Source organism: Haliotis rufescens, unplaced genomic scaffold (assembly GCF_023055435.1).
Source record: "Haliotis rufescens isolate VD_foot unplaced genomic scaffold, xgHalRufe1.0.p SCAF_41, whole genome shotgun sequence".
NCBI lineage: Eukaryota > Metazoa > Mollusca > Gastropoda > Lepetellida > Haliotidae > Haliotis > Haliotis rufescens.
The window spans coordinates 1,672,840-1,817,018 of NW_025964124.1; the positions used below are offsets into that span (position 1 = coordinate 1,672,840).

Consider the following 144,179-nt stretch of genomic DNA (forward strand, 5'->3'; position numbering starts at 1 on the left):
AAGTTGGAGTGCTAAGTATAGATAAGAAATTTATGGATGAACAACTTCTTCATTACAATTAAGAGCTACATTACTGGCTTCATCCATTGTTTCATGGCACTGACTTCACCGATGGTTATCATCACTGCCCTTGTGTGTACACAACAGGCTTCTCTACTCCAGTATCAATATCTACCCTACTGTATAAACATTGCCTCCTACGTGTATATATACTTGCTTACTGCACTCTGTAAATCACTTGCTTGATAACGGTGTTAGAACCTACACCGAAACGTCGCTCTTAATTGTAAAAAAGAAGTTGTTCATCCATAAATTTCTTATCCTTACTCAGTATGCTCTTCTTTAAACTTTCAAGAAGATTTTTTTCTTGCAATAAATTTTAAACAGTGTCATTTCTGCATTTAGTACAAATTTGAGGGTCAGTCAAGAAACCTAGTGAGTTATGATATCTACTTTTCGTGAATGTATATTACAATCCAATAAAAGCAATTGTGTTGTTACAATATATTAAGACACTTTTGAGTCCTGTGTATTCTGGATGCTTCTAGAACAGCTAGACTAATCCAGCACTGTATAGAACTCTATCCTTCACATTACATCTGACGATCGGCGGAAGTGTGAAGATCATTGTTCTCACATTGGATATCCTGCCTCGGTCTTATTTTTGGAAGCTCGGCCACTGTTGCTGCTTGGTGAATATTATTTCCACTGCTTTTATACTGCCACTATATCGTCTACTGCCATTGTAATTTGTGTGCAGTAATTTGTAAACCTTGTTAATATTATGAAATACTATGACAATGCAGCTTGTTCTTGTGGATATGGGTATAAAAATGTATCGCACTATCCCTTTCCCTGTCCCTTTGATAATAATGTGAGACAGTATTCATTCTTCTGAGGGAGTCGATCTTAATACTATATTAAAAGGTAATGCAAATTTTTAAAAATTCCCTACTTATCTAGATATCTTAAAATCAGTACATTCGTACATACTTCATTGAAAAAGGTTTAAACTAACATGACTCTGTACATCCGGAAGATATTTTTTTTCTCATTACACCAAACAGTTGTCCATGACCACTTGCTCTGGTTAATGTATTTATGTTATCATCATGTATAGTTTTGCTTGCCTTCATGAATATTACTTGTGCTGCCTTTTCACATGTTTACCGATCCAGATTCATTGAATACAAATATGTTTTAATCATATTATAATGCAATTGTTAATTTATACGATTTCTTTGTTGTTGCTGGTTACCCACTGAAACCGTGGAATGGACTCTTAAAATTAGATTGTTTTATGATTATTGAAATGGTTTTGTCGCTAAAAATTACATGCTTTATCTTGTTCTGAGTGTACCCACATCACACTGGTTTTAGAAAGAGTATCAGAAATGTCAAATATACTCTTCAATATAATAAATGTTACTTGAATATTCGACTGAGATAAGGATGAATGAGTGCATAAGACAAAAACATGATCGTATATACGCCAAGAACTGATGACCTTTACAGAGGTCTAATGGCGGCTTATATTTGTGACGTCGTCTGTACATTCATGCTCTATCGGCTGTCCTTCACAGCTGATAACGTGACTCAACCTTCGATACTATGTGTATGTCCTCAAACATCACGAGGTAAATCGATACTATGTGTATGTCCTCAAACATCACGAGGTAAATCGATACTATGTGTATGTCCTCAAACATCACGAGGTAAATCGATACTATGTGTATGTCCTCAAACATCACGAGGTAAATCGATACTATGTGTATGTCCTCAAACATCACGAGGTAAAATAGTACTCTCATTTCACACCTTGAACATTGAGTCAAGTCAAGGGGTAGATTAAATTATGCCTTTACCCAAAATGTGAGTTCCGTATCGTGAGGAAACGTAGCGTTAAAGGGGTATGTAAGTACATAAATTTAAATTCTGCTACACCGTCACCATCGGGATATTGTTGTGAAATCGACGAGTTGGAGCAAACCAAGCTGAATGAATGTTATAATGCAATAAAACGTGTGTGCTGTAAGTGGCGGTAAGTGAAGTCGGCCTCTTAAATTAAATTAAGAATGGGGACTGTGATTTGCAATCTTAATAACCCCTACGTTTTATGAGTTAAGAGAGCTAATCGTATTTAGTTCATTTGACAATCTCTAGTGGGGAGGGCTGAAGTGTTCCTTAGAAAACATCACATTATGATGTCACTAATTATTTACAACTGCCAAACCCTGCTTGCTTTGTTACGAATACACACAAAGATTCATTAATGCTCAGGGTTTATGGAAACCGCCGCTGGATATTATGAAATTATTATACCGCATTCATAACATCATACTAGTATTTGTTCATCGACATGTTGTTCATGATTCTATAGGAGATGAACATTATGTGTGTTCAGGAAAATCTACAGGCATGTTTATAGCGACCACAACATATTTAAGGGGAACCGACACAATGCAAAGCAGACACGTCGCTAACTGTGTCCAATTCATAGGTTGTGTAATGCTGTGGCCAAGGTGACAATCTAGGTTGTTGTCAAAGTACCAAATAACGGCTCAACTAAGAGGTTGTTTTGCAAAATGGTTGTCTGACTGATAATGCACAACACTACATAGACATGTACATCTTACAACATGTAATACATATACATTAGGTAAATCCTGAACGCAATATATGTAAGGTTCGGTTAGGAATTAAAATTGTGGATGAGAAAGAATATAATGAGTGTCTCAAGATGCATCCACAGACAGGACAGTTCGTGTCATCACAGCGGTGTTAGAATGAGTGATGTGTTGGGTGTGTCTTGATACATCCACAGACAGGACAGTTCGTGTCATCACAGGAGTGTTAGAATGAGTATTGGGTGTGTTCTGATCCACAGACGAGCTAGTTCATAATATCACAGTGGTGTTGGAATGAAGGCTACAACAGCGATGGCCTAAGTAAAGCTTTCACAACGTTTCCTGGTGGACATGTCTAAGAATTTTATAAAATTGTTCCATCAGTGACCAAAATGATGTCAATGAAATTCCCCTGTACCATTTTTTCAAATATGTGCAACTAGGAAGGAAAACGCCTGCAAATAATTTCCCGCGTGTGTTAATGTACAACACGTATCACACATTTTTCTAATGGTATTTATTGAAAGAACAAGTATACAACAAGCCCACACGACTAACAGCAGCATTACATAATGTGATTATAACAAGAAAGCTTTACTTAAAATCATACACACATCGATGAGCATAGAAGCACAAACAGTTCACGTTGACACCATCCTTATAACAAATGCTCAAAACATGTTTAATACTTGCGTTAACACTTCTAGTCTTCTAATACAAAATCCCGTTAGTTACAAGAAAGATCGTAGCCACCAGTTGTCATGACACAACAGCATGTGATCATGGACCATGGTTATTTCTCGCTGTCTTGTAAACAGCCCACGTTACTACTCATTCATGGAGTGAAATTGTATGTACATAAGTAATAATCACTTATTACCCTCTTTTATGGAGAAAGAAGACTTTTGGAATACACTCATGAATGCACTCATCCTTTATGAACAGGTTCACATTAAACAGTAATACATAAAACATTAATACATGAACACATTTTACATCATTCGTTGCTACCATACGGATCAAGGCAAAAGGTGTGCAGGGCTCACTTGTACCCCCGACTTCGACTCCAACATGTTTCAAAGTACAAAACATTTTCGTAGAAAATCCACTTATCGAAACCAAACTTTCACTACAGTTCTCCAATTGGTATAGAAATAAATTCTAAGTTAAAAAAAACACGAAAAATAGCTAGGATGTTTCAGAAAATCAAAATATTAAAATCAAACTTTGCACTGCACCTCTCCTATTAGTATGGAAACTTGAACCCTAACGGAAAAGAATCCATATACTATATACCCCGACAGGTGTAATGATGCGGAGACGAAAACGCATGTGACATCGGACAGGGTATCTCCATTCTTCTGAAACTGCTTTCGCTCGGTCCGATGTCTTAAGAAATTTGGCCATAATGAATAAGGTGTAAAAGCATATCATGAGAATATGTTGCAGAGAGCGTAAATAATCTAAATGGTGCATATCTATTTCATACGCATCACGAGAACATTGACTGAAGCAGAACTACAAATCATCACAAGACGTCACAACCTACAAATATTACTCTCATCAGATTAGACTATCTACTGGTTGTCAAAGTGTTGTTGATTATGACTTAAAATGCCTGACCGGTCAAACTGGTGATTTATTTTCCAACGCATAGTAGTTCTGTAGCGTTACAAACTGTTTATCTATTTACATTTGATGTACTCCAGAGTTTAGAATGTTTTGCCACAAACATCACATCCTTTCGTAATTATATGTGTTTGGTCGAAGTTTTGTTTTCACAACTGTCTTGTGGAGTTTAAAGACTGAAAAAATCTATATGTTGTTTCCTTTATCTTCTGATAATACCATGCACGTATTCGTTTTTATTTAATATTTCAAGACACCATGATGTCATAACAGAACATACGCTGGGCAGACATATATACCACAGCGGACGAACATATCTCAGCCGGCAGATGCAGCTTCCTCTCCTAGGCGTCAGGGGCATCATCATACATGCTCGACTGAAGTTTTGAATCTATTATCTTCTCCACTTGGTCAGCTGCATAGTTGAGGATTCTGTCAAGAGCTTTCAAGTGAAGCAGCTTGGTCTTGGTGTCTGTTTCTGTTTCCGTCACATAATTCTTGACGTAACTGATGGCGTATGCTGGAATGCCAGTTTGGTCTGCCATGTTCTCCACAGCTTCCTGTACTAGAGGTGAACTGTACAGGTTGGGGAGATTATCTGGATCCTTGAACTGCGGGTCACACTCATCCAGGTGAGTCAGCACCAGGTAGTAGGACAGGACTGAAACACGAAACTTTTTATCAACACAGGCGGAATTACACAAGAAAAGTCTCTATAGTATACTGTAATGACCATCACAAACAACAAAACATACTGCTGATCATGCGTTAATACTTATTCCAAAAGGAGTGACCTTGACATTTTGTCTTCAACCCTTTGACAATAATTTTATACATATATATGTAAAATGTTGATTTCTGGATCTACTACATGTACTTATCCAAAAGATTTTGCTTTCTCCTGAATGAAAACATTTATACTACTAAACGTTTGGTGAGGATCACCACTTTAAAAGCTAATGCATCAAATTGAGTGCATCTGTTAAAAGTGCGAAAGACGAAGACATGTTTAGTTGATAAAAGTCCGTTGTCATGTGCCACAAAAAGTGACAAATAATAAGTCATATCCCACGTCCAAAAAATATCATAAACAGCAGGAAAAGAATACTTGTTTTGATTAAAATATCAAAGGTGAGGTATCTAAATCTGGTATCCACCATTATCAAAATGGGAGGCCCGTGAAGATCCGGGGTAGAATAGGTCTTCAGCAACCCATACTTGCCGTAAAAGGCGACTATGCTTGTCGTAAAAGGCGACTAACGGGATCGGGTGGTCAGGGTCGCTGACTTGGTTGATGTATGTCATCGATCCCAATTGCTCGAATCGATGCTCATGATATTAATCACTGGATTGTCTGGTCCAGACTCGATTATTTACAGACCGCCGTCATATAGCTGGAATATTGCTGATTGCGGCGTTAAACAACAAACCAACCAACCAATAAAAAAATGGGAACGAATTGTTAACAGATGAATCAGATATTGCTTATAAACTTTGTGAAACTTTAGCTGGACATTCTTCTTCATCTAACTATGTTCCTCAATTCCAAAAATACCATAAACAACAGGAAAAGAATACTATTAATTTTGATGCAGATAATGGGTAAGATTATAATGAAGTATTTTCTCTTCATGAGCTTCATTCTGCCCTTGGGCAAGCTGAATTACCGACCCATTTTATTAACTAGCTGCGTTTGCAAAACCATGGAACGGCATGGTCAACAATAGGTTGACATGGTACTTGGAATTCAAAAATTTCATCATAAATCTTCAATGTGGTTTTCGTAAAAGCCGAAGTAGTGTGTATCTTCTTCGATTTAGAAAAAAGCTTATGACACTCTTTGGAAACATGGTATTTTAAAGGATTTACATGATTATGATTTGAGTGAGTGAATGAGTTAAAATTTAATGTCGCATCGGCAAAATTTCAGCCATATAGCGACGGAAGCAAGTTAATATTCGAGCATAGCAATATTATATACACAGTTTTAAAACACAGGCTTTAGGCCACCAGTCGCCAAAGCTAGGCACCTCGCTGGGGATCATGAGGCCTTACAGTACCTCGGCTACCTGCGTGATACCCTAGCAGGAGATTTTGGATTGAGAGGCCGTTTGCCTCAATTTATATCCAACTTTTTAGTGAGTGAGTAAGTTTGGTTTAAAGCTGCTTTTTTAACATTATTCCAGGTATATCATGGCGTATCAGCTTAATGTTGGAGGAAAACCCGAAGTGATGCAGGTCTCAGACGTTTACTACTTCGGTGAAACCCACGAGCACGGGTATGGTGCTGACAAACCTAGAAACATAATCGGAGCGAACCGGGATTCGAGCCCACAATCATAGGTTTCTGTCGTGCCCAAGACATGCAACTCTGCTCAGCGAATCGCGGCGCCTCAGACGACTAGGCCACCCGTGCCCCCTCTTACTTTTTAACTCGCAGACAATTCCTTGTCCGCGAGGGCTGAACCCTGTGTGATCATTATAATCAGGTTCAGTGTGTCCCACAAGGCAGTCTGTTACACTATTTAGTATTAAGATAAATAGCCTGTCTGAGGTTTTAAATGATTTTATAGATGGGTCACTTTTTGTGGATAGATTTAACATATTTTGTTGTGGTAAAAGTAGGCACTCAATTGAAAGACAATTACAGTGATGTCTTAATAAAATTTAAAATTGGTCACTGGAAAATGGCCTTAATTGTTTTAAAGCCAAGACTAATTGTATACATTTTGTCGAAAATATAAGCCACATCAAGACCCTGTACTATATTTGGATGGCACACATAACATTTCAAAGGAGGCCACATTTCTGGGACTTATTGTTTATAGCCATTTGACAGTTCAAGCCCACAACAATACCTTGAAGCTATATGCTTGAAGGCACTTGACTTGATAAAGTCGTTTCAAATACAAAGTGGGGAGGTGACCTCAGGACCCTCCTCCAACTATATAGAGCTCTTATCCGTTCAAAACTGGATTACGGCTCCATCGTTTATTGGGAAGCATGCAAAAGCAATCTAAAAATACTGGATTCTATACATCAGCAAGGACAACGGCTCTGCCTTGGATCCCTCAGGACTTCTCCCATGAACAGTTTATATGTAGATATTGATAACGTCTAGATTACCGAATGAGAGTTCCATTTTTACAGCAGAATCACAGGCAATATTAACTGCTCTCAAATATATAAATACTCAATCTAAACATAAACGGTTCATTATCTTTTCTGATTCACTTTCCTGTCTTCAGGCAATTAAGAATATATCTTGTAAACATCCAATTTTACGAAAAAAAAATAGAACTACATAATGATCTTGCTACTGGCCAGTACGACATCGTCTTTTGTTGGTTACCAAGCCATGTTGGTATCACTGGTAACACAATGGCCGATGCTGCTGCTAAAGCAGCACTCACCAAATCTGTGACATCACTTCTTATCCCATACACTGATTATAAACCTGTAATCAGATATTATATTCGTGATCTGATGCAAAAGAAGTGGGACACCCAAGTAGGTATCAATAAATTACATGAAATTAAGTCAAATATCGGTCATACCTTCTTGGGTTGTCAGTCCAGATTTGAGGAGGTCATTTTACGACAATGTCGTATTGGCCATAGCAGATACACTCACGAATATTTGTTTAAAGGTGAAGATCCTCCTTTTTGTATCCCTTGTGGTGAGAGAATCACGGTCAAGCATGTCTTGCTTGACTGTGTTGATTTTGCCATCACAAGGGATAAATATTTCAAACATCATCTCTCAATAATTCTCATTTAGTTATTGGGTTTTTAAAAGAGATAGAATTGTTTAACAAATTGTGATAATATGTATTGTATAAAATGAATGACCTTTAACAAATTGGTAGAACGAAATTATATCTTAGTTTGTTACTGGCCGTATCTTCAAAGGGGGTTGACGTAGTGTAACATTATTGTCCCCCTGAGAGGATATTGTAAGTCTATGTCATTCAAAGAATTTGTCTGGCTACTAGTGTCTTAAACGTAGAATATTTGTATTTTTACTTGTGGCTAACTTTGCAAACAATCGCCAGTTGCTGAGGGTATGATGTAAATCCTGCTAGGGTCCATGCAGGTAGCAAAGGTACTGTAAGTCCCCATGGTCCCCTGTATGGTGGTCTGCCTTCAGTTGCTGACGATCTATAGCCCGTTTTTATATTGTGTCGTCTGTTATAATCTGAATATTTTATTGTTCTAAAATAAGTTTTACAATTAGAATCTGTGATATTTTGCTAGTTGTTATACTGTCCTTCAACGACAGGTCTTAAGATATTATATAAATGCATAACTTGCTCAAGTCACGATATGGCTTAAACAATACTGATGTGACTTTTAATATTAACTCACTCACTCACTCTTCACGGGTCAGAAGCAGTGTAAATCCCCACAGTTCCTATTAATATTGTGGTGTCCTAAATTTGGTTGCTGGCGATCTACAACCCGTTCTTATATTGTGTTGTTGAATCGTAGTTTATTCTTGTATATGCTCTCAATCTAGTTTTAACTAAAATCTGTGATATTCTAGTTATTGTACTGTCCGTTGGCGACAGGTATTGTACTAGTATGAATTTCTTTGTTATCAAATGTCTGACTTTATCTCGTCACAATATGGTTGTAATATAGCGGATGTGACGTTAAATTTTAACTCACTAACTGACATTAAATAGAACAACATTCCTGACAACTAAACATTGTCCAAATAAAATGCAATGCAATGAGCTTCTACCGATCCTCAACAGAACCGACATAATACAGTTACAATTATTGTTTAACAGTAAAATACACTGACTTATAACAGCAGCAACGTATAAAAAGTAACGTTTTTGCTTTGTTTCATGCACTGGGGTTCTGGCATCAGTCTAAACTTACCACCCTTTCCTCCTAATTGTATGATGACATTAAGCTGACGTTTCAATTCTTCTCCCAGATCGATGTTATGATGGAGTACCAGAACAACACATGACACATCCCTTCGCGCCTTTTGTTGAGATTGGCCGTCTTCCACCTCCAGAGTTTTAGTTATCTTGAAACAAAGAAAAGGACATGAATCTAGATTGTGAGTAATGCTTATATACAAAAAGTGTTTACATACCTATTTGTCTACAACTTATCCATTACGATGAATGTACTATGTCGTGCTTACCAGGGCATCAAAGCGAACCTTGCCGGATGCAATAGCTTCAATATTCTCCGTTTTGAAATCACTGGATTCAAATATTCCTGGCATGTCAATAATCCAGTGATCTCCGTATCGTGCAGACTGGAACTGTAACATCAAGGCTCATAGTTTATGCTTGGTATTATAGTGGGATCCACTGGCACCTAGTATGTTTTACACTTTTAACAATGTACACGCAACAAAGAACATGATTAACGTGATAAGGTACAAACTAGTATACTATTTTTTAAGGCACACGTCGGCTGATAGGTATAGTTGGTGAGGGGTGTTTTTTTAAACAAGCATCAGTGGCGATGGACACGTGTGATACCTACATAAAATCATCAGAGAGCACAATGACGACAGAGGAGGTGTCTTAGTATTACGATGTGAACAAAACGATAATCAATAAATAATCAGTGAAGAGATATTAGGATTATTCCAGATTTGTTCCAGAGAAAGTACACACTCTGCTAGTAAGTGTGGTGCCGATATTACCAACGGCGTAGTAGTTGGAAGGTGTGTCAGTATCCTTCAGTGCTGATCTCAAGCCATTGCAGAAGGAGGACTTTCCAGCACCGGTAGGACCAAATATCAGGATCTTCGCACGTATCAGGTTCCCTCCCGGGTCTTTCAAGTGTTTAAAGAATTTCTTTTGGAGTTGTTCAAACTCCTGAAATGTATTCAGTTGAAAGCAAGACAGACACAAACATATTCCACTGACAAAAAAGGAAACAAATGATTTGAAGGAAGCTATCGTTGAGGTCTACATTTACAATACCAGTGCGTTGCATCTGGTCGCAACATCTAATCACAAGGGAATTGTAAATACACAAATCTAACAGCTCGTGCACATAGAAGCCAAAGGTTGTGCGCCTATAGGGGAACTCACAATCGATGAACCGACAAAATGGCGATTTGTTGCTGGGAAAGATAGCAGGGACATCAATACCCCAAATTGCCCAAATTACCGCTAATCTCATGGAGTCTTTCGCGTGACAGGCCTAAAAAGATGACATCTAGACAAGATCGTCTCACTGCATAAATTGCACTATGCAATGGAATCAAATCTGCTTCTGTTATCAGTACAATACAAATCTACTATGAAAAACTGTCTCCATGCAATCCGCCTGAAGGGTGTGACCCTAACAGTTCACAATAGGCGGCAAATATTGGAGTGAGTTCGGCAACACCACGGGTTGTGTGCCAATGGCTATCTGCCATGTTGTCAGACCAATCAAGGTTTTGCCTCCGATTCACGCATGGCAGAATACGTTGTTGGTGACGTAGCGGCGAGCAATATGCCATGGTCACTTTTCCTGCCCGGTATGATCGGTATGGAGGCAATGTCTAGTGTGGGGCAGTATCGTACATGAAAGGCGAACTGATTTGATTATTATTGTAAATGAACTTTCGACTGGTCAGTGGATAATTGACGACATTTTGCGTCCTGTCGTTCAGACAGAAGTACCATCAGACATTTTGACCTGCAAGATGACAAAACATGCGAGCATGACCACATTTCCTGATCAGTATCGAGGCTGTGTCATGGTGTGGGGCGGTATTGCACTAGACATACAAACTGATTTCATTATTGTAAATAGACATATGACTGGTCAGCAGCATACTGACGAAGACGCACGATGAGGGATATTCTGGGTCGGAGAATGTACTCCAGAGACAAAGTCTCTCTCTCTCTCTCTCTCTCTCTCTCTCTCTCTCTCTCTCTCTCTCTCTCTCTCTCTCTCTCTCTCTCTCTCTCTCTCTCTCTCTCTCTCTCTCTCTCTCTCTCTCTCTCTCTCTCTCTCTCTCTCTCGTACCTGTGTTGTCCACTGGCCTGCTGCCTTGTTCTTTGGTCCCCATGAAAACTGCTGAAATGTAAAAACAAGATTCTAAATAAATAGTATGTTTATGAATATGATGATATTCCACAGGTTTAAATGGAAGCCTGTGAGCCTATGCATTACATTACACAGTCAAATCGAACATATGTACAATTATGTTTTTCTCTCCCTTGTGTGTGTCCTGAACGTTTTGGAGGAGGTGTGATTGTTCATCTTGTTAAAGGCCTATGCGAACTTAGGGATACAGGCTAGGGACAAACTCCAGAATGCCGAGTACAAATGCAGACTTAAGAAAATCTGCAGTTCAGAGCTGAACGCTCGCAAAAAAAGTTAAATCCACAAATACTTATGATGTACCCATTCTTTCGTATTCTTTTGGTGTTGTTGATTGGACAACACAAGAAATTCGGGCTACTGACACCCTCACAGGCACCCCTCAATCGCTTAAATTTACCAATCATAAAGGGAGGGCGTGGTTTGATTAATAAGGAGGTTCTTCATGACAGAGTCGTATTGTGCACTATTTTTTTTTCTTATGATACTTATCTCTTGATCACTGTCATATTTGTTTTCCAAGTATGCATTAGTTTAGTTGTATATACCACACATCGCAATTACATGCACCAACCATTTCCTATCGGTTGGTGTTTTTGTTTTCACTATTCCAGCCAATATGAGAAATGTGTTTACTTGTGGGACATCTGTTTCGTGCCTATACTTATAATTTCACACTTACCATTAAGTTTTCATCTCTCCTTTTCTTTTCGTCTTTCTCGCTCTGCAGGAGTTGCCTTTCTTGTTCTGCTGTTTCTGCTCTTTCCCTCTGTTTCTCTGCGATTTTCAGCGCCTCAAGTTTTCTTACTGTTTCCCTTTCTGCTTCTTCCCTTGCTTCAACAGCAGCTTTCCTTTCCTGGTTAGCTCGCCTGGACTCTGCTCTTGCCTCCTCTTCCGCGCCTTCTAACTGTTTACATGCATTTTTGTTCACAGTAAACACTATTCCAGCTATATAATCTTCTCTGGGCAATATAAATACGTGTCTTTTTGTGTGAGCAAATTTTATTAATATTAAATTTGTTAGAAGATTTATTGTGTATTTGCAATTTTGTTTAATTCATAATTCTTCATTAATTTTAAACATCATTGTCTTTAGACCTTAAAGTTTTAGCCTAAACTGTTACTAGGACTTCACGGTATTACCGGTACACTCGAATACACTTCTCAAACAATATATATATATCTATAATTTATTACATTACATACATATATATATATATATATATATATATATATATATATATATATATATATATATATATTGTAATATGTTTTTATGTATCCCAGCATATTCGGTTACAACATTTATTAAAAGAAATATTCGTGATCGTCTGAATTGCTTGAACCCAAACCATCAAATGATGTTCCCCTTTGAAATTGATTGAGAAAACCGCAGACGTGGGCGACTGACAACATTAATAAATTTCCTTTATCATGTAGAAAATATATATATGTATCACAATATATTGCAATACAATTTCTTTGCCAATACACAGCTCTAACCGTGGCATTTTCTCTTATCTCATGAAATGCAGTTTTGACCAACATTAGCTTTTACGTTCAATATAATTTCTCTTATACACATACACACGTTATTTGTAAAGTTGTTTTGGCATCATTGTGTTATTTAAAATGTATTAAGTTCAAGTTTTTATAAACTGACAGTTTATCTGTGTACAGAATAGGTAGATAATGAGAATGAAATGTGTACGTTTTCAAATTGTCAAAACCCTAGTGGAGATTCCGGATCAAAATAGGTCCTTGGTGTTCTAGAGTTGACTAGAGTGGATCTTGTGGTCGAACTCGCAGCATAACTTAGCAAACATTCAAACACATATACATGACAGCAAACAAACATCTAAATGCAAATATACAAAACAAGTCTAAATAATAATGTTAATATAAGGTACATTGTATGATAAAATTGTAGTGTCCATAGTCAACAACTTATCCGACCATTAGATGTACGCAACATAAATAGAAAAAGAAATGAATATCAGGTTAGACCCGTGAAGATTCCGGGGTAGTATAGGTCTACAGCAACCCATACTTGCCGTAAAAGGCGACTATGCTTGTCGTAAAAGGCGACTAACGGGATCGGGTAGTCAGGCTCGCTGACTTGGTTGATGCATGTCATCGATCCCAGTTGCGTGGATCGATGCTCATGATGTCAATCACTGGATTGTCCGGTTCAGACTCGATTTTTTTACAAACCCCCGTCATATAGCTGGATTATTGCTGAGTGCGGCGTTAAACAACAAACAAACAAACAAAAATATCAGGTTAATATAAGCTAATTGTGTTTTAAAAGTACAAAAATAAGCTGAATAGCAACAGAACTCCACTAAAACAATATGAGCAACCAATTGCACAATACTTTCGCTGCCCAAATGGCATGCATTATAGATTTTAGATTATTTTTAATTGCTTCCTGTTTGCATTGTCAGTCATAACTTATTGCAACCTTCCTCAAGGGAAATACTGCTTTTTAATTTATATTATCTCTGACTACAAGGTATCTTCAGTGCACGTGTCACTTACCTTCCCCTTGGTAACTGTAAGGGAACCATATACATTATGTTAGTGATAGATTATTCGAAGCGAGTGGTAACCATGTCACATATTTATTTCATGCCAAACTGTCTGTGAAACAATAGCTGGTAGAATAAATATGTGTACATTATGAAGTCGGTGTTGAATTGAATCACTGTGAAATGTTTGTTTTTTATTTAAATGAACGATAATCTTCTACCTTCAAAATGTATCCACATAACGCACATTATCTAAGATAATATCACCTTGTATGGATATACTTCTGTTGTAGACTGCAATACAAATGCAACATGATATGATAGTTGAAGGGATCTCACTCGGTTGGTGCATGTCGTCGATCCCAATGGCATCGATTGATGCTGGTCCAGACTCGATTATTTACAGACCGCCGTCATATAGCTGGAATATTTGCTGAGCGAAATATTGCCTGATGTTCTCACGATGATTTTAGTTGACATCAAAACGAATGTATACTTACCGAGGGAGAACCAGCTCATGATTTATTGATGAGCTGAAAAAAGGGAAAATCATCACCTGGTATATATTTATATGAATGGTTATACACCATACATCACTGCCTCATAACTACATTAAATAATTTCATATTTCACTCAATGGTCAACAGGCCTATTATGGGCCTATCTAACATCAAATAGTCATAGTCAGTACCATACGACATGTTATCGCTTGATACATAGATACAAACTATCTGCTGAAACAATCAACGTGTAACGAAAGGCTTAAATCCATCCACAGATTTTTCTAACTATAAATGTTTCTAACAAAGGATGATGTGATGTGTCAAGTGATGTGTTAACTTACGTTGTAATGTGGCCTGCAAGGAATAACACGTTGTACCAGGTCTAGGAATACACATTCACTGAAACTGGATACCAGGGTCGGCGGTATAAACCGGCCTGTCAGGGTTGATTTCAAGGTAGGAGGTGCAACGCCTGACACGCCCACAAACCTGATAGCAGTGACAAGCTCAAGCGAACATACAAGTGTGTCTGTATTGCCTGACTACAACAGTTGGCATAGGTGAGTTACATATTTTAATACTGATTCTCAAAGTACAAGAATAGAATAGATTCTGATCAAAATTACTTAATCCCATAAGGAAATTAAGTTTTGTTTAGAGCTTTGATGGCATTAGTTTAGAGGGCTTTTGTATACTTAGGTGTCTCTGTGTGAGAAACTTATTTAAATGGGAGACGATAGTTTTTGTATTGCAGTACTTTACATGAGGCGCACTCACAAAGATAACATTAACTGGTAGAATAATAGTTCTGTTGTGAACAGCATGTCAAATGCGAAGTAGGAATGAATCAAGTTGTTGTATAGCAAAAGTTATTTCAGTTTGCATCATGAACGAACCTTTTACGTTCGCTTCTTTGCAGTTCATATATATATATATATATATATATATATATATATATATATTGTTCTTTCTGCTTAACGTACTGTTAATATTGTATTATAACATATAATTACTTACTTGGTGCGCAAGGAGGTATATACAGGTGTTTGCATCTATGTGGGCATGACATCAGTATTTGATTGCATAGTTATTATATGTATAATTCAATGTTCATTGTTCACTATTTATGAAAGGGCCACGTATTATACTGAAGGTAAAATAACCTCTAGTACAGAATGTCTGGGATTCCCATATTACACTCGAGGGATTCAAATAGCTTGCACATCGGTTTTTTCGATTCACACTTCAATGAACTGAACAAAATGCATAGTCAATGCTTAAATACGTGTATGTGAAGTAACTGTGATGTCAGAATGTCCTCGTTTACATGTGGCCAAGAATCGTTCAGAATACACCAATTAATCACTCATCCCAGGGTCTGCAACAGCTCCAAGCGTTTAGCTCGCTCATCCACAATAGCTGCGCCACTACCGATCGGTTACCTTGCCTGAAGGCAGAGAGTAATAGAAGAGGCTCGATTCATGAGCCGATGGATTTATGACCTCGGCCAGCGATTGGTGCGGTTCCAAGTGGCTGTATATTTAAAATTCAATGTTCATTGTGTTCATGAATTACTCCTGCATTCTAGTTGATTTGTTCCTTATTTATGAAAGGGCCACGTATTGTACTGAAGGTAAAATAATTAGCCACACCCATCACCAATACGGAATGTCTTGGAATCCCATACTACCCTTGAGGGAGTCAAATAGTTTGCACATCGGTTTTTCAAATCATACTTCAATGAACTGAAACAAAATACATAGTCAATGCTTAAATACATGTAGGTGAAGTAACTGTGATGTCAGAATGTCCTCGTTTACATGTGGCCAAAAATCGTTCAGAATACACAAATTAATCACTCATCCCGGGGTCTGCAACAGCTCCAAGCGTTTAGCTCGCTCATCCAAAATAGCTGCGTGACTACCGATCGGTTACCTTGCCTGAAGACAGAGAGTAATAGAAGAGGCTCGATTCATGAGCCAATGGATTTATGACTATTGATGACTACTTTGGAGCAGACTAGGGATGCTAGGATGTTAGATTGAAGCGACCTCGGCTGACAGGTTGCGCCCTGTTGTGAGGCGAATCGCTGAACACAGCTTACAAGCAATTGGCATTTTGCAACTCAGACGAGAAGTACTTTCCCTCCTTTCAGTCCATCAGCCCATAACATAATACATTGACGTCATCATTTAGGAAGCTGCAACGTTCATACAGCTTACTCGTTCAAAGTGAAATTTTATTCTTATATTATATAAATCACTATATTTTACATCAAAGGATGTAGTTCTGAACACAATTGTATTTAGTACGCGTGACTTCATGTTTAAACTGACACCCATACAACAGCCATCTGTTTTACAGAATGAAGTAGTTTCACGAGAGGTGATATGAACGTTAGATTGCTTACATTGTTCTTCAGAGACATATTTTGTAGTTTGTTCACAACAATCATAATCCAATAATGTCATCTTTAGAAGAGAAAGGTCTCTTACAAACTACCTCAATTAGTCTGTCACAATTACAGCACTTCGTAACAAACGTCATATAAAACTAAGACGTGCAATCATTAAAGGTGATTGTAAACATGTGTTAACTAAGGTAAAATCAATTATTGCTATGTACTGTATCTTTCTGCATGGACAGGAGTCGAGTCGATACTACAATAGTTTGGATGTGCATTTTTTGCGTCACTGGGATGTTTTGCAAAGATATATGTGAACGAGCACGCAGTCAAACTCTCTGACTTTGTAATACATTCATTAGATACAGCATCATATCATTAATTGTTTACCAGAGCTTTGCACTGGTTGAAATAGGCTTGTGAACAGTGACTCATTCTCGTGGCGAATTAATTTTTCATCTTTGAATAGTTCGTAAACAGTAAAAATCATAAAGTTTTCATTTCCACACCGATCGGTCCACTCGTTTATAAGAACCGTATTTTCGGAACTCGTAGTTACGTACATATTTTAAAGAATATGAATGAAGACTTACCGTCTCCAATTATAAAGTGACATGCTAAAACAGTTATGAGCTGATGAACTCCTTAAAAGATCTAAAGTAGTTTATATATGCAGATATGGAGAAAAAGAGTAAAATTATGAAAAAGTGTTGTTTTCACATTCTTACCTGTTAACTGAATTTTGGAAAGTGTAGTTAGATTTGAAAACGTATTCATCAGATACCTAAATGCATGTTTCTTGGAATTGCAACAGCAGTCATCATGGCAAGAACTGAACGTTTTGGAACTTGATATGTTGAAGGATGACACCTGTGGAATATTATAATGAGATCTTTCACCGACAGAAAACATTAAGCAACTTGATAAAAGTAATGTTCCCTTCGAATGTCATAGACCACAGACGAAGACATTTTTTTATGTTTTTTCGCCTAATCTGTTCTAGATATGTCACTGCAGCTTCATATTTTGCCTTGCACATCTTCTGACAAACTCAAGAAGTCTTTCCTTGACCAACTATCTCTCCATGTTGAGCTGAACAGGGAAGCCTCCTCCACTGTTTCACTGCCGCTCATTGTGATATTCCGGCCTCAAGGCAGACCGAACGATGAATTTGATGGCGTGGTTTTACCTTTCCTTGATAAAGGTAGGATTTGGTGTGGATGTAATGAGTGGAGATGCATGCAGATGTTGTTAAAGTGTTATTTTGATAACATTAACGTAATTATTATTGGAGCCCCTAATTTATCTGTTACAAGATACAACAGATTTTCATTTCAGGTGATCCCAGCTGCAAAGATGTTATTCTCTTCACTGCCCTCGCCACGACACAGCTCTATGGTCGTGGCTTCACTACAGATTGTACATCGAGATTTAAGTACATGGACAAGCTCTTTATTACGTCAGGACATCTTGATACTCAAATTAATAGATCAACATTTACAAAACTTGGAGACATCCTTGTGCAAGAATATGGCTTCAAGGTATGTACGTGTCACAAATCAACTAAGATATGAAAAATTAGAAAGAGGTTGCAGTGTGGTTTTAAATTGAAACTATCTGTGACGTTGTACCACAAGTGTATAGCAGGAGTTTATTGCTATTAATGCAAGTATTTTGTTTATTATTTTAGCAGACTTCGGGTAGTCATTCACATGGAGAACAAGACCAGGGGTCAATACATCTCGGTGGAAACCAAGGTAAACTTTTCACATGTACGCACTTTAGTATTATAAGAATGTCAAAAAGTGATGTAGAATTGTTTGGACACTGTTCCTTGTGTTATTTGATTGATATATGTATGTCTAATTTTATTATGGAAGGATGATACTTGTTGCATGGTAACTTTACTTTCTTTCAGAGGAGGTAATCAAACGTTCTGGTAGCGATCTACGCAAGCAACTAGACAAAGACCTCTCTCCTGGGGGTGATGCCAATATAGAAGTGGGCACAGGCTACTCTCTTGGAGGTGATGCCAACAGACTAGAGAACAACTCTGCTAGACGTAAGTGAACAAACCCAATAATTATGGCAGTAAGGCGATCTGGAAAAGAAACGATTGAAAAGTAACATACTTCCATATGTATATGCTGTCAGTAGTAGTTATCCTGAGACATTTCAGTTTTGATGAACTGTCAACTTTTGTATATACTATATATGCACTGTGAAACCCCATTAAACCGTCCAGAGTAACGTATTTCCGGAATATCGCAACATGGGTACAACGTATGTCATGTTGTATGCATATATATGTCCTCGGGTGTAATTATCCTGAAGGCTCAGTCTCTGAGTACAGATGTGTCACCACATCAAACCTCTCCACTGGGATATTTCAGACAGATTACGGATTATAAATAAGGAAATGGAGGGGATGACAACTGACTTGCAAAAGGAGGTGGAGAACAAGTGGAAGTTACTGGTGCAACTACCTAGGATACTTGAAGCTGTGCTTGAAGAACTGTACCAGGAACCAAAGGTAGCAGAATTCATTATGATATTATACTTTCTTCATCAACCATATATTTTAAACTGTCAGGCCTTCATATTTTAATACTTGCATCTTAATTCTGATTTATTAATCATTCATAAGTGAGTGCCAAATAAACAGCAATCCTGTGCATAATAATGCAGTAAGTAAGTTCAGAATCAATGAAATGAAAAAGAATATATCTTTGAGAAATATGTTGAAAATAAGCATGCTTTCCTAAAATGGCTTTTTGCCACTGCATGCTATGTTAAGTAAAGGTATATTAAAAACTCGCTGAGGTTATTAGATGAAATTGTCTGTGGGGATTACAGATCACTGAGAGAAGCTCATGCACGCTGGCTTACCACAGCAACTCGGTTTTATAAGCTGGAGCTATGGGGCATTGTTTCTCTGATGTGCAAAATGTCCCAAGTTATGACGTGTTTGTGGTACTGAATTCTGTTTTACATGAGTATGAATACATTTCAACAGAAGCTGTCTTTTGGCTCAATATCAAGCAGATTCCATGCACGTATAGCTAGCTAAATAGAGTTAATGTTCATGTGTCAATTAAGCATGATAAGATTGCATATGATTCTTTATCAAGGCAAATTGTGCTAGTTGAAAACCATTATAACATACAATATATAAAGATATTGTGACAGATTTTTGAGTGTTTTACGTATTTCAACATTTCTAATAGAGTTATCAGTTAACCATTGAGAAAGGAAACCAAACTTTTGTGGTGTTGAGAAGAATACTAGATCCACTGTCGTATTTTTTCAGGCTGCGGAGATACTGGAAAGATGTAAGTTTCTATCAACTTCTTTATATAACATCATTCACATTTTGTTGGCCACCTCTGCTCGGAAACGATATGGCCAGCAAGATAGAGCTACAACTGGGGCTGGATCAAGGATCACTAAATAAGATCATACAAGCAGTGCTAAAGTACCACTAACGTAAATGTGGTTTGATATTCAAATAGCATGATATAATCAATTGTTCCGTCAAATGTTATCCTTTAATGATGATATCTATTACATAAAATGTTTTTATTTCTTTCAGATATCGAACAGACATGCAATCATTGCACAAGAGATGATCAAGTCAATGCTACTGGTAGTGATGCCAACAGCAAAGGTTACAAAGGCAGTACAACTAAACATGATGCCAACAGCCGTGGGGACAAAGGTAGTGGTGTTACAACCAGTACTTCTGAAGGCGGGAAACCTCTGGTTTCTGTTGGTCACCAACTCACTCACTCCACAAGAGATGCACCACCACGAGGCGAAGAGTTACTGGTTAGTGAGAGATGGCTTCTTGAAGTAACACAACTGTATATTTAGTGACACCAAGGTCACACATGGCTGGATCCTTTTGTTGCAAGTTCCAGAGAGGCATGTGATTAACTGAGAATAGTCCCCCGAGAGTGATAAAGTTTCCATATTCTCCTTGACTTCATGTTCTGAGTGAGTGAGTTAGGTTTAACGCCGCTTTTGACAGTATTCCAGTTATATCGCGGCGTGTCAGCTTAATGTGGGAGGAAAGCCTGAAGTGATGCAGGTTATAGACTTTTACCACTTTGGTGAAATCCACGAGCACGGGTATTGTGCTGACAAACCTTGTAACATGATCGGGGTTTAACGAGATTCGAACCAACAATCATAGGTTTCAGGCGTACCCAAGGGACGCAACTCTGCATAGTGACTTATGGGGCCTTAGACCCCTTGAAAGATTATAAACAAACATGTTTCTCGGTCTGCATTTGGCATGTAATATGCACTCCTTACTGCTGTATGTGTACAGTTTCCTTTTTTTCAGGAGTCAGGACATAACATTCGCCTTCCTTCCGACACAGGATGCCACCAAACCCTCAATGACATAGGTGAGCTGTTTAGGAACAAGACCTGTCACCTTTGTTTAAACTACAGATGAATTGTGAAACACTACTAATACTGGCAGTTAGGCTCTCAGTAATCATCCAGGGTAACATATCCGCAAGAATAACGAAAAATGAGAACAAAGTAATATAACTTTATATGCATATACATATTTAAGAAAGGACCGTCTCTGAGCATTGATGCGTCCCTACATCAAACCTCTCAGTTGGGATATTTCAGATAGTTTACGGATGATACAGGAAGATTTCAACAAAATGACAGCTGATTTGCAAAAGTATGTGGAGACCAACTTGAAAGTACCACAAGGGAAACTGCTCACAATACTTGAAGCGGTGCTCAGATATCAGGAACAGGAACGAAAGGTAACAAATCACGAGAGTCATGATATCATACTTTGTCTTATCAATCATATCTTTTAAATTGTTCACGACATGTTCATGTTCGAGAGTTACGCCCCTTGTCATGTCAAGACGTGTGTTGATGCGCTCTGTCAAAAATTCACCTTAATGTCGTATTATGGCCGAAATTGACAGAATTGAAGTTGAAATAAGCGTTTGACAGAATACCAGGGACCGAAGTAAGACAAGAAATGGTGTCGATCGACGTCTATAGAGCAAGAATTGGATTTTTCAGTCAACCAAAAGGCACCCGTCAAGTAACACTTGACAAACATGGCGAGTATTCACCGACTGTCGTTGGGTCTGATATACACTTCAGAATCGTTGTATGCGCAGCTGTGTATATCTTGCATAATGGTTTAAGCTATGCTGTTTTGAACGCATGTGAAAGTGTTGATATTTATTCATATTTACCAAAAGAGCATGTTTGTGACCTTGTTTTCACCAGTGACGTCACATCATTCAAAACTGAATGGCCAGCTTGGCCATCTCAATCTTCACGTGCTCCAGTCGCTTGCCTTTTAGGTGGTAATCCACTGCCCGCTGAGGTAATAACACATAGAATCTTGTGTGCAAATGACATCGAAATGAACCCTGGACCACTTACCTTAGCAGAAGTCAAAGATACCATTTTGAAGGAAGATAAAATTTGCAAAATCTGTGTTTAGATGTGATGACTTTAGACATGATGATATATGTATACATTGATGTCGACAATGCCCCTGTTGAACAACGTGTATCGCACGATGGTACTATCAATAGATTCGGACGCATTTTATTGAATCTATGCTTTGTACTTCGTATGTTTATACTAAATGGGAGAGTTTATGGTGATAGTGCAGGCGAGTTTACTTTTGTAGGAGATACTGGTTCTAGTGTTGTTGATTATTTTGTTGCATCAGCTGATTTTTTTCAGTATGTAGATATGTTAAATGTTGGTGATGGATCAGATTCAAACCATTTCCCTCTTGTGTTATCCTGCAGGTTTCTCTGCACGTCAAAACCTGGTTCAAATTAAACTTCCGTCCAAAATGCATTTGGGGCTGTATGTATAGGCCAATCCATACAACGTTGTGCTGCTAAGTGTTGATGTGTGACTTTTTAACTTAATCAATGCATACTAGTATTTAGAGTGAGATGTCATAGGAAATAAATGATCTGCACTTCCAAACCCGGCTCAAGGGTAATGTTACACCATAATGCATTAGGCAATCGTCATGTGACCTCTTTTTGAGACCATACAATGCGTTATAGGTATCTTAAAGGATCTTGTGCATCCGGCAGCATCCCTAACATAGACGAGCAAAATAATGATTTAATGATTATTATTTTCATACATTTTTAAGTGTCTCTAAGTAACCCCTTATGCTTCGGGACCAATGTCGGAAACCCCTAATAGTATGGTATCTGCAAAAAGAGCAGATTCTGGGCAGTCACCTCAATACAGTGAACAAGGCCAGGGACAAACTTGGACAAAGACTAAAGAAAAAGAAATCCAAGCGCATCCATTTTACACCGAAGTTCCAATACATTTTGAGATCCTTTGGATATTTCCTGTGTGACTTCATATTAGGAACAAGAATCTTGACCTATTTCAAGGAATTCATCTATGTATTCTGATAGTATTTAAAAAGACAATGTGTAGGCATGTTATTATTTCTACTTGCTGAATAACTCACATCTAAACTTACGTGAAACTGAAACTTTTCAAAATGTCATAAACGTTTTACCGGTACCTAGGTGCCTACGTCCACTAAGTGTCCCTTTGTTACCTGCCGGAATATGACAGAAGTACTGATGTGCGGCGTTAGGCAACAATCCTTACTTTATGCAGGTTATGTGAGTGGCAGGTATCATCCGTAGGGAAGAGCATGTTAAAGCCTTTCGTGACAATCTGATGTCTTCACATATTTTCAGTGAACCATTCGTATACTTTTCACGACAATTTTGATAATCGGGACTGATTATTCTCTGACATTAACATTTTTGTCTACTCACAAAGACGATGAATGATTGTAGTGCTATGTCTCCCTTACATGTAGCTCTAAGTCATGTTAAGTGTAAATGCAAATTATATTCCAACAAATCGAATCAAAATCAAATAACACACACACACCAACTGTTGCGTTGATCATTTCAGGTCCTGAAGAAACTGAGGTAGATTTGGACATAAAGAATTTTAACATGACGCCTGCAACCTCCATGACAAGATGCATTTAGGTGTATACGGAAGGATATTCAGTGAACCTTATTTTCAGGATGTACGTGACGTTGAAACAATACACATGAACAAGTTTACGATCTAAACGGCAAGTGTCAGGGCAACTTACGACATTGCCATGTATTCATCCACAATACCTTTAGCCTTTAGCCTGTCTGATGAATAGGTGCATGTTGCTTTACTCCACAGTCAGCAATGTTCCATGTTTTCCTTGTCGGGCCAGCTAGGCAAGGTGAAGCAGTAGGATCTATATACCATGTCTGAGTGTATATATCCCGCGCCAGCTAGGCAAGGTGAAGCAGTAGGATCTATGTACCATGTCTGACTGTATATATCCCGCGCCAGCTAGGCAAGGTGAAGCAGTCGGATCTATATACCACGTCTGACTGTATATATCCCAGGCTAGCCAGGCAAGGTGAAGCAGTAGGATATATATACCATGTCTGACTGTATATATCCCGCGCCAGCTAGGCAAGTTCAAGCAGTAGGATCTAAATACCATGTCTGACTGTATATATCTCAGGCCAGCTAGGCAAGGTGAAGCAGTCGAATCTATATACAATGTCTGACTGTATATATCTCAGGCCAGCTAGGCAAGATGAAGCAGTAGCATCTATATACCATGTCTGACTGTATATATCGCAGGCTAGCTAGGCAAGGTGAAGCAGTAGGATCTATATACCATGTCTGGCTGTATATATCTCAGGCTAGCCGGGCAAGGTGAAGCAGTAGGATCTATAAACCATGTCTGACGGTAAATATCTCAGGCTAGCCAGGCAAGGTGAAGCAGTAGGATCTATATACCATGTCTGACTCTATAAATCTCAGGCAAGCTAGGCAAGGTGAACCAGTAGGATTTATGTACCATGTCTGATTGTATATATATCAGGCTAGCCAGGCAAGGTGAAGCAGTAGGATCTATATACCATGTCTGACTGTAAATATCTTAGGCTAGCTAGGCAAGGTGAAGCAGTAGGATATATATACCATGTCTGATTGTATATATCTCAGGCTAGCTACGCAAGGTGAAGCAGTAGGATCTATATACCATGTCTTATTGTATATATCTCAGGCTAGCCAGGCAAGGTGAAGCAGAAGGATCTATATACCATGTCTGACTGTATATATCTCAGGCCGGCTAGGCAAGGTGAAACAGTTGGATCTTTATACCATGTCTGATTGTATATATCTCAGGCTAGCTAGGCAAGGTAAGGCAGTAGGATCTTTATACCATGTCTGATTGTATATATCTCAGGCTAGCTAGGCAAGGTGAAGCAGTAGGATCTATATACCACGTCTGACTGTATATATCCCAGGCCAGCTAGGCAAGGTGAAGCAGTAGGATCTCAATACCATGTCTGACTGTATATGTCTCAGGCCAGCTAGGCAAGGTGGAGCAGTCGAATCTATATACCATGTCTGACTGTATATATCTCAGGCCAGCTAGGCAAGGTGAAGCAGTAGGATATATATACCATGTCTGACTGTATATATCGCAGGCTAGCTAGGCAAGGTGAAGCAGTAGGATCTATATACCATGTCTGACTTTATATATCTCAGGCTAGCCGGCCAAGGTGAAGCAGTAGGATCTATATACCATGTCTGACTGTAAATATCTCAGGCTAGCTAGGCAAGGTGAAGCAGTCGGATCTATATACCACGTCTGACTGTATATATCCCAGGCTAGCCAGGCAAGGTGAAGCAGTAGGATATATATACCATGTCTGACTGTATATATCCCGCGCCAGCTAGGCAAGTTCAAGCAGTAGGATCTAAATACCATGTCTGACTGTATATATCTCAGGCCAGCTGGGCAAGGTGAAGCAGTCGAATCTATATACAATGTCTGACTGTATATATCTCAGGCCAGCTAGGCAAGATGAAGCAGTAGCATCTATATACCATGTCTGACTGTATATATCGCAGGCTAGCTAGGCAAGGTGAAGCAGTAGGATCTATATACCATGTCTGGCTGTATATATCTCAGGCTAGCCGGGCAAGGTGAAGCAGTAGGATCTATAAACCATGTCTGACGGTAAATATCTCAGGCTAGCCAGGCAAGGTGAAGCAGTAGGATCTATATACCATGTCTGACTCTATAAATCTCAGGCAAGCTAGGCAAGGTGAACCAGTAGGATTTATGTACCATGTCTGATTGTATATATATCAGGCTAGCCAGGCAAGGTGAAGCAGTAGGATCTATATACCATGTCTGACTGTAAATATCTTAGGCTAGCTAGGCAAGGTGAAGCAGTAGGATATATATACCATGTCTGATTGTATATATCTCAGGCTAGCTACGCAAGGTGAAGCAGTAGGATCTATATACCATGTCTTATTGTATATATCTCAGGCTAGCCAGGCAAGGTGAAGCAGAAGGATCTATATACCATGTCTGACTGTATATATCTCAGGCCGGCTAGGCAAGGTGAAACAGTTGGATCTTTATACCATGTCTGATTGTATATATCTCAGGCTAGCTAGGCAAGGTAAGGCAGTAGGATCTTTATACCATGTCTGATTGTATATATCTCAGGCTAGCTAGGCAAGGTGAAGCAGTAGGATCTATATACCACGTCTGACTGTATATATCCCAGGCCAGCTAGGCAAGGTGAAGCAGTAGGATCTCAATACCATGTCTGACTGTATATGTCTCAGGCCAGCTAGGCAAGGTGGAGCAGTCGAATCTATATACCATGTCTGACTGTATATATCTCAGGCCAGCTAGGCAAGGTGAAGCAGTAGGATATATATACCATGTCTGACTGTATATATCGCAGGCTAGCTAGGCAAGGTGAAGCAGTAGGATCTATATACCATGTCTGACTTTATATATCTCAGGCTAGCCGGCCAAGGTGAAGCAGTAGGATCTATATACCATGTCTGACTGTAAATATCTCAGGCTAGCTAGGCAAGGTGAAGCAGTAGGATCTATATACCATGTCTGACTGTATATATCTCAGGCCAGCTAGGCAAGGTGAACCAGTAGGATCTATATACCATGTCTGATTGTATATATCTCAGGCTAGCCAAGCAAGGTGAAGCAGTAGGATCGATATACCATGTCTGACTGTAAATATCTCAGGCTAGCTAGGCAAGGTGAAGCAGTAGGATCTATATACCATGTCTGACTGTATATATCTCAGGCCAGCTAGGCAAGGTGAAGCAGTAGGATATATATACCATGTCTGACTGTATATATCGCAGGCTAGCTAGGCAAGGTGAAGCAGTAGGATCTATATACCATGTCTGACTTTATATATCTCAGGCTAGCCGGCCAAGGTGAAGCAGTAGGATCTATATACCATGTCTGACTGTAAATATCTCAGGCTAGCTAGGCAAGGTGAAGCAGTAGGATCTATATACCATGTCTGACTGTATATATCTCAGGCCAGCTAGGCAAGGTGAACCAGTAGGATCTATATACCATGTCTGATTGTATATATCTCAGGCTAGCCAAGCAAGGTGAAGCAGTAGGATCTATATACCATGTCTGACTTTATATATCTCAGGCCAGCTAGGGAAGGTGAAGCAGTAGGATCTCAATACCATGTCTGACTGTATGTCTCAGGCCAGCTAGGCAAGGTGGAGCAGAAGGATCTATATACCATGTCTGACTGTATATATCTCAGGCCAGCTAGGCAATGTGAAGCAGTAGGATCTTTATACCATGTCTGACTGTATATATCGCAGGCTAGCTAGGCAAGGTGAAGCAGTAGGATCTATATACCATGTCTGACTTTATATAATCAGGCCAGCTAGGCAAGGTGAAGCAGTCGAATCTATATACCATCTCTGATTGTATATATCTCAGGCTAGCCGGGCAAGGTGAAGCAGTAGGATCTATATACCATGTCTGACTGTAAATATCTCAGGCTAGCTAGGCAAGGTAAGGCAGTAGGATCTATATACCATGTCTGATTGTATATATCTCAGGCTAGCCAGGCAAGGTGAAGCAGTAGGATCTATATACCATGTCTGACTGTAAATATCTCAGGCTAGCTAGGCAAGGTGAAGCAGTAGGATCTATATACCACGTCTGACTGTATATATCCCAGGCCAGCTATGGAAGGTGAAGCAGTAGGATCTCAATACCATGTCTGACTTTATATCTCAGGCCAGCTAGGCAAGGTGAAGCAGTAGGATCTATATACCATGTCTGATTGTATATATCTCAGGCTAGCCAAGCAAGGTGAAGCAGTAGGATCTATATACCATGTCTGACTGTAAATATATCAGGCTAGCTAGGCAAGGTGAAGCAGTAGGATCGATATACCATGTCTGACTTTATATATCTCAGGCCAGCTAGGGAAGGTGAAGCAGTAGGATCTCAATACCATGTCTGACTGTATGTCTCAGGCCAGCTAGGCAAGGTGGAGCAGAAGGATCTATATACCATGTCTGACTGTATATATCTCAGGCCAGCTAGGCAATGTGAAGCAGTAGGATCTTTATACCATGTCTGTCTGTATATATCGCAGGCTAGCTAGGCAAGGTGAAGCAGTAGGATCTTTATACCATGTCTGACTTTATATAATCAGGCCAGCTAGGCAAGGTGAAGCAGTCGAATCTATATACCATGTCTGATTGTATATATCTAAGGCTAGCTAGGCAAGGTAAGGCAGTAGGATCTATATACCATGTCTGATTGTATATATCTCAGGCTAGCCAAGCAAGGTGAAGCAGTATGATCTATATACCATGTCTGACTGTAAATATCTCAGGCCAGCTAGGCAATGTGAAGCAGTAGGATCTTTATACCATGTCTGACTGTATATATCGCAGGCTAGCTAGGCAAGGTGAAGCAGTAGGATCTATATATTCCATGTCTGACTTTATATAATCAGGCCAGCTAGGCAAGGTGAAGCAGTAGGATCTATATACCATGTCTGACTGTAAATATCTCAGGCTAGCTAGGCAAGGTAAGGCAGTAGGATCTATATACCATGTCTGATTGTATATATCTCAGGCTAGCCAGGCAAGGTGTAGCAGTAGGATCTATATACCATGTCTGACTGTAAATATCTCAGGCTAGCTAGGCAAGGTGAAGCAGTAGGATCTATATACCACGTCTAACTGTATATATCCCAGGCCAGCTAGGGAAAGTGAAGCAGTAGGATCTCAATACCATGTCTGATTGTATATATCTCAGGCCAGCTAGGCAAGGTGAAGCAGTAGGATCTATATACCACGTCTGACTGTATATATCCCTGGCCAGCTAGGGAAGGTGAAGCAGTAGGATCTATATATCATGTCTGACTGTATATATCTCAGGCCAGCTAGGCAAGGTGAAGCAGTCGAATCTATATACCATGTCTGATTGTATATATCTCAGGCTAGCCAGGCAAGGTGAAGCATTAGGATCTATATACCATGTCTGACTGTAAATATCTCAGGCTAGCCAGGCAAGGTGAAGCAGTAGGATCGATATACCATGTCTGACTTTATATATTTCAGGCCAGCTAGGCAAGGTGAAGCAGTAGGATCTATATACTATGTCTGATTGTATATATCTCAGGCTAGCCAGGCAAGGTGAAGCAGAAGGATCTATATACCATGTCTGACTGTATATATCTCGGGCCGGCTAGGCAAGGTGAAGCAGTAGGATCTATATACCACGTCTGACTGTATATATCCCAGACCAGCTAGGCAAGGTGAAGCAGTAGGATCTAAATACCATGTCTGATTGTATATATCTCAGGCCAGCTAGGCAAGGTGAAGCAGTAGAATCTATATACCATGTCTGACTGTATATATCTCAGGCCGGCTAGCCAAGTTGAAACAGTTGGATCTATATACCATGTCTGATTGTAAATATCTCAGGCTAGCTAGGCAAGGTGAAGCAGTAGGATCTATATACCATGTCTGATTGTATATATCTCAGGCTAGCCAGGCAAGGTGTAGCAGTAGGATCTATATACCATGTCTGACTGTAAATATCTCAGGCTAGCTAGGCAAGGTGAAGCAGTAGGATCTATATACCACGTCTGACTGTATATATCCCAGGCCAGCTAGGGAAAGTGAAGCAGTAGGATCTCAATACCATGTCTGATTGTATATATCTCAGGCTAGCCAGGCAAGGTGAAGCAGTAGGATCTATATACCATGTCTGACTTTATATATCTCAGGCCAGCTAGGCGAGGTGAAGCAGTAGGATCTATATACCATGTCTGACTGTAAATATCTCAGGCTAGCTAGGCAAGGTGAAGCAGTAGGATCTATATACCACGTCTGACTGTATATATCCCAGGCCAGCTAGGGAAGGTGAAGCAGTAGGATCTCAATACCATGTCTGACTGTATGTCTCAGGCGAGCTAGGCAAGGTGGAGCAGTCGAATCTATATACCATGTCTGACTGTATATATCTCAGGCCAGCTAGGCAATGTGAAGCAGTAGGATCTTTATACCATGTCTGACTGTATATATCGCAGGCTAGCTAGGCAAGGTGAAGCAGTAGGATCTATATACCATGTCTGACTTTATATATCGCAGGCTAGCCGGGCAAGGTGAAGCAGTAGGATCTATATACCATGTCTGACTGTAAATATCGCAGGCTAGCTAATCAAGGTGAAGCAGTAGGATCTATATACCATGTCTGACTGTATATATCTCAGGCCAGCTAGGCAAGGTGAAGCAGTCTAATCTATATACCATGTCTGATTGTATATATCTCAGGCTAGCCAGGCAAGGTGAAGCATTAGGATCTATATACCATGTCTGACTGTAAATATCTCAGGCTAGCCAGGCAAGGTGAAGCAGTAGGATCGATATACCATGTCTGACTTTATATATTTCAGGCCAGCTAGGCAAGGTGAAGCAGTAGGATCTATATACCACGTCTGACTGTATATATCCCAGACCAGCTAGGCAAGGTGAAGCAGTAGGATCTAAATACCATGTCTGATTGTATATATCTCAGGCCAGCTAGGCAAGGTGAAGCAGTAGAATCTATATACCATGTCTGACTGTATATATCTCAGGCCGGCTAGCCAAGTTGAAACAGTTGGATCTATATACCATGTCTGATTGTAAATATCTCAGGCTAGCTAGGCAAGGTGAAGCAGTAGGATCTATATACCATGTCTGATTGTATATATCTCAGGCTAGCCAGGCAAGGTGTAGCAGTAGGATCTATATACCATGTCTGACTGTAAATATCTCAGGCTAGCTAGGCAAGGTGAAGCAGTAGGATCTATATACCACGTCTGACTGTATATATCCCAGGCCAGCTAGGGAAAGTGAAGCAGTAGGATCTCAATACCATGTCTGATTGTATATATCTCAGGCTAGCCAGGCAAGGTGAAGCAGTAGGATCTATATACCATGTCTGACTTTATATATCTCAGGCCAGCTAGGCAAGGTGAAGCAGTAGGATCTATAGACCATGTCTGACTGTAAATATCTCAGGCTAGCTAGGCAAGGTGAAGCAGTAGGATCTATATACCACGTCTGACTGTATATATCCCAGGCCAGCTAGGGAAGGTGAAGCAGTAGGATCTCAATACCATGTCTGACTGTATGTCTCAGGCGAGCTAGGCAAGGTGGAGCAGTCGAATCTATATACCATGTCTGACTGTATATATCTCAGGCCAGCTAGGCAATGTGAAGCAGTAGGATCTTTATACCATGTCTGACTGTATATATCGCAGGCTAGCTAGGCAAGGTGAAGCAGTAGGATCTATATACCATGTCTGACTTTATATATCGCAGGCTAGCCGGGCAAGGTGAAGCAGTAGGATCTATATACCATGTCTGACTGTAAATATCGCAGGCTAGCTAAGCAAGGTGAAGCAGTAGGATCTATATACCATGTCTGACTGTATATATCTCAGGCCAGCTAGGCAAGGTGAAGCAGTCTAATCTATATACCATGTCTGATTGTATATATCTCAGGCTAGCCAGGCAAGGTGAAGCATTAGGATCTATATACCATGTCTGACTGTAAATATCTCAGGCTAGCCAGGCAAGGTGAAGCAGTAGGATCGATATACCATGTCTGACTTTATATATTTCAGGCCAGCTAGGCAAGGTGAAGCAGTAGGATCTATATACTATGTCTGATTCTATATATCTCAGGCTAGCCAGGCAAGGTGAAGCAGAAGGATCTATATACCATGTCTGACTGTATATATCTCAGGCCGGCTAGGCAAGGTGAAGCAGTAGGATCTAAATACCATGTCTGACTGTATATATCTCAGGCCAGCTAGGCAAGGTGAAGCAGAAGGATCTATATACCATGTCTGACTGTATATATCTCAGGCCGGCTAGGCAAGTTGAAACAGTTGGATCTATATACCATGTCTGATTGGAAATATCTCAGGCTAGCTAGGCAAGGTAAGGCAGTAGGATCTATATACCATGTCTGATTGTATATATCTCATGTTAGCCAGGCAAGGTGAAGCAGTAGGATCAATATACCATGTCTGACTGTAAATATCTCAGGCAAGCCAGGCAAGTTTAAGCAGTAGGATCTATATACCATGTCTGACTTTATATATCTCAGGCCAGCTAGGCAAGGTGAAGCAGTAGGATCTATATACTATGTCTGATTGTATATATCTCAGGCTAGCCAGGCAAGGTGAATCAGAAGGATCTATATACCATGTCTGACTGTATATATCTCAGGCCGGCTAGGCAAGGTGAAACAGTTGGATCTATATACCATGTCTGACTGTATATATCTCAGGCCGGATAGGCAAGGTAAGGCAGTAGGATCTATATACCATGTCTGATTGTATATATCTCAGGCTAGCCAGGCAAGGTGAAGCAGTAGGATATATATACCATGTCTGACTGTAAATATCTCAGGCTAGCTAGGCAAGGTGAGGCAGTAGGATCTATATACCATGTCTGACTTTATATATCTCAGGCCAGCTAGGCAAGGTGAAGCAGTCGAATCTATATACTATGTCTGATTGTATATATCTCAGGCTAGCCAGGGAAGGTGAAGCAGAAGGATCTATATACCATGTCTGACTGTATATATCTCAGGCCGGCTAGGCAAGGTGAAACAGTTGGATCTATATACCATGTCTGACTGTAAATATCTCAGGCTAGCCAGGCAAGGTGAAGCAGAAGGATCTATATACCATGTCTGACTGTATATATCTCAGGCCGGCTAAGCAAGGTGAAACAGTTGGATCTATATACCATGTCTCATTGTATATATCCCGCGCCAGCAAGGCAAGTTGAAACAGTAGGATCTTTATACCATGTCTGACTGTATATATCTCAGGCCAGCTAGGCAAGGTGAAGCAGTCGAATCTATATACCATGTCTGACTGTATATATCTCAGGCCAGCTAGGCAAGGTGAAGCAGTAGGATCTATATACCATGTCTGACTGTATATATCGCAGGCTAGCTAGGCAAGGTGAAGCAGTAGGATCTATATACCATGTCTGACTGTATATATCTCAGGCCGGCTAGGCAAGGTGAAACAGTTTGATCTATATACCATGTCTGATTGTATATATCTCAGGCTAGCCAGGCAAGGTGAAGCAGGAGGATCTATATACCATGTCTGACTGTATATATCCCAGGCCAGCTAGGCAAGGTGAAGCAGTAGGATCTTAATACCATGTCTGACTGTATATATCTCAGGCCGGCTAGGCAAGGTGAAACAGTTGGATCTATATACCATGTCTGATTGTATATATCCCGCGCCAGCAAGGCAAGTTGAAACAGTAGCATCTTTATACCATGTCTGACTGTATATATCTCAGGCCAGCTAGGCAAGGTGAAGCAGTCGAATCTATATACCATGTCTGACTGTATATATCTCAGGCCAGCTAGGCAAGGTGAAGCAGTAGGATCTATATACCATGTCTGACTGTATATATCCCGCGCCAGCAAGGCAAGGTGAAGCAGTAGGATCTTTATACCATGTCTGACTGTATATATCTCAGGCCAGCTAGGCAAGGTGAAGCAGTCGAATCTATGTACCATGTCTGACTGTATATATCTCAGGCCAGCTAGGCAAGGTGAAGCAGTGGGATCTATATACCATGTCTGACTGCATATATCGCAGGCTAGCTAGGCAAGGTGAAGCAGTAGGATCTATATACCATGTCTGACTGTATATATCTCAGGCCGGCTAGGCAAGGTGAAACAGTTCGATCTATATACCATGTCTTATTGTATATATCTCAGGCTAGCCAGGCAAGGTGAAGCAGGAGGATCTATATACCATGTCTGACTGTATATATCCCAGGCCAGCTAGGCAAGGTGAAGCAGTAGGATCTTAATACCATGTCTGACTGTATATATCTCAGGCCAGCTAGGCAAGGTGAAGCAGTCGAATCTATATACCATGTCTGACTGTATATATCTCAGGCCAGCTAGGCAAGGTGAAGCAGTAGGATCTATATACCATGTCTGACTGTATATATCGCAGGCTAGCTAGGCAAGGTGAAGCAGTAGGATCTATATACCATGTCTGGCTTTATATATCTCAGGCCAGCTAGGCAAGGTGAAACAGTTCGATCTATATACCATGTCTGATTGTATATATCTCAGGCTAGACAGGCAAGGTGAAGCAGTAGGATCTATTTACCATGTCTGACTGTATATATCCCGCGCCAGCTAGGCAAGGTGAAGCAGTAGGATCTATATACCATCTCTGACTGTATATATCTCAGGCCGGCTAGGCAAGGTAAGGCAGTAGGATCTTTATACCATGTCTGATTGTATATATCTCAGGCTAGCCAGGCAAGGTGAAGCAGTAGGATATATATACCATGTCTGACTGTAAATATCTCAGGCTAGCTAGGCAAGGTGAAGCAGTAGGATCTATATACCATGTCTGACTTTATATATCTCAGGCCAGCTAGGCAAGGTGAAGCAGTAGGATCTATATACTATGTCTGATTGTATATATCTCAGGCTAGCCAGGCAAGGTGAAGCAGAAGGATCTATATACCATGTCTGACTGTATATATCTCAGGCCGGCTAGGCAAGGTGAAACAGTTGGATCTATATACCATGTCTGACTGTAAATATCTCAGGCTAGCCAGGCAAGGTGAAGCAGAAGGATCTATATACCATGTCTGACTGTATATATCTCCGGCCGGCTAAGCAAGGTGAAACAGTTGGATCTATATACCATGTCTGATTGTATATATCCCGCGCCAGCAAGGCAAGTTGAAACAGTAGGATCTTTATACCATGTCTGACTGTATATATCTCAGGCCAGCTAGGCAAGGTGAAGCAGTCGAATCTATATACCATGTCTGACTGTATATATCTCAGGCCAGCTAGGCAAGGTGAAGCAGTAGGATCTATATACCATGTCTGACTGTATATATCGCAGGCTAGCTAGGCAAGGTGAAGCAGTAGGATCTATATACCATGTCTGACTGTATATATCTCAGGCCGGCTAGGCAAGGTGAAACAGTTTGATCTATATACCATGTCTGATTGTATATATCTCAGGCTAGCCAGGCAAGGTGAAGCAGGAGGATCTATATACCATGTCTGACTGTATATATCCCAGGCCAGCTAGGCAAGGTGAAGCAGTAGGATCTTAATACCATGTCTGACTGTATATATCTCAGGCCAGCTAGGCAAGGTGAAGCAGTCGAATCTATATACCATGTCTGACTGTATATATCTCAGGCCAGCTAGGCAAGGTGAAGCAGTAGGATCTATATACCATGTCTGACTGTATATATCGCAGGCTAGCTAGGCAAGGTGAAGCAGTAGGATCTATATACCATGTCTGGCTTTATATATCTCAGGCCAGCTAGGCAAGGTGAAACAGTTCCATCTATATACCATGTCTGATTGTATATATCTCAGGCTAGCCAGGCAAGGTGAAGCAGTAGGATCTATATACCATGTCTGACCGTATATATCCCGCGCCAGCTAGGCAAGGTGAAGCAGTAGGATCTATATACCATGTCTGAATGTATATATCTCAGGCCAGCTAGGCAAGGTGAAGCAGTCGAATCTATATACCATGTCTGACTGTATATATCTCAGGCCAGCTAGGCAAGGTGAAGCAGTAGGATCTATATACCATGTCTGACTGTATATATCGCAGGCTAGCTAGGCAAGGTGAAGCAGTAGGATCTATATACCATGTCTGGCTTCATATATCTCAGGCCGGCTAGGCAAGGTGAAACAGTTCGATCTATATACCATGTCTGATTGTATATATATCTCAGGCTAGCCAGGCAAGGTGAAGCAGTAGGATCTATATACCATGTCTGACTGTATATATCACGCGCCAGCTAGGCAAGGTGAAGCAGTAGGATCTATATACCATGTCTGACTGTATATATCCCAGGCCAGCTAGGCAAGGTGAAGCAGTAGGATCTTAATACCATGTCTGACTGTATATATCTCAGGCCAGCTAGGCAAGGTGAAGCAGTCGAATCTATATACCATGTCTGACTGTATATATCTCAGGCCAGCTAGGCAAGGTGAAGCAGTAGGATCTATATACCATGTCTGACTGTATATATCGCAGGCTAGCTAGGCAAGGTGAAGCAGTAGGATCTATATACCATGTCTGACTTTATATATCCCAGGCTAGCCGGGCAAGGTGAAGCAGTAGGATCTATATACCATGTCTGACTGTAAATATCTCAGGCTAGCTAGGCAAGGTGAAGCAGTAGGATCTTTATACCATGTCTGATCGTATATATCTCAGGCTAGCCAGGCAAGGTGAAGCAGTAGGTTCTATATACCATGTCTGACTGTAAATATCTCAGGCTAGCTAGGCAAGGTGAAACAGTTGGATCTATATACCATGTCTGACTGTAAATATCTCAGGCTAGCCAGGCAAGGTGAAGCAGAAGGATCTATATACCATGTCTGACTGTATATATCTCCGGCCGGCTAAGCAAGGTGAAACAGTTGGATCTATATACCATGTCTGATTGTATATATCCCGCGCCAGCAAGGCAAGTTGAAACAGTAGGATCTTTATACCATGTCTGACTGTATATATCTCAGGCCAGCTAGGCAAGGTGAAGCAGTCGAATCTATATACCATGTCTGACTGTATATATCTCAGGCCAGCTAGGCAAGGTGAAGCAGTAGGATCTATATACCATGTCTGACTGTATATATCGCAGGCTAGCTAGGCAAGGTGAAGCAGTAGGATCTATTTACAATGTCTGACTTTATATATCTCAGGCCAGCTAGGCAAGGTGAAGCAGTAGGATCTATATACCATGTCTGACTGTAAATATCTCAGGCTAGCTAGGCAAGGTGAAGCAGTAGGATCTATTTACAATGTCTGACTTTATATATCTCAGGCCAGCTAGGCAAGGTGAAGCAGTAGGATCTATATACCATGTCTGACTGTATATATCTCAGGCCAGCTAGGCAAGGTGAAGCAGTCGAATCTATATACCATGTCTGACTGTATATATCTCAGGCCAGCTAGGCAAGGTGAAGTAGTAGGATCTATATACCATGTCTGACTGTATATATCCCGCGCCAGCAAGGCAAGGTGAAGCAGTAGGATCTTTATACCATGTCTGACTGTATATATCTCAGGCCAGCTAGGCAAGGTGAAGCAGTCGAATCTATGTACCATGTCTGACTGTATATATCTCAGGCCAGCTAGGCAAGGTGAAGCAGTGGGATCTATATACCATGTCTGACTGCATATATCGCAGGCTAGCTAGGCAAGGTGAAGCAGTAGGATCTATATACCATGTCTGACTGTATATATCTCAGGCCGGCTAGGCAAGGTGAAACAGTTCGATCTATATACCATGTCTTATTGTATATATCTCAGGCTAGCCAGGCAAGGTGAAGCAGGAGGATCTATATACCATGTCTGACTGTATATATCCCAGGCCAGCTAGGCAAGGTGAAGCAGTAGGATCTTAATACCATGTCTGACTGTATATATCTCAGGCCAGCTAGGCAAGGTGAAGCAGTCGAATCTATATACCATGTCTGACTGTATATATCTCAGGCCAGCTAGGCAAGGTGAAGCAGTAGGATCTATATACCATGTCTGACTGTATATATCGCAGGCTAGCTAGGCAAGGTGAAGCAGTAGGATCTATATACCATGTCTGGCTTTATATATCTCAGGCCAGCTAGGCAAGGTGAAACAGTTCGATCTATATACCATGTCTGATTGTATATATCTCAGGCTAGACAGGCAAGGTGAAGCAGTAGGATCTATATACCATGTCTGACTGTATATATCCCGCGCCAGCTAGGCAAGGTGAAGCAGTAGGATCTATATACCATCTCTGACTGTATATATCTCAGGCCGGCTAGGCAAGGTAAGGCAGTAGGATCTATATACCATGTCTGATTGTATATATCTCAGGCTAGCCAGGCAAGGTGAAGCAGTAGGATATATATACCATGTCTGACTGTAAATATCTCAGGCTAGCTAGGCAAGGTGAAGCAGTAGGATCTATGTACCATGTCTGACTTTATATATCTCAGGCCAGCTAGGCAAGGTGAAGCAGTAGGATCTATATACTATGTCTGATTGTATATATCTCAGGCTAGCCAGGCAAGGTGAAGCAGAAGGATCTATATACCATGTCTGACTGTATATATCTCAGGCCGGCTAGGCAAGGTGAAACAGTTGGATCTATATACCATGTCTGACTGTAAATATCTCAGGCTAGCCAGGCAAGGTGAAGCAGAAGGATCTATATACCATGTCTGACTGTATATATCTCCGGCCGGCTAAGCAAGGTGAAACAGTTGGATCTATATACCATGTCTGATTGTATATATCCCGCGCCAGCAAGGCAAGTTGAAACAGTAGGATCTTTATACCATGTCTGACTGTATATATCTCAGGCCAGCTAGGCAAGGTGAAGCAGTCGAATCTATATACCATGTCTGACTGTATATATCTCAGGCCAGCTAGGCAAGGTGAAGCAGTAGGATCTATATACCATGTCTGACTGTATATATCGCAGGCTAGCTAGGCAAGGTGAAGCAGTAGGATCTATATACCATGTCTGACTGTATATATCTCAGGCCGGCTAGGCAAGGTGAAACAGTTCGATCTATATACCATGTCTGATTGTATATATCTCAGGCTAGCCAGGCAAGGTGAAGCAGGAGGATCTATATACCATGTCTGACTGTATATATCCCAGGCCAGCTAGGCAAGGTGAAGCAGTAGGATCTTAATACCATGTCTGACTGTATATATCTCAGGCCAGCTAGGCAAGGTGAAGCAGTCGAATCTATATACCATGTCTGACTGTATATATCTCAGGCCAGCTAGGCAAGGTGAAGCAGTAGGATCTATATACCATGTCTGACTGTATATATCGCAGGCTAGCTAGGCAAGGTGAAGCAGTAGGATCTATATACCATGTCTGGCTTTATATATCTCAGGCCAGCTAGGCAAGGTGAAACAGTTCCATCTATATACCATGTCTGATTGTATATATCTCAGGCTAGCCAGGCAAGGTGAAGCAGTAGGATCTATATACCATGTCTGACCGTATATATCCCGCGCCAGCTAGGCAAGGTGAAGCAGTAGGATCTATATACCATGTCTGACTGTATATATCTCAGGCCAGCTAGGCAAGGTGAAGCAGTCGAATCTATATACCATGTCTGACTGTATATATCTCAGGCCAGCTAGGCAAGGTGAAGCAGTAGGATCTATATACCATTTCTGGCTTCATATATCTCAGGCCGGCTAGGCAAGGTGAAACAGTTCGATCTATATACCATGTCTGATGGTATATATATCTCAGGCTAGCCAGGCAAAGTGAAGCAGTAGGATCTATATACCATGTCTGACTGTATATATCACGCGCCAGCTAGGCAAGGTGAAGCAGTAGGATCTTTATACCATGTCTGACTGTATATATCCCGCGCCAGCTAGGCAAGGTGAAGCAGTAGGATCTTAATACCATGTCTGACTGTATATATCTCAGGCCAGCTAGGCAAGGTGAAGCAGTCGAATCTATATACCATGTCTGACTGTATATATCTCAGGCCAGCTAGGCAAGGTGAAGCAGTAGGATCTATATACCATGTCTGACTGTATATATCGCAGGCTAGCTAGGCAAGGTGAAGCAGTAGGATCTATATACCATGTCTGACTTTATATATCCCAGGCTAGCCGGGCAAGGTGAAGCAGTAGGATCTATATACCATGTCTGACTGTAAATATCTCAGGCTAGCTAGGCAAGGTGAAGCAGTAGGATCTTTATACCATGTCTGATCGTATATATCTCAGGCTAGCCAGGCAAGGTGAAGCAGTAGGTTCTATATACCATGTCTGACTGTAAATATCTCAGGCTAGCTAGGCAAAGTGAAGCAGTAGGATCTATTTACAATGTCTGACTTTATATATCTCAGGCCAGCTAGGCAAGGTGAAGCAGTAGGATCTATATACCATGTCTGATTGTATATATCTCAGGCTAGCCAGGCAAGATGAAGCAGTAGGATCTATATACCATGTCTGACTGTAGATATCCCGCGCCAGCTAGGCAAGTTGAAGCAGTAGGATCTATATACCACGTCTGACTGTATATATCCCAGGTCAGCTAGGCAAGGTGAAGCAGTAGGATCTAAATACCATGTCTGACTGTATATATCTCAGGCCAGCTAGGCAAGGTGAAGCAGTCGAATCTATATACCATGTCTGACTGTATATATCTCAGGCCAGCTAGGCAATGTGAAGCAGTAGGATCTATATACCATGTCTGACAGTATATATCGCAGGCTAGCTAGGCAAGGTGAAGCAGTAGGATCTATATACCATGTCTGACTTTATATATCTCAGGCTAGCCGGGCAAGGTGAAGCAGTAGGATCTATATACCATGTCTGACTGTAAATATCTCAGGCTAGCCAGGCAAGGTGAAGCAGTAGGATCTATATACCATGTCTGACTGTATATATCTCAGGCCAGCTAGGCAAGGTGAACCAGTAGGATCTATATACCATGTCTGATTGTATATATCTCAGGCTAGCCAGGCAAGGTGAAGCAGTAGGTTCTATATACCATGTCTGATTGTAAATATCTCAGGCTAGCTAGGCAAGGTGAAGCAGTAGGATCTATATACCATGTCTGACTTTATATATCTCAGGCCAGCTAGGCAAGGTGAAGCAGTAGGATCTATATACTATGTCTGATTGTATATATCTCAGGCTAGCCAGGCAAGGTGAAGCAGAAGGATCTGTATACCATGTCTGATTGTATATATCTCAGGCCGGCTAGGCAAGGTGAAACAGCTGGATCTATATACCATGTCTGATTGTAAATATCTCAGGCTACCTAGGCAAGGTAAGGCAGTAGGATCTATATACCATGTCTGACTGTATATATCTCAGGCCAGCTAGGCAAGGTGAAGCAGTAGGATCTTTATACCATGTCTGATCGTATATATCTCAGGCTAGCCAGGCAAGGTGAAGCAGTAGGTTCTATATACCATGTCTGACTGTAAATATCTCAGGCTAGCTAGGCAAGGTGAAACAGTTGGATCTATATACCATGTCTGACTGTAAATATCTCAGGCTAGCCAGGCAAGGTGAAGCAGAAGGATCTATATACCATGTCTGACTGTATATATCTCCGGCCGGCTAAGCAAGGTGAAACAGTTGGATCTATATACCATGTCTGATTGTATATATCCCGCGCCAGCAAGGCAAGTTGAAACAGTAGGATCTTTATACCATGTCTGACTGTATATATCTCAGGCCAGCTAGGCAAGGTGAAGCAGTCGAATCTATATACCATGTCTGACTGTATATATCTCAGGCCAGCTAGGCAAGGTGAAGCAGTAGGATCTATATACCATGTCTGACTGTATATATCGCAGGCTAGCTAGGCAAGGTGAAGCAGTAGGATCTATTTACAATGTCTGACTTTATATATCTCAGGCCAGCTAGGCAAGGTGAAGCAGTAGGATCTATATACCATGTCTGACTGTAAATATCTCAGGCTAGCTAGGCAAGGTGAAGCAGTAGGATCTATTTACAATGTCTGACTTTATATATCTCAGGCCAGCTAGGCAAGGTGAAGCAGTAGGATCTATATACCACGTCTGACTGTATATATCTCAGGCCGGCTAGGCAAGGTGAAACAGTTGGATCTATATACCATGTCTGATTGTATATATCCCGCGCCAGCAAGGCAAGTTGAAACAGTAGCATCTTTATACCATGTCTGACTGTATATATCTCAGGCCAGCTAGGCAAGGTGAAGCAGTCGAATCTATATACCATGTCTGACTGTATATATCTCAGGCCAGCTAGGCAAGGTGAAGCAGTAGGATCTATATACCATGTCTGACTGTATATATCCCGCGCCAGCAAGGCAAGGTGAAGCAGTAGGATCTTTATACCATGTCTGACTGTATATATCTCAGGCCAGCTAGGCAAGGTGAAGCAGTCGAATCTATGTACCATGTCTGACTGTATATATCTCAGGCCAGCTAGGCAAGGTGAAGCAGTGGGATCTATATACCATGTCTGACTGCATATATCGCAGGCTAGCTAGGCAAGGTGAAGCAGTAGGATCTATATACCATGTCTGACTGTATATATCTCAGGCCGGCTACGCAAGGTGAAACAGTTCGATCTATATACCATGTCTTATTGTATATATCTCAGGCTAGCCAGGCAAGGTGAAGCAGGAGGATCTATATACCATGTCTGACTTTATATATCCCAGGCCAGCTAGGCAAGGTGAAGCAGTAGGATCTTAATACCATGTCTGACTGTATATATCTCAGGCCAGCTAGGCAAGGTGAAGCAGTCGAATCTATATACCATGTCTGACTGTATATATCTCAGGCCAGCTAGGCAAGGTGAAGCAGTAGGATCTATATACCATGTCTGACTGTATATATCGCAGGCTAGCTAGGCAAGGTGAAGCAGTAGGATCTATATACCATGTCTGGCTTTATATATCTCAGGCCAGCTAGGCAAGGTGAAACAGTTCGATCTATATACCATGTCTGATTGTATATATCTCAGGCTAGACAGGCAAGGTGAAGCAGTAGGATCTATATACCATGTCTGACTGTATATATCCCGCGCCAGCTAGGCAAGGTGAAGCAGTAGGATCTATATACCATCTCTGACTGTATATATCTCAGGCCGGCTAGGCAAGGTAAGGCAGTAGGATCTATATACCATGTCTGATTGTATATATCTCAGGCTAGCCAGGCAAGGTGAAGCAGTAGGATATATATACCATGTCTGACTGTAAATATCTCAGGCTAGCTAGGCAAGGTGAAGCAGTAGGATCTATGTACCATGTCTGACTTTATATATCTCAGGCCAGCTAGGCAAGGTGAAGCAGTAGGATCTATATACTATGTCTGATTATATATATCTCAGGCTAGCCAGGCAAGGTGAAGCAGAAGGATCTATATACCATGTCTGACTGTATATATCTCAGGCCGGCTAGGCAAGGTGAAACAGTTGGATCTATATACCATGTCTGACTGTAAATATCTCAGGCTAGCCAGGCAAGGTGAAGCAGAAGGATCTATATACCATGTCTGACTGTATATATCTCCGGCCGGCTAAGCAAGGTGAAACAGTTGGATCTATATACCATGTCTGATTGTATATATCCCGCGCCAGCAAGGCAAGTTGAAACAGTAGGATCTTTATACCATGTCTGACTGTATATATCTCAGGCCAGCTAGGCAAGGTGAAGCAGTCGAATCTATATACCATGTCTGACTGTATATATCTCAGGCCAGCTAGGCAAGGTGAAGCAGTAGGATCTATATACCATGTCTGACTGTATATATCGCAGGCTAGCTAGGCAAGGTGAAGCAGTAGGATCTATATACCATGTCTGACTGTATATATCTCAGGCCGGCTAGGCAAGGTGAAACAGTTCGATCTATATACCATGTCTGATTGTATATATCTCAGGCTAGCCAGGCAAGGTGAAGCAGGAGGATCTATATACCATGTCTGACTGTATATATCCCAGGCCAGCTAGGCAAGGTGAAGCAGTAGGATCTTAATACCATGTCTGACTGTATATATCTCAGGCCAGCTAGGCAAGGTGAAGCAGTCGAATCTATATACCATGTCTGACTGTATATATCTCAGGCCAGCTAGGCAAGGTGAAGCAGTAGGATCTATATACCATGTCTGACTGTATATATCGCAGGCTAGCTAGGCAAGGTGAAGCAGTAGGATCTATATACCATGTCTGGCTTTATATATCTCAGGCCAGCTAGGCAAGGTGAAACAGTTCCATCTATATACCATGTCTGATTGTATATATCTCAGGCTAGCCAGGCAAGGTGAAGCAGTAGGATCTATATACCATGTCTGACCGTATATATCCCGCGCCAGCTAGGCAAGGTGAAGCAGTACGATCTATATACCATGTCTGACTGTATATATCTCAGGCCAGCTAGGCAAGGTGAAGCAGTCGAATCTATATACCATGTCTGACTGTATATATCTCAGGCCAGCTAGGCAAGGTGAAGCAGTAGGATCTATATACCATGTCTGGCTTCATATATCTCAGGCCGGCTAGGCAAGGTGAAACAGTTCGATCTATATACCATGTCTGATGGTATATATATCTCAGGCTAGCCAGGCAAAGTGAAGCAGTAGGATCTATATACCATGTCTGACTGTATATATCACGCGCCAGCTAGGCAAGTTGAAGCAGTAGGATCTATATACCACGTCTGACTGTATATATCCCAGGTCAGCTAGGCAAGGTGAAGCAGTAGGATCTAAATACCATGTCTGACTGTATATATCTCAGGCCAGCTAGGCAAGGTGAAGCAGTCGAATCTATATACCATGTCTGACTGTATATATCTCAGGCCAGCTAGGCAATGTGAAGCAGTAGGATCTATATACCATGTCTGACAGTATATATCGCAGGCTAGCTAGGCAAGGTGAAGCAGTAGGATCTATATACCATGTCTGACTTTATATATCTCAGGCTAGCCGGGCAAGGTGAAGCAGTAGGATCTATATACCATGTCTGACTGTAAATATCTCAGGCTAGCCAGGCAAGGTGAAGCAGTAGGATCTATATACCATGTCTGACTGTATATATCTCAGGCCAGCTAGGCAAGGTGAACCAGTAGGATCTATATACCATGTCTGATTGTATATATCTCAGGCTAGCCAGGCAAGGTGAAGCAGTAGGTTCTATATACCATGTCTGATTGTAAATATCTCAGGCTAGCTAGGCAAGGTGAAGCAGTAGGATCTATATACCATGTCTGACTTTATATATCTCAGGCCAGCTAGGCAAGGTGAAGCAGTAGGATCTATATACTATGTCTGATTGTATATATCTCAGGCTAGCCAGGCAAGGTGAAGCAGAAGGATCTGTATACCATGTCTGATTGTATATATCTCAGGCCGGCTAGGCAAGGTGAAACAGCTGGATCTATATACCATGTCTGATTGTAAATATCTCAGGCTACCTAGGCAAGGTAAGGCAGTAGGATCTATATACCATGTCTGACTGTATATATCTCAGGCCAGCTAGGCAAGGTGAACCAGTAGGATCTATATACCATGTCTGACTGTAAATATATCAGGCTAGCCAGGCAAGGTGAAGCAGTAGGATCTATATACCATGTCTGACTTTATATATCTCAGGCCAGCTAGGCAAGGTGAAGCAGTAGGATCTATTTTCCATGTCTTATTGTATATATCTCAGGCTAGCCAGGCAAGGTGAAGCAGAAGGATCTATATACCATGTCTGACTGTATATATCTCAGGCCGGCTAGGCAAGGTGAAACAGTTGCATCTATATACCATGTCTGATTGTATATATCTCAGGCTAGCCAGGCAAGGTGAAACAGTAGGATCTAAACACCATTTCTGACTGCATATAGCCCGCGCCATCTAGGCAAGGTGAAGCAGTAGGATCTATATACCACGACTGACTGTATATATCCCTGGCCAGCTAGGCAAGGTGAAGCAGTAGGATCTTTATACCATGTCTGACTGTATATATCTCAGGCCAGCTAGGCAAGGTGAAGCAGTCGAATCTATATACCATGTCTGACTGTATATATCTCAGGCCAGCTAGGCAAGGTGAAGCAGTAGGGTCTATATACCTTGTCTGACTGTATATATCGCAGGCTAGCTAGGCAAGGTGAAGCAGTAGGATCTATATACCATGTCTGACTTTTTATATCTCAGGCTAGCCGGGCAAGGTGAAGCAGTAGGATCTATATACCATGTCTGACTGTAAATATCTCAGGCTAGCTAGGCAAGGTGAAGCAGTAGGATCTATATACCATGTCTGACTGTAAATATCTCAGGCTAGCCAGGCAAGGTGAAGCAGTAGGATCTATATACCACGTCTGACTTTATATATCTCAGGCCAGCTAGGCAAGGTGAAGCAGTAGGATCTATATACTATGTCTGATTGTATATATCTCAGGCTAGCCGGGCAAAGTGAAGCAGTAGGATCTATATACCACGTCTGACTTCATATATCCCAGGCCAGCTAGGCAAGGTGAAGCAGTAGGATCTAAATACCATGTCTGACTGTATATATCTCAGGCCAGCTAGGCAAGGTGAAGCAGTAGGGTCTATATACCATGTCTGACTGTATATATCGCAGGCTAGCTAGGCAAGGTGAAGCAGTAGGATCTATATACCATGTCTGACTTTATATATCTCAGGCTAGCCGGGCAAGGTGAAGCAGTAGGATCTATATACCATGTCTGACTGTAAATATCTCAGGCTAGCTAGGCAAGGTGAAGCAGTAGGATCTATATACCATGTCTGACTGTAAATATCTCAGGCTAGCCAGGCAAGGTGAAGCAGTAGGATCTATATACCACGTCTGACTTTATATATCTCAGGCCAGCTAGGCAAGGTGAAGCAGTAGGATCTATATACCATGTCTGATTGTATATATCTCAGGCTAGCCAGGCAAGGTAAAGCAGAAGGATCTATATACCATGTCTGACTGTATATATCTCAGGCCGGCTAGGCAAGGTGAAACAGTTGGATCTATATACCATGTCTGATTGTATATATCTCAGGCTAGCCAGGCAAGGTGAAGCAGGAGGATCTTTATACCATGTCTGACTGTAAATATCTCAGGCTAGCCAGGCAAGGTGAAGCAGTAGGATCTATATACCATGTCTGACTGTAAATATCGCAGGCTAGCTGGGCAAGGTGAAGCAGTAGGATCTATATATCATGTCTGACTGTATATATCTCAGGCTAGCCAGGCAAGGTGAAGCAGTAGGATCTAAATACCATGTCTGATTGTATATATCTCAGGCTAGCCAGGCAAGGTGAAGCAGAAGGATCTATATACCATGTCTGACTGTATATATCTCAGGCCAGCTAGGCAAGGTGAAACAGTAGCATCTATATACCATGTCTGATTGTATATATCTCAGGCTAGCCAGGCAAGGTGAAGCAGGAGGATCTTTATACCATGTATGACTGTATATATCCCGCGCCAGCTAGGCAAGGTGAAGCAGTAGGATCTATATACCATGTCTGACTGTATATATCTCAGGCCGGCTAGGCAAGGTAAGGCAGTAAGATCTATATACCATGTCTGATTGTATATATCTCAGGCTAGCCAGGTAAGGTGAAGCAGTAGGATATATATACCATGTCTGACTGTAAATATCTCAGGCTAGCTAAGCAAGGTGAAGCAGTAGGATCTATATACCATGTCTGACTTTATATATCTCAGGCCAGCTAGGCAAGGTGAAGCAGAAGGATCTATATACCATGTCTGACTGTATATATCTCAGGCCGGCTAGGCAAGGTGAAACAGTTGGATCTATATGCCATGTCTGACTGTAAATATCTCAGGCTAGCTAAGCAAGGTGAAGCAGTAGGATCTATATACCATGTCTGACTTTATATATCTCAGGCCAGCTAGGCAAGGTGAAGCAGAAGGATCTATATACCATGTCTGACTGTATATATCTCAGGCCGGCTAGGCAAGGTGAAACAGTTGGATCTATATGCCATGTCTGACTGTAAATATCTCAGGCTAGCCAGGCAAGGTGAAGCAGAAGGATCTATATACCATGTCTGGCTGTATATATCTCCGGCCGGCTAGGCAAGGTGAAACAGTTGGATCTATATGCCATGTCTGATTGTATATATCCCGCGCCAGCAAGGCAAGTTGAAACAGTAGGACCTTTATACCATGTCTGACTGTATATATCTCAGGCCAGCTAGGCAAGGTGAAGCAGTCGAATCTATATACCATGTCTGACTGTATATATCTCAGGCCAGCTAGGCAAGGTGAAGCAATAGGATCTATATACCACGTCTGACTTTATATATCTCAGGCCAGCTAGGCAAGGTGAAGCAGTAGGATCTATATACTATGTCTGATTGTATATATCTCAGGCTAGCCGGGCAAAGTGAAGCAGTAGGATCTATATACCACGTCTGACTTCATATATCCCAGGCCAGCTAGGCAAGGTGAAGCAGTAGGATCTATATACCATGTCTGATTGTATATATCTCAGGCTAGCCAGGCAAGGTAAAGCAGAAGGATCTATATACCATGTCTGACTGTATATATCTCAGGCCGGCTAGGCAAGGTGAAACAGTTGGATCTATATACCATGTCTGATTGTATATATCTCAGGCTAGCCAGGCAAGGTGAAGCAGGAGGATCTTTATACCATGTCTGACTGTAAATATCTCAGGCTAGCTGGGCAAGGTGAAGCAGTAGGATCTATATATCATGTCTGACTGTATATATCTCAGGCTAGCCAGGCAAGGTGAAGCAGTAGGATCTAAATACCATGTCTGATTGTATATATCTCAGGCTAGCCAGGCAAGGTGAAGCAGAAGGATCTATATACCATGTCTGACTGTATATATCTCAGGCTAGCCAGGCAAGGTGAAGCAGAAGGATCTATATACCATGTCTGACTGTATATATCTCAGGCCAGCTAGGCAAGGTGAAACAGTAGGATCTATATACCATGTCTGATTGTATATATCTCAGGCTAGCCAGGCAAGGTGAAGCAGGAGGATCTTTATACCATGTATGACTGTATATATCCCGCGCCAGCTAGGCAAGGTGAAGCAGTAGGATCTATATACCATGTCTGACTGTATATATCTCAGGCCGGCTAGGCAAGGTAAGGCAGTAAGATCTATATACCATGTCTGATTGTATATATCTCAGGCTAGCCAGGTAAGGTGAAGCAGTAGGATCTATATACCATGTCTGACTGTAAATATCTCAGGCTAGCTAGGCAAGGTGAAGCAGAAGGATCTATATACCATGTCTGACTTTATATATCTCAGGCCAGCTAGGCAAGGTGAAGCAGTAGCATCTATATACTATGTCTGATTGTATATATATCAGGCTAGCCAGGCAAGGTGAAGCAGAAGGATCTATATACCATGTCTGACTGTTTATATCTTAGGCCGGCTAGGCAAGGTGAAACAGTTGGATCTATATGCCATGTCTGACTGTAAATATCTCAGGCTAGCCAGGCAAGGTGAAGCAGAAGGATCTATATACCATGTCTGACTGTATATATCTCCGGCCGGCTAGGCAAGGTGAAACAGTTGGATCTATATGCCATGTCTGATTGTAAATATCCCGCGCCAGCAAGGCAAGTTGAAACAGTAGGACCTTTATACCATGTCTGACTGTATATATCTCAGGCCAGCTAGGCAAGGTGAAGCAGTCGAATCTATATACCATGTCTGACTGTATATATCTCAGGCCAGCTAGGCAAGGTGAAGCAGTAGGATCTATATACCACGTCTGACTTTATATATCTCAGGCCAGCTAGGCAAGGTGAAGCAGTAGGATCTATATACTATGTCTGATTGTATATATCTCAGGCTAGCCGGGCAAAGTGAAGCAGTAGGATCTATATACCACGTCTGACTTCATATATCCCAGGCCAGCTAGGCAAGGTGAAGCAGTAGGATCTATATACCATGTCTGATTGTATATATCTCAGGCTAGCCAGGCAAGGTAAAGCAGAAGGATCTATATACCATGTCTGACTGTATATATCTCAGGCCGGCTAGGCAAGGTGAAACAGTTGGATCTATATACCATGTCTGATTGTATATATCTCAGGCTAGCCAGGCAAGGTGAAGCAGGAGGATCTTTATACCATGTCTGACTGTAAATATCTCAGGCTAGCTGGGCAAGGTGAAGCAGTAGGATCTATATATCATGTCTGACTGTATATATCTCAGGCTAGCCAGGCAAGGTGAAGCAGTAGGGTCTATATACCATGTCTGACTGTATATATCGCAGGCTAGCTAGGCAAGGTGAAGCAGTAGGATCTATATACCATGTCTGACTTTTTATATCTCAGGCTAGCCGGGCAAGGTGAAGCAGTAGGATCTATATACCATGTCTGACTGTAAATATTTCAGGCTAGCTAGGCAAGGTGAAGCAGTAGGATCTATATACCATGTCTGACTGTAAATATCTCAGGCTAGCCAGGCAAGGTGAAGCAGTAGGATCTATATACCACGTCTGACTTTATATATCTCAGGCCAGCTAGGCAAGGTGAAGCAGTAGGATCTATATACTATGTCTGATTGTATATATCTCAGGCTAGCCGGGCAAAGTGAAGCAGTAGGATCTATATACCACGTCTGACTTCATATATCCCAGGCCAGCTAGGCAAGGTGAAGCAGTAGGATCTAAATACCATGTCTGACTGTATATATCTCAGGCCAGCTAGGCAAGGTGAAGCAGTCGAATCTATATACCATGTCTGACTTTCTATATCTCAGGCCAGCTAGGCAAGGTGAAGCAGTAGGGTCTATATACCATGTCTGACTGTATATATCGCAGGCTAGCTAGGCAAGGTGAAGCAGTAGGATCTATATACCATGTCTGACTTTATATATCTCAGGCTAGCCGGGCAAGGTGAAGCAGTAGGATCTATATACCATGTCTGACTGTAAATATCTCAGGCTAGCTAGGCAAGGTGAAGCAGTAGGATCTATATACCATGTCTGACTGTAAATATCTCAGGCTAGCCAGGCAAGGTGAAGCAGTAGGATCTATATACCACGTCTGACTTTATATATCTCAGGCCAGCTAGGCAAGGTGAAGCAGTAGGATCTATATACCATGTCTGATTGTATATATCTCAGGCTAGCCAGGCAAGGTAAAGCAGAAGGATCTATATACCATGTCTGACTGTATATATCTCAGGCCGGCTAGGCAAGGTGAAACAGTTGGATCTATACACCATGTCTGATTGTATATATCTCAGGCTAGCCAGGCAAGGTGAAGCAGGAGGATCTTTATACCATGTCTGACTGTAAATATCTCAGGCTAGCTGGGCAAGGTGAAGCAGTAGGATCTATATATCATGTCTGACTGTATATATCTCAGGCTAGCCAGGCAAGGTGAAGCAGTAGGATCTAAATACCATGTCTGATTGTATATATCTCAGGCTAGCCAGGCAAGGTGAAGCAGAAGGATCTATATACCATGTCTGACTGTATATATCTCAGGCCAGCTAGGCAAGGTGAAACAGTAGGATCTATATACCATGTCTGATTGTATATATCTCAGGCTAGCCAGGCAAGGTGAAGCAGGAGGATCTTTATACCATGTATGACTGTATATATCCCGCGCCAGCTAGGCAAGGTGAAGCAGTAGGATCTATATACCATGTCTGACTGTATATATCTCAGGCCGGCTAGGCAAGGTAAGGCAGTAAGATCTATATACCATGTCTGATTGTATATATCTCAGGCTAGCCAGGTAAGGTGAAGCAGTAGGATATATATACCATGTCTGACTGTAAATATCTCAGGCTAGCTAAGCAAGGTGAAGCAGTAGGATCTATATACCATGTCTGACTTTATATATCTCAGGCCAGCTAGGCAAGGTGAAGCAGTAGCATCTATATACTATGTCTGATTGTATATATCTCAGGCTAGCCAGGCAAGGTGAAGCAGAAGGATCTATATACCATGTCTGACTGTATATATCTCAGGCCGGCTAGGCAAGGTGAAACAGTTGGATCTATATGCCATGTCTGACTGTAAATATCTCAGGCTAGCCAGGCAAGGTGAAGCAGAAGGATGTATATACCATGTCTGACTGTATATATCTCCGGTCGGCTAGGCAAGGTGAAACGGTTGGATCTATATGCCATGTCTGATTGTATATATCCCGCGCCAGCAAGGCAAGTTGAAACAGTAGGACCTTTATACCATGTCTGACTGTATATATCTCAGGCCAGCTAGGCAAGGTGAAGCAGTCGAATCTATATACCATGTCTGACTGTATATATCTCAGGCCAGCTAGGCAAGGTGAAGCAGTAGGATCTATATACCACGTCTGACTTTATATATCTCAGGCCAGCTAGGCAAGGTGAAGCAGAAGGATCTATATACCATGTCTGACTGTATATATCTCAGGCCAGCTAGGCAAGGTGAAACAGTAGCATCTATATACCATGTCTGATTGTATATATCTCAGGCTAGCCAGGCAAGGTGAAGCAGGAGGATCTTTATACCATGTATGACTGTATATATCCCGCGCCAGCTAGGCAAGGTGAAGCAGTAGGATCTATATACCATGTCTGACTGTATATATCTCAGGCCGGCTAGGCAAGGTAAGGCAGTAAGATCTATATACCATGTCTGATTGTATATATCTCAGGCTAGCCAGGTAAGGTGAAGCAGTAGGATATATATACCATGTCTGACTGTAAATATCTCAGGCTAGCTAAGCAAGGTGAAGCAGTAGGATCTATATACCATGTCTGACTTTATATATCTCAGGCCAGCTAGGCAAGGTGAAGCAGAAGGATCTATATACCATGTCTGACTGTATATATCTCAGGCCGGCTAGGCAAGGTGAAACAGTTGGATCTATATGCCATGTCTGACTGTAAATATCTCAGGCTAGCCAGGCAAGGTGAAGCAGAAGGATCTATATACCATGTCTGGCTGTATATATCTCCGGCCGGCTAGGCAAGGTGAAACGGTTGGATCTATATGCCATGTCTGATTGTATATATCCCGCGCCAGCAAGGCAAGTTGAAACAGTAGGACCTTTATACCATGTCTGACTGTATATATCTCAGGCCAGCTAGGCAAGGTGAAGCAGTCGAATCTATATACCATGTCTGACTGTATATATCTCAGGCCAGCTAGGCAAGGTGAAGCAATAGGATCTATATACCACGTCTGACTTTATATATCTCAGGCCAGCTAGGCAAGGTGAAGCAGTAGGATCTATATACTATGTCTGATTGTATATATCTCAGGCTAGCCGGGCAAAGTGAAGCAGTAGGATCTATATACCACGTCTGACTTCATATATCCCAGGCCAGCTAGGCAAGGTGAAGCAGTAGGATCTATATACCATGTCTGATTGTATATATCTCAGGCTAGCCAGGCAAGGTAAAGCAGAAGGATCTATATACCATGTCTGACTGTATATATCTCAGGCCGGCTAGGCAAGGTGAAACAGTTGGATCTATATACCATGTCTGATTGTATATATCTCAGGCTAGCCAGGCAAGGTGAAGCAGGAGGATCTTTATACCATGTCTGACTGTAAATATCTCAGGCTAGCTGGGCAAGGTGAAGCAGTAGGATCTATATATCATGTCTGACTGTATATATCTCAGGCTAGCCAGGCAAGGTGAAGCAGTAGGATCTAAATACCATGTCTGATTGTATATATCTCAGGCTAGCCAGGCAAGGTGAAGCAGAAGGATCTATATACCATGTCTGACTGTATATATCTCAGGCTAGCCAGGCAAGGTGAAGCAGAAGGATCTATATACCATGTCTGACTGTATATATCTCAGGCCAGCTAGGCAAGGTGAAACAGTAGGATCTATATACCATGTCTGATTGTATATATCTCAGGCTAGCCAGGCAAGGTGAAGCAGGAGGATCTTTATACCATGTATGACTGTATATATCCCGCGCCAGCTAGGCAAGGTGAAGCAGTAGGATCTATATACCATGTCTGACTGTATATATCTCAGGCCGGCTAGGCAAGGTAAGGCAGTAAGATCTATATACCATGTCTGATTGTATATATCTCAGGCTAGCCAGGTAAGGTGAAGCAGTAGGATATATATACCATGTCTGACTGTAAATATCTCAGGCTAGCTAGGCAAGGTGAAGCAGTAGGATCTATATACCATGTCTGACTTTATATATCTCAGGCCAGCTAGGCAAGGTGAAGCAGTAGCATCTATATACTATGTCTGATTGTATATATATCAGGCTAGCCAGGCAAGGTGAAGCAGAAGGATCTATATACCATGTCTGACTGTTTATATCTTAGGCCGGCTAGGCAAGGTGAAACAGTTGGATCTATATGCCATGTCTGACTGTAAATATCTCAGGCTAGCCAGGCAAGGTGAAGCAGAAGGATCTATATACCATGTCTGACTGTATATATCTCCGGCCGGCTAGGCAAGGTGAAACAGTTGGATCTATATGCCATGTCTGATTGTAAATATCCCGCGCCAGCAAGGCAAGTTGAAACAGTAGGACCTTTATACCATGTCTGACTGTATATATCTCAGGCCAGCTAGGCAAGGTGAAGCAGTCGAATCTATATACCATGTCTGACTGTATATATCTCAGGCCAGCTAGGCAAGGTGAAGCAGTAGGATCTATATACCACGTCTGACTTTATATATCTCAGGCCAGCTAGGCAAGGTGAAGCAGTAGGATCTATATACTATGTCTGATTGTATATATCTCAGGCTAGCCGGGCAAAGTGAAGCAGTAGGATCTATATACCACGTCTGACTTCATATATCCCAGGCCAGCTAGGCAAGGTGAAGCAGTAGGATCTATATACCATGTCTGATTGTATATATCTCAGGCTAGCCAGGCAAGGTAAAGCAGAAGGATCTATATACCATGTCTGACTGTATATATCTCAGGCCGGCTAGGCAAGGTGAAACAGTTGGATCTATATACCATGTCTGATTGTATATATCTCAGGCTAGCCAGGCAAGGTGAAGCAGGAGGATCTTTATACCATGTCTGACTGTAAATATCTCAGGCTAGCTGGGCAAGGTGAAGCAGTAGGATCTATATATCATGTCTGACTGTATATATCTCAGGCTAGCCAGGCAAGGTGAAGCAGTAGGGTCTATATACCATGTCTGACTGTATATATCGCAGGCTAGCTAGGCAAGGTGAAGCAGTAGGATCTATATACCATGTCTGACTTTTTATATCTCAGGCTAGCCGGGCAAGGTGAAGCAGTAGGATCTATATACCATGTCTGACTGTAAATATTTCAGGCTAGCTAGGCAAGGTGAAGCAGTAGGATCTATATACCATGTCTGACTGTAAATATCTCAGGCTAGCCAGGCAAGGTGAAGCAGTAGGATCTATATACCACGTCTGACTTTATATATCTCAGGCCAGCTAGGCAAGGTGAAGCAGTAGGATCTATATACTATGTCTGATTGTATATATCTCAGGCTAGCCGGGCAAAGTGAAGCAGTAGGATCTATATACCACGTCTGACTTCATATATCCCAGGCCAGCTAGGCAAGGTGAAGCAGTAGGATCTAAATACCATGTCTGACTGTATATATCTCAGGCCAGCTAGGCAAGGTGAAGCAGTCGAATCTATATACCATGTCTGACTTTCTATATCTCAGGCCAGCTAGGCAAGGTGAAGCAGTAGGGTCTATATACCATGTCTGACTGTATATATCGCAGGCTAGCTAGGCAAGGTGAAGCAGTAGGATCTATATACCATGTCTGACTTTATATATCTCAGGCTAGCCGGGCAAGGTGAAGCAGTAGGATCTATATACCATGTCTGACTGTAAATATCTCAGGCCAGCTAGGCAAGGTGAAGCAGTAGGATCTATATACTATGTCTGATTGTATATATCTCAGGCTAGCCGGGCAAAGTGAAGCAGTAGGATCTATATACCACGTCTGACTGTATATATCTCAGGCCAGCTAGGCAAGGTGAAGCAGTAGGATCTATATACCATGTCTGATTGTATATATCTCAGGCTAGCCAGGCAAGGTAAAGCAGAAGGATCTATATACCATGTCTGACTGTATATATCTCAGGCCGGCTAGGCAAGGTGAAACAGTTGGATCTATACACCATGTCTGATTGTATATATCTCAGGCTAGCCAGGCAAGGTGAAGCAGGAGGATCTTTATACCATGTCTGACTGTAAATATCTCAGGCTAGCTGGGCAAGGTGAAGCAGTAGGATCTATATATCATGTCTGACTGTATATATCTCAGGCTAGCCAGGCAAGGTGAAGCAGTAGGATCTAAATACCATGTCTGATTGTATATATCTCAGGCTAGCCAGGCAAGGTGAAGCAGAAGGATCTATATACCATGTCTGACTGTATATATCTCAGGCCAGCTAGGCAAGGTGAAACAGTAGGATCTATATACCATGTCTGATTGTATATATCTCAGGCTAGCCAGGCAAGGTGAAGCAGGATGATCTTTATACCATGTATGACTGTATATATCCCGCGCCAGCTAGGCAAGGTGAAGCAGTAGGATCTATATACCATGTCTGACTGTATATATCTCAGGCCGGCTAGGCAAGGTAAGGCAGTAAGATCTATATACCATGTCTGATTGTATATATCTCAGGCTAGCCAGGTAAGGTGAAGCAGTAGGATATATATACCATGTCTGACTGTAAATATCTCAGGCTAGCTAAGCAAGGTGAAGCAGTAGGATCTATATACCATGTCTGACTTTATATATCTCAGGCCAGCTAGGCAAGGTGAAGCAGTAGCATCTATATACTATGTCTGATTGTATATATCTCAGGCTAGCCAGGCAAGGTGAAGCAGAAGGATCTATATACGATGTCTGACTGTATATATCTCAGGCCGGCTAGGCAAGGTGAAACAGTTGGATCTATATGCCATGTCTGACTGTAAATATCTCAGGCTAGCCAGGCAAGGTGAAGCAGAAGGATCTATATACCATGTCTGACTGTATATATCTCCGGTCGGCTAGGCAAGGTGAAACGGTTGGATCTATATGCCATGTCTGATTGTATATATCCCGCGCCAGCAAGGCAAGTTGAAACAGTAGGACCTTTATACCATGTCTGACTGTATATATCTCAGGCCAGCTAGGCAAGGTGAAGCAGTCGAATCTATATACCATGTCTGACTGTATATATCTCAGGCCAGCTAGGCAAGGTGAAGCAATAGGATCTATATACCACGTCTGACTTTATATATCTCAGGCCAGCTAGGCAAGGTGAAGCAGTCGAATCTATATACCATGTCTGACTGTATATATCTCAGGCCAGCTAGGCAAGGTGAAGCAATAGGATCTATATACCACGTCTGACTTTATATATCTCAGGCCAGCTAGGCAAGGTGAAGCAGTAGGATCTATATACTATGTCTGATTGTATATATCTCAGGCTAGCCGGGCAAAGTGAAGCAGTAGGATCTATATACCACGTCTGACTTCATATATCCCAGGCCAGCTAGGCAAGGTGAAGCAGTAGGATCTATATACCATGTCTGATTGTATATATCTCAGGCTAGCCAGGCAAGGTAAAGCAGAAGGATCTATATACCATGTCTGACTGTATATATCTCAGGCCGGCTAGGCAAGGTGAAACAGTTGGATCTATATACCATGTCTGATTGTATATATCTCAGGCTAGCCAGGCAAGGTGAAGCAGGAGGATCTTTATACCATGTCTGACTGTAAATATCTCAGGCTAGCTGGGCAAGGTGAAGCAGTAGGATCTATATATCATGTCTGACTGTATATATCTCAGGCTAGCCAGGCAAGGTGAAGCTGTAGGATCTAAATACCATGTCTGATTGTATATATCTCAGGCTAGCCAGGCAAGGTGAAGCAGAAGGATCTATATACCAGGTCTGACTGTGTATATCTCAGGCCAGCTAGGCAAGGTGAAACAGTAGGATCTATATACCATGTCTGATTGTATATATCTCAGGCTAGCCAGGCAAGGTGAAGCAGGAGGATCTTTATACCATGTATGACTGTATATATCCCGCGCCAGCTAGGCAAGGTGAAGCAGTAGGATCTATATACCATGTCTGACTGTATATATCTCAGGCCGGCTAGGCAAGGTGAAGCAGGAGGATCTTTATACCATGTATGACTGTATATATCCCGCGCCAGCTAGGCAAGGTGAAGCAGTAGGATCTATATACCATGTCTGATTGTATATATCTCAGGCTAGCCAGGTAAGGTGAAGCAGTAGGATATATATACCATGTCTGACTGTAAATATCTCAGGCTAGCTAGGCAAGGTGAAGCAGTAGGATCTATATACCATGTCTGACTTTATATATCTCAGGCCAGCTAGGCAAGGTGAAGCAGTAGCATCTATATACCATGTCTGACTGTATATATCTCAGGCCAGCTAGGCAAGGTGAAGCAGTAGGATCTATATACCACGTCTGACTTTATATATCTCAGGCCAGCTAGGCAAGGTGAAGCAGTAGGATCTATATACCATGTCTGATTGTATATATCTCAGGCTAGCCGGGCAAAGTGAAGCAGTAGGATCTATATACCATGTCTGACTTCATATATCCCAGGCCAGCTAGGCAAGGTGAAGCAGTAGGATCTATATACCATGTCTGATTGTATATATCTCAGGCTAGCTGGGCAAGGTGAAGCAGTAGGATCTATATATCATGTCTGACTGTATATATCTCAGGCCAGCTAGGCAAGGTGAAGCAGTCGAATCTATATACCATGTCTGACTGTATATATCTCAGGCCAGCTAGGCAATGTGAAGCAGTAGGATCTATATACCATGTCTGACTGTATATATCTCAGGCCAGCTAGGCAAGGTGAAGCAGTAGGATCTATATACCATGTCTGACTGTATATATCGCAGGCTAGCTAGGCAAGGTGAAGCAGTAGGATCTATATACCATGTCTGACTGTAAATATCTCAGGCTAGCTAGGCAAGGTGAAGCAGTAGGATCTATATACCATGTCTGACTGTATATATCCCGCGCCAGCTAGGCAATGTGAAGCAGTAGGATCTATATACCACGTCTGACTGTATATATCCCAGGTCAGCTAGGCAAGGTGAAGCAGTAGGATCTAAATACCATGTCTGACTGTATATATCTCAGGCCAGCTAGGCAAGGTGAAGCAGTCGAATCTATATACCATGTCTGACTGTATATATCTCAGGCCAGCTAGGCAATGTGAAGCAGTAGGATCTATATACCATGTCTGACAGTATATATCGCAGGCTAGCTAGGCAAGGTGAAGCAGTAGGATCTATATACCATGTCTGACTTTATATATCTCAGGCTAGCCGGGCAAGGTGAAGCAGTAGGATCTATATACCATGTCTGACTGTAAATATCTCAGGCTAGCCAGGCAAGGTGAAGCAGTAGGATCTATATACCATGTCTGACTGTATATATCTCAGGCCAGCTAGGCAAGGTGAACCAGTACGATCTATATACCATGTCTGATTGTATATATCTCAGGCTAGCCAGGCAAGGTGAAGCAGTAGGTTCTATATACCATGTCTGACTGTAAATATCTCAGTCTAGCTAGGCAAGGTGAAGCAGTAGGACCTATATACCATGTCTGACTGTATATATCCCGCGCCAGCTAGGCAAGGTGAAGCAGTAGGATCTATATACCACGTCTGACTGTATATATCCCAGGTCAGCTAGGCAAGGTGAAGCAGTAGGATCTAAATACCATGTCTGACTGTATATATCTCAGGCCAGCTAGGCAAGGTGAAGCAGTTGAATCTATATACCATGTCTGACTGTATATATCTCAGGCCAGCTAGGCAATGTGAAGCAGTAGGATCTATATACCATGTCTGACAGTATATATCGCAGGCTAGCTAGGCAAGGTGAAGCAGTAGGATCTATATACCATGTCTGACTTTATATATCTCAGGCTAGCCGGGCAAGGTGAAGCAGTAGGATCTATATACCATGTCTGACTATATATATCTCAGGCCAGCTAGGCAAGTTGAACCAGTACGATCTATATACCATGTCTGATTGTATATATCTCAGGCTAGCCAGGCAAGGTGAAGCAGTAGGTTCTATATACCATGTCTGACTGTAAATATCTCAGGCTAGCTAGGCAAGGTGAAGCAGTAGGATCTATATACCATGTCTGACTTTATATATCTCAGGCCAGCTAGGCAAGGTGAAGCAGTAGGATCTATATACTATGTCTGATTGTATATATCTCAGGCTAGCCAGGCAAGGTGAAGCAGTCGAATCTATATACCATGTCTGACTGTATATATCTCAGGCCAGCTAGGCAAGGTGAAGCAGTAGGATCTATATACCATGTCTGACTGTATATATCGCAGGCTAGCTAGGCAAGGTGAAGCAGTAGGATCTATATACCATGTCTGACTGTATATATCCCGCGCCAGCTAGGCAATGTGAAGCAGTAGGATCTATATACCACGTCTGACTGTATATATCCCAGGTCAGCTAGGCAAGGTGAAGCAGTAGGATCTAAATACCATGTCTGACTGTATATATCGCAGGCTAGCTAGGCAAGGTGAAGCAGTAGGATCTATATACCATGTCTGACTTTATATATCTCAGGCTAGCCGGGCAAGGTGAAGCAGTAGGATCTATATACCATGTCTGACTATATATATCTCAGGCCAGCTAGGCAAGGTGAACCAGTACGATCTATATACCATGTCTGATTGTATATATCTCAGGCTAGCCAGGCAAGGTGAAGCAGTAGGTTCTATATACCATGTCTGACTGTAAATATCTCAGGCTAGCTAGGCAAGGTGAAGCAGTAGGATCTATATACCATGTCTGACTGTATATATCTCAGGCCGGCTAGGCAAGGTGAAACAGTTCGATCTATATACCATGTCTGATTGTATATATCTCAGGCTAGCCAGGCAAGGTGAAGCAGTCGAATCTATATACCATGTCTGACTGTATATATCTCAGGCCAGCTAGGCAAGGTGAAGCAGTAGGATCTATATACCATGTCTGACTGTATATATCGCAGGCTAGCTAGGCAAGGTGAAGCAGTAGGATCTATATACCATGTCTGACTGTAAATATCTCAGGCTAGCTAGGCAAGGTGAAGCAGTAGGATCTATATACCATGTCTGACTGTATATATCCCGCGCCAGCTAGGCAATGTGAAGCAGTAGGATCTATATACCACGTCTGACTGTATATATCCCAGGTCAGCTAGGCAAGGTGAAGCAGTAGGATCTAAATACCATGTCTGACTGTATATATCTCAGGCCAGCTAGGCAAGGTGAAGCAGTCGAATCTATATACCATGTCTGACTGTATATATCTCAGGCCAGCTAGGCAATGTGAAGCAGTAGGATCTATATACCATGTCTGACAGTATATATCGCAGGCTAGCTAGGCAAGGTGAAGCAGTAGGATCTATATACCATGTCTGACTTTATATATCTCAGGCTAGCCGGGCAAGGTGAAGCAGTAGGATCTATATACCATGTCTGACTGTAAATATCTCAGGCTAGCCAGGCAAGGTGAAGCAGTAGGATCTATATACCATGTCTGACTGTATATATCTCAGGCCAGCTAGGCAAGGTGAACCAGTACGATCTATATACCATGTCTGATTGTATATATCTCAGGCTAGCCAGGCAAGGTGAAGCAGTAGGTTCTATATACCATGTCTGACTGTAAATATCTCAGGCTAGCTAGGCAAGGTGAAGCAGTAGGACCTATATACCATGTCTGACTGTATATATCCCGCGCCAGCTAGGCAAGGTGAAGCAGTAGGATCTATATACCACGTCTGACTGTATATATCCCAGGTCAGCTAGGCAAGGTGAAGCAGTAGGATCTAAATACCATGTCTGACTGTATATATCTCAGGCCAGCTAGGCAAGGTGAAGCAGTTGAATCTATATACCATGTCTGACTGTATATATCTCAGGCCAGCTAGGCAATGTGAAGCAGTAGGATCTATATACCATGTCTGACAGTATCTATCGCAGGCTAGCTAGGCAAGGTGAAGCAGTAGGATCTATATACCATGTCTGACTTTATATATCTCAGGCTAGCCGGGCAAGGTGAAGCAGTAGGATCTATATACCATGTCTGACTATATATATCTCAGGCCAGCTAGGCAAGGTGAACCAGTACGATCTATATACCATGTCTGATTGTATATATCTCAGGCTAGCCAGGCAAGGTGAAGCAGTAGGTTCTATATACCATGTCTGACTGTAAATATCTCAGGCTAGCTAGGCAAGGTGAAGCAGTAGGATCTATATACCATGTCTGACTTTATATATCTCAGGCCAGCTAGGCAAGGTGAAGCAGTAGGATCTATATACTATGTCTGATTGTATATATCTCAGGCTAGCCAGGCAAGGTGAAGCAGTCGAATCTATATACCATGTCTGACTGTATATATCTCAGGCCAGCTAGGCAAGGTGAAGCAGTAGGATCTATATACCATGTCTGACTGTATATATCGCAGGCTAGCTAGGCAAGGTGAAGCAGTAGGATCTATATACCATGTCTGACTGTATATATCTCAGGCCAGCTAGGCAAGGTGAAGCAGTAGGATCTATATACCATGTCTGACTGTAAATATATCAGGCTAGCCAGGCAAGGTGAAGCAGTAGGATCTATATACCATGTCTGACTTTATATATCTCAGGCCAGCTAGGCAAGGTGAAGCAGTAGGATCTATTTTCCATGTCTTATTGTATATATCTCAGGCTAGCCAGGCAAGGTGAAGCAGAAGGATCTATATACCATGTCTGACTGTATATATCTCAGGCCGGCTAGGCAAGGTGAAACAGTTGGATCTATATACCATGTCTGATTGTATATATCTCAGGCTAGCCAGGCAAGGTGAAAGAGTAGGATCTAAACACCATTTCTGACTGCATATAGCCCGCGCCATCTAGGCAAGGTGAAGCAGTAGGATCTATATACCACGTCTGACTGTATATATCCCTGGCCAGCTAGGCAAGGTGAAGCAGTAGGATCTTTATACCATGTCTGACTGTATATATCTCAGGCCAGCTAGGCAAGGTGAAGCAGTCGAATCTATATACCATGTCTGACTGTATATATCTCAGGCCAGCTAGGCAAGGTGAAGCAGTAGGGTCTATATACCTTGTCTGACTGTATATATCGCAGGCTAGCTAGGCAAGGTGAAGCAGTAGGATCTATATACCATGTCTGACTTTTTATATCTCAGGCTAGCCGGGCAAGGTGAAGCAGTAGGATCTATATACCATGTCTGACTGTAAATATCTCAGGCTAGCTAGGCAAGGTGAAGCAGTAGGATCTATATACCACGTCTGACTTTATATATCTCAGGCCAGCTAGGCAAGGTGAAGCAGTAGGATCTATATACTATGTCTGATTGTATATATCTCAGGCTAGCCGGGCAAAGTGAAGCAGTAGGATCTATATACCACGTCTGACTTCATATATCCCAGGCCAGCTAGGCAAGGTGAAGCAGTAGGATCTAAATACCATGTCTGACTGTATATATCTCAGGCCAGATAGGCAAGGTGAAGCAGTCGAATCTATATACCATGTCTGACTTTCTATATCTCAGGCCAGCTAGGCAAGGTGAAGCAGTAGGGTCTATATACCATGTCTGACTGTATATATCGCAGGCTAGCTAGGCAAGGTGAAGCAGTAGGATCTATATACCATGTCTGACTTTATATATCTCAGGCTAGCCGGGCAAGGTGAAGCAGTAGGATCTATATACCATGTCTGACTGTAAATATCTCAGGCTAGCTAGGCAAGGTGAAGCAGTAGGATCTATATACCATGTCTGACTGTAAATATCTCAGGCTAGCCAGGCAAGGTGAAGCAGTAGGATCTATATACCACGTCTGACTTTATATATCTCAGGCCAGCTAGGCAAGGTGAAGCAGTAGGATCTATATACCATGTCTGATTGTATATATCTCAGGCTAGCCAGGCAAGGTAAAGCAGAAGGATCTATATACCATGTCTGACTGTATATATCTCAGGCCGGCTAGGCAAGGTGAAACAGTTGGATCTATATACCATGTCTGATTGTATATATCTCAGGCTAGCCAGGCAAGGTGAAGCAGGAGGATCTTTATACCATGTCTGACTGTAAATATCTCAGGCTAGCCAGGCAAGGTGAAGCAGTAGGATCTAAATACCATGTCTGATTGTATATATCTCAGGCTAGCCAGGCAAGGTGAAGCAGAAGGATCTATATACCATGTCTGACTGTATATATCTCAGGCCAGCTAGGCAAGGTGAAACAGTAGGATCTATATACCATGTCTGATTGTATATATCTCAGGCTAGCCAGGCAAGGTGAAGCAGGAGCATCTTTATACCATGTATGACTGTATATATCCCGCGCCAGCTAGGCAAGGTGAAGCAGTAGGATCTATATACCATGTCTGACTGTATATATCTCAGGCCGGCTAGGCAAGGTAAGGCAGTAAGATCTATATACCATGTCTGATTGTATATATCTCAGGCTAGCCAGGTAAGGTGAAGCAGTAGGATATATATACCATGTCTGACTGTAAATATCTCAGGCTAGCTAGGCAAGGTGAAGCAGTAGGATCTATATACCATGTCTGACTTTATATATCTCAGGCCAGCTAGGCAAGGTGAAGCAGTAGCATCTATATACTATGTCTGATTGTATATATCTCAGGCTAGCCAGGCAAGGTGAAGCAGAAGGATATATATACCATGTCTGACTGTAAATATCTCAGGCTAGCTAGGCAAGGTGAAGCAGTAGGATCTATATACCATGTCTGACTTTATATATCTCAGGCCAGCTAGGCAAGGTGAAGCAGTAGCATATATATACTATGTCTGATTGTATATATCTCAGGCTAGCCAGGCAAGGTGAAGCAGAAGGATCTATATACCATGTCTGACTGTATATATCTCAGGCTAGCCAGGCAAGGTGAAGCAGGAGCATCTTTATACCATGTATGACTGTATATATCCCGCGCCAGCTAGGCAAGGTGAAGCAGTAGGATCTATATACCATGTCTGACTGTATATATCTCAGGCCGGCTAGGCAAGGTAAGGCAGTAAGATCTATATACCATGTCTGATTGTATATATCTCAGGCCAGCTAGGCAAGGTGAACCAGTACGATCTATATACCATGTCTGATTGTATATATCTCAGGCTAGCCAGGCAAGGTGAAGCAGTAGGTTCTATATACCATGTCTGACTGTAAATATCTCAGGCTAGCCAGGCAAGGTGAAGCAGAAGGATCTATATACCATGTCTGACTGTATATATCTCCGGCCGGCTAGGCAAGGTGAAACAGTTGGATCTATATACCATGTCTGATTGTATATATCTCAGGCTAGCCAGGCAAGGTGAAGCAGGAGGATCTTTATACCATGTATGACTGTATATATCCCGCGCCAGCTAGGCAAGGTGAAGCAGTAGGATCTATATACCATGTCTGACTGTATATATCTCAGGCCGGCTAGGCAAGGTAAGGCAGTAAGATCTATATACCATGTCTGATTGTATATATCTCAGGCTAGCCAGGTAAGGTGAAGCAGTAGGATATATATACCATGTCTGACTGTAAATATCTCAGGCTAGCTAGGCAAGGTGAAGCAGTAGGATCTATATACCATGTCTGACTTTATATATCTCAGGCCAGCTAGGCAAGGTGAAGCAGTAGCATCTATATACTATGTCTGATTGTATATATCTCAGGCTAGCCAGGCAAGGTGAAGCAGAAGGATCTATATACCATGTCTGACTGTATATATCTCAGGCCGGCTAGGCAAGGTGAAACAGTTGGATCTATATACCATGTATGATTGTATATATCCCGCGCCAGCAAGGCAAGTTGAAACAGTAGGATCTTTATACCATGTCTGACTGTATATATCTCAGGCCAGCTAGGCAAGGTGAAGCAGTCGAATCTATATACCATGTCTGACTGTATATATCTCAGGCCAGCTAGGCAAGGTGAAGCAGTAGGATCTATATACCATGTCTGACTGTATATATCGCAGGCTAACTAGGCAAGGTGAAGCAGTAAGATCTATATACCATGTCTGACTGTATATATCTCAGGCCGGCTAGGCAAGGTGAAACAGTTCGATCTATATACCATGTCTGATTGTATATATCTCAGGCTAGCCAGGCAAGGTGAAGCAGGAGGATCTATATACCATGTCTGACTGTATATATCCCAGGCCAGCTAGGCAAGGTGAAGCAGTCGAATCTATATACCATGTCTGACTGTATATATCTCAGGCCAGCTAGGCAAGGTGAAGCAGTCGAATCTATATACCATGTCTGACTGTATATATCTCAGGCCAGCTAGGCAAGGTGAAGCAGTAGGATCTATATACCATGTCTGACTGTATATATCGCAGGCTAGCTAGGCAAGGTGAAGCAGTAGGATCTATATACCATGTCTGGCTTTATATATCTCAGGCCAGCTAGGCAAGGTGAAACAGTTCGATCTATATACCATGTCTGATTGTATATATCTCAGGCTAGCCAGGCAAGGTGAAGCAGTAGGATCTATATACCATGTCTGACTGTATATATCCCGCGCCAGCTAGGCAAGGTGAAGCAGTAGGATGTATATACCATGTCTGACTGTATATATCTCAGGCCAGCTAGGCAAGGTGAAGCAGTCGAATCTATATACCATGTCTGACTGTATATATCTCAGGCCAGCTAGGCAAGGTGAAGCAGTAGGATCTATATACCATGTCTGACTGTAAATATCGCAGGCTAGCTAGGCAAGGTGAAGCAGTAGGATCTATATACCATGTCTGGCTTCATATATCTCAGGCCGGCTAGGCAAGGTGAAACAGTTCGATCTATATACCATGTCTGATTGTATATATCTCAGGCTAGCCAGGCAAGGTGAAGCAGTAGGATCTATATACCATGTCTGACTGTATATATCCCGCGCCAGCTAGGCAAGGTGAAGCAGTAGGATCTATATACCATGTCTGACTGTATATATCCCAGGCCAGCTAGGCAAGGTGAAGCAGTAGGATCTTAATACCATGTCTGACTGTATATATCTCAGGCCAGCTAGGCAAGGTGAAGCAGTCGAATCTATATACCATGTCTGACTGTATATATCTCAGGCCAGCTAGGCAAGGTGAAGCAGTAGGATCTATATACCATGTCTGACTGTATATATCGCAGGCTAGCTAGGCAAGGTGAAGCAGTAGGATCTATATACCATGTCTGACTTTATATATCCCAGGCTAGCCGGGCAAGGTGAAGCAGTAGGATCTATATACCATGTCTGACTGTAAATATCTCAGGCTAGCTAGGCAAGGTGAAGCAGTAGGATCTTTATACCATGTCTGACTGTATATATCTCAGGCCAGCTAGGGAAGGTGAACCAGTAGGATCTATATACCATGTCTGATTGTATATATCTCAGGCTAGCCAGGCAAGGTGAAGCAGTAGGTTCTATATACCATGTCTGACTGTAAATATCTCAGGCTAGCTAGGCAAGGTGAAGCAGTAGGATCTATTTACAATGTCTGACTTTAGATATCTCAGGCCAGCTAGGCAAGGTGAAGCAGTAGGATCTATATACCATGTCTGATTGTATATATCTCAGGCTAGCCAGGCAAGGTGAAGCAGTAGGATCTATATACCATGTCTGACTGTATATATCCCGCGCCAGCTAGGCAAGGTGAAGCAGTAGGATCTATATACCATGTCTGGCTTTATATATCTCAGGCCAGCTAGGCAAGGTGAAACAGTTCGATCTATATACCATGTCTGATTGTATATATCTCAGGCTAGCCAGGCAAGGTGAAGCAGTAGGATCTATATACCATGTCTGACTGTATATATCCCGCGCCAGCTAGGCAAGGTGAAGCAGTAGGATGTATATACCATGTCTGACTGTATATATCTCAGGCCAGCTAGGCAAGGTGAAGCAGTCGAATCTATATACCATGTCTGACTGTATATATCTCAGGCCAGCTAGGCAAGGTGAAGCAGTAGGATCTATATACCATGTCTGACTGTATATATCGCAGGCTAGCTAGGCAAGGTGAAGCAGTAGGATCTATATACCATGTCTGGCTTCATATATCTCAGGCCGGCTAGGCAAGGTGAAACAGTTCGATCTATATACCATGTCTGATTGTATATATCTCAGGCTAGCCAGGCAAGGTGAAGCAGTAGGATCTATATACCATGTCTGACTGTATATATCCCGCGCCAGCTAGGCAAGGTGAAGCAGTAGGATCTATATACCATGTCTGACTGTATATATCCCAGGCCAGCTAGGCAAGGTGAAGCAGTAGGATCTTAATACCATGTCTGACTGTATATATCTCAGGCCAGCTAGGCAAGGTGAAGCAGTCGAATCTATATACCATGTCTGACTGTATATATCTCAGGCCAGCTAGGCAAGGTGAAGCAGTAGGATCTATATACCATGTCTGACTGTATATATCGCAGGCTAGCTAGGCAAGGTGAAGCAGTAGGATCTATATACCATGTCTGACTTTATATATCCCAGGCTAGCCGGGCAAGGTGAAGCAGTAGGATCTATATACCATGTCTGACTGTAAATATCTCAGGCTAGCTAGGCAAGGTGAAGCAGTAGGATCTTTATACCATGTCTGACTGTATATATCTCAGGCCAGCTAGGGAAGGTGAACCAGTCGGATCTATATACCATGTCTGATTGTATATATCTCAGGCTAGCCAGGCAAGGTGAAGCAGTAGGTTCTATATACCATGTCTGACTGTAAATATCTCAGGCTAGCTAGGCAAGGTGAAGCAGTAGGATCTATTTACAATGTCTGACTTTAGATATCTCAGGCCAGCTAGGCAAGGTGAAGCAGTAGGATCTATATACCATGTCTGATTGTATATATCTCAGGCTAGCCAGGCAAGGTGAAGCAGTAGGATCTATATACCATGTCTGACTGTATATATCCCGCGCCAGCTAGGCAAGGTGAAGCAGTAGGATCTATATACCATGTCTGACTGTATATATCCCGCGCCAGCTAGGCAAGGTGAAGCAGTAGGATCTAAATACCATGTCTGACTGTATATATCTCAGGCCAGCTAGGCAAGGTGAAGCAGTCGAATCTATATACCATGTCTGACTGTATATATCTCAGGCCAGCTAGGCAATGTGAAGCAGTAGGATCTATATACCATGTCTGACTGTATATATCGCAGGCTAGCTGGGCAAGGTGAAGCAGTAGGATCTATATACCATGTCTGATTGTATATATCTCAGGCTAGCCAGGCAAGGTGAAGCAGTAGGATCTATATACCATGTTTGACTGTAAATATATCAGGCTAGCCAGGCAAGGTGAAGCAGTAGGATCTATATACCATGTCTGACTGTATATATCTCAGGCTAGCCAGGCAAGGTGAAGCAGTAGGTTCTATATACCATGTCTGACTGTAAATATCTCAGGCTAGCTAGGCAAGGTGAAGCAGAAGGATCTATATACCATGTCTGACTTTATATATCTCAGGCCAGCTAGGCAAGGTGAAGCAGTAGGATCTATATACCATGTCTGATTGTATATATCTCAGGCTAGCCAGGCAAGGTGAAGCAGAAGGATCTGTATACCATGTCTGATTGTATATATCTCAGGCCGGCTAGGTAAGGTGAAACAGCTGGATCTATATACCATGTCCTATTGTAAATATCTCAGGCTACCTAGGCAAGGTAAGGCAGTAGGATCTATATACCATGTCTGACTGTATATATCTCAGGCCAGCTAGGCAAGGTGAACCAGTAGGATCTATATACCATGTCTGACTGTAAATATATCAGGCTAGCCAGGCAAGGTGAAGCAGTAGGATCTATATACCATGTCTGACTTTATATATCTCAGGCCAGCTAGGCAAGGTGAAGCAGTAGGATCTATTTTCCATGTCTTATTGTATATATCTCAGGCTAGCCAGGCAAGGTGAAGCAGAAGGATCTATATACCATGTCTGACTGTATATATCTCAGGCCGGCTAGGCAAGGTGAAACAGTTGGATCTATATACCATGTCTGATTGTATATATCTCAGGCTAGCCAGGCAAGGTGAAACAGTAGGATCTAAACACCATGTCTGACTGCATATAGCCCGCGCCATCTAGGCAAGGTGAAGCAGTAGGATCTATATACCACGTCTGACTGTATATATCCCTGGCCAGCTAGGCAAGGTGAAGCAGTAGGATCTTTATACCATGTCTGACTGTATATATCTCAGGCCAGCTAGGCAAGGTGAAGCAGTCGAATCTATATACCATGTCTGACTGTATATATCTCAGGCCAGCTAGGCAAGGTGAAGCAGTAGGGTCTATATACCTTGTCTGACTGTATATATCGCAGGCTAGCTAGGCAAGGTGAAGCAGTAGGATCTATATACCATGTCTGACTTTTTATATCTCAGGCTAGCCGGGCAAGGTGAAGCAGTAGGATCTATATACCATGTCTGACTGTAAATATCTCAGGCTAGCTAGGCAAGGTGAAGCAGTAGGATCTATAAACCATGTCTGATTGTAAATATCTCAGGCTACCTAGGCAAGGTAAGGCAGTAGGATCTATATACCATGTCTGACTGTATATATCTCAGGCCAGCTAGGCAAGGTGAACCAGTAGGATCTATATACCATGTCTGACTGTAAATATATCAGGCTAGCCAGGCAAGGTGAAGCAGTAGGATCTATATACCATGTCTGACTTTATATATCTCAGGCCAGCTAGGCAAGGTGAAGCAGTAGGATCTATTTTCCATGTCTTATTGTATATATCTCAGGCTAGCCAGGCAAGGTGAAGCAGAAGGATCTATATACCATGTCTGACTGTAAATATCTCAGGCTAGCTAGGCAAGGTGAAGCAGTAGGATCTATAAACCATGTCTGACTGTAAATATCTCAGGCTAGCCAGGCAAGGTGAAGCAGTAGGATCTATATACCACGTCTGACTTTATATATCTCAGGCCAGCTAGGCAAGGTGAAGCAGTAGGATCTATATACTATGTCTGATTGTATATATCTCAGGCTAGCCGGGCAAAGTGAAGCAGTAGGATCTATATACCACGTCTGACTTCATATATCCCAGGCCAGCTAGGCAAGGTGAAGCAGTAGGATCTAAATACCATGTCTGACTGTATATATCTCAGGCCAGCTAGGCAAGGTGAAGCAGTCGAATCTATATACCATGTCTGACTTTCTATATCTCAGGCCAGCTAGGCAAGGTGAAGCAGTAGGGTCTATATACCATGTCTGACTGTATATATCGCAGGCTAGCTAGGCAAGGTGAAGCAGTAGGATCTATATACCATGTCTGACTTTATATATCTCAGGCTAGCCGGGCAAGGTGAAGCAGTAGGATCTATATACCATGTCTGACTGTAAATATCTCAGGCTAGCTAGGCAAGGTGAAGCAGTAGGATCTATATACCATGTCTGACTGTAAATATCTCAGGCTAGCCAGGCAAGGTGAAGCAGTAGGATTGCATATTGTACCACCATGTTGCCGCTCAAGCACAACGGGGATTAATGATTGTATTAGTAGCTGTCACAGTGTCCTTGTGATTGTGAACTTATGGCCGCACAATAGTGTTCATATAGCTCGTTATTTCCCACGTGGTCAAGATACAGGTGGTAAGATACTAAATCCGTACGTCACACGTGTGTCGTACAAGGTTGACCTTGTTTTATTCGTTTTGATTGGATAACCGTGACCTCTGTCACACCCGGACTACTTTTATCATTCATAAAGAATCGCGAGACATCATTCATTTTGCAACCACAAGGCAGAACTGACGAAATTAATGAGAACGAGTGATATTTACAAACACTTTATTAAACCAAACAAAATAGTCACACGCATCAAATTCGGTTTGCGTTATATATAAGTTATGGATAGAGCTTCTACAGACATTATATAATCGAGCTATATCCATTTACAATGTACGACTACGAGAGCCCCTATGAGCGTGACGCAGCCGACAACTTGCGCAATTTTCAATTTGATTTAACGAAAAAGGATAAGCGTGGTGAAAAGAAGTCTGTTTACACTATCTGGACAGATATCTAGACTTACTTGGGATGATCCGGTTGTGCCATCAGTGTCCCCTTCGAAGCGTATTTTGTGGCGCTGTTTCGGGAGATGCTGTTCATGAATGAACGTACACGGCTGCACGACCAGATCACTAAAAGTGAACAGTTCTGATACAAATCATTCGAAAACTCCGTGGAAGTGGGCCTGACTTTGTGGCCCCAAACATCCCAAATGTGAACAATAACATTCCCTATCTCTAGCGTAAAACGCTGTGAGTAGGCCTAGATCACGGTTGTCTTTTCTTATTCCGGTGGTGACCTTGCCCTTCGATCGTTCGAAACTGTCACTGACATGCAAGCAGACTTGAGTTTGTTGATTTTCACGTGATCAGTATAAGGGTGGTACAGTTAACATGAATGTCTTTGGCGAACACTCTGATTTCCCTCTTCAGAAATGGTACGAACATGAGATAAATTCAGCTGATAGATCAAGGAAACCGAACCATTTTGATTGCACAGACGGGACACCGGCGGTGCGAGTGACCGACTGTTAGTCCGATATTCAAAGCGCGGCGCTAATGTGACTTTCAAATTGTCATATAGGTGTCCTTCGTACTGACAACATCGCGCTTGAATTACCATAAGTTGAAGAATTTCGTCCATAAGGATCTTGAGCGTCGGTGCTGTTTTGTTTGCGTATGCATTGACATGTCAACAATGCCTATATTTGGGCATACATCAATATTCATGCGCAACCAGATTTTGCAACCAGTTTCAGTTTGGTCGGTCAACGAACGAAAGTTGTTATATATTTACACTTAAATATATTTTTAATGTGGGTAATAAATAAAATACCACACTCATTCTCGTTAGATACCATTTTTACCATGGTAAGGCCCAATATACTTTCGCTCGGTCAGATACCATAGAAAGTCCACTCGTTTCGTAAAAATGGTATCTAACGACAATGAGTGTAGTATTCTCTATTTATCAGTGTAAGTCCCTAGCATTTTTGCCAGTTATTGATATTAAAGGGGCACTGATCTAACGCAGTTCCCCGGACTGGTTGTTGCCTTTGTTATTGTATATCTCCCCGTGAGTACCCGGATGATACACAACGCAACTGAGCGTGACCAGAGTCTGGGCTACCGTCTGCAAGGACAGCTAAATAAACTTGGAGGCTGGAGGCAATATTTGTTTTACGCATTTTCACATAAACACTGATTGGTTAACTGTGATCTATAAAGATTTCGACAAAGGGCGCATGTTAATTAATTTCTTCAGCCTAAACAAACAGACAAAATGAAAGGCGGAGCTCATCGGATGTCGTCATTTGGAAATACCCCAGATGGTTATAGTTTAATACTTAAAAAGTATCCATGCAATGAAATCATTTTCGGATTTCGGATTGTGTCGATAATACGATTACTACTCCCTTGTTGTCATCCACGTTTTCTCGTACAACCCCTACACTTGTGTATTTGTCGTCATTCACTTGATGCTCAGTTAATGAATTTATTACAGGTACAATTAGTGGTAGCACCACTTAGATTACCTGACAAAGGTTCCCATTTGGCTTTTATTGTGTCTGGGGTAATTATTCAATCTAAATCCAGGTTTGAAGTGAGGTGAAATGTGTGGTATGTAATATGCACCTGGCAGACCAGCAAGAGGTGAATGATCAGTTGATTTACTTTTTTTGTAAATCAACGGATCGTTCCTAGTCATCAAAGGATTAACAGAAAATACGTTGATTGATTAATCACTGTTATCTTACACAGTGGATATGTCAACAGTGAGTGTTTACATGTCTAGGTTTACTAAAACAAAGGGAATACACACATATCATGGCGTGAAGTGCTGATGTAAAAACAACATACATGTACTTTGTTCAAAGGGTTAACTGATAATACGTTGATTGATTGATCATTGTTATCTATCACTCAATGGATTTTTTAGGAACCGTGGACGTTATGAAAATAGTTGTCACGTTGGCTTTCTCAGCCGACCCTTGAGACTTGATACCTGTGTGAAACACCTGAAACAATCCAAGTGATCAGTTGAGAAACGAACACGGGTTATAATATCCGGAAACGATATATATATCTTTTAAAATATTTGATTGTTAGGGAACGTGACATCGAATAAGTTTCTTTGTACAGCTGCAGACAAGTGGGATATTGTTCCTTTGTGTGGATATTCACGGATACATTCCTCGAACAAGGAAGCTGCTTAAAATTTATACACATAAATTTGGTAGGTTGTAATTATGGTATTTGCATTTTGTTTTCCTTCATTTGAACCGATTCGTTCTTGTTTCTCTTCGTCTTGGTTGGGAAATTCTTCAATGCGCGATAGACGTTGTTTTCACAGGTCTTTTCCTTTGTAAGCGTGTATATATTACCGTCAATTTGTAAAATGTTAGTCTCTCAGGCAATTTATAAAATGTGTAAATATTTCAGTCATTTTGACTAAAATATCTGTCCGGATTGATTAAAACGATCAAAAGGGCCTATAAACATCACAACAGATTATTATGTATGATTAGAAGCCTAACAACATAGCAATGTACTTTTCATCGCAACATTTTCAGTCTCTTGGTGATGACATTAAACATCCAAATGTTTGGAATTCGTTATCATAATAATACAGATGGAAATGTTTTTCAGTCACTTTGTAAAATAACTGAATATTTAGACGTTTAATAAATTTGAAATTGTAAGACATTTTGACAGTAAAAAATATACACACTATAAAAAAGGCAATGCTCAGGTGAAATATTTACTTTGTGTTGCAAGTCAAAATAGTGAAAATGAAAATCGCAAAATTACCAAGCAAGTGACTTAACAAAACTTCGTCACCATTACCGATGCTACCCGCAAAGATACCTAAATTTCCTTATTATCTCGAAAACTGTATTTCATTTTGTTGATGAACGTGACCATAAGCCTTTATTACTAACCATAAAAGTGACTAATGCGCTTACGAATTCCGCAGCAGAGGTCGCGAACTAGTCTAGATTTCTGCTATACATCCGGGTACTCACTGGGAAAAAGCAATAACAAAGGCAACAACCAGTCCCGGGGAATTGCGTTAGATCAGTGCCCCTTTAAGCTTCAAACAGTGGAAAATTTCGATGCATCGACACAATTCTAATAGTGATGAAAAACGTTTGAACATAAGCAAATCTCACGAGATTATACGATCGCTTCTGTGCGGAAGGGTGCTATCTTGTCGAAAAGGTTATCCAATTAAACATCTCCCCGGGGCAAGGGAGCTAACTGACTTTAAAAGTCCAGTTTCCACTGTTAAAGTCAGCTAACTCCCTTGCCTCGGGAAGATCACCCAACTCAGGCACAGTGTACTGACTTCGACCCAACCGACCCTTGTTCTATCCCTGTAATGACGATCGCGAGGAAGGGTAACACCAACTGCAAACCTTTAACGTCTTTTAGTATTGGAGGTTGAACTAACGACTCTCAGCTCTCCCTCTGACATTCAATCCACTATACACAGAGGCGATCTAACCAAGTGTTTATTATACGATTGCTAGATGATAGGTGAACATGTTTGATTTTGTTTTGTGTGTTGTTAAACGTCGCACTCAGCAATATTCCACCCCTATGACAACACAGGTATCCGGAGTCAACTATGTATTGGGAAATCCTACAAAACTAATGACACTAAAGCTTTATACGAAACAAGTCACCTTGAAGGTTGTCTTTACATGTTGAATAGTTGAGAACAGAGGCTACTTTGGTAGCAAACGTAGAAGGATTCCAGCTCACATTTGGCAGGGACAGAAATACATATTTAGCGACAATTATTGTCAGTAGCTAGTATAAGAAACAGTTTCTAAATGTGTTAGGCACCTACGCTGTTGAAGCAGAACACCTCAGAAAAAACTCGAATGTTTCACAGCTATCAAACTGGTCTTCATTGTCCGGCTCTGCAAGTACCCTAGTTTGGATATATTGAAATAACGTTTTTCCAGCGACCCAGGCAAGCTGATTAAGTGATGTGTGCACATCAACTTGGTCTTATACTCCACGCTAGTCGCAATACTGGGTTCATCTTCCTTCAATTAAGAAGTGAAAGATGTGAGACTTTCTTTACAAACTTTCTGAAGCAACTTAGATAAATCTTCTCAAAATGTTATTGTTTTGTATGTCAACGGTTTTTGTCGATGATTGACGCAACAGCATACTAGTGACTAACGATTTCATTGGGAAATACGTAATGCCTAGGTATAATCAGTGTTGATGATGCTGTGATGGTAAGGCCCAATATACTTGTGAGTTGATAATGGGGTGAAATAGGATTTCATATTGTCTTGCGGCAGTGTTAAATAAATAAGTACACGATTGAGTTAAATGTGTTATATTGGGTTTTACTGCATAATTTCAAAAGCAAAGCATCAATGTGACTGAACCATTAACATAATTATAGAAATAAAATATCGGCTAAATGCAGAATCCATTGTAAGACTCCGGCTACATAACGTGTCTGCGCATCACTATCAATCATCTTTTGAATATGGACAACACTAAATATGAACTGAAACAAAACAAAGCATTCAGATTCAAGTTGTTATTTAAACTCGTAATTCTGTTACATTTTGATACATGTCTGATAGTGCTTGTTTATGTTATGCTGTAGTCAGCATTGCTCCACCTTCCTCACAACATTTATACTCGAGTCTGACCACATGATCGATAATAGCTAACTTTAACGACAAAACCATGACAAAAGGTTTTAAAACATTTTCGTAACAATATAAGAACGTCAACCTCATTATCTGCCTGTTCTATACATTTATAAACACATTCAACTTTATGACATTTCAATTAAAATCTTGAACCTCATTAAATACCACAATGATTAATAAAGAACACATTAAAATCATAATTAGTATGTAAGTAATGTATGTGTACAAGAGAAATGATATCCAAACAAAATTCTGCTGATTGTCAAAACTGCATTTCAAGAGGTTTACAAAAACAAGTATGTGTTTTCATTTGAGGCAAATACTTTGAGTTCCAAAGTAATGTAGATGAATGTTTAATTGTTTAAAGTTTTATGAATGAAGAAACCATGCACTTTCTAATAAAATGCATAGTACTCGGCAAAGGAAAGGTCCCTGAAAATGGCATGGATAATAGCTTATACAGTCAGTCATGTATTTGTATTGTCCGGCCAATAAAACATAAAAGCGTCGGAACCCTTTCCGTAAGTCGCCTTTTACGACAAGCATAGTCGCCTCTGACGGCAAGCATGGGTTGCTGAAGACCTATTCTAACCCGGAATCTTCACAGGTCTATTTCAATGTGAGGCGGCTTAACGATCCCATTTATTTCCAGCTGTTCAAAAGACATAGTTTTTCGAAGAGAAGTTGAGAAATTATACACCAACCTTAGTTCAAAAATAGATGTTTTAATTTTCATCGCAAACTGCTCTGCACTATTTGGACTTGTCAAGTCATTTCTTGGAAAGCAATAAGAGAAGTCATTTCTCGGAAATCGAGTATGACATTTCCACTGAAGGGGTGACAGGTTGTAGAAATAGTTTTAAACAGGTAAACGAACCCAATTCAAGATTTACCGAGAATGAGCCTGGAACTGAGTATGGTTGACACGATGGATTTGCATGGTTTCACCCGTCAATTTCAAGATTTCACGCATTCAAAGACATTTGTGATTCAGAAAAAGTGGTTGTTGTATGATTTTCATAAGTATGCATGTCCTAAAATTAATTTTATCAAATTTGATGAGCTGTAATTCAGTGATGTCGGGAAATTGTGTTCGAAGGGACGACCATTTTCTAACGGACTTTCAAATCCCCTCCTGCCAAATCTTAACGTCGGTAGTTGACGGATATGACAATGACCATCGATCACAAACAGGTTTGTAAAAAAATATTTGTTTTGATGAATAAAGTTCTCCAAACACTTTTTTATAATGCTATATGTTACTTTGGTTGTCGGTTGTGTAGTGTTTCACATTGCACTTTAACATTGTGATTATATCTGAAGGAGTTACTTCCCTTGGATAAGAAAATAAAGGGCCTGGCCGAAGTATTGCCTCTCTCTGTTCAACCGAACATATACCGACGTGCATCCACATACAAATATAAAGTTAGCGCTATCAGCTCACTAAACATCACAGGTTGTTGCAATGGCGAGTTGCTTGTTCCGAGTCTGTTCGTCATCAAGCACGTCTCAAACAGTTTCCTAACATTTCATTTGTATGCAAAAGTTATGACTTCGTTCAGGCTTGTAATATCATCGAAGCAGTCAGAGTTGCGGCCTAGATCATCATATCGTCGCCTAAAGCAACCGATATCAAACTACCGTATTTTGTCTATTAGACGCTAGGCCACCTATTAATTTCGCGAGAGCCTTTGACTCCCTATGTATTAGAGACCTGGATTGTATTAGAGAAACGTCATGTTAAAGAGGAAATATTTATATGTTTTACAGTTCCTTCCATTTGTAGGCTATTGATGTATTCATGCACACGCTTTTCGTCTGAAAAAGCTTCTTATATTTGAAACGGGTTTCTGTAGCTGAAAGGAAGCCTCTTTTTAACCAATCAGAATCAAGCATTCTTCAATGTCACGGTAGAATTCATTTTTGCCTCGAAACTAGCCAAAAAGACCCAGCGTGCAAACCACTGACATTATAAAGTAATTAAAGGGGTAGAATAGGTCTTCAGCAACCCATGCTTGCCGTAAAAGGTGACTATGCTTGTCGTAAAAGGCGAATAACGGGATCGGGTGGTCAGGCTCGCTTACTTGGTTGATGCATGTTATCGATCCCAATTGCGTCGATCGATGCTCATGATATAATCACTGGATTGTCTGGTCCAGACTCGATTATTTACAGACCGCCGTCATATAGTTGGAATATTGCTGAGTGCGGCGTTAAACAACAAACCAAACCACAAAAAAATACATTATGAATTACCTTCACCTGATACACTCAGGTTTCATCAAGGTGACTGATCTTCAAGCCCTGACTGTCATATGATTGGTGCGGAGATAATGTGACCTCATAGACTGGATGGAATACTCGTCCGTGAAAGCTGCTCGGTCATCGCTTAGTACACTGTATTGAAATCCTATCTCTCTGAGAGCAATAATTAATGTAGGCTGGCAAACATAAATTGTGTTTTTATTTCCTCCCGAATTATTATTTCTTGTTTTAAGGGACCAAAAACATGTTTAAGCATTTCCGACAGTACTTTAGTTTTTACCTCTTACTGTAGTGGTATACAAACTGTTTTTACAAAGTGCGGAAACAATGTAATGTGTTATATAACGTCCATTGTACAAACACACTTTCCCCTTTTGTCTCTTTCAGTAGAAAACTAGACATACTCAAACATGGATTAATTATATGAAACGAAAAGGCAAACACACGAATCTTCCACCCAATTAACCATAACAGAAAAGGTGTTCTACCGGTAGGTCATGGCATGCTTACCTGTGTCGTTAATAATGGGACAACTGGTGCCTTCACATATTTTCAGCGGCCTGGTCGATTCACACCAAAAGACGTTAGAATAAATTACCTGTTACCCTTCCGCAAGCCACGCATTTCGGCATTTAGCGGTTGGAACGAGGTCAGTTATTCATGTCAAAAATGTAACATGGTTTCTCAGTGGGCTACCACCATACAGCTCCGGCATTACTCCGGATCAGTACACGCACACGCACACGCACACGCACACGCACATGAACGCCGCTTCAAGTGCACACATTATACTTCTCTTTATGGGTTACATCACTAGTGGGTTAATGGTGTGGAAGATTCGTTTACAGGGATTAAAAATGCAATGGGAAACCTGCTTCGTTTACATTTCATGACCTTGAACACATGTTGGCTGATAAAACATCAACATCTCAACAAGAGAATAGGATTTTGTATTGCAGTGTACTTTATTGTTAAACACTGATTGTAATTGTATTACATTGGTTCTGTTAAGAGTATGGAGAAGCTCATTGCAGTGGTTTCGGACAATGAGTCAGGAATGTAGTACTGTTTAATGAAAGCAGTTTTTAGGAAGCTACTATATCCAGATGCTTGTGTGATGCAAACTTCCGGTATACCGTGGACTGAGACAGAGCGTTATAGAATCATGTGGAATATTCTGTGACGTGACAGCACTGTTTAGAAAATTCCAGAAGCTAATAACACTGTATATGAGGTGACAAGAGCATGCCTCTCGTATCTCTCACACATATCTCGAGTGAAGATTGATAATCACCCCTGATTCCCTGTCCAGGCCTTTCCCCGGAGATTGCAACCATCCCTATTAATAATGTTACCAGCAGCCAAGAGGACAGAGTCAACCCTATTGATAACGTTACCGGCAGCCAAGAGGACAGAGTCAACCCTATTAGTAATGTTACCAGCAGCCAAGAGGACAGAGTCAACCCTATTGATAACGTTACCAGCAGCCAAGAGGACAGAGTCAACCCTATTGATAACGTTACCAGCAGCCAAGAGGACAGAGTCAACCCTATTGATAATGTTACCAGCAGCCAAGAGGACAGAGTCAACCCTATTGATAACGTTACCAGCAGCCAAGAGGACAGAGTCAACCTTATTGATAATGTTACCAGCAGCCAAGAGGACAGAGTCAACCCTATTGATAATGTTACCAGCAGCCAAGAGGACAGAGTCAACCCTACTGATAATGTAACCAGCAGCCACCAGTACAGAGTCAACCCTTCTGTTAATGTTAACAGCAGCCAAGAGGACAGATTCAACCCTACTGTTAATGTTACCAGCAGCAATGGATACAGAGTCAACCCTACTGTTAAATTTGCCAGCAGCAATGGGTACAGAGTCAACCCTACTGTTAATGTTGCAAGCAGCCAAGAGGACATATTCAACCCTTCTGTTAATGTTATCAGCAGCCAAGGTGACAGGGTCAACCCTACTGTTAATGTTACAAGCAGCAATGGGTACAGAGTCAACCCTACTGTTAAAGTTGCCAGCAGCAATGGGTACAGAGTCAACCCTACTGTTAATGTTGCAAGCAGCCAAGAGGACATATTCAACCCTTATGTTAATGTTACCAGCAGCCAAGGTGACAGGGTCAACCCTTCTGTTAATGTTATCAGCAGCAATGGGTACAGAGTCAACCCTACTGTTAATGTTGCAAGCAGTCAAGATGACATATTCAACCCTTCTGTTAATGTTACCAGCAGCAATGGGTACAGAGTCAACCCTTCTGTTAATGTTGCCAGCAGCCAAGAGGACAGATTCAACCGTACTGTTAATGTTACCAGAAGCCACCAGTACAGAGTCAACCCTTGTGTTACTGTTGCAAGCAGTCAAGGGTACAGAGTCAACCCTACTGTTACTGTTGCAAGCAGCCAAGAGGACATATTCAACCCTTCTGTTAATGTTACCAGCAGCAATGGGTACAGAGTCAAGAGGACAGATTCAACCCTTCTGTTAATGTTATCAGCAGCAATGGGTACAGAGTCAACCCTACTGTTAATGTTGCAAGCAGCCACCAGTACAGAGTCAACCCTTGTGTTACTGTTGCAAGCAGTCAAGGGTACAGAGTCAACCCTACTGTTACTGTTGCAAGCAGCCAAAAGGACATATTCAACCCTTCTGTTAATGTTACCAGCAGCCAAGGTGACAGGGTCAACCCTACTGTTAATGTTGCAAGCAGCCAAAAGGACATATTCAACCCTTATGTTAATGTTACCAGCAACAAAGGTGACAGGGTCAACCCTATTAATAATGTTGCCAGCAGTCAAGGGTACAGAGACAACCCTACTGTTAATGTTGCAAGCAGCCAAGAGGACATATTCAACCCTACTGTTAATGTCACCAGCAGCCAAGAGGACATATTCAACCCTTCTGTTAATGTTACCAGCATGAATGGGTACAGAGTCCACTCTTCTGTTAATGTTGCAAGCAGCCAAGAGGACATATTCAACCCTTATGTTAATGTTACCAGCAACAAAGGTGACAGGGTCAACCCTACTAATAATGTTGCCAGCAGCCAAGAGGACATTTTCAACCCTTCTGTTAATGTTACCAGCAACAAGGTGACAGGGTCAACCCTACTGTTAATGTTGCCAGCAGCCAAGAGGACATATTCAACCCTTCTGTTAATGTTACCAGCATGAATGGGTACAGAGTCCACTCTTCTGTTAATGTTGCAAGCAGCCAAGAGGACATATTCAACCCTTATGTTAATTTTACCAGCAACAAAGGTGACAGGGTCAACCCTACTCATAATGTTGCCAGCAGTCAAGGGTACAGAGACAACCCTACTGTTAATGTTGCAAGCAGCCAAGAGGACATATTTAACCCTACTGTTAATGTTACCAGCAGCCAAGAGGACATATTCAACCCTTCTGTTAATGTTACCAGCAGCAATGGGTACAGAGTCAACCCTACTGTTAATGTTGCAAGCAGCCAAGAGGACATATTCAACCCTTCTGTTAATGTTACCAGTAGCCAATGTGACAGGGTCAACCCTTCTGTTAATGTTACCAGCTGCAATGGTTACAGAGTCAACCCTAATGTTAATGTTGCCAGCAGCCAAGAGGACATATTTAACCCTTATGTTAATGTTACCAGCAGCCAAGGTGACAGAGTCAACCCTATTGATAATGTCACCAGCAGCCAAGGGGACAGAGTCAACCCTATTGATAATGTTACCTGCAGCCAAGAGGACAGAGTCAACCCTATTGATAATGTTACAAGCAGCCAAGAGGACAGTGTCAACCCTATTGATAATGTTACCAGCAGCCAAGAGGACAGAGTCAACCCTATTGATAATGTTACCAGCAGCCAAGAGGACAGAGTCAACCCTATTGATAATGTTACCAGCAGCCAAGAGGACAGAGTCAACCCTATTGATAATGTTACCAGCAGTCAAGAGGACAGAGTCAACCCTATTGATAATGTTACCAGCAGCCAAGAGGACAGAGTGAACCCTATTGATAATGTTACCAGCAGCCAAGAGGACAGAGTGAACCCTATTGATAATGTTACCAGCAGCCAAGAGGACAGAGTCAACCCTTTTGATAATGTTACCAGCAGCCAAGAGGACAGAGTCAACCCTATTGATAATGTAACCAGCAGCCACCAGTACAGAGTCAACCCTTCTGTTAATGTTACCAGCAGCAATGGGTACAGAGTCAACCCTACTGTTAATGTTGCAAGCAGCCACCAGTACAGAGTCAACCCTTCTGTTAATGTTACCAGCAGCCAAGAGGACAGAGTCAACCCTATTGATAATGTTACCAGCAGTCAAGAGGACAGAGTCAACCCTATTGATAATGTTACCAGCAGCCAAGAGGACAGAGTGAACCCTATTGATAATGTTACCAGCAGCCAAGAGGACAGAGTGAACCCTATTGATAATGTTACCAGCAGCCAAGAGGACAGAGTCAACCCTTTTGATTATGTTACCAGCAGCCAAGAGGACACAGTCAACCCTATTGATAATGTAACCAGCAGCCACCAGTACAGAGTCAACCCTTCTGTTAATGTTAACAGCAGCCAAGAGGACAGATTCAACCCTACTGTTAATGCTACCAGCAGCAATGGATACAGAGTCAACCCTACTGTTAAATTTGCCAGCAGCAATGGGTACAGAGTCAACCCTACTGTTAATGTTGCAAGCAGCCAAGAGGACATATTCAACCCTTCTGTTAATGTTATCAGCAGCCAAGGTGACAGGGTCAACCCTACTGTTAATGTTACAAGCAGCAATGGGTACAGAGTCAACCCTACTGTTAAAGTTGCCAGCAGCAATGGGTACAGAGTCAACCCTACTGTTAATGTTGCAAGCAGCCAAGAGGACATATTCAACCCTTATGTTAATGTTACCAGCAGCCAAGGTGACAGGGTCAACCCTTCTGTTAATGTTATCAGCAGCAATGGGTACAGAGTCAACCCTACTGTTAATGTTGCAAGCAGTCAAGATGACATATTCAACCCTTCTGTTAATGTTACCAGCAGCAATGGGTACAGAGTCAACCCTTCTGTTAATGTTGCCAGCAGCCAAGAGGACAGATTCAACCGTACTGTTAATGTTACCAGAAGCCACCAGTACAGAGTCAACCCTTGTGTTACTGTTGCAAGCAGTCAAGGGTACAGAGTCAACCCTACTGTTACTGTTGCAAGCAGCCAAGAGGACATATTCAACCCTTCTGTTAATGTTACCAGCAGCAATGGGTACAGAGTCAAGAGGACAGATTCAACCCTTCTGTTAATGTTATCAGCAGCAATGGGTACAGAGTCAACCCTACTGTTAATGTTGCAAGCAGCCACCAGTACAGAGTCAACCCTTGTGTTACTGTTGCAAGCAGTCAAGGGTACAGAGTCAACCCTACTGTTACTGTTGCAAGCAGCCAAAAGGACATATTCAACCCTTCTGTTAATGTTACCAGCAGCCAAGGTGACAGGGTCAACCCTACTGTTAATGTTGCAAGCAGCCAAAAGGACATATTCAACCCTTATGTTAATGTTACCAGCAACAAAGGTGACAGGGTCAACCCTACTAATAATGTTGCCAGCAGTCAAGGGTACAGAGACAACCCTACTGTTAATGTTGCAAGCAGCCAAGAGGACATATTCAACCCTACTGTTAATGTTACCAGCAGCCAAGAGGACATATTCAACCCTTCTGTTAATGTTACCAGCAGCAATGGGTACAGAGTCAACCCTACTGTTAATGTTGCAAGCAGCCACCAGTACAGAGTCAACCCTTCTGTTAATGTTACCAGCAGCCAAGAGGACAGAGTCAACCCTATTGATAATGTTACCAGCAGTCAAGAGGACAGAGTCAACCCTATTGATAATGTTACCAGCAGCCAAGAGGACAGAGTGAACCCTATTGATAATGTTACCAGCAGCCAAGAGGACAGAGTGAACCCTATTGATAATGTTACCAGCAGCCAAGAGGACAGAGTCAACCCTTTTGATTATGTTACCAGCAGCCAAGAGGACACAGTCAACCCTATTGATAATGTAACCAGCAGCCACCAGTACAGAGTCAACCCTTCTGTTAATGTTAACAGCAGCCAAGAGGACAGATTCAACCCTACTGTTAATGCTACCAGCAGCAATGGATACAGAGTCAACCCTACTGTTAAATTTGCCAGCAGCAATGGGTACAGAGTCAACCCTACTGTTAATGTTGCAAGCAGCCAAGAGGACATATTCAACCCTTCTGTTAATGTTATCAGCAGCCAAGGTGACAGGGTCAACCCTACTGTTAATGTTACAAGCAGCAATGGGTACAGAGTCAACCCTACTGTTAAAGTTGCCAGCAGCAATGGGTACAGAGTCAACCCTACTGTTAATGTTGCAAGCAGCCAAGAGGACATATTCAACCCTACTGTTAATGTTACCAGCAGCCAAGGTGACAGGGTCAACCCTTCTGTTAATGTTATCAGCAGCAATGGGTACAGAGTCAACCCTACTGTTAATGTTGCAAGCAGTCAAGATGACATATTCAACCCTTCTGTTAATGTTACCAGCAGCAATGGGTACAGAGTCAACCCTTCTGTTAATGTTGCCAGCAGCCAAGAGGACAGATTCAACCGTACTGTTAATGTTACCAGAAGCCACCAGTACAGAGTCAACCCTTGTGTTACTGTTGCAAGCAGTCAAGGGTACAGAGTCAACCCTACTGTTACTGTTGCAAGCAGCCAAGAGGACATATTCAACCCTTCTGTTAATGTTACCAGCAGCAATGGGTACAGAGTCAAGAGGACAGATTCAACCCTTCTGTTAATGTTATCAGCAGCAATGGGTACAGAGTCAACCCTACTGTTAATGTTGCAAGCAGCCACCAGTACAGAGTCAACCCTTGTGTTACTGTTGCAAGCAGTCAAGGGTACAGAGTCAACCCTACTGTTACTGTTGCAAGCAGCCAAAAGGACATATTCAACCCTTCTGTTAATATTACCAGCAGCCAAGGTGACAGGGTCAACCCTACTGTTAATGTTGCAAGCAGCCAAAAGGACATATTCAACCCTTATGTTAATGTTACCAGCAACAAAGGTGACAGGGTCAACCCTACTAATAATGTTGCCAGCAGTCAAGGGTACAGAGACAACCCTACTGTTAATGTTGCAAGCAGCCAAGAGGACATATTCAACCCTACTGTTAATGTTACCAGCAGCCAAGAGGACATATTCAACCCTTCTGTTAATGTTACCAGCATGAATGGGTACAGAGTCCACTCTTCTGTTAATGTTGCAAGCAGCCAAGAGGACATATTCAACCCTTATGTTAATGTTACCAGCAACAAAGGTGACAGGGTCAACCCTACTAATAATGTTGCCAGCAGCCAAGAGGACATTTTCAACCCTTCTGTTAATGTTACCAGCAACAAAGGTGACAGGGTCAACCCTACTGTTAATGTTGCCAGCAGCCAAGAGGACATATTCAACCCTTCTGTTAATGTTACCAGCATGAATGGGTACAGAGTCCACTCTTCTGTTAATGTTGCAAGCAGCCAAGAGGACATATTCAACCCTTATGTTAATTTTACCAGCAACAAAGGTGAAAGGGTCAACCCTACTCATAATGTTGCCAGCAGTCAAGGGTACAGAGACAACCCTACTGTTAATGTTGCAAGCAGCCAAGAGGACATATTTAACCCTACTGTTAATGTTACCAGCAGCCAAGAGGACATATTCAACCCTTATGTTAATGTTACCAGCAGCAATGGGTACAGAGTCAACCCTACTGTTAATGTTGCAAGCAGCCAAGAGGACATATTCAACCCTTCTGTTAATGTTACCAGTAGCCAAGGTGACAGGGTCAACCCTTCTGTTAATGTTACCAGCTGCAATGGTTACAGAGTCAACCCTAATGTTAATGTTGCCAGCAGCCAAGAGGACATATTTAACCCTTATGTTAATGTTACCAGCAGCCAAGGTGACAGAGTCAACCCTATTGATAATGTTACCAGCAGCCAAGGGGACAGAGTCAACCCTATTGATAATGTTACCTGCAGCCAAGAGGACAGAGTCAACCCTATTGATAATGTTACAAGCAGCCAAGAGGACAGTGTCAACCCTATTGATAATGTTACCAGCAGCCAAGAGGACAGAGTCAACCCTATTGATAATGTTACCAGCAGCCAAGAGGACAGAGTCAACCCTATTGATAATGTTACCAGCAGCCAAGAGGACAGAGTCAACCCTATTGATAATGTTACCAGCAGTCAAGAGGACAGAGTCAACCCTATTGATAATGTTACCAGCAGCCAAGAGGACAGAGTGAACCCTATTGATAATGTTACCAGCAGCCAAGAGGACAGAGTGAACCCTATTGATAATGTTACCAGCAGCCAAGAGGACAGAGTCAACCCTTTTGATAATGTTACCAGCAGCCAAGAGGACAGAGTCAACCCTATTGATAATGTAACCAGCAGCCACCAGTACAGAGTCAACCCTTCTGTTAATGTTACCAGCAGCAATGGGTACAGAGTCAACCCTACTGTTAATGTTGCAAGCAGCCACCAGTACAGAGTCAACCCTTCTGTTAATGTTACCAGCAGCCAAGAGGACAGATTCAACCCTTCTGTTAATGTTACCAGCAGCAATGGATACAGAGTCAACCCTACTGTTAAAGTTGCCAGCAGCAATGGGTACACAGTCAACCCTACTGTTAATGTTGCAAGCAGCCAAGAGGACATATTCAACCCTTCTGTTAATGTTACCAGCAGCCAAGGTGACAGGGTCAACCCTACTGTTAATGTTACCAGCAGCAATGGGTACAGAGTCAACCCTACTGTTAAAGTTGCCAGCAGCAATGGGTACAGAGTCAACCCTACTGTTAATGTTGCAAGCAGCCAACAGGACATATTCAACCCTTCTGTTAAAGTTACCAGCAGCCAAGGTGACAGGGTCAACCCTTCTGTTAATGTTATCAGCAGCAATGGATACAGAGTCAACCCTACTGTTAATGTTGCAAGCAGTCAAGATGACATATTCAACCCTTCTGTTAATGTTACCAGCAGCAATGGGTACAGAGTCAACCCTACTGTTAATGTTACCAGAAGCCACCAGTACAGAGTCAACCCTTGTGTTACTGTTGCAAGCAGTCAAGGGTACAGAGTCAACCCTACTGTTACTGTTGCAAACAGCCAAGAGGACATATTCAACCCTTCTGTTAATGTTACCAGCAGCAATGGGTACAGAGTCAACCCTTCTGTTAATGTTGCCAGCAGCCAAGAGGACAGATTCAACCCTTCTGTTAATGTTATCAGCAGCAATGAGTACAGAGTCAACCCTACTGTTAATGTTGCAAGCAGCCACCAGTACAGAGTCAACCCTTGTGTTACTGTTGCAAGCAGTCAAGGGTACATAGTCAACCCTACTGTTACTGTTGCAAGCAGCCAAAAGGACATATTCAACCCTTCTGTTAATGTTACCAGCAGCCAAGGTGACAGGGTCAACCCTACTGTTAATGTTGCAAGCAACCAAAAGGACATATTCAACCCTTCTGTTAATGTTACCAGCATGAATGGGTACAGAGTCCACTCTTCTGTTAATGTTGCAAGCAGCCAAGAGGACATATTCAACCCTTATGTTAATGTTACCAGCAACAAAGGTGACAGGGTCAACCCTACTGTTAATGTTACCAGCAGCAATGGGTACAGAGACAACCCTACTGTTAAGGTTGCCAGCAGCAATGGGTACAGAGTCAACCCTACTGTTAATGTTGCCAGCAGCCAACACGACATATTCAACCCTTCTGTTAATGTTACCAGCAGCCAAGGTGACAGGGTCAACCCTTCTGTTAATGTTATCAGCAGCAATGGATACAGAGTCAACCCTACTGTTAATGTTGCAAGCAGTCAAGATGACATATTCAACCCTTCTGTTAATGTTACCAGCAGCAATGGGTACATAGTCAACCCTTCTGTTAATGTTGCCAGCAGCCAAGAGGACAGATTCAACCGTACTGTTAATGTTACCAGAAGCCACCAGTACAGAGTCAACCCTTGTGTTACTGTTGCAAGCAGTCAAGGGTACAGAGTCAACCCTACTGTTACTGTTGCAAGCAGCCAAGAGGACATATTCAACCCTTCTGTTAATGTTACCAGCAGCAATGGGTACAGAGTCAACCCTTCTGTTAATGTTGCCAGCAGCCAAGAGGACAGATTCAACCCTTCTGTTAATGTTATCAGTAGCAATGGGTACAGAGTCAACCCTACTGTTAATGTTGCAAGCAGCCACCAGTACAGAGTCAACCCTTGTGTTACTGTTGCAAGCAGTCAAGGGTACAGAGTCAACCCTACTGTTACTGTTGCAAGCAGCCAAAAGGACATATTCAACCCTACTGTTAATGTTACCAGCAGCCAAGGTGACAGGGTCAACCCTACTGTTAATGTTGCAAGCAGCCAAAAGGACATATTCAACCCTTCTGTTAATGTTACCAGCATGAATGGGTACAGAGTCCACTCTTCTGTTAATGTTGCAAGCAGCCAAGAGGACATATTCAACCCTTATGTTAATGTTACCAGCAACAAAGGTGACAGGGTCAACCCTACTAATAATGTTGCCAGCAGTCAAGGGTACAGAGACAACCCTACTGTTAATGTTGCAAGCAGCCAAGAGGACATATTCAACCCTACTGTTAATGTTACCAGCAGCCAAGAGGACATATTCAACCCTTATGTTAATGTTACCAGCAACAAAGGTGACAGGGTCAACCCTACTAATAATGTTGCCAGCAGCCAAGAGGACATTTTCAACCCTTCTGTTAATGTTACCAGCAACAAGGTGACAGGGTAAACCCTACTGTTAATGTTGCCAGCAGCCAAGAGGACATATTCAACCCTTCTGTTAATGTTACCAGCATGAATGGGTACAGAGTCCACTCTTCTGTTAATGTTGCAAGCAGCCAAGAGGACATATTTAACCCTACTGTTAATGTTACCAGCAGCCAAGAGGACATATTCAACCCTTCTGTTAATGTCACCAGCAGCAATGGGTACAGAGTCAACCCTACTGTTAGTGTTGCAAGCAGCCAAGAGGACATATTCAACCCTTTTGTTAATGTTACAAGCAGCCAAGGTGACAGGGTCAACCCTTCTGTTAATGTTACCAGCAGCAATGGTTACAGAGTCAACCCTACTGTTAATGTTGCCAGCAGCCAAGAGGACATATTCAACCCTTATGTTAATGTTACCAGCAGCAATGGGTACAGAGTCAACCCTAATGTTAATGTTGCAAGCAGCCAATTGGACAGATTCAACCCTTATGTTAATGTTACCAGCAGCAATGGGTACAGAGTCAACCCTTCTGTTAATGTTGCAAGCAGCCAAGAGGACATATTCAACCCTTCTGTTAATGTTACCAGCAGGAATGGGTACAGAGTCAATTCTTTTGTTAATGTTGCAAGCAGCCAAGAGGACATATTCAACCCTTATGTTAATGTTACCAGCAACAAAGGTGACAGGGTCAACCCTACTAATAATGTTAACAGCAGCAAAGGTTACAGAGTCAACCCTATTGTTAATGTTGCAAGCAGCGAAGAGGACAGAGTCAACCCTTCTGCTAATGTTGCAAGCAGCCAACAAGACAGAGTCAACCCTTCTGTTAATGTTACCAGCAGCAATGGGTACGGAGTCAACCCTACTGTTAATGTTGCAAGCAGCCAAGAGGACATATTCAACCCTACTGTTAATGTTGCAAGCAGCCAAAAGGACATATTCAACCCTTCTGTTAATGTTACCAGCATGAATGGGTACAGAGTCCACTCTTCTGTTAATGTTGCAAGCAGCCAAGAGGACATATTCAACCCTTATGATAATGTTACCAGCAACAAAGGAGACAGGGTCAACCCTACTAATAATGTTGCCAGCAGTCAAGGGTACAGAGACAACCCTACTGTTAATGTTGCAAGCAGCCAAGAGGACATATTCAACCCTACTGTTAATGTTACCAGCAGCCAAGAGGACATATTCAACCCTTCTGTTAATGTTACCAGCATGAATGGGTACAGAGTCCACTCTTCTGTTAATGTTGCAAGCAGCCAAGAGGACATATTCAACCCTTATGTTAATGTTACCAGCAACAAAGGTGACAGGGTCAACCCTACTAATAATGTTGCCAGCAGCCAAGAGGACATTTTCAACCCTTCTGTTAATGTTACCAGCAGCAAAGGTGACATGGTCAACCCTACTGTTAATGTTACCAGCAGCCAAGAGGACATATTCAACCCTTCTGTTAATGTTACCAGCATGAATGGGTACAGAGTCCACTCTTCTGTTAATGTTGCAAGCAGCCAAGAGGACATATTCAACCCTTATGTTAATGTTACCAGCAACAAAGGTGACAGGGTCAACCCTACTAATAATGTTGCCAGCAGCCAAGAGGACATTTTCAACCCTTCTGTTAATGTTACCAGCAACAAAGGTGACAGGGTCAACCCTACTGTTAATGTTGCCAGCAGCCAAGAGGACATATTCAACCCTTCTGTTAATGTTACCAGCATGAATGGGTACAGAGTCCACTCTTCTGTTAATGTTGCAAGCAGCCAAGAGGACATATTCAACCCTTCTGTTAATTTTACCAGCAACAAAGGTGACAGGGTCAACCCTACTAATAATGTTGCCAGCAGTCAAGGGTACAGAGACAACCCAAATGGTAATGTTGCAAGCAGCCAAGAGGACATATTTAACCCTACTGTTAATGTTATCAGCAGCCAAGAGGACATATTCAACCCTTCTGTTAATGTCATTAGCAGCAATGGTTACAGAGTCAACCCTACTAATAATGTTGCCAGCAGTCAAGGGTACAGAGACAACACTACTGTTAATGTTGCAAGCAGCCAAGAGGACATATTCAACCCTTCTGTTAATGTTACCAGCAACAAAGGTGACAGGGTCAACCCTACTAATAATGTTGCAAGCAGTCAAGGGTACAGAGACAATCTTACTGTTAATGTTGCAAGCAGCCAACAGGACATATTCAACCCTTCGGTTAATGTTACCAGCAGCCAAGGTGACAAGGTCAACCCTTCTGTTAATGTTATCAGCAGCAATGGGTACAGAGTCAACCCTACTGTTAATGTTGCAAGCAGTCAAGATGACATATTCAACCCTTCTGTTAATGTTACCAGCAGCAATGGGTACAGAGTCAACCCTTCTGTTAATGTTGCCAGCAGCCAAGAGGACAGATTCAACCGTACTGTTAATGTTACCAGAAGCCACCAGTACAGAGTCAACCCTTGTGTTACTGTTGCAAGCAGTCAAGGGTACAGAGTCAACCCTACTGTTACTGTTGCAAGCAGCCAAGAGGACATATTTAACCCTTATGTTAATGTTACAAGCAGCAATGGGTACAGAGTCAACCCTATTGTTAATGTTGCAAGCAGCCAATTGGACAGATTCAACCCTTATGTTAATGTTACCAGCAGCAATGGGTACAGAGTCAACCCTTCTGTTAATGTTGCAAGCAGCCAAGAGGACATATTCAACCCTTCTGTTAATGTTACCAGCAGGAATGGGTACAGAGTCAATTCTGTTGTTAATGTTGCAAGCAGCCAAGAGGACATATTCAACCCTTATGTTAATGTTACCAGCAACAAAGGTGACAGGGTCAACCCTACTAATAATGTTAACAGCAGCAAAGGTTACAGAGTCAACCCTATTGTTAATGTTGCAAGCAGCGAAGAGGACAGAGTCAACCCTTCTGCTAATGTTGCAAGCAGCCAACAAAACAGAGTCAACCCTTCTGTTAATGTTACCAGCAGCAATGGGTACGGAGTCAACCCTACTGTTAATGTTGCAAGCAGCCAAGAGGACATATTCAACCCTACTGTTAATGTTACCAGCAGCCAAGAGGACATATTCAACCCTACTGTTAAAGTTGCCAGCAGCAATAGGTACAGAGACAACACTACTTTTAATGTTGCAAGCAGCCAAGAGGACATATTCAACCCTTATGTTAATGTTACCAGCAACAAAGGTGACAGGGTCAACCCTACTAACAATGTTGCCAGCAGTCAAGGGTACAGAGACAACCCTACTGTTAATGTTGCAAGCAGCAATGGTTACAGATTCAACCCTACTGTTAATGTTGCAAGCAGCCAAGAGGACAGAGTCAACCCTTCTGTTAATGTTGCCAGGAATCAACAGGACAGAGTCAACCCTTCTGTAAATGTTACCAGCAGCAATGGGTACAGAGTCAACCCTACTGTTAATGTTGCAAGCAGCCACCAGTACAGAGTCAACCCTTCTGTTAATGTTACCAGCAGCAATGGGTACAGAGTCAACCCTACTGTTAATGTTGCAAGCAGCCACCAGTACAGAGTCAACCCTTCTGTTAGTGTTACCAGCAGCCAAGAGGACAGATTCAACCCTTCTGTTAATGTTACCAGCAGCAATGGATACAGAGTCAACCCTACTGTTAAAGTTGCCAGCAGCAATGGGTAGAGAGTCAACCCTACTGTTAATGTTGCAAGCAGTCAAGAGGACATATTCAACCCTTCTGTTAATGTTGCCAGCAGCAATGGGTACAGAGTCAACCCTTCTGTTAATGTTGCCAGCAGCCAAGAGGACAGATTCAACCGTACTGTTAATGTTACCAGAAGCCACCAGTACAGAGTCAACCCTTGTGTTAATGTTGCAAGCAGTCAAGGGTACAGAGTCAACCCTACTGTTACTGTTGCAAGCAGCCAAGAGGACAGATTCAACCCTTCTGTTAATGTTACCAGCAGCAATGGGTACAGAGTCAACCCTACTGTTAATGTTGCAAGCAGCCACCAGTACAGAGTCAACCCTTGTGTTACTGTTGCAAGCAGTCAAGGGTACAGAGTCAACCCTACTGTTATTGTTGCAAGAAGCCAAGAGGACATATTCAACCCTTCTGTTAATGTTACCAGCATGAATGGGTACAGAGTCAACCTTACTGTTAATGTTGCAAGCAGCCAAGAGGACATATTCAACCCTTATGTTAATGTTACCAGCCACAAAGATGACAGGGTCAACCCTACTAATAATGTTGCCAGCAGTCAAGAGTACAGAGACAACCCTACTGTTAATGTTGCAAGCAGCCAAGAGGACATATTCAACCATTCTGTTAATGTAACCAGCAGCCAAGAGGACATATTCAACCCTTATGTTAATGTTACCAGCCACAAAGGTGACAGGGTCAACCCTACTAATAATGTTGCCAGCAGTCAAGGGTACAGCGACAACCCTACTGTTAATGTTACCAGCAGCCAAGAGGACATATTCACCCCTTCTGTTAATGTTACCAGCAGCAATGGGTACAGAGTCAACCCTACTGTTAATGTTGCAAGCAGCCAAGAGGACATATTCAACCCTTCTGTTAATGATACCAGCAGCCAAGGTGACAGGGTCAACCCTTCTGTTAATGTTACCAGCAGCAATGGGTACAGAGTCAACCCTATTATTAATGTTGCAAGCAGCCAATGGGACAGATTCAACCCTTATGTTAATGTTACCAGAAGCCAAGAGGACAGAGTCAACCCTTCTCTTAATGTTACCAGCAGCAATGGGTACAGAGTCAACCCTTCTGTTAAAGTTGCAAGCAGCCAAGAGGAGATATTCAACCCTTCTGTTAATGTTACCAGCAGCCAAGGTGACAGGGTCAACCCTTCTGTTAATGTTACCAGCAGCAATGGGTACAGAGTGAACCCTACTGTTAATGTTGCAAGCAGCCAACAGGACATATTCAACCCTTCTGTTAATGTTACCAGCAGCCAAGGTGACAGGGTCAACCCTTCTGTTAATGTTACCAGCAGCAATGGTTACAGAGTCAACCTTACTGTTAATGTTACAAGCAGCCAAGAGGACATATTCAATCCTTATGTTAATGTTACCAGCAGCAATGGGTACAGAGTCAACCCTATTGTTAATGTTGCAAGCAGCCAATGGGACAGATTCAACCCTTATGTAAATGGTACCAGCAGCCAAGAGGACATATTCAACCCTACTGTTAAAGGTGCCAGCAGCAATGGGTACAGAGACAACCCTACTGTTAATGTTGCAAGCAGCCAAGAAGACATATTCAACCCTTCTGTTAATGTTACCAGCAGCCAAGGTGACAGGGTCAACCCTTCTGTTAATGTTACCAGTAGCAATGGTTACAGAGTCAACCCTACTGTTAATGTTGCAAGCAGTCAAGAGGACATATTCAACCCTACTGTGAATGTTACCAGCAGCCAAGAGGACATATTCAACCCTACTGTGAATGTTACCAGCAGCCAAGATGACATATTCAACCCTACTGTTAAAGTTGCCAGCAGCAATGGGTATAGAGACAACCCCACTGTTAATGTTGCAAGCAGCCAAGAAGACATATTCAACACTTCTGTTAATGTTACCAGCAGCCAAGGTGACAGGGTCAACCCTTCTGTTAATGTTACCAGCAGCAATGGGTACAGAGTGAACCCTACTGTTAATGTTGCAAGCAGCCAAGAGGACATATTCAACCCTTCTGTTAATGTTACCAGCAGGAATGGGTACAGAGTCAACCCTTCTGTTAATGTTGCAAGCAGCCAATGCGACAGATTCAACCCTTCTGTTAATGTTACCAGCAGCCAAGAGGACAGAGTCAACCCTTCTCATAATGTTACCAGCAGCAATGGGTACAGAGTCAACCCTTCTGTTAATGTTGCCAGCAGCCAAGAGGACATATTCAACCCTACTGTGAATGTTACCAGCAGCCAAGAGGACATATTCAACCCTACTGTTAAAGTTGCCAACAGCTATGGGTACAGAGTCAACCCTACTGTTAATGTTGCCAGCAGCCAAGAGGACATATTCAACCCTTCTGTTAATGTTACCAGCAGCAATGGGTACAGAGTCAACCCTACTGTTAATGTTGCCAGCAGCCAAGAGGACATATTCAACCCTTCTGTTAATGTTACCAGCAACAAAGGTGACAGGGTCAACCATACTAATAATGTTGCCAGCAGTCAAGGGTACAGAGACAACCCTACTGTTAATGTTGCAAGCAGCCAAGAGGACATATTCAACCCTACTGTGAATGTTACCAGCAGCCAAGAGGACATATTCAACCCTACTGTTAAAGTTGCCAACAGCTATGGGTACAGAGACAACCCTACTGTTAATGTTGCAAGCAGCCAAGAAGACATATTCAACCTTTCTGTTAATGTTACCAGCAGCCAAGGTGACAGGGTCAACCCTTCTGTTAATGTTACCAGTAGCAATGGTTACAGAGTCAACCCTACTGTTAATGTTGCAAGCAGCCAAGAGGACAGAGTCAACCCTTCTGTTAATGTTACCAGCAGCCAAGGTGACAGGGTTAACCCTTCTGTTAATGTTACCAGTAGCAATGGTTACAGAGTCAACCCTACTGTTAATGTTGCAAGCAGCCAAGAGGACATATTCAACCCTTCTGTTAATGTTACCAGCAGCCAAGGTGACAGGGTCAACCCTTCTGTTAATGTTACCAGCAGCAATGGGTACAGAGTCAACTCTTCTGTTAATGTTGCAAGCAGCCAAGAGGAGATATTCAACCCTTCTGTTAATGTTACCAGCAGCCAAGGTGACAGGGTCAACCCTTCTGTAAATGTTACCAGCAGCAATGGTTACAGAGGCAACCCTACTGTTAAAGTTGCCAACAGCCAAGAGGACATATTCAACCCTTCTGTTAATGTAACCAGCAGCCAAGAGTACATATTCAACCCTTATATTAATGTTACCAGCCACAAAGGTGACAGGGTCAACCCTACTAATAATGTTGCCAGCAGTCAAGGGTACAGAGACAACCCTACTGTTAATGTTACCAGCAGCCAAGAGGACATATTCAACCCTTCTGTTAATGTTACCAGCAGCAATGGGTACAGAGTCAACCCTACTGTTAATGTTGCAAGCAGCCAAGAGGACATATTCAACCCTTCTGTTAATGTGACCAGCTGCCAAGGTGACAGGGTCAACCTTTCTGTTAATGTTACCAGCAGCAATGGTTACATAGGCAACCCTACTGTAATGTTGCCAGCAGCCAAGAGGACATATTCAACCCGTATTTTAATGTTCCCAGCACCAATGGGTACAGAGTCAAACCCTATTGTTAATGTTGAAAGCAGCCAATGGAACAGATTCAACCCTACTGTTAATGTTACCAGCAGCCAAGATGACAGAGTCAACCCTTCTCTTAATGTTACCAGCAGCAATGGGTACAGAGTCAACCCTTCTGTTAATATTGCCAGCAGCAAGAGGACATATTCAACCCTTCTGTTAATGTTACCAGCAGGAATTGGTACAGAGACAACCCTTCTGTTAATGTTGCAAGCAGCCAAGAGGACATATTCAACCCTTATGTTAATGTTACCAGCAACAAAGGTGACAGGGTCAACCCTACTAATAATGTTGCCAGCAGTCAAGGGTACAGAGACAACCCTACTGTTAATGTTGCAAACAGCCAAGAGGACATATTCAACCCTACTGTTAATGTTACCAGCAGCCAAGAGGACATATTCAACCCTTAAGTTAATGTTACCAGCAGCAATGGGTACAGAGTCAACCCTACTGTTAATGTTGCAAGCAGCCAAGAGGACAGAGTCAACCCTTCAGTTAATGTTGCAAGCAGCCAAGAGGACATATTTAACCCTACTGTGAATGTTACCAGCAGCCAAGAGGACATATTCAACCCTACTGTTAAAGTTGCCAGCAGCAATGGGTACAGAGACAACCCTACTGTTAATGTTGCAAGCAGCCAAGAAGACATATTCAACCCTTCTGTTAATGTTACCAGCAGCCAAGGTGACAGGGTCAACCCTTCTGTTAATGTTACCAGCAGCAATGGGTACAGAGTGAACCCTACTGTTAATGTTGCAAGGAGCCAACAGGACATATTCAACCCTTCTGTTAATGTTACCAGCAGCCAAGGTGACAGGGTCAACCCTTCTGTTAATGTTACCAGCAGCAATGGTTACAGAGTCAACCCTACTGTTAAAGTTGCCAGCAGCCAAGAGGACATATTCAACCCTTATGTTCATGTTACCAGCAGCAATGGGTACAGAGTCAACCCTATTGTTAATGTTGCAAGCAGCCAATTGGACAGATTCAACCCTTATGTTAATGTTGCCAGCAGCCAAGAGGACATATTCAACCCTTCTGTTAATGTTACCAGCAGCCAAGGTGACAGGGTCAACCCTTCTGTTAATGTTACCAGTAGCAATGGTTACAGAGTCAACCCTACTGTTAATGTTGCAAGCAGCCAAGAGGACAGAGTCAACCCTTCTGTTAATGTTGCAAGCAGCCAAGAGGACATATTTAACCCTACTGTGAATGTTACCAGCAGCCAAGAGGACATATTCAACCCTACTGTTAAAGTTGCCAGCAGCAATGGTTACAGAGTCAACCCTACTGTTAATGTCGCAAGCAGCCAAGAGGACAGAGTCAACCCTTCTGTTAATGTTGCAAGCAGCCAAGAGGACATATTCAACCCTTCTGTTAATGTTACCAGCAGGAATGGGTACAGAGTCAACTCTTCTGTTAATGTTGCAAGCAGCCAAGAGGACATATTCAACCCTTATGTTAATGTTACCAGCAACAAAGGTGACAGGGTCAACCCTACTGTTAATGTTGCAAGCAGCCAAGAGGACATATTCAACCCTACTGTTAATGTTACCATCCACAAGAGGACATATTCAACCCTTATGTTAATGTTACGAGCAGCAATGGGTACAGAGTCAACCCTACTGTTAATGTTGCAAGCAGCCAAGAGGACATATTCAACCCTTATGTTAATGTTACCAGCAGCAATGGGTACAGAGTCAACCCTACTGTTAATGTTGCAAGCAGCCAAGAGGACATATTCAACCCTTCTGTTAATGTTACCAGCAGCCAAGGTGACAGGGTCAACCCTTCTGTTAATGTTACCAGCAGCAATGGGTACAGAGTCAACCCTACTGTTAATGTTGCCATCCGCCAAGAGGACATATTCAACCCTTATGTTAATGTTACCAGCAGGAATGGGTACAGAGTCAACTCTTCTGTTAATGTTGCAAGCAGCCAAGAGGACATATTCAACCCTTATGTTAATGTTACCAGCAACAAAGGTGACAGGGTCAACCCTACTGTTTATGTTGCAAGCAGCCAAGAGGACATATTCAACCCTACTGTTAATGTTACCATCCACAAGAGGACATATTCAACCCTTATGTTAATGTTACGAGCAGCAATGGGTACAGAGTCAACCCTACTGTTAATGTTGCAAGCAGCCAAGAGGACATATTCAACCCTTATGTTAATGTTACCAGCAGCAATGGGTACAGAGTCAACCCTACTGTTAATGTTGCAAGCAGCCAAGAGGACATATTCAACCCTTCTGTTAATGTTACCAGCAGCCAAGGTGACAGGGTCAACCCTTCTGTTAATGTTACCAGCAGCAATGGGTACAGAGTCAACCCTACTGTTAATGTTGCCATCCGCCAAGAGGACATATTCAACCCTTATGTTAATGTTACCAGCAGCAATGGGTACAGAGGCAACCCTATTGTTAATGTTGCAAGCAGCCAATGGGACAGATTCAACCCTTATGTTAATATTACCAGCAGCAATGGGTACAGAGTCAACCCTTCTGTTAATGTTGCAAGCAGCCAAGAGAACATATTCAACCCTTCTGTTAATGTTACCAGCAGGAATGGGTACAGGGTCAACTGTTCTGTTAATGTTGCAAGCAGCCAAGAGGACATATTCAACCCTTATGTTAATGTTACCAGCAACAAAGGTGACAGGGTCAACCCTACTAATAATGTTGCCAGCAGTCAAGGGTACAGAGACAACGCTACTATTAATGTTACCTACAGCAATTGGTACAGAGGCAACCCTATTGTTAATGTTGCAAGCAGCCAGTGGGACAGATTCAACCCTTATGTTAATGTTACCAGCAGCCAAGAGGACAGGGTCAACCCTACTGTTAATGTTACCAGCAGCCAAGGGGTCAGAGGCCACTCTTTCTACTGTGATACGGACAGATTACGGACTGCACGGGAAGAAATGAAGAAAGAGACAACTGCTTTGCAACAGGAGGTGGAGGCCCGGTTTGCCACCAGGGATACTTCTTTGAATGCTGGAAAAGGCCGTGACATATATGGAACAGGAACAAGAGGTAACAGAAATCTCGTGATCTTGGGTATAAACCTTTTGTCATCAACCATATGTTTCAGATTGTGCTCGTCAAACTCATATATTTCTTCCTCTGAAACATTGTAGGTTTAACAATTGCTTGTTAATTCTATGTCCCTGTAGACATCCCAGGTGAGAATAAGTCATGTATGTCACCCGAAATGTTTAAAGTTAGGTTGTCGCTGACTGTATGTCTTTAGACCATGAAGTCATATATTGTTGCTTATGCTTTCAGTTACTGTGGTTTAAATTGAAAAGTTCTGACTTGGCGACCACAGGCGATCCCACTGCTTCATTCTACAGATTATATTATTTACTTAATCATTAGTACACTGGTTAATTGTTTCAATATATACTCTTCAAAAAAAGAAACGGAAAGCCAGATTTGTGTGAGGTAGGAAAATACATTTATACGAGGAACCGTCCAAGGAATTGAACAAAAATGTTCGTGATAGATATGTGTAGATATCTGCCCAGGAAGATCCTAGTTGCAATAGGTCTTCAGCAACCCATGCTTGCCGTAAAAAGGCGACTATGCTTGTCATAAGAGGCGACTCACGTGATCGGGTGGTCAGGCTCGCTGACTTGGTTGATGCATGTCATCGTATCCCAATTGCGATCGATGCTCATGATGTCAATCACTGGATTGTCTGGTCCAGACTCGATTATTTACACAGACCGTCGTCATATAGCTGGAACATTGCTGAAAGCGGCGTTAAACAGCAAACAAACAAGATATTCAAGTGTATTTTTTTAGCTAATGTTTCAATAGTTTACTATTATTTGCTTTTCGTTTGTGTGTATCGATATATGATGTTCAACAAAGATATAGAGTTGTGTAAAAGTGTTGTGATTGGTCGTTTCAGGGGAAGCCAGATGTGAGCAAGAAGCCAGATGTGAGCACATGGATCCCTGGCAGTCTGAAGAAAGGGTGGAACAAACTCTGGGGAAAGTCCTCCACGTGAGCAGCTTGTACGCAAACAGGTTTAGGCAGAGGAACTAAATGAACACGAGTGTGCGAACTGATTGAGGCGATATACATAAAAGGACGTAGTTGTCTTATCCAGCAACTTCCAGGGACATTTGCAGCAGGTTAGCCGAATGTTATGCGCCAATCAATGATTTCAAATACCTAGTGAAATGGTCATCACAGTTCCACCGTTTTCAGGCAGCAGACTCTACATATTAGGTATTATATACCATACCAGACTGGATATACTTTAGGCTAGGTCAGGCAAAAGCAAACGAATTTATATATCATGTGAAAATAAGGTTGAATGTTGAAATTTGAGTTTGTTATATTGACCTAATGCTAATATTTGCTTTGTATGTGCAAGCTTTGTTAAAGAAGAAGGCCGATTATCGTTCAGAGTTTAGAGAACATTGTAGTGTTTTTGTATGTACATTAGCTTAACTTTTCTATACTTTTAACTCTGTTATAAGGCTTACTATATGTTGAGGATAACATATGACGCTTGCAAACACATAGAGTGAAGAAGCACCTGTACTTTATATTCTAATCATTCATATCAACTTAAACCTGCCTTAAACACCTTTGCTCTATATTCACATTAAACACGTGACACCCAAGAGAGAGTGTAGACACCAATGGATATTGATCCACTACCCACGAATCCACGAACAACGGATCCCAGCACTACTACAACTTAATAATATTTAACAGATTTGAATTAAATTCAATGTGTTTACAAATAAGAAAAAAAAATGTTATACACTCTATACTGTCTAAGATTTGAGCAAAGCGTGAATCCTATATTCTCGAACAAGAAAATGTTGCCAGACATCTAGATATCTCCATATTGTACCACAAGGTTGACATTCAAGAAAAACTGTAAATATATTGCAATAGTTGCTGTGATCAGTGCCCATGTCATCTAGCAGAAAGTGAAGTGTTGGATATGATACTGTAGTACGGCACCATTCTATACAATTGTTGAACTTAGGCCTTCAGACACTGATGAAACATTTCATCCTTATTGAAGAGTGCTTTTGTGACAACTTTTTGTCCCATCAACCAGAAAATACAGATATATATATGAATACTTAAGATGCATAGCACATAGAAATGAACGTCTACAGGCTCCTCTTTTGCATACATTCATATCATGTATAAATTTATAGTGGAAATCAATTGATTTAATATATCTTTTATATTTTCTACATTGATTAATTATATCCTTCAACACCAAAGGTTCAGTAAGTTGTCTTTGTCACTTAAAGCATACATAGAGTACTTTACTAGTTTTAATTAAGGCATCATAAAATTGTCGGCCTCCTTTACTATGATTTGATGTTAATGATAGTGCAAGACATGCTCTTTGAACACCTGCACTAAAGGTTCAAATTGTAGGCGTGTTTCAACCCTGTCCTTCATGATGGAGGAATGTTGAATTGTTTGATAGGCATTACTTTGAAGCTGACGGATACAGTTTATGGATAACAACTTCATTATTTACTGTAAAGGTAACGTTTCGGTATAGATCCTTATACCGTTGTCTTTGGAGGAATGTTCATCAACAATTTGTTATGATCTAAAAACGTATGCTTATACACACACACAGTTGTCCTGGAAACCTGGAAACTCATTAAACCTTTTTCGTTATCTATGATTTTAACTGGATGTACCGTCCTATTCACTCAAAGCTTTATCACTAAGTCGGAATCTTTTAAGTGAATATTAAGCCCCAGGGTTTCAACAACAAGACTCTACTGTAAAACTTTGCCCAAGTATTTAAAACATCTCTCCAACATGGGTTATCGACATAATAATGCATTCTGATACGTGCTCCTTAAATAAAAAATGGGGAAATGGAAAATATGATACTTTGGCTGCAGTTATATTGATTATATTGCTTGTTTCAGAAATGACAATTTTAAAGAATCAGTAAAAGCACTGAGATCTATCATCGTAAGATAACTTTTGCATTATTTAATTGATCCTCTTTATGTTATCAGGTTTGTCATTCCAGATGAAGTTACAAAAAATATTATTTAATGTTTTTATTTAACTTTCAGGCGGATTCGGCAATGTTCTAAAATATGTATTGTTGTTGACAATGCAAGTGTCTTGACAATCGTAATTTTATCAAATAATTCCAAGTTTCTTCTCCTCCTGCTCGCCTTTATTAACATGTTTTAGTCTTTTTCTGGTGTTAACGACCCAGAGGTCCTCTCGTTGTGGTTTTAAGTTTACATCTCTAGTACGTCAAAATTGCCTACATGCCAATCTGATTGTGTATTTTTTCACATAGCCTAACATTACTATTTGTAATTGTGCCAATTAAATTGCTTAATTTTATCTACATTAATCATGAGGCTGATATTTCTTTAAATATGTCAAAAGTAGCTTTGAAGCTTGATTCTGTTCAGTATGTCGGTATTATCAGCATATTGTCCAACTTCATTTTCAGTAGTGTTGAGATTTATCCTTATATTTTTTTTTATATAACCATATTCCCTAAAACGTCAGCCACAAAAAGATAGAGATACGGAGCGAGAGGGTCTTCCTGCCTGCTCAATCTTTCATTTTGATGCGGATCATGAGTCTGATGATCCGTTTTCTAAGAACTGGGCCGAGACCATACTTTTCAAGGACTAACATCATCAAAGCTTTCGATACAGTATCAAACGTTTTGTTTTTTCAAAATCAATCAAAATCAGCAGTTCATGCTTTATTTTGATTCCTGGTTTTGTTTCACAGATCACATAGTTTTGAAAGATGGAATGCTTGAAAGACCAACACCGCTTCCAACTTCTCACTTTCGTAAATCGTTTTGGAAAGATGAAAAGCTTGACAGCTCGACATTGCATCTAACTTCCCACCTTCGAAAATGTGTTCAATCGAAATCTTAGAAGCTCGAATGTTCTGCCAAATTTGAATTTGATATTTGTATATTTTGAACACCTAATGTTAAGGAGGCGGTTGTGCTGCTTGTTTACTCTCGTCTTTATTAAACGAGACCAACAAGGGTTTACGACAATGCAAAACTGATTTTGCTGTTGGGTTACGTCATGATATTAGTGGGGAGTCTCTTTGGAGTGGGTTGCTTACTTGTATTAGTGGGAGCTTATTATGATGGATTTGGTCCTTTTATCACCCTGTTTAGGGTGTGTTGTGTTGTTGAAAAAAACTTTCTTAACCAGCTTCAAACAGAGATAGATCAGGATACATGTTGTGCCTGCTTCGTTTTGGATCAGATATTAAAACCTTTCTTCTTTGATCCACAACCACATATTTCACTTTCAGGGCAAGGATCAACCTTATTGTATATCAAAATGAGCTTATGATGAAATTGGTTAATTATCATGTAAAATATGTCTATGGATGCATGTATCGGCTTTTTTTGTTATTTTATGAGGAACTCTCCAGTATTCATGTTTTTCTTGTTTCCAAAATATCGCTGATAATGTCGTGTTGTGATATTTGTGATGCACTGTTGTTTGTATTGATGACACGAACCTGTAAACGTATTGAGCATTAGTGCCGGTCCTTACTCTCACTATAAGTTAGTTGTCTATAGATGTGTGTAATGTATGATGCATCATCTCACAAACAGTTGTGAAGTCAGTTTGTTTTGCCAGCATGGTCGAGGTCATAACGTATCGCTGTCACTGAAACGGTGATCTTGCGAATTGAACTACTTCTGTTTTCAGACGAAAGTGAAGTATGTGTACTCAGTATGGTTGAATACTCTCTCCAATGTAGCGTTCTGAATTAATTATATAAAAAATGTTTGATGCCAACCTTCCTACAATTGTGTTCTGAGTGAGTGATTCAATTATTCCAGTTATATCACGGCCTGTCAGCTTAATTTGTGGAGGAAAGCCCTGAGTGATGCAGGTCTCAGACGTTTACCACTTCAGTAAAACCCACGAGAACGGGTATGGTGCTGACAAACCTAGAAACATAATCGGGGCGAACCGAGATTCGAACCCACAATCAGGCGTGCCCAAGAGACGCAACTCTGCACAGTAAATCGCGGCACCTTAGACGACTGGGCCACCCGCGCCCCCAATTGTGTTTTGAAGAAAACAAACAATATATTCAATACACAAATACATCTCCCAATCAGTTTCCTGAATTAAGTAGGGACTATATTGAATACAAACCCTGCCCTCTTGAGTGTTCTGTACTATGTACTATATTCAACATAAACCCTCCCCGTTGTAATTGTAAACGAAAAGCATATATCATAATTGTGTATTAAAATTATCTGGGATGAGAACATAGAGGTTAACCCACATACTAATTGTTGGCTACAAGATTCTCCTGGACGAGAACTGAGAGTTTCAGATTTAAGCACAGGGAGCGTCAGAGTAAGGTTTTAGATCATGAACACCTGAAGGGGAATAACTCTTGGCAACCTCTCCGGTAGGAGTTCAACAAGCATCAGTGCAGTACAGGGAACATGAAACCTGCCAGTGTGTCAAATATTTAGGGATAACAAATACAACTTGTTAACTGGCCTCCGCTCGCCGAGATCTCTTACAAACTAATACCCTTGATTATATGTATCAACTGTTTTTGCAAAGTGTCAAGTCATCCCTCTTGCCAAAGCGAGTGAGTATGGTTTTAAGCTGCGTTTAGCAATATTCCAGCAATATCAAATGAGCTATTGTACCCACGTGGGGAATCGAACCCGGGTCTTCTGCGTGAGGAGCCAACGCTTTAACAACAAGGCTACCCCACCGCTGGATAATTTGTGTCGGTATTTATGCACTGATCTATAAATCAATATGATAAGGCGCTCTCGATTGTCTCTTATTTTTCTATTTGGATAAATCAGTTGAAAAAGAATGGGCTATTTGACTATTATTGAACAATATCAGATCATCAATATACCTTGTTAAGAGGCACTGTAATTTATTGTTAAACAGTGTTGTAACTGTATTACATTGTTGGGATTCCAAAGAAGCCTGTAACAGTATGTTTTGATGCTTCTTAGTTGTCAGAAATGTAGAATACCCATGAAGATCCGGATTAGAATAGGTCTTCAGGGACCCATGCTTGCCGTAAAAAGTGACTTTGCTTGTCATCAAGAGGCAACTAACGGGATCAGTCGGTCAGGCTCGCTGACTTGGTTGATGCATACCAATTTCTTTGTTTGGCTAAGTAATTATTGCAGTGATGCTTACAAAATATGGTTATGCTATCTAAGGTGTTTGGTTCAAATAAGATATGATATACCTAAAATTCTAAAATCAAATGTTTGTACAAATATTAATACAACTATTAAATTACTTTCTGCCAATATACACAATAATGTATCTGCTACATTCTTGTTCACTAGGAATATTGCAACAAGCAACAAACAAACACAAATAACATTGTGAAAGTAGCTGTCCATGACACAGTATCGCCCAAAGAAGTGTGACTGAAGGAGTAGTCTCCCTTGCACTATGCGTGTCCTGACAGTGAGCCTCTTCCACCTGACTGCTGTGATGATGTTGGTGTGACTGAAGGAGTAGTCTCCCTTGCACCGCGCGTGTTTTGACAGTGACCCACACAATAAACGTTGCAATCTTCTCAGCAAGAGCCTCGTTAAAGGTTTTCATGTACCAATCTGAAATAAATGTAAAATTTCATGTTTCGTTTTGTCTGATACTCCCATTTCATAAATCGAGCTGTAAATGTAATGCACACCAAGACTTTGATAAACGTAGATAAGTTGTATTTAGGCTCATGTAGGAAAATATTTTAGAATATTCTCATTCGTTGAAGTATTCTCAGTCCCCATTTTGTGATTTTCTGGTTGATTTGTCCTCAGTAGCCACTTTGAAACGCTTCAGAACATTGTTTGACTGGGACGGAATTTCCGGGGGTTGTAACTCTATGTAGTCAGAAACTGCTAATTCAACTTCAATTTCTCGTTTGGATATTTCCGATGATGCCGAGATAGTTTCGTTAAAAGTGTGTAGTAACACCAGGAACGCCCATATCAAATTCGCAAAAATACATCCATTCATCAAAATCATCGTCCTGAACAGCGTTCGCCATGGTTCTGGTATCGATGATGTCATGGGCCATGCAGTTGGGTTCGCTCACCCCACGAGACGCGTTCAATATTAGCCAACAGATGTTTGTGACGACAATTATATTATAAAAAGATTAAAATTCATTCTTTATTTGAAGACTAAGATTATGGCATTAGTTTTGGTATAAAGTGCAGAATCTAAAAGAAATTGTCTTATGATGATTCCGTCCCAAATGACATTAGTTTTTGACATTGAAGAATTCCCTTAAGTAGTTCTGTATGTCTCCGCTCGATTGACAACGTCATCACAAAAAAAACATACTGACGTTCATCGAGAAATGAACGACAGTCAGCTTGGTCGTGTTCACCTAGGCGAGGTCACCCGCTTCTGTCAATTTTAACTCATGGTGCATTAAGGTCCTGGTGCTTGTGTAGAAAGGAACATGTAAACGTATTGGGCATTTGTGTATGTCCTTAGTCTCATAACATGTCAGGTATTTGGTGCATATAATCGTGTCACAGGTCACATTGACTCTATACGCGCATGCACGGTCAAACATACGAAACGGGAGAATTCAACATTGAATTTGCCGCCTGTCCTTCTTGTTTCTTAAAATGTCTAACATTGTTGCGAAGGAACCAGGGTGGCGTTAGGGAGATCGAGGTAACTTGGAATAATGCCGACATCAAGGTGATGATTCTGAACTTCCATGTTGCATGATATAACAACCAGCGGTGCTCAGAACGTGTTTTACTGGCAGTGTTGACATCCACGTCCTGTATGATGCATCATCTAACAACCAGCGGTGCTCAGAACGTGTTTTACTAGCAGTGTTGACTTCCACAGCCTGTATGATGCATCATCTAACAACCAGCGGTGCTCAGAACGTGTTTTACTAGCAGTGTTGACATCCACAGCCTGTATGATGCATCATCTAACAACCAGCGGTGCTCAGAACGTGTTTTACTAGCAGTGTTGACATCCACAGCCTGTATGATGCATCATCTAACAACCAGCGGTGCTCAGAACGTGTTTTACTAGCAGTGTTGACTTCCACAGCCTGTATGATGCATCATCTAACAACCAGCGGCGCACACAGCGTGTTTTACTAGCAGTGTTGACTTCCACAGCCTGTATGATGCATCATCTAACAACCAGCGGCGCACACGACGTGTTTTACTAGCAGTGTTGACGTCATGAAGTAATCCTGTCACTGAAACAATGATCATGTGAATTGAAATTCTCCTTCCATTCTGAAATGCAACTGATAGGCATTGAAGTACATGTCCTCAATATGGTTGAATACTCGTCTCGGTAGAATGTTCTAAATTAATCGTAAACTATATTTGATACAAACCTTCCCAAGATTGTATAGCCTTAACATTAAATATATTCCATACACGCAAATATTTCACACTTCTGAATAAAGAATAGAATATATTAGATAAAAATCCTACCCTCTAAAATGTTCTGTATGAAACATTAACTATATCCATTAAGTATAACTTCCCAATTTTGCGTTCTGGTGAATGATTATGAATCTTATCTCCTTTATATCACTCTTACAATATTACGAAATTTACAAACAAACTCTCCCCATGTAGAATTTACAACAACAAAAAAAACTATATCAGGTTAAAACCCTCCCCTTAAAGTTTTCCGCACTACTTATATCATATATTATATATTCACTATAACCCCCCACACATCTGTCCTTTTAAATGCTTTAGAGTATATTGTAAAACGAATTTGAGTAGGTGCTAGTTGGAGTACAATGGGAAATTAGAGATACAATTCTGGTATTTACAGTGTCAATAAAAAGTATGAGTGGTGAGATGTCTGGGAATCCGATTGCTTTCTGATGCCGACAAAAGGGAAGAATGCAAACTCCCTAGGTGTGTGTAATGACATAAAAAGCTAAAGGGAAACAACTCTTGCCAACTTCTTGTCTCCATGCTCGACAATCTACGTTGTGGTACAGGGATCACAGGGAATATGAAACCTGTTATTCAATACATAACACTAGCTCGCCCCTTAGTAACAGCAGTGAGAGGCAGATGAATGATGATGTAATTGCAGGGTAATCATTGAATATGTAGGTTTAAAGTTCACAAGCAAAGGGAATGCAGCTTATTGCATTTTTTAAATCTTATTTGCTAGGTGTATGTTCTTGTACACAGTGCCCCTGAATACGTTGATCAAGTGTGAAAAATTAATAAATCAGGGTTTGTACTTCTGTACTTCATGTAGGCCGCCCTCGCTGAACTTGATTACCTGTGGTCATAAAATCCAGAACCACTTGGTACTTCACTCCAGGTAACACACAACACAGACAACACTGTTATGGTTGTCGCTAAGGAACCAGGTTGGCGGGAGGTAGGTCGTGTGACTCAGTTCGGAATAATGCTGACGTCAAGGCGACAAGATTAACTTTCAGGTGACACAAAATCACGAAAAGAAAAAAAATAAGTATTGTGGATCCAAAACACTTCAAACAAATTAAATGTTGCGCATCAACCAGCCAAAACATATTTTGTTTTATGTTGTTTAATGTCTGTATGTCAGTTATTTGTGAACAAACTTCATGTTGGAGGCTGGAGCTGATGTAATATTTCAACATTAAGGGAAAGTTGACTACCTGCAGGTTCAGCCCTTAGTGTCCCACCTTTGGAGTTACATTTGAGCTTGCCCTATCTTCCAAGAATTCAAAGAGTGGCATATGACTATGGTTTATCGCCGTTTTAATAGTGTTCCAGTTATATCACTGCGTGTCAGCTTAATGTGGGAGGAAAGCACGAAGTGATGCATGCCTCAGACGTTTACCACTTCGATGACACCCACGTGCACAGGTATGGTGCTGACAAAGAAACATCATCGGGGCGAACCGTGATTCGAACCCACAATCATAGGTTTCTGGTGGGCCCAAGGGACGCAACTCTGCCCAGCGAATTCCGGCGCCTAAGACGACTGGGCCAACCGTGCCTCTTTTAGCTCAGAAGCTGGTCGATTACGATTACAACATTCAACACATCTGTAAAGATTTATAAATCATTCAAGGAAGACAGTTAAAGGACATTGATGCAAAATTGACGCATTACTGACAAAAATAATGTCCAATACAACTCCCTATTTTGAGTTGTACCATTATGTGTCAGTGTCTTTTTTCAGGTGAACAATTGACTGCCCTTTGCATGTGTTTGTGATAGGTGTCATCTCTAGGACAGGGTACGCTCAAGTTTCCGCCAACACCTAGTACTATCATTACTTGCTAGAGATTCATCAGCAAATCCTTACAAAATAGATGGAATCGTACATGTTGCATGAAAAAGGAATGGGTTTGGACCCTTTTATAGGTCATTCTGAGCAAAACATATTGCTGAACATATGGTTGTCATAATCATGTTTTCTAGGTAAATACATATTCCCGATAGCCTAAAAACATCAGTAAGGTGTTTACTGCATATATGGGTCATGCTGCCCGTAACCATGAGCTCCTCACGTCGGCAGTATTTCATGACAAGTGTAACGTGAGATGACCTGTACTGTGTACCCTTTTTATCCATGTAATCGAACTAGGATTATACTGACTTGATTTAGAGATAACCTTCAATGCAGCGTGTATGTCCTAGAACGCAACCATCAGGTGAACCAATAAAACCTCTCCTATACAACAAGAGACCAGTCACAAACAGTCAAGTGGGTCAGTGTCACTGGTAATGAAAAATCATCATCGCATCGAGAATGGCAGAGACAAAGAAGAGCTGTACGAATACGTGTGAGGGAGACGTGGTGACTGATAGTGCAGATGCTCGTGGATGTTGGAGAAAGAGTACTGATGCTTGTGATGGCATGTCACACACCATCGCCCTATTATCTACGCTTTGAAAGAAGGCTCGCTTCGTTTAAGTCGTGGCCGTCGCAAATGAATCAGACCGCTGAAGAGATGGCCCATCATCATCATCATCATCATCATGCAAAACAACGAAGAGAATTGGGAGTTGGAGTTGATTCTAGTTGCACAACCTTTGCCGCTGTGCAAAGACTGCCGCTGCCACTGGGACATGAAGACAGAAGCATTGCCACCCCCTCCTCCAATGCGCCAGGGGTCTGCCTGTGTACGCGCAATGGACAAGGGCACATGATGGCACATTCCAGTGTATCTATTGTCACACCGTCCTGAAGGACACTTACGTGAGGCGTTTAAGCCTCATGAGTAAGTGTCCTGTGAGACGAAAGATGTCAGTCCATCTGCTCTTGCACTACTGCGTCTATGTTGGTGAGGGAGTAATCTTCTTCAAGATCCAACGGCCCTTTTCAGGGCCACCCATCTCTCCCGAAAGAACGCTTTCATCCTTTGCTTTGAAGACCCTCTTCACTATCACCACACACCCAACCACCAAAACAAACTAAAAACAAAGAACCCTACTCCCTTTCCCTCTTTCCTCCGCCGCCTCCCTAACACCCTCCCGCCCTCCCACCCTTCCTCCGCCGCCGCCGCCGCCCGCCGTTGCCTTCCCGCTCCCAAATTCTCTCCTCCCACCCTCTTAGAGGCGCGGAGCCGTCCTCTTGGAGGCACACGCCTCCCGGAACCGGACGTGACGTAAAGCACACTTCTGAGTGGCGTCAACGAACAAGAAGTGCCGCCATCTTGGAGGCGCACGCCTCCCGGAAAACGGACGTGCCGCCATCTTGGAGGCGCCCGCCACCGGAAGCGGACGTGTCACCATCTTGGAGGCGCACTCGACACCAGAACCGGAAGTTACGCCATCTTGGATGCGCACGCACCACCGGAAACGGACAGACACCACCGGAAACGGAACGGAAACCAACGGAAACGGTTATTACCCTCCTGCTACCGAATACTCGTAATAACTGTAGTTCGTTATCAGTATATATACAGCATATATACAACAAATGGCTGGGACTAATAAATAAGTTTGTTATATCCATCAGTTCGTTGTAAGCGTGTTCATTTAAAACATAGTTTACTGTATACATAAAAGTAGCTGTATGACATTTCCAGGTTGGATGTGAGGCATTGCTTGGCGATATAAATATTGGCAATATCGTTTCTATTCTGAAGGACTACATGATATATAAAGGTATGCCACAACTCTATACATCGAGAAGCTAACACACATCAATATTGGGATAGTAAGGTGTCCACAAAAATTGAGGGAAAATTGGCCGAATTGATTCATTTTCATCCACGCCGTTCATTGCATTGTTCCTCGTTGTCATATGATATATATATCCATGTAATCGTGAGCATTCTGTCTCATCTGGTTCTGCTACCATCACAACAAAGAATTTCTATCCCATTCTACCGTGTTCTAAAAACAACATTAGACTGGGCTGTCATGACGGTAGAACACGTAGTTTGGCGTAAAATATTATGCTAGTTCGTACATAATCAGTCCTCAGTACGTCTATCTCGTTCTTAGCCAGTCCGTTTGTATCCAGTTCAGATCGTGTAAAAGTGGCCGTACATCTCATGCCGACAACATTTCGAAGCAGTGCAACGTCTCAACCCGTTCTAAACCAGTTCAACCTCGTTAACAATACGTCCAAGCCAGTTCTAAATAATTCTTATTCCGACCAACTCGTTCACAGTACGTCCTCGTCTCGTCCCAAGTGCGTGTGTATTCTCGTCCTGGACCCTCCTGGCCTGACTACTGAGCGCGTTAGACAGTCTTCATTCAAATTCAGGGCTCCTAGCTGTACACATCATGCCTCCAAACAGAAATCGATTCAGAAAGTCAGGTTGAGCAACAAAGGGACCCAGTCGGTCGGTGTGCACACGTACTGAAATGTCGTAACACGTCCCTCGTAGGTTCGTCATACGTCTTTCCCGTTTTAAATACGTTGTCTATCCGACTACTTGCAGAACTGGATGGACGGGATAAAATTTTGAGCAGACTTAAAGGTCTCGTACACCCTCCCCATCCGAGGCCGCCCATGAAGTTCGTAAATAGTTGTTACTACGTCCATGACGTTCATACATAGTTGGTGCCCGTTCGACAGCATTTTCACCAACGTATTGAGACCTAGTTTGATGTGGGAGAACTAGAACCTTTTCAGTATAGTTTTGTATTTTGGTTATATGTCCCAATTACCAGGCAAATCGCCCAATCTGTAGGCATCACAGTGGCATGTCACATATGTCTGAGGGCCATTAAGATAAGCGGTTAAGACGAATTATAATGAGACGCGCATCAAGGAAAACTTCCGGAAGAGACGCATGCTTGGGATGAGGTGTTTCACGTCTTGTGTTTACCACATTCTGACGTGTTATATCTCAAAATGTTGTCTGTTATCTGGTGCCTTTGAAAGTGTAACATGTTTGTCTAAAATTATCATAAAGAACAGTCAATAACAAATCGCGAACTGGACGTGGAGAAGGTCATGCATTTGGCAACGTTTTGATATGGAATATGTGTCTGCGCCCAGTATAACTGAAGCACTCTGATCAATCCCCTTTTGTTATAAAATCTGTGCTCTTTTCCTGTCCACAACATGCTCGGGACATGCTTTCGGACGCCCTTCTGGGTGTAAAAATGTGACGAAACCCGCATGCGTCAAAAATGACGCTAAAGCTGAGACACTGAAATACTATGCCATCAATGGGGGAAAGAAGAGAGCTACGTGAAGCGTGAAAACCTGCACTACATTTGGCGTCCACACTGCGCCATCCAGGTCAGTTCTGATAACACCGGGCATGTGCGGCGTTTAGTCGACGTTTTGCAGACAGTACCAACTGTTTCTGACGTGTTTATGAATCCAGATGTTCCTAATAAAAAAATGTCAAATAATCTGTTGTCCAGGCAATCGTTTCTCCGGTAGTCGAACAAAACCCCTGAAATTGCTTGAATCCCTATCACTGTAATTCGTGATTATCATGTTGTCTGTATGTTCTAGATTTGAGGTTAGATGTGTCTTTCAAGTCTAATAAATATCAAAATATCGCTATCTCACGTTGCTGAACATATAGAATGGCAACGTCAGAAAATAGTCAGTCTCGATTATACACTGGAACAGGTGCCATTTGGCGTGGAAGGCAACACGGTGTGAACATTATTTAAAAGCAGCGTAAGACCATACTCACTCACTCACTCACTGGCGAGGGGCATGATCGATTACCTGTTGCCATGGAGTGCACACCAACAATAAAATCACACCTACAATAGCTCTTGTTCACACATAATATGTACTGGGCTTACAGCTACGAAAAGAAATGAATACGTCTGAAAGGTCTACACACATGTCTTATTATGTGATTGATATATAACCTCCAACTTGGATGATACAACAGGTTCGCAAATAGTTGATTATAACAAGTCCCATAAGTGGCACAAACATATGCAAAGGCAATCATTTATTCACTTGAAGAAACATGGGAACATGCGTTACAATATTAATGATGCATCAATTTTTTTTTAAACAGGTCTGCCATAAAACTGTTTGAAAGACTCAATTTGTCTTTGTAAACATATGACCCGGCAGTGCCAAGCTCTCTGAACACTTCTCTCATTCCAGCTTGCTTGGTGGACTCGGTGTAGGACTTTTGGATGAATGTGAACCACATGGTTTGATAATATCATGTTTTGAATATTAAGCCGGTTATCATGAGACATGTCCGATTAGATTCATCAGGCTATTCAGAGATATCTCTAAAGACAGTTTCTCCCGGTGTGAAATCGTCGTACATGTTTCTTCATAATCAGCTCGAATCCATGTATCGCCATAGAGCCACTTATATTGTCACGGCAGTGTAATTTATTATCAAACAATAATTGTAACTGTTTTACATTTGTTTCTGTTGATATTCAGTAGAATTTCATTGCATTTGGACAATGATTAGTTGTCAGGAATGTTGTACTATTGCATGTAAGCAGAGGTGAGGAAGTTATTATATTTAGATGCTCGAATGACATGGATGGATGTTAAGCGTTATAGAAATATGTGGTGTATCCTGTGATGTTCTCGTGACACTGGACTGGTCTAGCACTGTGTGGAAAGTGATGGAAGCTAGTTAGACAATATAAGTAGAGCGGGCGCTTGCCTGTATAATCTCACATTTCAATTGACATAACATCACTTTTGACCCTGGTGTTCAGCCTGGTGTTCTCGGAAGCTTGACCAATGTTTCAGCGAGGTGATTATTGTTCTTATCATTGTCAGTTCCACTGCTCTCACAGTTTATACCGCCATTATATTGTTCTACATCTCCATTGAGTACTGCCATTGTAATTGATGTGCAATAATTTGTATTGATTTGTAAACCCAGTTAATTTTGTGATACAATTGTTGATGGTATACCATTTGTCAGCTGTTTAATGGTTTTACATACATATTTCTTGGTGAACATATAGTTTCAATTTGGGAAGCGACACATAGCAGCATTACCGTCCTGTTGTATAGTCACATTTTCTCAGCAGAGAAAAGACAGGTATCCATGTTCAACCAACCAATGTCATTCAAGCGGGCAATAATCCACTTGGCGGGCTAGAACATTCTCCAGAACATCCAGAAGTATTTTCAGAACAAACTGGAGTAGAACTTGACATTTTTCTTTCCTTATGTGTATCCCTGAGAACTCAGAATTGCCCTGCCCTGACTGCTCATAACTGACCCTGTGAATCAGCAAATAATCTGTATTGTGTAACTGATCCACTTTCTGCTAATCAATGGCCCAACATCTCACCAGAATCAGGAAAATCAGCGGACTCCTTCATCTCTGACTCCATGGACTTCAGCGCCAAATCCAGATCAAATCATCAGTTACGACGTACGTTCACCAATGTACCCACAGATGACACTCTGCAAATTCTCCGCCATCGGATCACTCCTCTTGAAACTAGCCTATCCACAGAATCTATCATCACCCTCACCACCGCCTGTATCTCGTCTACCCACTTCACCTGTGGCGACGAGTGCTATCAACGGATACACAGCCTACCCATGAGATCCCTACACTCTCCTATCCTAACTGAAGTCTACATAACTACATACTTCAAACAGCAACAGCAACATCACCCATCCAGAAGTTGTTATCCATACAATTGTGTCTTCAAAACTTATTTAGTAACAGTAGTTTAGTAATATTGCATTTGTACTTCTGTATCAGTGGGTAAGAAATACTTCTGTATAAGTTGAGGTAACAGTAATACGACTTCAAGCTGAATACCCCTCAAATCCAAACATTTCAAGTTGCTTACATCATCGGCACTGCTCACTACTGTCAATGGTAGCCAAAGTGGATATGCAAACCGTATGCTTTCGTTAAGCGTTGCAAATTCACCATCAAAGCAGTTGGGGTTGAGGTCTAAGACGTCAATATCATCGCCACAGAAAGTCAAATAATGTTCTGATATCGAAATGACAGAGGTGTGATGGATTACTGGCAGCCATCTCCAATGGATCGAGATGTAGGCTATCAACGTATATTTACATGGGTGTTTGTGAGAAAATCCTTAATTAAGAGGTATCAAATCGATATTTTGATACCTCATTGTGAACATCATAATCAAGCATTCTTCAATCTGATGGTAGAATCAACAAATGAACAGAATGATGTAGGCTACATATGTATAACTATTTGAAAATGTAAACATTTCATTATAACGGGGCAAACCAGAAACTTCGCAACCATTTAATTTTGGCAACTTTTGCAAATTTGACTGAAGAAAGTGGTGAAGAAGGTTAATAATGATCTTATTGACGTTAAACGTTAGAAATGGAATACATTCGTCCACAGAATTCGCTAAAACAAGAACCAGTCAAAATGGTTATCCACGAACTGTGTTGTCTGATGACATCACAATATACTGTGGGACATATGCCTCCGTGTGTGCCCAAAACTGCAATTGTAACACATCGCCATTGACTGCCTGAGGCCTGTCAACACTGCATTTGGGGATACGGCGCCGTTGTTCAACAAAGTAATCATGGATAAAACAAATGCGATACCACGTTCCTGCACAGTCACTGTTTGCAGATGTCATACAGACGCATCCCAAAGCTGCATCCCTATTGGATTCAGGTCAACCTTGAAAGCCACACTATGACGTTCATGCCTACGTTCCTCAGAAGGCGCTATGGGGTTTGGTGTTGTCGTGTAGAAATATCTGGCCTGGAACACGAACGGCCGACTCGCCACCTTCACACCCTCTGACCGCCATCGGCAAAAGGTAGTGTGAATATTGATGCCATGCCAAACGCGACTTTTGTCCCTCGCGAGTCTATCGCGACTGACATTGTTCCCACAGCAGACGTTCACGGTGAGTCCAAATCATGACAGCCGTGCATGACAGTGAGCGGTTCGAAGCCTGTTCAGGATCGTTTTTGCAGACACCCGAATTCTGAACAGTTCACTTCTTGGCGATGTATCTGACACAAAACAGTTGAGAAGTTGACGTGACAGTCATCTCCCTGTGACGTCACACGCGGTTTCCCTGGTCTTTGGCGATCAGCTGTTGTGAACGTTTATTGAACTCCCTTCCACAGATCATAGACTGTGCGACCGAGTAGCCCATCACCCTTGCAACGTCGGCTACACACATTCCCGAGTGCAACATGCCAACGGCTCGGCACATATGACTCTGGAATTGGTTTTGACGAATATTGTTTCAATGTTTGTTTGTTTATGTATTTATTCATAAAAAAATGCATGCTGTCAAAGCTCGTTGAGTTTTTTCTGGTTTATTATTCTTACACCCATTGGAGATAACTGGTATCAAACATATGTGTGAGATTAATTCCAGGCCCGTGATTGGCTACTCCATGGTGATGACATGAGGTCAGATTATGACGGACTTCTTTCCTGATTGACAAATTACTCGTGCTTCGGGCCGAAAGTCCACCTTCGTCTGTGTCCCTCCTCTACATCCCTCACTTCGAAGTCTACTGAAACACAAAATACACCACGCACACTAATAGTGTTGATTTCCGTGGGAAATTCCCTCTTCTGTGATATCATCCGCTGTCATTTGAATCAAGGCAAAACTACTGAAAGTGACATGGTTTGGGGTGGCATATGTGGTGACGTCAAAACGATGCTTGTCGTAATTCGTGGAAACCTGAATGCACAGCGTTATCTTGATGACATCCTACGGCCTGTTGTGGTGCCCTTATTCAGCAACAGCCTCGTGGACTCCTTTTCCAACATGACAATGCAAGGCCACACACAGCAAGATTGACACAGAACTTCCTTGCCAACGCCAACGTACAGGTTTTGCCATGGCCCGCATGTTCACCGGACATGAATCCCATTGAGCACTTATGGGACCACCTCGATCGGCAAATCCGACGTCGCCGTGTGCCTCCAGTCAACGTCCAGGACTTGGAACGATGTCTCCTCAAGGAATGGCAACGCATCACTCCCATCGTCATCAGACGTTTGACGTCATCAGTCCGTAGGCGTGTTCTGGCATGTATTGATGCTCACGGTGGACATACCCGCTACTGACTTGACTTTGAGACGTGTGGTGTGACATTTCCCGTTGTTTCTGTGGTCAGTGCTCTAACGAAATGTTAATTTTTCGACCCCACCCATCTTTAAAGGCTTGTCATATTGGTTGTACAGATTTTATTGAAATGAAATTTTTGTACAGATGTTGTGAAAGGATTTCTCAAAAGCATAACACCAATCCTAAACTTCTGCATTGTTTAGTTTTTCTTTTATGTCGTTGCAAACAGGTGGTATCGTTTCTTTTGGACACTAGTTTATAATCGAAGGACTGGATTTAGAAAATATCATATTAATGATGACGGGTGTCCCTTTTCACCAAATCACCAATGATACTTCTGAAACGTCGACGATAAACCCAGAATCATTCAGAACAAAATATTCCAAATACGCAAACACGAACGCCAAAGTGTACTTTCTGGCATTATTGAATAGTGTTTTACATAATCATCTGTTAAATATGCCGGTTAGATCACGTATATTTCAAACTCAGCTGCGATACATGCATCCGTGGATTCTTCATACAGTTTAGAATCAAGTGACGAATGGTCTTTGTCATCAATACAAATTATATACATGAAATCGAGCGAAATTAATTCTGCGCTCGGAAAACTGTACTTTTTAATGTAAACAAAGCAAAGTTCAGATGTTACACAGTGTAGCATTTTCTCCTATTTTGTGAGATCCAGTCGTCTAATTGTTGCATACATTGACTGACTTTTTGAGAATATTTGTGGGAAGAGTATCGTGGAACGAATTATGCAATTAAAAGTTGTACATTACAATGATCAGGTAACTTCAACAGAAAGCGTAAAAGTTTCCGTCCCGAGTGATGCCATGACTGACGCAAAATCACGCACAACGATGACTGTAGTTATCTGTATATCTGACTAATTCTGTTGGTTACATTGGAAAACATAACACAAATAACAGTACGCAAAATGTCTGAATGTTTCTGATTACTTACATATTACATTTATGTACATACGATCCCTGAATCAACCTCCGCGTAAAATCCAACGTACTGTTGTCAGTGAACCAGCCATTTTGTAAAAGTCGGTCACCGGTAGTGATGTCATACGAACATTGTTGTACACATTTGGTAATTTCTTTTAGGTGACTCAGCATCATGCCGATTCTTTTATCTTATCTAGACTGCCCTATAGTCATCGCCTTGATAATCCACAGATATGTCGGAAATCTTTTTTTGTGTAGGGTCACATTATTTATGAGTGAGTGAGTTGTGTTTAACACCATTTTTAACAGTATTCCAGTTATAACACAGCGTGTTAGCTTAATGTAGGATGAAAGCCCGAAGTGATGCATGTCTCAGACATGATGCATGTGCTGACAAACCTAGAAACATAATCTCGGCGAACCGGGATTCGAACCCACAATCAAAGGTTTCTGGCATGCCCAAGGGACGCAAAACTGCATAGCGAATCGCGGCGCCTTAGACGTATGGGCCACCAGTGCCCCCCACATTATTTATGAGTAGAAAGCAGAACATCGGATGACGTCACTCATGACCGTTGTGTTATCTATGAATGCGGCACTGCGATCATGATAATTGACAAAATGCATCGACGCTAAAAAGGTGCGATTTTAGTGAATGTAAGAAACAGATTACTGCACTCGTGCCAGTCAGATACCATTTATCTTACAACTCGTTGTTTCAAAGCATATCTATCTGACAGACACTCGTGTATTAATCTATATTTCTCAAGTTTCTAGTTTGATGCAGTAATTTATGCATCCAGTAATCAATCGGAACAACTGAAGAAAAGGTTGACCGCATGAAACATAACATCTATTGGTTCACATCATAATATGTTTGTACCGTTCAGAACTGAACACTGTAAAATTTGCATCATTACCGGAACCTTAAAACACTGAATGTCTCACCCATCCCCGAATTCAACCAATTGTATTATTCTGGCATATGTAACTCTACATTCCCGCCGCGATAACGGGTAACAGATTTAACAGATCTTAATTTGTGTTTTCGCTGCATTTCCAAAAAGGCGATTTGTGGAGCTTGCATATGTGCATATATCTCAATGCCAACACTATTACCAGCGTCAGGAAACATACGGTAAACACTTAGCGAGTTAAATGCAGGATTGTCATTTAACATTTGCCGTCAATAATGATGTGCATTAATAAATCTGCATATGAATTCCCAAGCAAACATTCCAGATAGAGTTTAGAGTTTGATAGATGTATTATTACATGTTGTAAGGGGACCGTTGCTGTAAAAAGCGACTATGCTTCTCGTTCAGGCTCGCACACTTGGTTGATGCATGTCATGGTTTCCCAATTGCGTAGATCGATGCTTATGATGTCAATCACTGGACTGTCTGGCCCACACTCGATTATTGACAAATCGGAGTCATATCGCTTGAACAAGGCTGAATGCGGCGTAAAAGAACAAACAACATGTCGTCAGGTGTACAATGGGTTCTGACATACCTGACACGATCATGAGTAATAAGACAATGATTCCGTGAACTACAAATATTGCAACATTGTTTGAAAGATCTAGAAATATGTTCATTTTTCGGAAAGCCAACAATATTCCCGAGCTCAGGTCATATTTATCGTATGGTGTTATAATGACAGATTATAATTTCACATTCGTTTTCAATAAACAATAAACATTAATATATATATACCAAAATTATTGCAAATCGTTGCTGGTACCCCCAAACGCATCCACACACACCATAGAAGTATTGGTTACACATAGTGCTTAAGCTTTTGATTTCTACATGAAACATATTTCCAAATAGTTTCATATTGTTTCATATTTATATTGTGTTCGCTCACAACATTCTATTTTTTCACAAGAGGCCGACTCCTTTGCCTCCTTTACATACACACGTGAATTCCAACATGCATGTACATGATTCAGCTCGGTCCCCTTTCTGCCCACCATGATGATAGACAGCGGATAAGCAGCTCCCAAATGGGGAACATATAATCATGTAATGCAACCAAACACATCATGGACGTGTACCCTTAACTTGACAACAGGGTGTGAAAGTGTGAAATGAATGTACCATATAATCTATGTTGACACGAATTAATGACAGAGTGTGACGTTGTTTTCTAGAACACACACGCACCATTGGCAAGGGTTAAATCAGCCATGGTTCGAACATACGGAGTAAGTTTGTGTAATGTTTGTGGCAGTGTCATTTCTATAATTTATCTGTATATATATATGGTATTGGTTTTAGACAGTGTAATAGGTGTATTTTGTTAGATTATGTACGATACCAGTTTCCAGCCTGATTGCTCCAAGGTGAACTTGGGCTGGTAAGTTCTTTTGTTTATTGTGAGGGTCAAGAGTATTCTTTTGTCTTGCACTAAGTCAGTCTACTATATACAGCTTTCTCTGGACAGTCACGACATGAGACTCATATTTTGACACGTATTGTGACAAGGTCTTTCACAGCTTCATCTTCACTATACATCACCAAAGGTTAGTTTTAATACTAGATTATAAACATTATGTAGGATATATTATTTGTTTTAGTACAGCATGTATAATGTCATTATTTTAGTGTAGATATACTTGTGTGATTTGAGTGTATGGATGTAATTTACGTCACAAGAACAGTAACGATAATAAAAACCATTCATGTTTATGATTCTCTGATGTAATGTACTATAATATTTTTATATGATAAAGGCGACAGATATAATTATTTGTGTCCGCCATATTGTTTGCCATGAGAAATGTGTGTTGTGTATAATTATGAGCATATTACAGCAAAGGTAATGTGTATATTTATGTAGGTTTATCTATGACATTCTATTTGAGATAATGTTGGTAGTAGGTTTAGATTTGAATTAATATGGCAGTAGATTACAATGTATATTATTTTATGAAATTTATATTTAAGTTAGAATGACATGTGTATGTTATTTATAGATGGATCTGAGTGACAAGTGATTTGGCCTACTATCACCTGAGTGCCATACATTCGGTAGGCATAGTAATTTAGTCATCCATCGTTTATATTTCATTTATTTATAATATACATCTTGTATATAAAAGTGCATTGATGCAGTTGAAGTAATATGGAAAACATCATATAATAATGTGGTGAATGCATCAATTATTGTATCAATAACGGTGATATGAGCAATGTTTTAATGTGTATAACTATTTACTTATTATTTGTTCAATTATGTTACAGGGTGAATATTGGTATGGAAAATAAACTTGTGGCTTCTTGGTCACAACTCACCCCCAGCAGGCGTTGGTCTTAACTGTGATATTTCCCCCACCCTAACCTGCTACATGTTTAAATTTACAAAGCCAGTAAATGTAAATACAACACGTCAACAGTTTGTGTTGTTCAGTGTACTTCTGTGCTTGTATGATGTATGATTTGTTGACACAAGGAGAATCAAACCACGCAATATGGATACGATGACATGTTGACCAGGTCAGCGAGCCTGACCACCAGATCTATTAGGTGCGTATAGTCTGATCATATTGACCCCCTGCATGGTTTCGTCAAATAACCACGAAACAGCAAAGTTATATTTATCAATTGATCCGAGCTTATCAGAAGCGGTAGAAAAAAACACAATGACGGACATGTTTTGATCATGTGTTCACATGCATATTCTCACGACCTTCCACGTGAACTACTTAAACTTTCATTTCACCCGTACCTGTTACGTGATATGTTGGTGGTGTTGCTAAGGAATCAGGGTGGTGTGAACAGATAGGTCGGGATGACTTAAACTGGATATTCAAACAAACTGAGTAGCGTCACATGGGCGAGGACACCTGTTATTCGTGATTCCGTGAGCTACAAATATAGCAACATTGTTTGAAATATCTAGAAATATGTTCATTTTTTCTAAACGCCAACAATATTCCCAAGCTCAGGACATATAATGACAGATTATAATTTAACAATCGTTTTCAATAAACTGTAAACAATAAAATATATATACCAAAAGTATTGCAAATCGTTGCTGGTACCCACCCCCAATGCATACACACACAGAAGTATTGATTACACATAGTGTTTAAGCTTTCAATTTCTACATGAAACATTTTTCCAAATTCTTTCATATTATTTCATACTTCTCACAACATTCAATTTTTTCACAAGAGGCCGCCTCCTTTGCCTCCTTTACATACACACGTGAATTCCAACATACATGTACATGATTCAGCTTGGTCTCCTTTCTGTTCATGATGATGATGGCCAGTGGGTAAGCAACTCCCAAATGGGGAACAGATATCATGTAATGCAACTAAAAACAACACGGATGTCTACCCCTTGCAACGTAACGCATTGTTAACTTGACAGCAGGATGGGTTAAATCAGTCATGGTTCGAACATACCGAGTATGTTTGTGTAATGTCTCAAGTTGCAAAGCCAGTTTATGTAAATACAAAACTTCAACGTCCCAAAAGAATTTGTTGTTGAACCAGGGTGATGTGAACAGTTAGGTCGTGAGAACTTCATGTGGATCTCCAACAAACTTAGTAGCGTCACAGGGGCGAGGACACCTGTTATTCAATACAGCACGAGCTTTGTTCTGATTTACTCACCCACTTGTTGGTGGTGGTTGTTTTATGGCAGTGAAATTGATTGTTTCTGCTGAGATTCAGTAGAAGTGTTTTGAAAATGATTACTTTTTTTAGGAATGGATTACTATCTATTGTAAGCAGTGATGTCTAAGTAACTGTATTTGGAGGATTTTGGAGTAAAGTGTAAAGTGGAGTCTTCCAGAAACCTCCTTGAGGTATTAAAATTAAATAAAGTGCCTGCCTCTCTCATCTCAAATTACATCTCACATTTTATCAAGACCAGAGGTTATGTGACGATCATCACTCAAACGACGTGCTGTTGCCAATAAGGCAGTTCCGCAAACTACTAACCCAATAAAAGGAAAATTGTGGCGTGATTGGGCACAACGTTGATTATGTGTGACCCCAGTAGTGGAGGGAATTCTGTGATTGGGCACAACGTTGATTATGTGTGACCCTATAGTGGGGGGAATAGCATTATTGGGCACAGCATGACTTTTGAGTGATGCCAGTAGTGGAGAGAAGTGCGTTATTATCCACAACATGGTTTCTACGTGACGCCTGTATTGGGGGAATAGCGTTATTGGGCACAACATGGCCTCTGAGTGGTGCCAGTAGGGGGAAGGGAGGGGGGGGGGGGAGGGGGGGGGGGGGAGAAATAGCGTTATTGGGCACAACATGGCTTCCGTGTGCCGCCAATAGAGAAGGAAATTTCGTTTTGTTCCACAACATGGCTTCTTTTTGATGCCAGTAGTGGAGAAAAGTGCGTTTTTTTTTCACAACATGGCTTCTACGTGACTCCAGCAGTGAAGGACACTGGCTTATTAAGGACACGATGTCTCCTGTGTGAACTCAGAAGTTGAGGGAATTGAGTTATTGGGCACTACATGACTTCTGTATGACGCCAATAGAGGAGGAAATTGCGTTATTAAACACAACACCTCTATGTGACGCCAGTAGTGGAGGGAATTGCTTTATGCTCCATAACAAGGCTTCTGTTTGACTCTTGCAGTGAAGGACACTGCCTTATTAAGGACACGATGTCTCCTGTGTGAACCAAGTAGTTGAGGGAATTGCGTCATTAGGCACAACATGTCTTCTACGTGATGCCAGTAGTGGAGGGAATTGCATTTTTAAACACAGCATGGCTGTTATGTGACGGCAGTAGTGGAGGGAATTGCGTTGTTAGGCACAACGTGGATTCTGTGTAATGCAAGTAGTGGAGGGAATTGCGTTATTAGGCAGAACGTGGCTTCTATGTGACGCCAATATTGGAGGGAATTGCGTTATTGTTCACAACATGGTTGTGTACGATCGTGATAGTAACAAAGTTCTCTTCAAACAAAGATTCGCACCACTGCATTGGCATACTTTGAAACTAACTCAGCAGTAAGTGAATCCATGTGAGCTCCGCGATATTTTTAAATACAGTAAACTACGTTTATAAAGAACACGCACAGCAAAAAAAATGCAGTTTCCGGTATCCGGATACCTGCCGGATACCACCGGACACTTACCCAAAACGCGTCCGGGTATCCGGTGGCAGATACCTTGCCGGACACCAGATCCGTGGTATCCGGCATGGACACCTCACCTGAAAGTATGCCACCTGGAATCCGGGTATCCGGCACCGGATACCTCACCGGATACCTCAATCTGGGTGTCCAAGGATCCGCACCGGATACCAAGAATCCGGCACCGGATACCTCATTCTGAGTTTCCAAAAACATGTCACAATTTGGGGGTGCATTTTGTTCAATTAAGTGTGAAACACCTAAATATATATTGGAAACTATCCATGAAAATTGAACATTGCTGAAGGTATCCGGCACGTATCCGGCAGGTATCCGGAGGCAATTTTTCAAGATGTCTTATTTCTGGTAAATAATGTTAGCCTGGGCATATTAGATAGCTGTAGTAATATTCTGTGTCATTTTAGTTGTAAATATCCCCTTAAAGTTGAGATCTATGGGCATGTACTTTTGGAGAAGACAATTTTTTTCAATTTCATCTATAATTCTTTTTAGATGTTAAGCTGTTTAAGAACAAACATCAGTTCTAATACATGTATGATGATATCCTTAAATTTCATGTTCAGACTTCCAGATTATTCTGAGTGAAAGTATAAACTCATCGACTGTGTGCTCACTTGGGCCTTTGGTCCTAGTGAGATGATAATATGATTATTTGTAAAGGTACAAGTACTTGTTATGAGCATACCAGCTTCATTTAAGTTTGAAACACAATATGCCTCACTCTGTGGGTGACATGTACCAGATTTCATCACACTACAGAGAGCTGTTCCTCAGTTACTGTGAACATTTTTACTGAAAGACATTGAAAGCTAATTTGACCTTCAATATCAGTTGCGGCTATTTCAAAAACAATTGTAAAGTGCTTCATTCAGTGTAATATTGACAAACATATGACAATGATATACAACTATGTGTATAAGAGTTATTTAGACTTCTGCGGGAAAAGGCCCATTAGAGAACAAGAGTCATCAGAAAGATGACATATCCCCCCGGCAGCTGTCTGTAAAGTAACCACTAGTGCATTTCTGTATGTAATGAGTCAACAGTTGAATGTTCTTTAAGAAGCATACATTGTTTACCCACAAAAGATCCACCATGGTCGCATCCATATGAATGCCAAGTTTCGATCAAATACATTGAATGTTTTTCGAATTCTGCCCCAGAAATGAACCTCATCCCCAATTGAGTCTATGTCCAACTTGATTCCATTAAAAAATTATTTTTTTTAAAAATTAGAAAAATCCCAAAATTTGAAAGGCACCACTTCAGTATGTGCATGATAGCTTTGCCAAGTTTCGATCAAATACACTGAATGGTTTTCGAATTCTGCCCCGGAAACGAACCCCATCCCCAATTGAGTCTATGTCCAACTTCATTCCATAAAAATTTTAAAAAATAAAAATTAGAAAAATCCCAAAATATCAAAAGGCACCACTTCAGTATGTGCCTGATAAGAGTTGCCAAGTTTCGATCAAATACACTGAATGGTTTTCGAATTCTGCCCCGGAAACGAACCCCATCCCCAATTGAGTCTATGTCCAACTTCATTCCATAAAAATTTAAAAAAATAAAAATTAGAAAAATCCCAAAATATCAAAAGGCACCACTTCAGTATGTGCCTGATAAGAGTTGCCAAGTTTCGATCAAATACACTGAATGGTTTTCGAATTCTGCCCCGGAAACGAACCCCATCCCCAATTGAGTCTATGTCCAACTTCATTCCATAAAAAAATTTAAAAATAAAAATTAGAAAAATCCCAAAATATCAAAAGGCACCACTTCAGTATGTGCCTGATAAGAGTTGCCAAGTTTCGATCAAATACACTGAATGGTTTGGGAATCCTGCCCCGGAAAAGGAAATGATTACGGACGGACAGACGGACAGACAGGCTGATCACTATATCCCCCGTATTATATGCCGGGGGGTAAAAAGTAAGTGTATGACCTGTTGCCAACTTCTATCCCTGTCCTAAGGAAGAGTTTGGACATTAACAATTTTTTTGTCTGGCTGTGACATTGACCTTTGACATAGCAGATCAATGTGTTATTCCAAAGATGTCCAAGCAATGCATGGTTTTATACGATAACTGTGGCTATCAAACTGAGGCAAAATATTGGAAAATCCCCATTTACACAGCTGGCTAAAGAAACAAACAACAAACAAATTATCAATTTCTTTTATTTATATGCATATATCACACATTGAACAGTGTTCATATAATGGTTCCTGATGCAGTATGCACTTTCATCCTATTCTTCAATACTCATAACAGAGCGGGATAACTGTTCGCTTGAAAGCATCAGCAGACCATGCTCACCAGTTCAGAGTTACTTGCCCTCAAACATCCTTTTCCTTCTATATTGCCATGGAAAAACAGGAACCAGGATGAGGGGAGGCCAGATGGGCTCTATCCCTGTTGCATTGTGTTAGTAGAATTGTGAACATTCTATTTGGTGTTTGGGTCCACATTTATAGACAAGTAGTCGCAAACATCATTCCTTTCAAGTGATTACCACATGGCCAAAGACAATAATTTCTTCAACGTCCTTGAAGGATCCCACTCCGACTTGGCATTGGTTGGTCTTCTCACATTTGCCTGACCACCCTTTGTGAGTGTGTCCCAGTGTCAATTGGCATATAACTTCTCGGTAGGCTCCCATTGAAATAACAGGACTCTCCTCATCGCTGTCTGCCAATCACTTCGGATATCTGGAAGGGTCCTTCCAGACTGTCAACCTGTCATCCGGGTATCTCAAGCTGGACTTCAGTTTCTGCAAAATTATGTATAAAGATTGTAGCAAAAGAAAAGAATTGTTGCAACATGTACTTACAGATAAAAGGCAGCAAATTCACTTAATTTATCATCTTTGAGTTTTGTTATATACCAAACATTTGAGATATATATTGTTCCATGCTGATGAGTTGAAACAATCATTAACTGACATCTCTTAAAAATGTTCCTAGCAACCTATGCTTGCCATACAAGCCAAAGTAATAGATGAGGTAGCAAGTGGGCTCATTGAAAGCTCGTAATCGTACCCAATAACATGGGATGTTGTCCATAACAGTCATCATCGGTGCGTCTGGATGGAGCTCATAACATTAATCTCTGGTTTGTCTAGTTGAGATTTGAGATTTGATTAATTTATAATCCTTGTCATTTAGCCGAACTATTGCTGGATGTGGTGTTAAATGAGTGAATTGGGTTTAACGCCTCTTTGAACAGTATTCCAGTTATATCACGGCATGTAAGCTTGATGTGGGAAGAAAGCCTGAAGTGATGCAGGTCTTACATGTTTACCACTTTGATGAAACCCACAAGCAAGTGTATGATGCTACCCTCGATTCAAACCCACAACCATCGGCTTCTGTGAAGCCCAAGAGATGCAACTATGCACAGCAAGTTGTAGTGCCTTTGATAATTAGGCCATCCATGCCAACAGGTGATAAAGAACAAGCAAACTGAAGAAATATTTGCAGAATAGCTACATGAACATGATGAACCAAACAGAATAATTTCAAATATTTACCACTCACTGCTACTCTTCTCTTGTTCCTCATTGCTTCCCTTTTTCCATTGATGCTGTGTAGATGACTGACTCATTCATTCATCCAGACATTCTGCAAACATAAGTAGCATTCACATTAGAGAAATGTCCAAACTGTACATGCTGTACATTGAATTCAATTGAAAAGGACCCAGTTGAGTTTCCAACTTAGAACTGTCCTTATTAAAATATTTCATCCCAAACATTCATAGATAAAACATAACCCCATATTTAACAACTGTTAAACAATTATTTGACAACAAAGCCAGGGTCATTCAACATACACTTTACATAAGGAATCACTTGTTGCAAAAAGGATCCTCGCCAAGGTCAGAGTCATTCCATGAAATATTTCATAATTAAGTTATGAAGCTTATACAAAACAAGGACATAACAGTGTAATTATAACAATATCCTAAGCGTAAAAAAAAAAAAGTCTTTGGTGGCCATTATTGTAAATTATAATCTGTATTAGCATCCCACGAAAGTTAAGAGTTAATAATCGTTCCTAGATCTTGGTAATTTTCTTCATTATCTATAAAAAAGCGGATCTAATTTGGATCATCTTGTTTTGACCACAAATCCATTACGCCTCTTATGCTAACAAACAGTTGACCATAATACTAAAAAAAGGACCCTTGGCGTTTACGGTAAAGTATGTAGAGCAGGAAAATATCTACATCAATCCGTTCCATAAGATCTCTGCACAGAAATCATAAGGCCTCGAAGCCCTGCTACGTACCTGGCAATGCCAATCGCCTTTCCAAATACTGTTGACTTCCGCGTTGTGGATGGCTGAGAGGAACTTCGGCCGGCATTTCCGTGGTGGAGGTGAATGAGAACAATGTATCGATACACGATACACGAGGTAAGCTTATCATAATCAAGAAACACAGTGTATAGCGATACACGAGATTTGTTTACATCCATGTTCTAAAATGGCGCCCTGGACCGTAGGGGAATATGGGTAAAATGGCTTGTTCCGGGTTAACACTAAGCTGGGCCCCGTCTCTAATATCACATTATTGTTTGGCGAAAGTTGACGACGCGCATAGGGAGCCGGGAACCAGGTTAACACGACATAAGCTGGTTCCCGGCTCACTATGCGCGTCGTCAACTTGCGCCAAGTTATATTAGAGACGAGGCCCAGCTTATACACTGAACACGATCGGTCATTTCGTCAAAACTGGCCAAATATTGAGATTGCAGCTGAGGTCATGCTGGCAGCTGAAGTGACACATTAAGGTAAGGAATATGTGAATATTACAATGATCACGTATTAAAGTAATTTACCACATGTAAGCCTGTCACATGTGACACATTAACTTTTATAGCCAACATGTTAGTAAATGTATAATTATATTTTTATATGACAAGTAGCCTGTCTATCATATGTTAGTATTTGCTTATGTATATAATGTAGAAATATGTTTACTTTAACTGGATAATTTGTATGCTAATGTGACTCACTGTCTAATTTCATATACTCCCTGTACTGTGTGAGAATGATTAATAGCCTCAACATATTTTTCCAGATGTGAAGAATCAAGAACAGCTTTAATAACAGGGAAGTTTTGCATCAGAGATCATCGTGAAGTGGAAGAAAAGACATTTTAAGGGTATGAACATTTTCACTTGAACTAGTTGAACAATAACCATGATGACAACTTTATCATGGGGGAATTTTTGGTGGTGGGGTAGCCTAGCGGTTGAAGCGTTCACTCTTCGTGCTGAAGACCCAGGTTTGATTCCTGCCACATAGCTGCGATATTGCTGAGTGTGGCGTTAAACATCAAACAAAGCTAACAGCCGCATACTTTCTCACGTGGGGATTCCAGGTTGAAGTTAGTCCCCATCAACATGATCAACCTATGCTAGTTGTGAGAGATAACTTAATGGATCGGGTGATCAGGCTCCCTGACTTGGTTGATCCATGTCATTGTATCCCAATTGTGTGGATCGATGCTCATGATGTCAATCACTGGATAGACTGGTCCAGACTTGATTATTTACAGACCGCCGTCATATAGCTGGAATATTGCTGAGTGCAGAGTTAAACAACAAACACCAACATGATTCTACAACCTGCTCTTGTGGATACCATTTTGAAGATCCTACACATAACTTCTTTTCGGGTCTTAACTATTGCAATATGTTCTACTACATGTGTTTTAAACATATATTTTTTTTATAGTGAACTGGATTTGCAAACAAGCCGATGGCTTATCTAAATGATGCTGAAATACAAAATAAGTATTAATAAAATACTAATTCTATACTATTGCAAACTATCAGTTGAGCAATAATGTAATCATCTGATTATAAGTAGATAATGAAGGAGAAGTCCATATTGATTAAATGTACCAGATTCTGAGATAAATGCACGTATTGATTGATTTATTTCAATGTTTTCCTGTACATAATTTTCAACAATTCCATATAAAGCTTTCTTATATCATATCCATGCTGTATAATAATACCTATTATTTCTAATAATAGCATAATTTGGACACACAAATAAGTAATGAATGGTATTTTTATAACAAGTCCCACACATGCGGGATAGGTCATTTGACATGAATCAGTTTTATGTGAATTTGAATCACTACAAGCTGATCTGAGTCATGAAAGGATATGCCTTCGATTCTGTGGAAATGGAAATGCTAAAACATCTCCCAATATTAACCATGCTATTACAGAATCTGTTCACTTGTTTTTGTATGTAAAATATTTTTGAACGATTACATCCATCTAATGATTGTTTGTATGTGTGATATGCCAGTAGAGGTATATGTGTACAAGCATGTGCATACACATAAAAAAAATTATGTTTGTTTGTTGAAACTAATTAAGCCGTCACTACTCAATTAAGTAATAAACAGACAATTGCAAGTGATAATACCCACCTGACACTAATTGCCCTGTTAATCCCTAATCCACCATGAGTTGACATTGAGCTCATCTTGCTAATGAGCTGTTGTGAGCATAACGAGATGATAAACATCAAAGGTGGAGCAGGCTTTGATCAAGTGTTCTGTAGAAGAGATTATGTCACTTGTTTAATGTTTATTTAGGATTAGCTACATCCCTTGATGCGACCAAGACCATACTTGAGATTATCAGACAGTTTGTCTGGATACAGCCTGATGTCTCAACTGTACTTATTGGATTCTGCCTTGTAGCAAACTATGTGTGTGACAAGGACTTTGACCACTCTGTGCAGATGCATAACAATGCATAATGAACTTGGGGTATGATTCAATTATGTCACACAAGTCAAAGATAGGTTCCACTGTATTTAGAAACAGACGATAGATGCAATACTGTGTAACTTTATAACAATCAAATGATTTACAATTACCCTTGAAAAGTTCCAAAACCAAATAGAACTACTTAAATTATGATTACACTTGACCAATATATTTGGCAGTTTTTGCCGTTATTGTTAATCTGAATTATAGATAGGATAAATGATAAAAATATGATAATGCATATCACACACAAGTGTGTATTATACGCAAATAAATAAGTCTTGTATACATTGATTAATTGGAAAGGGTCCTAATTGGGATTGTTCACTAGCCAATATATTAGCAAATATTCCCATGGGCGCTTATTAGAGCGAGGCGCTTATTACGTAAAATACTTTAGTTCTGTTTTTATGAATAAGAACCTATTTTATGCAATTTGCATTGCCTTGTTTACCTTTCCTTATGTTTTGATGAAATGCAAACATTTGAGAAAAATTCAGGTGAGCCTGCCTTATGGCACTACAGGAATTGTTTTCAGAAGATCAATTACAATTTTGTATTTTCTGTACAATTTACTGTTTGCTATGGCTTTTTTACATTGGTTAACATGGTTTGGTTAACAGTTGCTTGATAAATTGTCATTACCTTACTCATTGAGAAACCAAATTTTTACCCTTTGTCAATATATGTGTGTTTCTTATATTTTTAATAACAAGCTTTTAAAGATGTTATAAATTGTTTCAGGCACCTGGATTTCACAATGACACCAGATCAGACAAGTCATACAAAGGACTCTCCGGATGATGAATAATCCTCCCCAGAACAACTAACAGGTTCACCCCAGAAAGTGATGATTCTGAATGAATAATGCCACATCAGTGTGATTCTGTAGGTTGTTTTATTACGACATTAATCAAGTCTAAAGGAATCAATACCACAGCAGTGAGACTGTTTATGTGGTGTACACTGACGCTGACTATACAAATCTGAATGACTTTTGTGGTTTACTGCACAAACATAATTGACTTTAGATATTCTTCTACCTTGAAATTCTTCTGAGATTTGACTAATTTGTTTATTTAGAAAATGGCATTGAAGCATCTGTTTCTGTTTTTGAATGTTCTTGCAAACACCTCTGGTTACTGAACCAATGAAATGTCATAAAATCAATAAATATGATTTTTTATCTTAACAATTTTTTTGTTTTGCTTCTTTAAAGAAATATGATATTGATCATTCATAACATCGGTGCTAACATATATCAAATATACTAATGCCCTGAATGTTTTCCTACAATTAATACAGCTCACTGAACGAAGGTTTTAGTTCCATGTCAGTAGAAAAGTTACATTGATATTTTTATGTACCAGTACTTTATTAGGTGTTTTCTGTGGATGCCATTAGTCTTATGCACCCATTTGGGTTAATGATATTCTGTTTCGAACTTCAATGAAACTCGTCTGTCAAGATGTAACAAGTATTGATACAGTTCCAAAATAAACTTTTAATCTCACCAGGAACAAAGGCCCAAGTGAGCACATAGCCAATGACTTTCATTTTTTTGTCAGAGTGAGTATGGTGTTATGCCACTTTATGAGCAAAATTCAAACAATATTATGATGGGTGACACCAAGCAATGTACCGATGTGGTGAATCGAATGCTTCAACCACTAGGCTAAAACAAACTGGGAATATGAAGATGATATGTAAGGATACCATCATACCAGGACTGAATGCTTTTCATTTAATACGCTGAACATCTAAATTGAAATATATATGAACTTGAAAAATGTTTTCACCAAAAGTACATGCCCATAGATCTCAACTTCAAGGGGATATTTACAACTAAAATAGCACAGAATATTACTACAGCTATCTGCTATGCCCAGGCTAACATTATTTACTAGGAGAAAGACATCTCGAAAAATTGCATCCGGATACCTGCCGGATACCTTCAGCAATGTTCAATTTTCATAGTTAGTTTCCAATATATTTTTAGGTGTTTCACACTTAATTGAACAAAATGCACCCCCCAAATTGTGACATGTTTTTTGAAACTCAGAATGAGGTATCCGGTGCCGGATCCCTGGACACCCAGATTGAGGTATCCGGTGAGGTATCCGGTGCCGGATACCCGGATTCCAGGTGACATACTTTCCGGTGAGGTGTCCATGCCGGATACCACAGATCTGGTATCCGGCAAGGTATCTGCCACCGGATACCCGGACGCGTTTTGGGTAAGTGTCCGGTGGTATCCGGCAGGTATCCGGATACCGGAAACTGCATTTTTTTTGCTGTGACGCTTATAAACAATTCACGGATATAATGAACTGTTTTTACATCCGTACATTTTCTGTACATTTGCTGTTGTTTGCTTATTAACGTTTATAGGGAACTTAAATTAGCGGTTCTTTGAGTAACGTTAGTATTAGGATCTATTGTGTACGATGTTTTCAAATGTAATTCTTCTTTTAGTTCATAACATGTATGAGTGTTTGTATTGTACCACATATTGTTATCATCGATTTGAGCCATACATTTATCTTAGAGCATTCATTTGATATAATTAGCATTACCCATCGACAAACGTGTACGTATATGGATTATATACTTAGGGTTTGAATGTAATGTCCCATCTCACGTTTCCCTTTCCTCGAGACATATAATTATAAAACATTGCAGTTGTTCCTGTTTAATACTCGGCCACCTGGTCATGCCCAAGTGTAAGCGTTTTGTGATTTAAGTTTAGTTTGTGAATGAGGAGTGTACAATACTCGAGCTCAGTTGCCTGAATGAATGTGTACGCACAACAAAAGGGCATTGTTTCTTGTACTCGATTTTTACTTCTTCATTCTGTTTACACCACAGTGTATTGTACATTGTATTCCTAGTCGTCGGTTCAAGCTAAAACAAATAAAATGTCTAGATATTCAAATTTCATATAAATATGCAAGATACTGAAACTTTACCTTCAATGTAATTACCTTTAATAATAATAATTTCACCCACAGTGAACAGAAGTGCTTCTTAAGTAAAACTAACGAAAACATGTAACACCATTTCAGGCTAACCCACGTGGTCTAGACATGTTAGCATGGTTAGATATAACTGCACATGATTGTTGAATTTGGCAATGTCAGGTTTACATTATGCACTTGTTGGATAGATGAACATGTTGCTCACTTAACATTATCATACTTACAAAGTTTCTGACCCCCAGTTGACCCCCAAATGATTGCAATTGATTGTATACAATGTGGTTACTTCACCGCAGCGAGGCACACTGGACCCATCGAACCGCTGTTCCAACTTCGGAGTTACCTCCCTTCCCTGTAAAGTCTTTAAACTCAGATCGCAATCCGAAACAGTCAAATCTTTCGGTTACAGAAAGGCAGACCTGTCCTTCCGAGACCTTAAGACTCTGTCATGAGTTAACACTGTGAGTGAGTGATTACATTAACATTCATTACAGTGTCACACAACACATACTGTCACATACATCACAGTGTCACGTAACACATATTGTCACATACCAGTGATATACTCATTACACATACATTACAGTGTCACACAATACATACTGTCACATACTAGTCATATACTCATAACCGAGTCTATTATTGATTTACTAGATGTGACAACTTTTTCACAAACATACCTGGGTTGCAGGTGTTGTGTCCCGTTCGGTTCCCTGCTTATTTGTATTATAAGTTCACGTGTATTTTCGGGTTGACGATTGCTTGTGTTTGTGATGGATGTCATAGGTGGGGGAGGATACGCTCATCTTGACGCGAAGAGCTGGTATCATCACTATTCCACAGTGATTCACAGACACATGTTCATGATGTCGGAATCGTACAAGTGACTTATGAATATAGAAAGGGTTTTGTCGCATTTATTTATTATTGTGTTTTATTTGTTTGTGTATGGTCGCAACATTAAGACGCCGGCAAGAAATGTATTCTGTGTGAGACAAACAAATTATTGGTATGAGGAACGTGAGCAGCCAAATTACTGAGCATGACCACCCGATCCATTAAGTCGCCTATTACGAAAAGCACAAGGGAGCTACTTTTACCCAGAGCACCCCAGGGCTTTTGCTGTGAACAGGAGGCAAATACACTTATGCATATCCTGCTCTACTTATCAACATGCACACGAAGGTGTGAGATATAAAAGTGTGTAAATATTCATGTTACACTCAACACTTAAGATACATTCATACATTGAAATCAAACAAGCTTTAATTATCCTGCATCATCATATGATATTTCTGCATTTAAGCGAATTATAGTTGCTATTAATTATGCCATCTCCTTTTGAGGACATATAATCATTTTGTTGTAAATTGTATACACAAAGTTATTTCAGCGTTATGATAACATCTGTCATAAAGCAAATCTACATTGTCCTCAGTTATTCTGTTTCAAACAGAGGCAAACGTATGTACCAGATATTATGATAATACGATTAAATTGCGTACTTCAGTTCGCATTTGTTGACTGGTATTTCCGGTGTTACGTGATCGCGATGATTAGCTGATACTGTTTTCTGAGACAGTGCAAAACATCGTGTCATTGGAAAACTTGAGTTTAAAAATGTTAGAAAAGTTTGGGAGCCATGCCTTACCATGCACTAAAACCAAAGAGCGCAGCAATAACGAGGGACCGCTGTACCTGTATTTGACATGCCTGCATGTGTACAGCCTGCATATAAGCGACCTAGATATCACAAAGCAAATATTTCCTTGTGCACAGAACCACTGAAACCAGTATATCTCACAATGTCATGGTCTGTTGTTTCAGTTCAACTGTCGACCCTGCAATTTGAATTCACAGGGAAAGCAAATCAACGAACTCAACGTTAGCGTTCAGCGATGCCTACATATATACCCAACAAGGGTACTGATGTATCAGAAATTATTTTAAGTTGTTGTCATTGAGCATTGTATTTGTTGGAGCATGCTGATTGACACGCATTGTTCAGTTGTTTTCAATGTTTTCCGAGCTGGCTATAGACATAATGATGTAATCATACAAACGCATAGTCACAGATTTTTGGAAACGGAGTCATCCATTCTTCATGACGCGATGTACGTGGCGACTTTGCAACAATAGAATGACTGGGTTCATGTCTCTTTGCATATTTTCTTTAAACAAACAAGTGACATATCACAGAAACAAATCGCATTCGGTACTGATTATTATCTGTCCCTCGGGAAAGAATGTGAAACCATTGATTCACTCGACACAGCTGACCCCTAATTTCTATTGTAGTGTATTGTAGTGCATATGTAACTATCTACAGCCCACTCCGATACATGAGTGTAGCTGCAGGGAACAGTATAACCTATTGACGCCCAAACACAGCAATTACATGGGGAACTCCACTAGCCTATGTTGTGCAGTGCATAAAACATAATGTTATGTGAGTATCCTTGATAACAAACCCATGTCAATTTACTCAATTTGCCAAATTCCATGCCTCGAATTTACAAAGAAATCATAACCCCTGGCTAGAAGAATATTTAAGGTTAGTGTTAAGGTTAGTGTTAGGGTTAGGGAAAGATAAAGTTGCACACTTGTGTTCAAACATATTCATTGTAGGTCAATCTTAAGTTGGCCGACTTTGAAGTCATGCGTTCATTAATAGTCTCAGTATAGTTTTGTAATTTGGGTATATATCCCAATTTCGAGGCAGATCGCCCAATCTGTAGGCATCACAGTGGCATGTCACGTATATGTCTGAGGGACATTAAGATAAGCAGTTAAGACGAATTATAATGAGACGCGCATCAAGGAAAACTTCCGGAAGAGACGAATGCTTGGGATGAGGTGTTTCACCAATTGTGTTTACCACATTCTGACATGTTACATCTCAAAATGTTGTCTGTTATCTGGTGCCTTTGAAGGTGTAACTTGTTTCTCTGAAATTATCATATAGAACAGTCAATAACAAATCGCGAAATGGACGTGGAGAAGGTCATGCATTTGTCAACGTTTTAATATGGAATATGTGTGGATACAACACATTGTCTGCGCCCAGTATAACTGAAGCACTCTGATCAATCCCCTTTTGTTATCAAATCTGTGCTCTTTTCCTGTCCACAACACGTTCGGGACTTGCTTTCGGACGCCACTCTGTGTGGGGAAATGTGACGAGACCCGCATATGACGCTAAAGCTGAGACACTGAAATACTATGCCATCAATGTGCGAAACAAGAGAGTTATGTGAATCGTGAAAACATGCACTACATTTGGCGTCGACACCGGGTTGCCAAAGACTCTGCTTCACGTCGATATGCGACGTGGGCAGGTGCGGCGTTCAGTCCACGTTTTGCAGACAGTACCAACTGTTTCTGACGTGTTTATGAATCCAGATGTTTCTAATAAAAAATGTCAAATAATCTGTTGTCGAGGCAATCGTTTCTGCGGTAGTCGAACAAACCCCCTGAAATTGCTTAAATCCCTATCACTGAAATTCGTGATTATCATGTTGTCTAGATGTTCTAGTTTTGAGTCTAGATCGTTGTGTCTTTCTAGTCTAATAAATACAAAAATAATGCTGCCTCACGTTGCTGAACATATAGAATGGCAACGCAAGGGAATAATCAGTCTCGATTATACACTGGAACAGGTTCCATTTGGTGTGGAAGGCAACACGGTGTGAACATTATTTAAAAGCAGCGTAAGACCATACTCACTCACTCACTCACCGGCCAGAGGCATTATCGATTACATGTTGCCATAAAACTGTTAGAAAGGTTTACTGACTAAATTTGTCATTGTATACATATGACGTGGCAGTGCCAAGCTTGCTGAACACTTCTCTCATTCCAGCTTGCTTGGTGGACTCGGTGTTGGACTTTTGGACGAAGTCGAACCACATTTTTTTATGATACCATATTTTGAATGTTAAGCGGGTTATCATGAGACATGCCTGATTAGATTCATTGGGCTGTTCAGAGATATCTCTAAAGACAATTTCTCCCGATGTGAAATCGTCGTACACCTTTCTTCATAATCAGCTCGAATCCATGTATCGCCATAGAGCCACTTATATTGTCACGGCAGTGTAATTTATTATCAAACAATAACTGTAACTGTTTTACATCTGTTTCTGTTGATATGCAGTAGAAGTTCACTGCATTGCATTTGGACAATGTCAGGAATGTTGTACTATTGCATGTAAGCAGAGGTGAGGAAGTTATTATATGTAAATGCTCGAATGACATGGATGGATGTTAAGCATTATAGAAACATGTGGTGTATCCTGTGATGTTCTCGTGACACTGGACTTGTCTAGCACTGTATTGAAAGTGTTGGAAGACTACATAAGTAGAGCGGGCGCTAGCCTGTATAATCTCACATTTCAACTGACATAACATCACTTTTCACCCTGGTGTTCTCGGAAGATTGACCACTGTTTCGTCGAGGTGATTATTGTTCTTATCATTGTCAGTTTTACTGCTCTCACATTTTATACTGCCATTGAATATTGTACTACCACTCCATTGATTACTGCCATTGTAATTGATGTGCAATAATTTGTATTGACTTGTAAACCCAGTTAATTTTGTTCGATATTTGTTGATTGTATACCCTTTGTCGGCTGTTTGTTGGTTTCACAATAATTTTTTTTACATACAGATTTCTTGGTTGATGTACAATTCTCATTTTTTTCTTTTACAGCTTCATTTTCTAATTGCCTAATCCGAAATCCCCTCTCTTTTTCTCCCTCCATTTCTATTTGCGGAATATCTCTCTTCTATTTCTCTCTCTGTTTTCAATTCTCTGAACCGACTTTACATAGTCAATTTTTCTCTTTTAAATTTGTCAAAGCCAAAGGATCATCATCTTAAATTTCTTCCTTAGACATACCCAATTTAATATCAAATTTGTAATTTTTGGCCTGTTCGACCAGCTCAGACATTTTAAGCATGGCGGCTTCTTCCGCTGAATACTGGCTAACAAACTCCTATACACTAAACACCAAAGTGATTGTTGGCTTCACACAATCTTAAACAATAAACTGTTCATTCAATAATGTTTTACTCAGTAAAAGTAGTTAAGTTATTTTGCATTTGTACTTCTGTATCAGTGGGTAAGAAATACTTCTGTATAAATTGGGGCCCGTCGGGTAGCCTATTTGTTAAAGCGTCCGGGATTGGATTCCTGACATGGGTATGTGTGAAGCCCATTTCGTGTGTACCCTGCGTGATATTGCTGGAATATTGCTAAAGGCCGCGTAAAACCATACTCACTCACTCACTCCAATAAGTTGAGGTAAGAGTAATACGACTTCAAGCTGAATGCTGACGTCAATATCGTCGCCACAGAGAGTCACATAAAATTCTGATATTGAACCATAGAATTGTGATGGGCTGACGACAGCCATCAAATATGGATTGAGCTTTAGGCTATCTACGTATTTATATGCGCTGTTTGTGAGAAAATGCTTAATCTATAGGTATCAAATCGATATATTGATACCTCTTTTTTATTTACCTCATTTATAATAAAGCATTATTCAATTTGATTGTAGAATCAACAAATGAACAGATGAAGGCTACATATGTATAACTATTTGAAAATGTCGATACTTCATTATATTGAGGCAAACCTGAAACTTCATAACCGTTTCACCGTTAGCTACTTTGCAAATATGACAGAAAAAAGTGGTGATGAAGGCACAGTGTCCTTGTTGACGTCAAACGTTATAACTGGAATAAATGTGGCGTCAATGAAATCGCCAAAACACGTACCAGTAAAAATGGCTACCACAAGCAGTGTTATCTGATGACATCACATGTTTATAAGGGCATGTGCCTTATTGTGCCCCATCAAATGCAATGTAACACCTCGCCATTGACTGCCTGATGCGTGTCAACACTGTATTTGGAGATACAGCGCCATTGTTTCACATAATAATTATGGGCAAAACAATGCGGCACCACACTCCTTCAAAGTCTGTTGGAAGCTCCTGACAGTTTGCAGATGTCATCCCGGCGTGAACGGAAGGTGCTCGATTGGATTCTGGTCGAACAACCGAACACACCATGAAGTTGATGGCCAGAAGGCACTATTGGGTGGCATTGTCGTGTAGAAAGATCTGGCCTGGAACGTGAACAGATGAACAGTCAAGAACGGCCATTCCAACAGAAAGCTTCCAAAAATATGTCACTTGTGTGCCTGAAACAGCTTCTTCCTGTACTCACCACAGAGCGTGACGTCCATCGGCCACCTTGAAACCCTCAGAATGGATCCAAGTTATGACAGCCATGCATTAAGGTGAGCGGTTCGATGCCCATTCAGGATCCTTTGCGCAGACACAAGACCTCTGAAAAATTCATTCCTTGTCGATGTAGCTGTCACAAAGCAGTGACAGGCATGTGCTTGTGACGTCACACGTAGGCTCCCTGGTATGGGGCGATCCCTTTCACAGATCATTAACTGTGCGCCCATGCAACCCATCGCCTTTGTACGTTCCTAATTGCAACATGCCGACGGCACGTTCATGTTGCACATTTGACAGGTTTGACTTTAGAAGTTGTCGTGACGAGTATCGTTTTATTCTGTGTTTGTTAATGTCAAAGCTGTTGAACTTTTTCGCATTAATGATTCTCAAGTTTTAAGTTTGACGCAGTAAATAAATGTATGTAGGAATCAATCTGAACACCTGAAATAAGGATTGATATAACCACGCGAATCATAACATCTTTTAGTTCGATTCTATTACTCCGGCATATATGACATAACATTCCTGCCAGTACAGCAGGTAGCGGACTCAAATATATGTATTTCACTGCATTTCCCCAAAAGCTCTTTGGAAAATTTCAATATATGCATTTATCTTAACACCAATATTATTCCCAGTGTCAGGAAATGTTCCCTAAACAATTAGTTTCTTAAATGCGGGATTGTGATTAAGCATTTGCCCTCAATGATACTACAAAGCTATGTAATAATGAATCTGCATATGAATTCCTAACTAAACCTTACATATATGGCGTTTAGAGTTTGTTGGACGTATTACCTGTTGTGAGGGACCCTTGAACATCCGGGCTGAAATAAGTCTTCAGCAACCCATTCTTTCCGCGACGGGATCGGGTGGTCAGGCTCACTGACTTGGTTGGTGCATGTCATCGTATCCTAATTGCCTTGATCGATGATCATGGTGTCAGTCACTGGATTGTCTGGTCCAGACTCGATTATTTACAAACCGTCATATAGCTGCAATATAGATGAGTGCGGCGTTACACAACAATCAAACCAACCAACAAACAACACACTGTATGCTGTAGTATAGGTAATGGGGGTTCTGGACCACTTCAACTGGAGCCAGATTCATATACCTATACCACCAGTACAGGGGGAATTTTTTATGCAAAAATGATTATGCGATTCAACGATCGTCTTGAGATATTATCATATATTTATGTAAGCATTCTTCTAATGTTGGTTTTGGCACGGAATAGTTGTTGTCTCCCCTGTTCTATGACCTTTTTGTCTCGTCTTCGCTACTTATGCCACTGGTCTTTGATCGAATCTTGTGCTTCATTGCGTTGTATTTGGTAAGGCTAGGCGCGGCAATTATAGTTGATAATAAACCAACACCGGCTACACCGAGTCCCATGCTAGCCGTTACAAACGTGGTGTCAATTCCATCGAGAGCATCCATGGCTCTGTGATACTTTTTATACAATCCAAGTCTCAACTCCCTCTCCTTCTCTTTTTGATGTTTTATGTCGCTTATTTGATGTAATGGAAATCCATCAACTTCATCGAGCACTGGATATAAATCCATGTTATTATTTTATCATATAATAGTCTAAAATTGGTCTTGCCTAAATGTGGGCGGTCGGGTAGCCTAGTGGTTAAAGCTTTCCCTCGTCACGCCGAAGACCCGGGTTCGATTCCTGACATGGGTACAATATGTGAAGCCCATTTCTGGTGTCCCCCGCCGTGATATTGCTGGAATATTGCTAAAAGCGGCGTAAAACCATACTCACTCACTCACTCACTTGCCTAAATGTTTTGAGAGTATACATCAACCTTATCAAATGTATATTATACGGCATGAATATCTTAGTAAGAGAAATTCTGTCACTTTTAATAATTTGGACCCCCTCAAGTGTTGCAATGGGTGATGCTCCAATATGAATCATACTGCAACGTTGACGTTGGTGTTTCTTTAGCCATTTAATCGATAGATTTGGTAATATTTCAGAGGCATCTTCCGGTGCATCTCCGAACAAGACTTCAATAATAAGCATAGAAAGATTAGGTATTGCACTCAAGTTCTGTTTAATATCATTGACTTTGGTAACCAAATTTAAACTAACATTTTTTTATGCTGGACGACTATATAACATGTGACCTGGGTGTTCTGGTAGGTGAGCGACTAACACACTTTTTCGTTTTGACGGGATATAAGCCCCGAGTACGATGCCACTATTTATTATCTTAGTTAAATGATGTGCCTTACCCATCATCACATAAGGTGGGGGAATGACGATATTCAGTAGCCCCTCGATGTTTGCTTTGATCATAGTCCAGTTATTATCATCGTTGCGAGTAAGATTATACGAAGTGATTTTTTGGAGTCTACTAACGTCGACATCGCTTAAATCTCCTAGATTACCTGTGAATGTAACTTCTTTCCACTTGTATACGTTATCTTGTAAGTGTAAAGCATATAACTTACCATCGGTACCTTGGGTTTACCAAATCCTTCTGTGTCTCCGAGATCGGAAAGCGCAACTGTATTACATTGTCTGAGTGTTCTAGGGCTTGATGAATCAACCATTATTTATAATATGGAGTGTTACACTCAAGTATCCTATTTTTACAGGTTGGTGTTTTACATCTAGTACAGAAATTTTGAGGTCTGAAACAAAACCGCACTTTAATTTTTT

General features: G+C 41.2%; 2 protein-coding genes across 3 annotated transcripts; one reads left to right on the forward strand and one right to left on the reverse strand.

The window, feature by feature from the left end:
- Positions 1 to 3,127: 3,127 nt before the first annotated feature.
- Positions 3,128 to 14,811, reverse strand: LOC124127660 (interferon-induced protein 44-like). Its single transcript, XM_048382760.1, has 9 exons — positions 14,708 to 14,811; positions 14,364 to 14,396; positions 13,874 to 13,887; positions 12,015 to 12,239; positions 11,255 to 11,305; positions 9,904 to 10,107; positions 9,420 to 9,542; positions 9,146 to 9,299; positions 3,128 to 4,917 (listed from the first exon to the last, which is right to left on the reverse strand). The coding sequence occupies exons 2-9, from the start codon at positions 14,380 to 14,382 to the stop codon at positions 4,601 to 4,603; spliced, it is 1,107 nt and encodes a 368-aa protein (XP_048238717.1). The 5' UTR covers positions 14,383 to 14,396; positions 14,708 to 14,811; the 3' UTR covers positions 3,128 to 4,600.
- Positions 14,812 to 14,867: 56 nt separating this feature from the next.
- LOC124127124 lies at positions 14,868 to 104,656 on the forward strand. Of its 2 annotated transcripts, XM_048382759.1 has the most exons (11): positions 14,868 to 14,926; positions 17,774 to 17,974; positions 18,109 to 18,311; positions 18,461 to 18,527; positions 18,689 to 18,832; positions 19,164 to 19,303; positions 20,081 to 20,102; positions 20,363 to 20,598; positions 21,119 to 21,182; positions 21,418 to 21,560; positions 100,764 to 104,656. In XM_048382759.1, exons 2-11 carry the CDS (start codon positions 17,776 to 17,778, stop codon positions 100,860 to 100,862), a joined length of 1,317 nt encoding a protein of 438 aa, XP_048238716.1. In that variant the 5' UTR covers positions 14,868 to 14,926; positions 17,774 to 17,775; the 3' UTR covers positions 100,863 to 104,656. The 2 variants fall into 2 exon arrangements, with proteins under 2 accessions (XP_048238716.1, XP_048238715.1); XM_048382758.1 differs by lacking the exon at positions 14,868 to 14,926 and having other exon boundaries at positions 17,738 to 17,974.
- Positions 104,657 to 144,179: the final 39,523 nt, after the last annotated feature.

Excerpts from the sequence above, each read along its gene's own strand:
- LOC124127124 (XM_048382759.1), top strand. The coding sequence starts at position 17,776 with ATGTCACTGCAGCTTCATATTTTGCCTTGCACATCTTCTGACAAACTC. Across the intron at positions 18,312-18,460 it reads TGCAAGAATATGGCTTCAAG|CAGACTTCGGGTAGTCATTC; the intron begins GTATGTACGTGT and ends TTATTATTTTAG. Across the intron at positions 21,183-21,417 it reads CCAAACCCTCAATGACATAG|ATAGTTTACGGATGATACAG; the intron begins GTGAGCTGTTTA and ends GGGATATTTCAG.
- LOC124127660 (XM_048382760.1), bottom strand. Across the intron at positions 10,108-11,254 it reads CAGGCCAGTGGACAACACAG|GAGTTTGAACAACTCCAAAA; the intron begins GTACGAGAGAGA and ends AATACATTTCAG. Across the intron at positions 9,543-9,903 it reads GCACCACACTTACTAGCAGA|TTCCAGTCTGCACGATACGG; the intron begins GTGTGTACTTTC and ends TTGATGTTACAG.